Source organism: Stegodyphus dumicola, chromosome 4 (assembly GCF_044657685.1).
Source record: "Stegodyphus dumicola isolate Sdum_Otavi_A_Nest chromosome 4, ASM4465768v1".
Classification (NCBI taxonomy): Eukaryota; Metazoa; Arthropoda; class Arachnida; order Araneae; family Eresidae; genus Stegodyphus; species Stegodyphus dumicola.
In genome coordinates, this window is record NC_140771.1 from 180311072 (window position 1) to 180455250 (window position 144179).

Here is a 144179-nt window from a genome sequence, read left to right on the forward strand (position 1 = left end):
TTTTTAAAAAATGCTTTTATCTTTTAGAATTTTTAATGATAAATTATTCGAGACATGTAGTCAGATGTCCCACGTCACTTTGATATCATCTAAATAATCCATCTCCAGTTCTAAATTTTTAAGAATTATAAATAGTGTTTTTTCTTTGTTCTGTGCAATCTGGGAAAATTTAGATTTGGTGTACCTAAAGGCCCCAGAATGATCCAAAAGTCCATAGGAAAAAGTTAAAATAAAAAAAAACTATTCTAAGTTTATTATTATTATTATTATTATTTTATTTGGGCACTTTTCTTTCTTTGATAATGACATTAGAAACGTCTTTCCAAACATTTGGGACATCAGAGGCAAGTATTGCCATTGTACGAGATAAAAATTCCGATTTATTAGATCACTGCAAAATTTATATATATATATCAGTTTTAATATACATAAAATTGATAGATTAATTATATTAATATATCTGTAAAAATTATTTTCTATTTAATTAAAAAAAAATTCTCTCCATTAAATCTAAAAATCACTCTTGTTAAACAGTTCAAAATTTATACAGGTTATTACTGTAATATACAACCAATAACAACATTATTGTAATAATACTAATGTGTGTATTTTGTATATGTCTTATTAAGATGTTATTTATTTTTCCACTTTTCTAATCACTGAAGGCTTTTTTAAAGTTATTTAACTTTCTTACAGTTTCAATCATTTTGATATTAGAAACGTATAAATATTTATTTTGTTTTCCAAATACTACTCTAACCAATAAACTCTGAAACGCATTCAATTTATAATACACATTTAATTAATAATAAATGAAAAGTATGAGCATCTGCATTATTTTCATAATTAATAAAAAATTCCAACTCACTTATATTCATGTCTTCGGATTTTAAAATCCCTGGTTAATAACTTCTTTTTATGCCCACATTACATATTCTTTTATTGCATATATTATTGTGTATTAGAATTTGCATATTGCTTTATATTTTTATTGCATGCATTCACGCAATTTCACGCATTTTCATATTTAAATGATAATGTTAATAAAATTTGCATCATAATTCTAGTTAACAGAATATGTTTCTAACGTCTTCGTGCTCATCAGTCTGTGTCCAGTTTATTTTCTACTTCAAGTAGGTTTCAATAAAATTATTTGCATAGAAAGATGACAGTAGAGCTCATTTATAATTTTTATAAAATTTTTTTAGTGGTATTTGAATTAATAGCAAATGCTCTTAATGCTATGTACTTTCTTTAAAATTCTTTTTTTTTTTTTTTTTTTTTTTTTTTTACATTTTCATCTTCCTTAATCTGTTTATGATATAACATTTCGTAATGACATAGAGATAAATAGTATGACTTCTTTATCAAATATGTAAATCCATAATTCAGCGAACTTTTGAGTGTAGTAGTACCATACCTTCTGTTTCCTTTACTACATTGTTGAACACATAGCATCTCATTATCCTAATTTCGAAAGATTTTCCATTCAGCTGAGACTAAGCGGTAAAGTCACTAAACACTGGTAGTTCTACTCGTATTTCAGATCTCTTCAAATGACAGTCTGATTGACAGTCTTCGTGGTTTTCGTTCCTATCTATCGTAAATACGAGCCACTGTCCCTTAAAAATTTTGCCTCATCAATTACCGAATTTAACACCACTGAATGCTGGGAGTTCGACCTGGGACCAATCCCAGGTTAACAAGTTGGCTGCAGAGTTGGTCTTCGTGTTTTTCCTCCACGAAGGCATCTCTTTCATTGGCAAATAACCTTCGGATGCTTTGCCATAAATCAAGACAACGAAAAGCTCTTTCTTTCTCTGTACATATTTAATATGGAAAAATGCATTATGAAAACTTCAGTTTATGAAGTAATACATATTTTTAAAATTGATTCTTTGAAAATACTACGAAGTTTGAGTCACTGGTAATTTTCACTTTTTTACCTTAGCGTACTCTTAATAAGAAAATAATAAGCACAGAAATTAATTTTTTTTCTATGACTGATTCTTTATCGTAAACTATCCGTAAGTTTTTACAAAAACATAGACATGTCTTTAAAATATAGATTATTTCCATCTAATTTGTTTAGCATGTTAATTCCTGAATTTTCTTTCCATATTCAAAGCGCTTAACTTTGTGAACTTCAGAAGCTAGTATTAAGCAAATATATCAGAATTATTTTACATAGTTAGAAGTTATATTAAGCTAATACATTTGAATTATTATGCTATTTAGTCAAGGTCCACCAGCGGCCGAGCGGTAAAATTTCTGAACACTGGTAGTTCGGTCCGAGTTTCGAATCCCTTGAACGGGCTGGCTGCATGGGCAATATCGTGGTTTTCCCCATGTGTAACGTGTATACGAGCCAGTTTCCCTTAGAAAATCCTCTCCATGAAGGCACCCCTCCCCTTAGGCAGATAGCCCTAGTGTGCTTTGCCATAATTATATAAACCAAACCAAACTATTTAGTCATTAAAACAGAATATATAATCAGAAGCTGATATTTCTTTACAGAATCTAATATATCAAAACAGAAAATATATTCAGAAGCTAATATATTTTTTTACTGAAAGCCGACAATATGTTTGGTGTTTTTTTTTTTTTTTTTTTTTTTTTTTTTCAAAATAAATATTTTCTTTGTATTTGATAATAAATGATTTACGACAGCGATATGATATATTGTTATGAAATGCCCAGCTGCGGTAAGATAGTTTCTCCGCAAAGCGGTTTTAGGTTTGCCAAAAGGCAAAAATGGTAAGGAAAGGTAGGATTGCCAGATTTGGCTCGAAATTGCCCATTTCGCTACGAAATAGACAATATGCCATAGACGAAGCGAGAGCGTTCGAACAGTTTAACGTGAAGAGTATCCTGAGTTTGTTGAGTTCAGAGATTAGCTCAAGAGCGATCGACTGAGTCGAGAACTGTACTTTAGTGCTTTGCCGTGAAGCTGTCTTCTCCGTTATAGCCTGATAGCCTAAAGATTGTGTTGCTGATTCTTTCAGCCTGATTAACGCAGTTTTTCGATGACTGTAAGCGTGTCTTTGGAACTCTCCTGTGTAATACTGACGAATAAATTGTGTTTTTATTCTTCATCAAGTGTTGTCATCAATCACTCCAAATTCAGGAATCTAGACGCAACAATATGAATGATATTTCATTGGGCGTTTAAAGATATTATACAATAGTAAAACATTTACTATGATGGAAAGGGCAATAAAAAGTATGAAACTCGAAAGGAAAAACAAAAGGATGTATTAAGTAGCGCTAAGATGAGCAAAGGGGAATAAAGCTTAAATTTTATGGAAAAACCAATAGAAAATACGACTCTTTATTGCTATTGGAAGTAAAATCGAAACATACCAAAATAATAATACGTAAAACTGACATAAAACTTCTTAAGTATTATAAAAGTAGGAATAGAATTTTAAGGCATTCCTAATGACTTAAGAGTGAAGTTTGAAAGAACAGAAAAGCTTTGTTTAGTCTACATAAAATAGCAGTAGAACTCCAGATATGTGGACTCCAGATATCTGAAACTTCAATCATCCTACTGATCGTTTGCTTGTTTTAGGCTAAATGAAATTAAGCTTAATGTAATAATTAATAAGCTCATTATTAATTTAGTTCCATGTTTCTAATATTAATTTCATTATTTTATTTCGATTAAAATAGAAACGGGTGTTGGGTGCAATTTCGACATATAAAATGAAATTTCCTTGTTTAGTATTACGCAAAAATATTTATAAACTGCTTTTCATTTTACTTACCTTTTTTAGGGGGCGTGGATGAAAAGGGTTTTTCAACAGTATAATTTTTGCTGAAAGGTAAGCGAGAAAAAGTAATTTTATCACTTGCGGTCAAGAGAGTGAGTGATCTATTTCTCTTTTTTTTTTTTTTTTTTTTTTTTCTGTTACGCACTTTACTTTCCTGTTACGCACATTTTACTTAGAGAGAAAGTAATCTAGTATTGACCCCTCAACTTTTTTGAAAGGCAGGTACTTGTTAGATATCTTCTTTGAAAGAGTGAAGACCTGTGATGTTTAGGGGAAAGGAAAACGAGGTCCTTAAATTCTTCGCGAAGAGGTATCATTTTCAGCTCTCTGTCGCGCACTTGGACCATACGATTACAGTTATGGGGAGAGGTAATATCTTTGCAGAGGACTTTCTAACGGAGTCTGGCGGGAATGGGACTATTCGCCGTGGCCGTTTCTCCGTCGGGACGTTTCGCTGTCAAGACATGTTTTCTTTGCACGACTGTATTATCTTGCTGAATTATATTAAGTTGATTTAGTTTAATAAGTTCGTTTAGTTAAAAAATTTAATTTAATTTAATAATTTTGTTTAGTTTAATAATTTAATTTAGTTTAATAAACATTTCATATACATTTTTTCTGTGTACAATTTTTAAAAAACACATCGTTACGCATGATATATTAATTTTAAGAGAGTAATGTGCTGACAAGATTCCAAAGTAATTTCTTTTTCAATTCAAATTTCATAAAAATGTCAATGTCCTGTTTGCAGAGAGATTTTTCTGAACTAGCCGATTAAATTTTCAAGAAATTTTGACGAATCATGTAAACATTATAAAAGCATAATTTTAAAATCGATAACATAACTTCTGTTATATCAGAGGTTTAGCCCCAGTTCTTTTTGATACTGACATAATTTTCTAACTATGTGTAATTTCTTTATATCTCATACTTGTTAACAACTATATATATATTACAAGTAATCTTTGCTAAGTATACAAAAGGTAAGCAGAATTGTTAAACTAAATAAATTTAATACAAGTATAATACGGCAAGATACAATTATTTAAACAAAAATATGTCTTGACGGCGAAGCGTCCCGATGACAAAACGGCCACGGTGAAATGGCGACGGCGAAAAGTCCTAGACCCAGTCTCTATTTACGTTGCATTGCAGGAAAACTACGAAATTTCTGTTACCAATGTGTTGAAATTACTAATGTTCGTTGGTCTTATCCACTTGGACATGCGAAACCTAAGATATTTAAGATATCTTCATGTGATTTTGCGAATAGCGAGTTTCCAAAATCTTGCATCCGACCTGGCATAAAATCTTTTTTCTAAATTTTTCTTTCAAATTATAAATACGTAACATTTAAGTGATTTATGAAAATAAACCCACTTCTCATTAGTTAATATTTTTATATTATTTTTTATCGTTACGTGTGATTCGAAATGCGTTTAATTTGCACATATAACGGAACAAACATAAAAATTTTCAGCATTATTGTAGTTGGTAAAAGAGGTTCCTAATTTCATATATTACGCACTTCATTTCATAATCATTTGGATTTTAATCTTCAGAAGTTTCCTTAAAAGTGAATCTGTTTTAAAGTTAAAATAGTAATGATGGTAAAAGTTATTAAGAAATTAACGCAGATTTTGCATCCGCAGTTAGATTTAACTTATGCAGAATATCCTGAATTCCTCAAATGACATTCTTGAACAATAAGCATGACTGAAATCATCGTATAGAGTGTTCATGAAAAACTTCACGTGGGCTTTGTTTTCGGTGTGTTGGTCGATATCGTAGTACTTCGGTTCCTATAGTTATATTTAATAAAAGTTTATTCTCATTCAAAAAATGAAACACAAAACGTTTGATTGTCGTAGGACAAAATTGGCCAAACTATTTTAATTTCAAGAATTAAATATTTCAATTTCAATGTTTAAATTCTTCGGTACCAAAATCAACCTTTATCGTTTTCCTTAAAGTATCGGTTAAAAAATAAATTAAAGCAATGCGAGGTTGACTTTTTCCCCCATTGATTTACATTCATTCAGTTATATTCTTTTATGACTTACTATTAAGTAACTTTTTTTTTAATTTATTATATTTGGTATATTAAGAGCCTTTTCAAACAATTAGTTTATAATTTTGTAATGCTAAATTTATGTCAATAATATTCAGATTCACTTGTTGTTTTATTACTTTAAGATCACAACCTAAACGTCATACAGAAATTTCAATTAATGCAAATAATGTGCCGATACTGAATCCTGATACTGTTTTCTTAAATACGAATTCTTAAAGAACCTGCAAAAAAGATCTACTTTTATTGTAGATCTTTTTTACTTATTTTTCTCTTATTGTAGATTTTGGGGGGAGGAAAAAGTCTGTACTGATCAAAACTTTTTAGGGTAATCTGCATAGCAATGTTCGTCATTTAATTTATTAACATCAAAAACCTTTCCTTAAACCGATATTTCAATTTAAGTAACATAAAAATTTAAATATTTCTACTATTCAATTTATGATATTTTTCCCTTGAAAATTCCGGAAAATCTTTCAAGAATCATGAACTCAGATTTTAAAATTTTAAAATATATTGCTTAGTTTTCATTGTATGAGAGCCACATTTTTATTTATTTATTTATTTATGTTTTATAACGAGTATAAACGTTTGCTCAATATAACTGCAGAGTCCGGAGGATCATATTAAAAACTTTTTGCAGCTGGAAGTAGGACTAATGTTTGTGAATATCAAAGCTGCGTGAGGACTTTCATAGATACAGTGTATAATTTTTCAGCCATTTGATTAACTAATACACCTGCGTTTAAGATAAAAAGCATTCCAAATGCAAATCACTTTTTTAATAAAACACAAGAAGAAATGGCGGTTGGAAACAATTTTGCTGGATGCTGATCGGGTTTTTCCGAGCTTCAAATCAAAAGAAATTATAAAGATTAAAAAGCAAAACTAGCGTGATGCCACCACCTGCAATGCAATTCTCCAGGTTCGCGTTTGCTTCACCCATCACAGCCGTTCCATCTTTTATTTGAAAGAAAGTGAAAAGCTGACCTTATAAGGAGAAAGGTCGAACGACTTTTTATTCTTACTAATGGTCGACTTAAATGGCCATTTGATTGACTGATAGCTTCTTTTTTTCCTTTTTGCCGCGGTATAACCTTTGTGCAGTCCTTCCCTCTTATTCTCAACGTTTCTGCAACTTATTTCGGCAAGAACCCACTCTCTATTACCTACCTACCAGTCAAGAGAACATGGTGCCTGACAACACACTGCTAAATAGATGTTCTCACTGAGCCATCTCATTTTACGCTAATTGATTTATTCTTACGTTTTTGGCGACGCTTAACTTCCTGCTGGCGATACGGTATTATCTTGTAGTTCTCAATCTCTCTACGTCAAATGAAACTGCAGAAATATACATTCTTAACAATGAATGATACAAAGTTATCAATTAAGCAAACTAGGAGAATGGAATTTTTCTCCCTTAAATTTAGATGTAATATGTTCCATGATAATTATTTTGGGTTTTTCTCATTATAGGACAACAGGCACCAAATAATTTTTTATAGAAAATTAATGGGTCAGTATTGCCTATTCGCCATCGTTGAATTTAGTACATTGTTATTTGCTCTTAAGCAGTGTTCTTGAATTCAAAATAGTATTGTAAGTAAAAAGTTTTTAAAGTATTTGTCTTCTTTGATTACTGAAATAACTAATAACATAAAGATATATTTCTTTTGCTTTTTTATGCTAGGAAAAATTCGCAACAGTCGAAATCAGTTGATCACTAAAGCATGTTTCCTGACTTTTCATGTTTTATGACAGTATAAAGTGCAGGAGAAAATATATTCAAGACTGCAGAAACAAATATATTGCTACCATGTATTTCTTCCTGCAGGAAACATTTTGACGGATTTTGCCTTATAATTGATTTAGATTTCTTAGAGAATTTTTTTTGCATTCAATGTTTATGAAAATTTGAAGCATTATTATAATTAATAAAAAAGCATTACTAAAGTACATTGTGCCTCTACAAAGTTTAAGACAAAGTTTGTAATAAAAATTGAAAGTTGAAGAAAACAGTATTTTTTCCCTAAGATTTTAATATACAGTCTTTCTAAGTCTATTTAACTCTTGAAGCTTTAATACAGCTACTCAGATCCTTTAATCTTTGGAATATTGTCTTAGTTACGGTCTTGGTTACGGTTTTCTTGAATCGCTTCAATGCTATTAAAATAATGACCTTCGAAAAGAGATCGAAAACGAAAAGATATTTTCAATTTTTTAAAATCTTCAGTGACAGTGTTTTGAGCAGTGCTTTTACTTTTGATGAGCTTATCAGCTATCATTCGAAGGGACAGGTACAATTTTTCAGCAACTATTGTCAAATTTTTTAAATCTTCTCATCTGTTCGTGTCAGTGAAAGACGACCAGTCCTCATTTCTACATTAACATCCTCGCGTCCATCACGAAATCGTCCACACCAACCGAAAACAGGGAACCGTGTAAAAGCTTTGAAACTCAAACGTTTCGCATACGTCAAGATCTTCATTGATCTTTTCCTCCTTTTACGGAGAAACTGTATCGCTAATCTTTGCTCAGCTTTCGAAATTGTGACAGATTTTCACTGACTCAAAGAAAACGATTATCTACTTAAAACATTTTTGTACATAAGCAGCCGGTAGTTTTTGAAAACAAATCAAGATGTCATTGTAATTAATATCGTCAATTACCGTTTAGCAGGTTTGCTGAAATTTAAAACAAAAACTGTTAGTCTTAATAATTTTTAGATGCTTTGTTTACATTCCTTCCTTTATAAGATTTCTCATGATTTTTCTGATATATCTCACGCTGAATGAGGACTAGTTTATTATTATTGCTTTTGTTACTATCTAGTTGTAATGAAATTTTCTGCCAAAAAACGTTCTTAATTAAGTTATAAATGAAAAACATGAAAGCAGTACCTTTAGTGCAAGTAGTATCACCACACAAATCTATGATTTTCTGCCAACGTTTTGGTAGCTTTTCAAAGCCTTCGGCCCAGAATATTGGTCGCCGCGAGTTCAAAAACAAATGAAACTTATTTCGAACGTTGTGTGTAGAATGGAAGATAGCACCAGCAAGATGTAGCTGCAGTTGCGAAAAAATGTAGAAGTCCGAAGGAGCGATGTCGGCGCTATATAATGAGTATGGCAAAAGATGTCATTCGAGTCGGTACAGAGTCCAGCCGGTGAACGCAGACACATGCGGTCTTGGATTATCTTGATGAAACATTACCTTTTTGCACCTGAACTCAGTTCACGTTTTTCCTTAATAGCAGCGTCAGCACAGACCAACATCTCGCTGTACACCTCACTGTCGATGGTTTTGGTCTTTTTCTCTTCTCGTTTTGGCAAATACCGCGCCAATCTCACCTGATACAAAGCTGAGCTTTGCGACGCTGCCGACGGGCCTCGCTGGACGCAGACCAAGCCCTTTTTCGGCCTGTGTTGTTGAAGTAAATCCACTTTTCATCACAAGTGATGATCCGGTCCACTATTTTGTACTTGCGCTGATATTCGAGCAGATTAGTGTAGGCCCGAACACATCTGCCCTTATCAACCGGCCTGTGTTGTTGAAGTAAATCCACTTTTCATTACAAGTGACGATCCGGTTCACAATTTTGTCCTTGCGCTGATATTCGAGCAGATTAGTGCAGGCCTGAGCACGTCTACCCTTATCTACTTGATTCAGGTCATGAGCCACCCAGCGATTGAAGTAGTAGTCAAATATATGTGATGCATAGCACGAATAATGGACATGATACTAACTTCTGACTCCTTAACAAGCTCTTGAGAGGCTGCATGCTGATCTTCTGCCACAAATTCTCCCAGGCAGGCCTCATCAACATCAATAAGTTGGCCAGAGCGCTCTGCTTACTTGAATGTCATAGTTCTTGTTTTTGAACTCTCGGTACCAAACCTTCATAGTATCATATGATACAACATTAGTACCTAAAGCTGTACACATGATTTGGTGACATTCTGTAGCTGACTTTTTGCAGCAGAATTGGAAGTAATTGATTGTTCTAATCTGGTAGAGCGATATTTCCATTTCAAACACATTGTACTTAATGATAACGATATTTTCACAATACAGTGTTCTAAAGCAAGTCTCTTTCTGTTCCCAAAATCCAACACGCCAACTCGAACTGTTTGCGCAGACGATATTTGAGGTTAGGTGAAACTTTTCTTAAAACCCGATACATTATTATTATCATATTCAGCTTATACATGGCTCTAGAGAAATACCAATATTCCTGATGTGCCAGTCGTAACTTAGGTAACCGATTTGGCCAAGACGGTTAAAGCCTTTTCTTAAATAAATATTTTGAGAGCATAAGCATCAAATTGAAAGTACATGGTTACGGCATATTTAATTTTATACATTAACCCTAAGAACGTGAGTATTCTTTTTTTGTTAATACGTCGTATTAATTCTTTAAATCCGTCCTTACAAGTCTTGCCTTGAATAAAGATTTTCTTTGACAAATTTGGACAGTATACAGGAAAACTTTTATTTCTTAAATCCGCCAACATAGGACAGTCTTTAAGGCATTGTTAGGATACTCATGGCTATAGCTGCTACTATAAGCATTCTTGAAATTTCTTTGAAAGAATTCCTTGTAACAGCTTCGAAATTTATTATGGTTCGCTTTAGTCCGTTCTTAGTCTTGTTTGCGATATCTTAGGGAAATACTTTCTTGCAATTCTTTCCTTATTTGCACTATCCCAATGTTGCTGCTACTTTCACATTAATTTTTAATTCTCGTAACTAGCTTTGAACAGTTTCTCAAATATTTGATATCTATTTCTTGTTTGCTTTTGGCACTCTATTTATTTACTTTGCTTCATTACCAAGAAAACTCCGGTCTTTTGCCCAAATGAGGTTGAAATTTTCGGTTAATCCAAAAAATCCAATCCTTCGAATTTGCTTTGAAGCCGAATCGAACCACCAATGCTCAACTATCTTGCCTCTCGACCATTGCAAACTACTCTACTTAAAAATAGTAGCTGAGTACGTTACAAGAGATGCTCTCTGACCTCCTAGCGACAACTGCCATGGAGCTTTCAGGAATGGACAAACATCGAAAGCACTCCGAGCAGAGTATTAACCTGCAAGCATTTGTGGCAGAGACTCGCAAACATAACATATTTTTGAATTAGGAGGTAACTATATGATAAAAAGCATACCTGTTAAGTGCGTTGCGTTTCCCACTGCAATAACTATTGCTTTCGCAGTGTTATACAGAACATGAGAAGATTCAACCATTTATAAGTAATACTGTGGAGTTGTGAGATATGCTATGATACAAATGTTAATGCTGGAGATAATGCAAAAGTACCCAACAGACAAAGACAACTTAAGCGCACACTGGCAACCACATAGCATAACAAATGTTAGCAAATCGAAGAAACGAAACTCTGTAACAGCAGTGACTGAGAAATACAGAACTGAAGGCACAAATATATGCGATGACACAATGGCACAATGGAACTCAAAGTGCCGCGAGTTCGTCAGTATATGTATATCGGATTCTAGAAGGGCTTAATATATCGGACTGACATTTAAGAAATTTGGTAAAAGTAGCAGGTGTTTTTATAGGAATCTTCAGTTTTAAATCTAGCATATATTTTTTTCATCAATTCAGATGCCTCTTTCAAACACAAACTTTACTGAGCGTGATATTGAAAAGCTTCTATTTATGTACCTAATGCCATCATCATCTGTTCACAGTGCGTTCATGATCTTTGCTCAAAGCAATGTTTTCTATCCTCCTCCATATTACTATACCTTCGAGTGGAATATGTCTACGGGATGTGGAACTTTATGAACGAAAACGTTGTCGGTGTTGACATTGAAATACGTAATACTTTACAGATATAATATGTTTGCACGCCAATGGCTGAAAATATCACGAGCGCGCTTCTCGCTTTATATACTTTGTTCTTCGAGGATAAGTTATTTATGCTTAGCAATTTCTCATCGGAAACATTCACCAACCTGATCTTTACTCGAGGTTTCTGCAATTGAAGTTTCTGCGACCGCGACTTCTCCAGCCCAAGCATACGCGTGTCGTTTTGTCTGAGGGTCATTACAAAAGCACTAAGTTTCATTCCTAGTGATAATTTGTTTGAGAAATTCTATTCTTTTACCAGCTTTACACAAAATTTTTATTACTAACTTTTATTCAGCTTTCGAATTCATGACAGCATACATTCAATGAATCGCCCAACCAGTGGCCAAGCTGTCCTAGCCCTATATGCTTTGATGTAATGAAATAACCTAACTTAACATACGTTTACTGAATCAAAAGCGGTAAACTACACAGAAAGTATGCCCACAGTTAGGTGATATTTTATGAAAATGAAATTAAGGTGTCCTAATAATAAATGTTATCGCATTTGTTTAGCAATTTGGCTGAAATAGGTTTTAAAAAATATTTTTAAGACTTTGTTGATACAATGTGTAGAACAGCAAATAATTTTGCTACGTTAACAGATAATTCCATTATCCTATTTTCATAACTAGGAGCGACTGTTTAAAATAATTAAGCTAATGCAGAAATGACACCATTCAGACTGAAGATTTCTTGATATTACCTATTTTGTTGAAAAGCAGAACTATTCTCTTTTAGCAGATCTTTAAAATTCTATTATTAGCCTTTTATACAGATAATTGAAAATTTACAAATTAATAAAAAACTTTTACTTTATGAATCGCTTTTTCAGAAAAAGTTTACATATGCAAAGTAATAGGTGTCTTTTAAAGCTGGGGCGAATAACTTGATCTCAGATCAACAACAAATTAATCCCTTTAGAAAGAAACTTCTCTGTGAGGTTCTAAGCTCTCTCGCGTGGCACATCCGTTCAGTGGAGGGGGGGGGATAAAACCACGATTCTTTTCAGGGTAAACCATGCATCGACCACTCTTTCCGGTCAGACAGACATCGCCAACCAACCCGAACTCCACCACCAAAAAGTAAGCACACGCGCTGTCGGAAGTCAGGGATGAAATTCGAGAATTTTGCCAAAGACAGGTTGTGAACTGAACTGGAAATTTCTCATTGTAATTTAGATTGCTTCTTATTAAACACTTCACAAAATTTTGAAGCTTTCCTCTAAATTTGATCGAGATAAAAACTGCACAATCTCTTTATGAAAGAAGACTTAAAGATGACTCTTTCAAGTTGTTTCTTAACGTAAAATGGAGTTAATTTTTGATAATTTACAAACTTGATTACAAATTTTGAAATTTAAATAACTGATTCATTAAACTTTTATTTTTCAAAACTTGTTTTGTGAACATATGACTATATGGCATATCTGTACTCTGCATGAAAACACAAATTAGAATTTTGTGCGCTGTATATCTCTCCAGTATAACATACAAATTTTTTCTGTTTAGTATTTCCACCTTTGCGGGAAAAAGTAAATAAAAATTTTAAAAAAGGAATTTATAGTAATAAGTACTTCAAAATTAGGGAAAAAAATTTCGAAAATGTTTTTAATTATAATCTATAAAATTTTTACTATCATCTGAAAATAGACGTATTTCTAAGCATACTTGCAAAAAATTACAGTTTTTTATTCAAAATTTTCGAAGATATACCTGAATTTATATATTGGCGCGTTTGAAATTTGGCATATTTGTTGAAAGCGATAAATATCAAATGTGGTTTAGACATTTTGCTAAAATTATTTGAAATGAAGAACGGTGTGACTTTTCTTCTGCACATGCACAATGTAAAAAGGTAGGAACGAGGTGGCCTTTTGTCCGCCTTGCCACGTGGCGCATGCTAACGTGATCAATTGGAAGCTCAAGGCCAATATAACACAACGTAACAGGCACAACTACGATATCAGACCTTTGCCAGATGTTTTAGTAAAATATTTCCTCACCCTTTCGAATCGTCTAATATTTGTGAATAAGTTAATTTGTGAATAAGCACACTCCTTAAAATTTCTTTGAATTTTTTTGAAGGATGATGGAGATTCGAATGAATTTGCGCTCTTTCTATTATGTTATAATCATCTGTTGGCTAAGTTGTATTCATAATTCCTCTCTACCCCAATTTATTTCTCTTCCCCCCTCCTTTTTATAAATTCGCTTGAATTTGTAATAGTTTTTATAGTAGTATGAGCACACGTTTTCATTTTATTACTTTTTTTAACTTTTGTAAATGAAAAATAAAAATTGTTTCTAAACTAATTATTTTTTAAATAAATTTCATTTTCGTAGTTCCGAACGGATTCACAAAACTTTCATTCCCTAAAAGCAACTTTCATTCCCTGCTTCATAAATGTGTTTTACATTTCTGAGAAAAGCATTATTTCTGATTTACTGTATGTTCTTTATGGAATTAAAAGTTATTTTAATGTAAGTCCGAAAACTTTAAAGATTATCGCTGCTTAAATGAAAAAGAGACTTTATCGCACTTTGAAATGAAAAAGTTACTTTTTAACCCCCCCCCCCCCCGCCTCAGCTTGCTTGCAACTGAACGAGGCACTAAAGGATATATTCCTTTATTAAGACACCTTGACGTATCCTTCCATTCGACCATTCCAACCAAGGTTCTTATTGATTCACACGATCGTTTCAATCTTCTTCATTCTCTTTCATTATTCTAGTCGAAGGATTCGTATTTTAATGTTTCCATTCTTCAGCCTACTCGAACATCGCTAACTGCTATCTCTTTTATGATAACAATGTCTAAAGAACAATAGCAAGAGGAGATTATACATGATTCGATTTGTTTTTCCGAAGGGGTATTTAATAAAAAGTTTCCAAATAGAAAATGACGGAATGCCGGGATCTTTCTTAACGAATTGATTCGAAGTAGCAGAAACGAAGGCCACTGAGTGGGAGATCAAGGAACCACTAATTAATTTTAACCTTCTGTTTATATTTCTTTCTTTCCTCTTCGGCCTTTTTATATCACTTCTTCCAGTTTAATTCTGAACGCATTATAGCACTTCAGCGGGGAATAATGTTTTATTGTATAAGAATAAAATTAATGTTTTTAAAATTTCGTGGGAATACTAAGAACTGACATTAAAGATGACTATCTAATATGCACTGCTTTTTTACGTTTTATCAAGGTTCTTCTTTAAATTTGTTAGTAACGTTTCGTTTCTTTGGATGTTGACTACACACATTCTACAAACTTGTAATGTTGCGCGCTTCCAACCTGCACGCAACAATAATGGTGACTGCTATGAACTGGAAAATATACAAAGTCTTGAGAAGGGTTTAAATCCCTTTTTATTCAACTTTAGCAATTACAGATGCGTGCTCTTGACGCTCACAAACTACGCCGACCCGGCGGTAAAATAAAAATAAGAAACTAAAAAGGAATAATAACAAATGACTAACTACGAAGCTCTCTAAACGTAACTAACCTAACCGGGTTCTGAAATACCGCTGATAATTCAGCAAACTTCTGAATATTACGTTGAAAGATTTAACAATCTACTGAGGCAAGCACACAGGCCGAAACGCGTGGTTCTTCAATTTCTAACTAGCCACCTCCACGCTCGTGAAGCAAGAAAGCACACCTTTAGAACTCGTTTCCCTTCTATTTAACTCAGATTACTTCCGCTGACAATTTGAATCCTTGCGCGTTCTACTAAAATTTACATACTCTGGCACTGGCAATTCCAGGGGAAAGTAAGGCTTGACAGGAAAGATAGTTTAAACTTAAAATAAATGTTAGTTAAAATAAATATAAACCCTACAAACTTTTAGCTTTAAATTCGTAACTCCTGACCTAAATGATTAAACTGTATCTAAGTATGAAATACACTATACATCTACAAAGTTCTTAGAAGTAAACTCGTCTAAACTGAAAGTCAGCATTCTTACTTCTTAGCTTTTAATATATGATAATTCTTGTATATCTACAGAACGCTGTGCACGTTTGGTACATCTGCTTCATTCCTTCTTAAAATTCATATTTTGGAATACTGCTTAAGTTTCTGATTAAGGTTTCCCAAATCACTTCAGTGTCATTACCATACTGAACGATCTTTGAGAGCTAAAGTTCACTTTATGATAGAGAAAGTAATCTGCAGGTGCTAAAACTAGTGAATAAGTATGTGGCTGAAAATTGTAATCCTCCCCTAGAAACTACTGAACGAAAAAGGAATGCATGATGTCATTTTGTAGTGTTCTAAGGCACTTTCTTCCTTATTATTATAACTGGAAACACTTTCGACGAGTATTCGGAAGGTCCGAAATTCGAATCCCGACGAGGGCATTGCGGATTTCTTCAGTTTCCTGACATAGAAAAATTAGATAAGACTCTACAAGTGGCGTTCGAACTAAAAGGTGTTGGTCGATAATTAGTCACGGCAAGGATTTGGCGACCGGGTCCCCTAATCTCCACTCTTCTTTAAAAAAGAAGTATATAAGGCAATTTCTCGCTCCTTTTCGGATGCTTTCGTACTATAACTGGAAGCACGTTCGATGCGTATTCGAGAGATGCGGAAGTCGAATCCTGGTCAGGCGATTGCAGGTTCTTTCAGTTTCCTTACCTCGAAAAAATTCTACAAGACTCTTCAGTGTAGCAGTAACCAATTATTCTACTCAAATTTTACGAGCCAAATACTACGAATTCTCCCTATTACGCCTATATAAAGTGCGGAGTCCACCTTCAGTCTCTAATGAATAAATTTCTTTTGAATATTTCTTTTCAAACGAAAAACGTTACCAACATGCCTTTACTTGAGATCTGTAAAACCGATGTTTCTGTCCTCGTGATGAACCTTCTCCAACTCATGTAAATGATATCTGCCTTGTCTCGATTATAAACAAAGCGTTAAATTTCATGCCCGGTCACGATTTTTGAGGACAAATGTCTGGCTGTTTGGATCAAATCATGACATCCAGAAATTGGATCATCGTTCTGTTCTTCAGTCAATGTGTAAGCTACAAATTGAGAAAAAACTTTTCTTTATCAGCTATTATTCGAAGAGGCATGTGACGATTTTTCAGCAATAATTGTCAAACACTTATGATGTTCCCATTTGTTCAAAATTCAGAAAGGCACTTGTTTTTTTGGTTTATTATCAACATCTTCGCATGCGAAGTCAAAACATTTTTCGTGTTAGTACTTCACTGCCATAGGATTTAAGCATAATTTCAAATGAGCAAAACTTTATTGTTATTCGTCGCTCAGCTTTCAAATCCATGACAAGACTTCACTGGATCAAAGCAAATGATTAATTTCGCAGATAATTTTGTCCTTAATATATTAAGAAAGCAAACGGAGACGTCATGGCAAAAATGCTGCCAATTAAAATCGTTTGACAGGTTTGCCGGAATTTGTTTTAAAAATTATTCCGAAAACTACGTAAATAAATAAAGTATAATAAAAATTTTCGTAATCTGTAAGAGAATGATATTCTATATCTCCTTTTGAGTATATTTATCGTTCTTTAGATCGGCAGAATAGTATTTGTATTACTTTTTCTTCTCTCCACTATTATACGCATAAAAACTAATAAAAAATTATAACATCAAATATATTAGGAAAAGTTCTTTTTTTTTTTTTTTTCCTTAATCTCTACTTTAGCTCAGGATATCTGTTTATTGTCGTTTTTATTCGAATGGCCGGATTGTAAGTAACTATCTCCTTTCTTAGCTCGTACCTTCCTGGTGTAATTGAAAGCATATCTGGCTAATAAATGGAAGGTCCACAGTTCGTATTCCGGTGAGAGCACAGCTAATTTTTCATGTTATCCAGCATAAAAATATATCCAATCACTGGAAAGCTCACCCAACTCAAATATGGTGCAGGATAATTCGTCGCCTCGTCGATTGAGCAACTGAATCCCCTCCTCACCTGTACCTCTTTCGGTGGGGGAGAATTTAAGGAACTTTCTTCGCCACATGTCTTTATGCTGCAACGGTTAGGAGTTTCCAGTTATCAATCGGAAGATCCAAAATTCAAATTCAGCCCATGAATTTTTTTCCCCAAAACTGAGTTTATTTTAAATACATTTACAGTAAAGTACCTTACATTTCATTAATTCAATTGCCATAAAATTCATTATGGCAATTCATTTTTATACATACAGAGCTGTACATACTTATTCAATAAGTATGTACAGCTCTGTATGTATAAAAGTGCAGGCCCAGACAGAATTTGTTAGAGGGCCTCGTTTAAGTTTTTCAACATAGACTATAGTAATCACATTTCAGACTATCTCATTTTATGGAAATTATACTTTATATTTTATATAAAATATAATTATATTTCATATAAAGTGTGTCGTGACATTACCATATAAATCAATAATTTTTGTTCGAAATAATATAAAAAAATATCTTTTATAAGTTACATTTCATTGTTTCATTTTAGTATAAGTTGCACAGAATGCAAATTTACATGTTTTAAATCCAAATTTTTCCTCCCTTAAGATAGTCTGAAAGGAGTAGAACATCCTAAAAAATTCAGATTAATTTTTATTATAAACCTGAATTAAGTTATATAGATACAACCTAATTAATGCGATTATAAACTTTATCAATTCAGTAATCAAATATATGAATAAACTGTAGAATTAAAAAATTCGGTTTCTTTCAGCTTTGAAAGTCTAGATTTTAAAAATATATAATTAGAAGCAAAACCCATCAAAAAACATGATTTCAACCATGGAGGGGATGATATCTCTTGATTTTATATTTTTTAAAACTTAGCCTTGAAAATAAAATAAAATAACCTTTATAAAAGTCTAAGAAAAGAAAAAGCAAACATTAAATATAAAATTTCGCATATTTTAAATGTTATAGGAGAATGTGGAGCCATCCTTTGAAGGAAATCCCCGGTCACGTGCCGGTTTTGCTACTACGAAAATCAGAACCTGCGAATATAAAAACCTATTCGTGTCTTGAGGACTGGTCAGTCGCCTGAATAGCGGATTACATAATCGCTCGTGTTGCGCTTGAAATAAACAACTAAAAAAATTCATCTGGACCGAAACCTAAGGAAAAGGAGTGTCTTATCATCTTTAGACCTTGAAGTGGCTCGTGCCACAATCCGGTGACATACTCGGTTAAGTTTCACGGCGGATAACGACAGCGGAAGTCAACCCCTCGAGTTGTCTATCGATGTCTTGGCAGAAAAGCTTAAAGTACAGTACAAGAAAATAAGTGCAGAGAGGGAAATTAGGAAGCCGTGGAAATCTTTTCGCTACAAACATAACAGTCAAAATATGATGCAAATTTTTTAAAGCTTGAAAAGTGCGGCTGCTAGGGAGCCAAGCATCAAATCGGTTCTATTTAAACAAAAAAAAAAACAAGTCCTGCCTATCAACAAAACAGTCAATTTGACAATGTAAATAGAAGTATTTATTAATAAATTAAATTGATCATGTTTAATAATAATGTATTTTAGCATTTTCTGGATTTCCGGGTATAATTTTATTATTAATAGAATATTTGCTGGCTTAGTTGATTTTATCAGAAAGCGATGTAGAAAACTGCAGAGCTTTTATTAATTGTAAGTATTTCCTACAATTCTGTATGTAAAAATACAGGACATTTTGAACATGTTGTTTCCGCTAATCCTCATCCGAATTTCAGATAAATCAGGTCCACGAATGTCGCCATGTCTTATACCAATATCACATCTACTTCTTTATCTCGAGAGCACGTCGAAAGAAACATTTCTAGGAATTTTTGCTTTCGGCATATTTGAGTCGTGGACTTGAACAAAAACCAGTTCTAAAACAGAAACCTACAGAAAAACAGGACCTTTGGAGAGAACTTCAAGGTGAAACATTTTAACTTCATTTTCAAAATGTTCAGCCTAGATAGCCGTGATATCAATTCCAATGAATCTCTTTCGACTAAGAATCCTCCTATGGTAGAAAAGGTAAAAGCTCGTTTCTTGGGAAAGTTCTCCTAGCGTTACGCGTCGGTAGATGTGATAATCCGTCAGAAGCAAAGGCCTAGGCATTGGCACTTTATAGACTGCATTACAAACTTGACAATCAGACGGGGTAGAGACTAAGCCTCTTACCCCACGTATCTCCAAGCCTCTTACCCCACGTATCTCCTATCGCAACCCCTCGATAGAACATTTGGTTCGATAATATTTGAAGTACCTATATTCGATAACATTTACAAAGAATTCTACATTCTCCGAGATTCGAATCCGGGCTCAGTACTATTGCAGCCGGCTTCCATACCATCGTGCCAACACGGCGTCACTTTTTGCATGTAATTTATCAAAGCATGATAAACATTTTACTAAGAATGCTTTTGGTTCTATAGCAACTAAAAGAGAAGTTAAATTCTGCATTTATAAAGCTGTTCTCTACCCTAAGTCTTGGAAATATTTTCATAAAGTTCTTTATTTATTTCCCCCACTGCCCCTGGCACAGCTGGGTAACTCAAAATCCCATCATATAAATATTATGTACACACAATAGGGACGAGTGCATTATTTCGTTACACTTCACATAGGTAAAATCATTGATGCTTGAAAGGTTACTGTGTTTTTCCTAGACTCATTGTGTGAGAAATATTAGAGATAAGTTTCATAAGAAAAGTTTATAAGGTAAGTTAAGTTTATAAGATAAATTTTCATTCGATAAGTTTTATAAGACAGAATGCATTCAAATTTCTACCATGCTCCATAAATAACTCTGGTATCTTTACGTGTATTTTTATTAGAATTTAAATCTAATCTTTAACATTTAAAAGCTTAAACGCAATATAAGACCCATTAATTACGGAACCTAACAGTTACTGATATTTTAAGCAAGTATGTTTAAGGATCAAACTCCTTTCTGACTGTTTTAACCTGAATTTTCCAAATTAATCTAGGTGATGATCTTCGGCTTTAATTTAAAGGGATAATAAAATCTTAAGTGAGCTATGGTTTTCGTGATCTTTCGGTTTACACAAAGATTTCTCTGTGGGAGTGTGAATAATTTCGCACCTAGTCAAAAACCATGCAAAAAATGTCGATCGCTTGCACCTGTACCTCGGCGTCCAAGGTCAAATTGAGAATCAACCTGTGCGCCCGGTGGTTTACCGACTCAAAGACGGACGGACGGAGGCTCCGTTTCCTGTTTCCGGTACTCGACGGTTGGCCGCAAGTGGGGGTGGCACGCTAAACCAACACCAAACGAGTGTGTTTCCTGTCGAGGTATTTGGAAAAAAAAAGTAGAAGAACGACACTGACCAACAAGGGGGTGAAACAATCTACAGGTGTACGTAGAGAAAGGTATTTCGGCCATACACGCGAATACGTTCAACTTTATTTTAGCGCTTGGGTGCAATATTTGCCGCTCAAAAACAGACAAAATGCGAACACAGAATGCTTTCACAGAATGCGAACTAAAAATTAGAATGAAATCAATGCAATGAATAAAAGAAAAATGAGAATATGAATGAGAGTTATGAGATAAATATGCATGAGAGAAATAAGAGAATGAAATTTTATTTATTTACTTTATTTTATTTTACCTGAATTGTGACAAATTACACTAGACGTATCTGCCTAAAGAGAGGACGCCTTTGAGGAATATTTTCTAGCGAAAAGTATTCGTATTTAAGTTCAAATGAGGTAACTATTAAAATGCATTCAGCCGTTCTGTTATTCAGATATAAACCGGGCTCAAACTACTTACAACAGTCTTATCAGTGTCCACAGAAAGCATCGTGGACGAAAGCGTCAGAGGAAAAACAACGCTAACGGAAAACATTGCTCTACAAAACATCGTGGGATAAATGAAAACAAGGAAAAAAACATCGCAATTCTAAGATATCATGGTATAAAACATCGTCGTATAAAATAAAGTGGCTCAAATCTTGAAATATTAAAACATCTCCATAGAAAATATCGTGGCAAAAAATAAAGCGCCTTACAAATAATTGCAGGATGATAACATCACAGGCATGTGTTTTCCGCCTTTAAAATTTTAAATTCATTAATCCAACTTAATAAAAGGGTTTATTACTTCTTCAGCTTTGTTAAAACACAATAAATAAATTATAGACTTTAATAGTTAATTACATAGGCTTCAAATTCTATTAACTGCTGTACTCAATATTATTTTCTTCTCATTTTCAATTTTTGAATGCCTAAATTTCCTTCCATCGATTTCAGTAAATATTTATCAATTAATTCCAAAATACGAATTATAAGGATATTTCAACTCATTTTTGTTCTTTTCTCCCACGATGTTTTGTTCGATGACGTTTTCCCCTTGCGTTGTTTCTCTGCGGACGTTTTCGTCTGTCTTGTTTTTTGTCGCAGTGTTTTCGTTTATAACCGTTTTATCCACTAGGCGATTGGTGAGATGAGAGTGAAAAAAATATTGAGCTTTATTACTGTAAAATGAAGAATCTGCGTGTACGTTTGTGAGATATCTCAGACAGATGGGACTAGAGTTACGAAATTTGGAACATGTATTAGTCGCGATGCTGAACGTGTGAACTTTGAAGATACTTTATCAAGATTCAATTTGCAGTTTCTTTCCTATTTATTTTTTAAACGATTTTTTTTTTGGGGGGGGTGTTAATTTTCGCGCATGTTATCGCTCAGAAGACTTTATGTTTTCACAGATTATAAAACAAACGTTTTTCTTTCTTTTAAAGCATAAATTAGATGAAATTCTAATTTTTTTTAAATCATCCACTTGAGCGACCTGCTGCTGCTCTGTCATGCATAACTCGTCAGAATGAAGCGCCGAGGGAAACAGAAACATAAGACCATCAATTTACTAATTAGCTTGCAGAGTAGCATGTAAAATTTTGCTGCGATAAGCGATATCAAGACAAAAATCTCTAAAGCCAAATGTTTTACATCTTTATTACTGAAATTATTGACCAACCGTTCTTAATTTTAGCTAGCCCTCCTATGGTCAACTAGCTGAAAAGTCCACTCGAACCGCGAAAGACTGATAGCTTATACCCTCCTTTTTAGCACTAAAATAGCACTCTTAGTATTCATGAGTGAATTTCGAATTCTTTAATGATATATATATATATATATTGTCTGCTTGCAACGGCTGAAGCAAAGAATGTCTATGTCTAACTGCTCAGCCAAAGAACAATACATATTCTTCGGCTGAGTAGTAAAGTCCTTTTCGCGGTTTTTTCTGTGTGTAACGTGTACACGAGCCAGTTTTCCTTAGATCTTAGAAAGTCCGCAAGGAAGTCATCCCTCCTCTTAGGCAAGGAAGTTATCCTTCCCTTGAGTGCTTTGCCATAATTAAATAAACCAACCAAACTGTGCTTCCTCTATTTTCACAATATGGTTTCAGATCCAATCGAACAACTTTTGTATTTTGTATTATGTATAGTTCAACTATGAAATCTATAAAATATTTTTTTTTCAAAGCAATTTGCAATTTTTCTTAAAAGTTAAAACTGCACGAAGCAGGGACTATGAATTAATTACGGCGTGGCATAAAATATTAAGCGAATAAAGAACTTAATTAAGAAAGTTGCCAATAGGTGAACATACGAGGCTCTGCAAAAGAAAGAGAAATAAAAATAAATTCTATATTAAAGATAAATTTTGTTAGTTGTGTACACATGGCCTAAAAATGGATAATGGAACGAATACCCTTTTGAGTGCTTTACTGGTGTAAATGGTTCGCATGTCCTATTAGTAATTTGAAGATCTGTGTCTCGAATCCAGTCTAGATACAGCAATTTTTCATTCTGCTCCAAAAAACTTAATTATCTCTACAGTGACCTCCGAACTCAAATGTGCTGGATGACAACTCATCACCACCTCGATTTGATCGACTGGGTCTCGATCCTTTTCTTAATCCCTTTAAATGAGGTAGCATATGAAAAATTACTACGTTTTCCCACGTGTGTTGCCATGGTGTAAGAGGGTTGTACATCCTTCTAGCAATCTAAAGAAAGTTCAAATTCTGAGAAGGGCAGAGAATTCATCTTAGATGCTCCTAAAATTTAATGCTGTCTACACCGTCAGCTTCTCAATTCATGTAAAGATAACTAATACTCTATGATTTGATTTTCTCTGCAACAAAAGGCGATGTAATCAAAGAAATACTTAGTTCTGAAGCCTAAAAGAATATAATTCTAAAAAGTAAAAATTTTCCAAAGTTATTACCATGTGTTAGAGATATTTCTTAACGTAAGGGATTCAATCAGATTCTCTTTGTTTACAAATTCTGTGGGCATTCAGTTTACTTACCTTTTGGCAACTTACATGGTGTCAAAAAATAAACTTTTTCCATTTTCCATCGTGCGTCAAAAGCGGCGAAAGAGCTGGAACACGCCTATGTTGACATCCGGTGCATGGATGACAATGAACTCGACATTTTGACACTGTTAGCGAGAACGCAGAGCATTCATTATCCGTGTTTCGAAAGGCACAGCTGAAAAAATTCGCATCTCGAGTTTCATAATTCCATATTCTAAGAAGTTTTCTGCTGCAGAAAGTATGTTCATTTTATTGTTCATTATTTTTAAATTTCAAATTATTTAATCCATTCTCAGTTTAATCCAGAAATGCGTTTCTTGTTTCGATCTCAGCAGCCGAAAGATCGCATGTATCCATCTAAACAATACAATTATTTCGAAAAGAATTTTTTTAACAGTTAATATTTAGACGTGTAGCGTGTTTAAGAATAATTAAAAACATACTGTAAGCTGTAAACACTGATTTCAAAATAAAATAATCATTTAAATCTTATATACAATAACTCTGTTTGCAGTTTTCAAATGAAGTTCTTAGAGAGACCATTAAAGTTTAAATGAAACAATAAGTTTTGAAAGAAAAAAATAACTTGAAATGAAAAAAAAACAAACAGTAAAAGTAATAAATTTTGCAGAGCGCATTTGTAGGAAAATCAATCCTTATTTTTATTTAGTATTGCAAATCACAAACATTTATTAAATTTGTTTTATAAATCTTAAATTTCCTAATGCATGCGAACACACACTAATAAATAAATCACTAAATAAACAAAAACAAAAATATTAATAAAAAATAAAAAGAAATGATTTTTAAGATTATCTGATCTAAATGAATGTTTTCGAAATAAGTACTTTTTTGAATTCATTTACTTATTTCTATATTTGAATAACGGCCTGCAGGTCGTTAACCAAATATAGAAAGTACTCTTCAAGGTTCTTGTGTCATAGTAGGCTATAGAGCTGAAAAGGATGTCAAGTTAACAAACTATTTTAAACCATAAGCGAAGAGGTGCAAAGAATATTACTTTAACATAATCCATAATTTATTTCAGACGATATGGTAAACAATTGCAAGAAATCGTTTACGTATATTTGTATAAAATAATAACATTACAGTAAAACTCCGACCTATCAATAAATGAAATTTAATTCATTTATTGAGAAATTTTCAAATTAAATCTCTTTAGTTTACCGATGACTAACATGAACCGAGTGATTCCATGGTCTTTCCTGCTTAGTGATTTATAATGCAAATATGAACTGATGTAAAGATTTTAAAATCTTCTTCCAGAGAAAGATAGTAAGTTTATATTCATACACATACATAACAGACATAAATTCGACAGAATTTTTTCTCATAAAAACGTGTTCCAATCCATAATAGGTTTCCAAAATTCAATTCATTTAAGCGTAAAAGATGGTACGGATACTGGTAGGCAATACTAGAAAGAAAGTGTGCAAAAACGTGTCAATGGTATCGCACAAGGGTTGGTTCAGACAGTAGTATGATTCATATATATATACTAAGCCACAGATGCTGGCTGGCTGATGGCACCAGTATAGGTGATCGTTATTCTAAAAATGTTATATTCACTTTTCCTGTGATGCCACTGAGGAAACGCTTGTTGTATGCATGAAAATATCTCACCTCATTGAACCAAACTGAAAACTCTCCTACAGAATGAAAGTACCTGTCGAATCAACTGGTTTCCTGATTCTCAGAATTCAACTTCACTGAGCATGTACGGAATATTACAGCGAGATGAACTGCAGCTTGTAGTTCCTTTCTGGAAAGTAAGATGGCTTAATCTATGCTCTAAATATAGAATAATAAAAAGAAAACCCTTTCCTCAAGAACAACTAAATCATTTTGCAATGGGCGTATCATGTCTGTATGATTCAGTGGCGTAGCTACGAAGGCCAGGGCGTCATGTGTCTCAGGGCGTCATCTGTCCCCGGGCGCAGCATCCAGGTGCCGCCAAATTAATGCTAAGAAATTTTAGAATGAAATATTTCTCATTCTTCGCAAACAGGAGGGGCCGTGAAATCTTCAATTATCCCCGGATGATGAAAACCATTGGTACGGTTCTGTTAGGATTTCTGCTTCCCAGTTCAGATCAGTTACACAATAACAGCCCGATCTTTTACATACAATTATTACTTAAATTCGCAATTACATATTCCACAAAAGTTGTAACACTTAGACCGAAAACTATCGATTAGAAATAATGACACCATAAATAGCTTCTTCTTTCCCCGACCCGTACTCTTTCCTCATTCAAATAATATTCTCAACGTTAGTTAACGAACAACGTCAGTCATAACGAATACCGCAAGTATTCGTTTTTTTATTCAACCTTAAGGTACTGAAAATACTATATTGGTTGAACCATTATTTCCTGCCGTTAATGAATTTGTAACAAACGGACTTGTTGAGGTTTTTAACCTGCCAGACATAGAGGTAACAAAATTAGAGACGATGAATCCGAAGACTAAGCAGTCCGAGAATGTTAGCATCCGTATCCATTCCAATATTCCAGTCATGATGTCATTCATGATGACAAAAACCGTGTGACTACACAATATTCAGGTTTATGAGATGCCATTCGGAACAATTTCAAATGACGACACTAACTACCCTCAGTTTTTAACATCGAGAGGGGTAGAAATTGCCGTACAACAGAATTTCTGTTGACAACCAAGAACCTTAAAGTCCGATTTTTCCATTACAGGCCAAATTAACAGTGACAAGACACTTTTTTGATTGAAAAGTGATGTTTCAGTTTGTTTTTGCATTCTCTTACATATTTCTCATACTATTGTAATTTACATCCGAGTAAATATCTATTGTTGCACGATGATTCAAATATATATATATAAAAAAAAAAAAGAAAAGAAAAGAAAAGAAAAGAAAAATCTGAAATGTTTCAGATTTTAAATTACGTCCAAAGGGGCGCTTTTATAACGTTTTGTGTGTTACCTTTATTTATTATATGTCATGCTCTTCGCACTTAAACCATAAAATTCAGTTCAACAGCAATGTCGCAAAACAATTTTAAAATGAGCATAGCTTTAGAATTTCCGATACACAGTTCCACGCGCTGGAGATAAAGAAGGTGTTTTTTTTTTTTTTTTTTTTTTTTTTTTTTTTTTTTTTTTTTCTTTCCCGTACAGTGTTGCCATTGCTCGCTTTTAAATCGTTGAGTTTGTTAATAAAAATTCGTTAAAGTCTTACAAAATATGAAATAAATAATAAAACAAATTCCGAATTTCGTCTTCCTGATGCACATATTCGGGTGGAAACGTACGTTATTCAAAATTGGAAGGCTCTAGGTACCGTTGTTTTATCACAGTGCGAAAAACATACATACATTTATGCAAATTCTTCATTATTTAATTTCTTTAAATATAAGACACGGTGATAATACATGGTGGCAAAAATTTGAAAAGTGAATCGGACATTTATAGTGAACCAACGTAAAATGCCAAAACGAAAATAATATTCCTTCAAGGCAAATTGACCTTTTGGACTAATAATACTGTGTGAGTAATACACATAATAATTATGAATATTGCTGTTTCTTAGAAAATTTACACTTAAATAGTTTACAAATATGAGTAAAAAATTCAAATTACGTAAAGCTTTACGAGAAGTATTACTTCCATAACTTAGGTGTCGTTGCATTCCTCACTACGATACTGAATTATAAGAAATTTTCAATTTCTTCACTACCTGCTATTACAAGTTAACAGGAAGACACAGATCTAGAAATCTGGCAATTGTATTATAAGGTATTTCTCCCACCTTCCTAGCGTGCCTTCGTGGTGTAGTGGTTCTGCACGCTGGGCCGGCATTCCAGAGATCCGAGTTTGGATTCCCGGCGAAGGCGTTTGCTCATTTTTCCTCTCTCTGGCTTTCAAAAAAATCCTAATGCCTATACAGTGGCGCCCGAACTAAAAGGGTGGTCGATGATGATTCTCCTCACCCGGTATTTGGCGATTAGGTCCCCTAAGAATCCCAGTCGCCCTTTAAAAGGGGGAGTATATAAGGTATTTCTCCCCCTTTCCTAGCGTGCTTTCGTGGTGTAGTGCTTCTGCACTCTGGGCCGGTATTCCAGGTGTCCGTAGTTCGATTCCCGGCGAAAGCGATTGCTCATTTTTCGTCTTGCCCGTTTCCAAAAATACACCTAATGTCTCTACAGTATAAAAAAAGTTTTCTGTCTCCATCTCCCCTTTTATCCCCAAAAAAAAGTTTATTAATTCTACAGTCACTATTTCCTTTATTTTACCTTTTTTTTCCCTATCCTCACTCACCCTTTAAATGAGGATAGACTATAAGCCCCATCTTTCGGGTGTTTTCAACATGCGCAACAGCCAACACATCCTGCTCTCAGTCGGAAGATCAGTGGTTTGACTCCCAGCTAGTCAAAGTTGATTTTTCACGTTTCTTGCTCCAAAAGACCTAATTTTCTAAAATGTTCTACAAAATTATTTGTCTATTGCTAGCTAGTTGTCATCCATCTCTTATATACATCTAACACCTATGTTTAACTTTCTCGCTCTCATTGCTTGTTATAACTTTGTTTTAAGTATAAAAACTGAAAAGCTTAACCAAGTTTTTTCCATTCAACGATAGTTTTCTATTTGCAAGCAGAAATATTGCTCATCCTTAAGTATGTGTCATATGCGTATAATTATCTTAGGTTACTGCAACAAGGAACAAATTTACATATATAGGTGTATTATTTTTTCATTCAATTTTAGTTAATGAAGATAATTTATTAAAGATAAAAAAAAGCCTACGTCTTTTATCATGAAGTAATTACGTAGTACTTTATCCATTACTTTAGTCATGGCTTTAACGGATTGCTTAAATCGTAACCAAAGGTCAATAAATGAAACTAAAACTTTCATTTTTATATACACAGCAGAACAGTTTAGAATCACGTCAAAAGCTAATGTTAGAATCTATTATAATCCACCAAAAATCCGAATTCATTTACAATATGATGGTTGAAATCATAATATCATTTAAAAGAATGAGGTTTGATTAGAAGCTTGATGTTCTGGGCATTGAGTTTTTAAAGAATTTTTTCGGTTTTGATGTGATTTCCTATGCATTAATGTCCCTCATGAAAGGACAGCAGGAATTTTTTTCAACATTTTAATCTCCCAGCTCAGAAATAAGCATGTATTGTAGTAAAGAATTAATTAATTATTCCTCTTCCCAATTTTCTACAGCTGAAAACTCTGCATGTGGAAAGAAAAGAAATGTAATCTTTTCGAAGTGCCGAATATCTTATTTACACCAGACAACGAGTAAGAAGACACCGTAGGCTAGAGCAAATTTATTTGCATTTAATTACAGTTTAGAAGATTAATTTTTTCGCTCAGGTCCAACTACATTTTGGGGGGGGGGACAATTTTCTTATTTCAACATAACTGCATCCTTAATTTTTCAAATTTTTTCTTTAAAAGCCATTTCATTACAGGAAAGAAAACCTAGCTTATGCAGAGTAGTTATGTATATTATCAAGTACTTATAAGTAATTTTCACCACTCCTAAAGATTGTATGCGCGACAAAATCGTGCAGCATTGTCTTTTTAGGCACGCATCTCCATTTTCCTACTTGTTGCAGGGCGTTTCGTGCCATGTGCACTTCCTGAGGAATTCCCTTCTGTAGGATCTTTCATCTAACCCCATTTTGACCCTCATTTCCATTGTGGGAGAAGGACTCTCCTTTATTTCCGAGACAGAATAACTAAAGAGAGTAATGACTTAATGACTACGTCATTCTCTCCAAATTGTGTCAAATTCGTGTTCGAACCTGCCCACTACTTTTTGACAAAATAATTTGTTGATGGCATTTATTTTATTTTCGGCTTTATTGTTTCTTTTCACTTCTCGTAAAAGCTTCCGAATTCCTTTATTTTTATTCTGGAATCCTAACTGATATGATGATATTCCCAATATGTCCTACTTTTATGTGGAAATATTGCTGGCATATGTTGCAAAATGATTTATGAAAAATGTCGGCGAAACTAGAATAAGATAAGGTAAATTTACATCAGATAAATGCAATGAAATGGGAAAAAACTGTGCCTTAAAATTCCACTTCCCCTTCTTGAAACTGCTACCTCCTGGGTTCGACATTAACAAGTTATTATTAGAATTCCAAGGTTCATTAAAATAAAAATGAATATGTTAATTCAAGAAAAGCATACTGATTTAGCAGCCATATTTGTTTATATTTGAAACTTAAAAGAATAGTGAATTAAGTCTTTCTGCACCTTCAGTGTCTTTCTTTCGAGTGGGACCAAAAGAAAACACCGAAAAATCTGCCTTCTTACCTGCTGGCCGAATTGCTTGTTTTTGCGCAGAAACTCTAATTTTAATTGAATTTTTTTTTAAATTATTTTAACTGTATTTGGTGATTTATGTTTTTTTATATCTTTCAATTTTTAATGAAGATATATTGAGTTTTTATGTATTTTTGCCTTACCACGAAGCGAGAACAGAATTAATTTAATGAGAAATATATCTCGAATGAAATTCGAGGAAATAATTGTTTCGTATTAACAGCAAATATTGTCGCCAGGTTGTCTCGAACAGAGGAGGATGTTTAAGAGTAGCACAGCGCATTAGGTAAGCCTGTGAAATCGCCTGTGAATTTGTTTAATTTCTTTTGTACATTGTTTTAGATTTATTATTGTATTTGAATAGAACATGTGGCAACAATTTTATAATTCTTCAGATGATACAATTTTTGTGCAGTCTAAGTTATAAAATGAATGAGATGTAACTCTGTTAAGTTAACCTAGCGCAAGAGCGTCGCTATGGTAAATCAATATAGTGAGTTTTTAAGAGTACATTTAGTCTATTGTGCTTTACGAGCTATCGACAAAGTAAATTTAATTCAGTTCAATAAATTTAAATGAAATGCAGGAAAAAATGTGTATAACTTAATATTTCATAGAAAGAAGTCTTGTTGTACACACATCAGATTTTTTTTTTTATTTCTGCTTTTAAGATTTATTTATTCACAACTTTATAGAAAATGTCTTTCTGAGAAATGTTTCGTCTTTTTTTTTAATTTTAAATGGCGCATACCATTAGAATTCGAAATAGAGTGTTAAATGTTGCCATATAATTTTTATTTTGTGCATATTTTTTTCTAAAATTGATTAAAATTTTGGAAATGATTACGTTACAAGTACTAATGCAAGAAAATTGTTTTAACATTAAAACAAATACTTACATTAATCCAAAGATTTGAGCTACTAGATTTGATCTCGTAAAAGAATATGGAATTGGCATGCAAACTGTTCGTGATACTGTAAAACAAGCTAGAAGCCTTCACAAGAGTTTGTGACAAAAATTGAGGTAATAACTGAAGTTGTATGCCAAGAGAAAAAAAAAAAAGGAAAAAAAAAATTGAAAATGTAAAATTCTTCGAAAAGTTGATTGGGAAAATATCGAAGAATGGTTTGGCTCTCGGTGCTTGAGTGATGAGGATATCGTCTGAAATGTTACAAAAACAGAAGAGGCAGAGAGTGATACTGAAAAGAAGCGAAGAAGATAATGACAGCTAGTCCGGAGACAGTAATGACTTCTATTGAAACTCTACTGGACTTCGTCGACCGAATTCGAAGGCCTACTCGCCTTCCTCTAGCACAAAGCCACCCGAGAGGACTTTTGTCTCGTCGTATAATTTGGAGTGTCGCAAAGACTCTATGCATTTACAATATTCGTGCCTTTCTCGGAATTCGGACCTGAGACCTTCGATACGGTAACCGGAGTCACTAACCACTATCCCGTTGGGCGATCATGATATTATTTATCTTAAATTAGTTAAATATAATCAATCATCACGTATTTAGTCTTTCACTATGAAAATTCTCACGAGTTCAAATGACGATGAGATCGAATTGGTAAATCAAACATAAATTTATACGATCTGAATGTAATCTCATGCCTCGAATAAATAAATTTAAAAAAGTCTGGAAAGAACGCTGATCTCATGAAAAATGTGATTAGATGGACTATTTTTTCTACGATGAGAGATAATAATTTTCTTTCCGTGTTTACCCCTTTCCCCATTCTATAAACTAAAATGAAAAGAAAAATTCACTTTAAAACATTTTTTTAATTATACAATTTTAATTAAATAAAACTATTACTTTAACTACCGCAAAATTCTTGTTCATGAGCGGTTGCATTTAAAACCGTCTGCCGCAAATATGAGAATTGTGCTGGGATATAAAAAGCGTTTTAAAGAATTGTAGAAGCTGCAGAATAAAAATGGCATCTATAAGTTTGATTACATTTGGTCTTTTATCTTTTCAATTTATCTGAGATGATTTGAAATTCATCATTGATAGAAGCTCAAAGATTTTATTTCTACTCATTTCTGATCTAAAATTAATCATTGATAGAAGATTTTATTTCTACTCACTTATGACCTAAGACATTGTGGTAACTAAAAAAAGTATTTTTAACTATGCAGTTAATTTATCTATTTAAATGGTGGTTTTCTCCACTTGTGAAATGTGAATATGATTTTTTTTAAGCTCTGCACAAAGGTATCTGGTATCTATTCCGGTTAGGAAATACCTTTGCCTGTATCAAATAATCCAGTCTAATATTTGTGTAAATTAAAAACGTTTTTATTTTATTTATTTATTTATTTTAGTTTGATTCTTGCCCCCTCGGTATTTCTGTGAACATTTCGCGACGAAGAAATGAGTAGATGTAACAGAAAATTATTTTAAGCTAATAAGATTCTCACATTTGATTTTTCCGTACTGAAACAAATATCAGCATCCTAAAATGAGAAGCAGATCTCTTTCTTCGCTTAACCTGAAATCGGGCGGAACGAACTATAAAGCTTAATGAATAAAAAAATAAATAAATAAAAGAAAGAACAAACAGCGACAAACCGAAGACACACTTCTCCGACCGCGGAGAAGACACTACACGCTTCACCGCCCTCCAAGACGCACGATTGGCGCACGCCCCGGCAGACGACACTACGGTATAGTTCCCTCCTCTTCCCCCCTCCTCCGCCAATGGATTGCCTCAGCAAGAAACCAGCCCTCCTGAACGGCCCGCACAGCGTCGCCGGCCTCCGAAGAGTGCACGCCATTGCCGACGACGGTCCAGTTTTGGAGATCTCTGCTTTTTAAATTGCTCGCGACGTGAGAAAAGCGGCCTCGCGCCAAGTGTTTTCGACTCGGCGGTGGCGCATGTCGGTGGCCACGGGGAACCCAGTGGCGGAGGGCATGCGGTGGCAGTCGCCGCATGCGGCAGGAAAGAGCTCAGCGGGAGTGGGAATGGCTTCCGAAATGGCCGATTTTCATGATGTAAGTACCCGAATGTTTTCTTTTTTTCTCTCTCTTTAATTTAGTGATGTACGCCATTTATTTAACTTTGAACATTTATAGGCTAACATTTCCAGCTAAATCATATCCAAATGTTATATATCTTTCTTTTTGGATTAAGTTTCCTACGTAACGTTTTCTTTTCTTTTTTTTTTTTTTTTGAGGAATGATTGATTGTCTTAGGAATAAACTTATATGCAAATGAATAACACAATCATATGCACATATAAAGGATTATTCTGTAGGAGAAATTATAAGATAAATAATATAAAGTAAAGAAGGAACATATGTTAGTAATTGTACGTTACGCTGTGTATATGTTGATGAAAAATTTAGTTATATGTAATTTTATAAGCATTATTTATAAATACTTTGTCAATGATTGATATAAACAATTAAACGAAAATGCTTTGTTATAATTTGAAACTAAAAAATACACATATGTAATTGAAAATCACTTCTGGTGATGCCGTAGATGTTGCGTGAAGAAGTAAATACGTAACAATATATTTGCAATCATGGTCGGTTGAACACTTCTTTATACTAAAAACAAAACAAAAAAAAAATTCTCAACATACGCAGATAAATTGATGCGATATGTTTGTTCTTTGCTCTTCAAGAACGTATATTTCTAAATCTATAGCAATGTATCTGATGTAAGAAAGCGAAACGACAGAATGCCCGTTAGAAGGACATAGAAGTTAAGAAGAAATGATATTAATAGGATAGTTAGTGAAGTTACAGTTCAGCTTTATTGATTAATTAAGATTTCGGTTTGAAAAAATTAAACATTACTATCACTTACAACACTTTTCGAGTTTTATTAAGTATATGGGTCGTGAGCATTTATATAAGAATCTTATGGCAGGGATTCATTCCGAAAACACAATTTAGAAATATTTATTATAATCATGCTACGATATTTAAGATAGAAAAGGGAAAGTAACGAAATTAAGGAGATCTGAATGCACATGACAAATAAAAATTAGAATTTTATTTCACATATTCTTTATCTTACATATGTAAAAAGATTACAGTCATTAAGAACTGCATTTATATTGTTTTTAAATTGATCATTTGCACTCATAACTTATGCAAAGTAATCTTTTAAAAGTCAAATGCTGCGTAAAATAGCCAGTCCTTCTGAAAATTTACAATTTTGGGCAGATGTTGTGGAAGCTTATTAAAGATCTTAAGTTGCACGGAATGGCAACAGCTCTGAAATTTGATTTGTCGGGTAGACTAATTAATGAAAGGGAAATTAGATGGTCAGTGAAAATTTACTTTGATTGATTACTCTTCAGGTTTTGTTTAGTTGCTGTTTTATTTCAGCTACTATCTGAACAAAGTTGGTTTTTAAGCATAATTTATCTTGCGGGGCGGGAAGGGGATTTGAAAGGTTTCCGATGTTAACGTTCGCCTAGAAGGGTTTGTTTGTTAAGGTTTTTTTTTACGCTTTCGTTGAGCTGGCAGTCCACCAATCTGCTGTTTCGTTCATTCCTGCTAACCCAATTCTTTTTATCTTTTTAGCTTTACTACATTAAGTATCGTTTCTTTGCACTTACGCTATATATTATTCAACAGCAAAATTTTAAAAAATATTAAAATCAAGATAGCAACATATGTTTGGAATTCCCTATGCAGTGCTAAGTTGTTGGCATAAACACTTTTCTGTTCTCTCCACCCCCCATTATTTTCACAGTTGATAATATCAATGTTCATTTGCCTTATTAAGATGGCTTTGTAAAACTTTTTTTTTATCTTTTTAATCTTAACTCTTTGTGTGTTAAATTTATTTATTAAACACGACGATTTCTTGCCGTTACGCCACGTAAAATTCTATTCAACAGCAAAATTACAAAATATTAAAAATAGCATAACTTTAGAATTCACGATAGACAGTCAAGTTGCAGATAAAAATGCTTTATTCCGTTCAGTGTTGCCAATGTTCACTTTGAAATCATTGAATTTGTTAATTAAAAAATTCGTTAAAGTTTTACAAAGTATGAAATAAATACTAAACAAATTCGAAATTCAAAATTCGGGTTTCCAGATGCGCATGTTCCGGTGGAGGACTAAATTATTCAAAATTTGATAGCTGTAGGTGCCGTTGCTTTTTCACAGTGCGATTCTTCATTATTTAATTTCTTTAAATGGAATGCAGGGTGTTAATACTAGGTGGCAACAATTTGAAAAGTGATTCTGACTTTTATAGCGAATTCAACGCAAGATCCGGTTTTAAAGCTAAGCTTATTTGAGCTAAAAAATGACAGATTATTATTTATTATAAATATTCAATGTTTGGGAAGACTTTTGATTTCACTTAAAGATCTTGACATCAAGACCAAAAGTAAATAAAGAAAACGAAAATTAAAATGTAAAAATTCAAATTAATTGTTAATTACTAAATGTAATTAATTATTAATTGCAAATTTCTTTGAAATGAAAACTCAATTATAAATTACACGGTAGTTACTGATTAACGATAGTGTAGTGCAACTGAAAGTTTAATGAACATTTATTTATTTATTTATTTAAGTTACATAGCATTCCTTCGTTCTTGTAGTAGTTAAATTGTCCTTCAAATCGCATGGCAGAAGAATAAACAGACAGCATAAAAAAACTTAATAAGATGGTGTCTATGACCGCATTCAGCAGATACGTAGTTAAAATGTTGACATTTATAATCCATAGTTCAAAGAAATAAGACAAACAAAAATGATACAAAAGTAAATTTTAAAGAACGCTTTCTCATCTGCCAAAAATGATAAACGTCACATCTTTTGCTATACCTTTTACGTATACAATTAACAGGAAACATATATGAACTTTGGCCGATTCCAGATTTTAAGTAATGGATTATTCAGTTCAGTTTATGCTGCAATAAACAAGATTAAGTTGTAGAATATATATATATATCAGCGGAACCATGCCAAAATTATGAATCTGCAAAATTTTTGTTTGGAGAAAAATTCTTTTAAAGCTTTTCTATGCATCTGACTTTTTTTTTCGGGGGGGGGGGCGAATGAATAATTGCGACTGCTCTATAATAAACCTTTTTTAAGCTTTACATAAAACACATACTTGTTTCTTTTACCATATTGTCAAATATCGGAAACTAATCTAGAAAATGCAAATTCGTAGTAATTGGCTTCGGCCGACAAAGCTAGTGTTGATATATTATTAGTATTGCACATATTTGGGACTCTTGTTTTCTACATTATTCTTTAGAGCATACTATCCCAAACCTTTTGCACTTTCCCCTAATTTTATTTTGTGCAGCGCCCTGGTATTCTTCCAATAATCATAAATTAGATGCCCTTTCAGTGTCATCTGTAGTGTAATAAGTGATGAAAATTTTGGGCATTTATTGCAATTTCACTGCATGGCATTTTTTTAAATTCTTTCTACAATACGAAAGGAGATCATCCGTTATTAAACACGTTTTAAAAACATACTAAAACTCTGAAGTTAAACACTAAGCTCTTAAAGTAATAAATCAAACAAATAAATAAATAAATCTAACACTCTTTTTAAACACTAAAGCTCTTAAAGAAATAAATATAACAAATACGTTAAGATTCCAGTCACGATCTGTATTTTCTTTGGAATTAAATAAACAGCTTCATATGTGTAATGAAAATTTTGTGCGGTGAGACGACGGTGGTGACGCGTAAAGATATAGCTGCAGTCAGGATCGGTTGACATAGTTCTTTATTTTTGGTATAGCATTCTGAAATTACACAGCTAAACTAGAGCAAGAAGAGCTCCCATTCTTCAATAATCACATGCCTGGTTTTTACGGATTTACAAAATACAATTGGAATAAGCAAGAGAGGCGCGGACTACATGTTTACAGAACGGAAGCAGATACGAAGAGTGCAAATATTATGATATTGATACCAGATTACGAATAGCAAATTATGATTTCTATCAGCTGAATAAAAGTTTTGAATTGCGAATGTACTATTATTGTTGAATGAAAGACATCAGTTTTACTTTTGCCATTATGCAAGTACCTGCAACATAAGCGTTATATAAAAAACATGTGATGGGATAATTTTGGCTTCTGTTTTTCATTTGTTTTTAGTATCAAAAACAATATGTTTTTCTTAATTTCCTTCCTTTACTTTTGAATAAAAACTTGACCGTACTTCATTTTTCTCTTTTATTTATTGATTTATTAAATCCCTACTATTAGCTCACCCTCTCCCTATATTTTGTTCAAATTTGCAATCGTTAATAAAATACTTTTTATTTATTCACTCAAGTTCAAATACATTCTTTTAAACTTGTAGTGGATGACACTTGATAATAATACAGTTTTTTTACATAGTAAAGTATTAAAAAAAATTTTTTTAAAGTCAATTCCTATTTAGGTCGATAAAGAAAAATTTTATTTTAGTTACTTTTTATTAACATTATTAAAATTTGTTTTCATTTGTAATTTATGATACTAATGATGGTCTATAATTTCTCATTCTTTCCATCTCTTCTAATACTTCATTATTGCAAGGAACCTTTCCAGTGAGTTTCGAGCAGTCCAGTTCTTCAATTAATATTCCATCTATAACGAAAAAAATGTTAAGAATGAAAAATAACAGTGTTAATAGGAAATGAAAAAATGTTAATAATGTTAATAAAAAGTAACTGAAATAAAAATTTTCTTTGTTGACCTAAGTATAGAAATTGATTTTAAGGAAAATTATATTACTTTATAAGGGATTTCTCCCGCCTTCTTAGCATGCCTTCGTAGTGTAGTGGTCTACACGCTGAGTACGTATTCCGGAGGTTCGTGGTTCGATTCCCAGCGAGGGCGTTGCACATTTTTCATCTCTCCTGCTTTCAAAAAAAAAAAAAAAAAAAAACCCTAATGTCTCTACAGTGGCACCCGATTTAAAAGCGGGCGCTGGATTTGGCGATTGGGTCCCCTAAAAACCCCAGTCGCCCTTTAAAAGGGGTAGTATATAAGGTATTTCACCCGCCTTCTTAGCATGCCTTCGTAGTGTAGTGGTCTGCACGCTGGATGCGTATTCCAGAGGTCCGTGGTTCGATTCCCGGCGAGGGCGTTGCACATTTTTCATCTCTCCTGCTTTCTAAAAAATACTTAAGTCTCTACAACTTGTTTATTTAAATAGTCTCCTGAAATTCTAAATCTCATTCTAAAATTAAAGCAGAAATTCAAGTATTATGAACCTTTCAAAATAAAATTCGTAGTTAAAAGCTACAGGTAAACATAATTAATACTTCAGTTGCACTGATGCAGAGATGAATGACATCATTCGCTAAGACTAAATGAGAACATGTACAAGGTAATGCCAAAAATACATAAACCTAATTTTAAGAATTAAAAAAAAAAAAAAAAAGAAAAGAAAAATGAGCTGTTTATTGGTTAACATAAAAGACTTTCTCTGATGGACCGTCCGTCATCCCTTGAAATACATTGAGAAACTATTAAAATTAGCAATAAAACTTTTAACTTGGTGTGTATTTTAATTAATATTTATTTATAAATTTAAAAATGTTTTAAAAACTAATTTTTGTAGCAGTTCATTTTATTTATGTGATGATGACAATTTAATGATATACACGATGTATTCTTCAAATTTAAGAGTTCGGCATTTAAAAGAGTGCCTTTCAGTAATAAACAAAGTACCATTATACATCGGCTTTCTTCAGTTCTTCATTTTAGTGAGATGTCACCTTGATTTATAAAGATTTTCATTTTTAGAAGCATGTAAAAGTATTACCAAACCTCTAATATAAACGGAAGACGAAATTAAAAAGAAATTCAATTATGAAGAAAATTTAATATCAGTAAATGGATATAAAAACATACATGGATACAAAAACTTCGAAAGTACTCATAATTATTGCTTTAAATAGTAATTAAGCGCATGATAAGCTGTAGTTTTCATAAATATATATATATCAGCATCTTCATAATAGATTTAATTTTGGATGTTTACAGTGAAATTATGATGCTAGTTATAACTCACAGAAGTAATGCACGGGTTTTAAATATACCTTCAGTGCCTTGTGTGGGATAGGTAATTGATTACGCATCAAAATACGTATTGTTACATATGAGATCGGTTAACCGTGAGATCATTCAAACCTGTAAGACTTTACAGAACAAACATTTAAAATATTTGGTTCTCAGTTTCGAGACGGCTTTAAGAAAGTAAAAAGTCATTCACGAAGGCATCCTCCTTCTAGATAGGTGACCCTCGGGGCTTTGCTATGTTCAAATAACCTAATCGAACCCTTCATAATGGCTGCTTCAAAGACCATCCGTAGTTATGCGATGCTACAAGTAATCTTCATTTATTATGCTTTTACGTATTTTTTCCTGGTAATAATAAATCCTTCAGGTATCTCATATTTAGCATTACATATGAGGAAAACTATGCGCTGCGCTCTTCCTGTCAAAAATCAGACTTGAAGTCGTCTTCCAGTGTTTCTGGCATCTTCACCACTCATAAAGCGTATCCTAAAAGAACAGTCTGTTGAAAATCATCTTGAAACTTTATTAGATTTTGTACTTTGTAAACATGTATGTTACTTAACAAGTTTTACGATTAATAAAGTGAGCTGTATAATGTTCATTTGAGAGAATTCCAACTATAAAAGTTTATATCTGCCGCCCTGACGGAAAAGTGGTTAATGATTCTGACTGCCGTATCGAAGGGCCCGGCTTCGAATCACGGAAAAAGACATGGATGTAATTTGTGCGTCTCTTCATAAAAGGAAACGGTGGCCCATCTGTTTGGGGCCTCCATAATTAAGGGTCCTGATACAGGAACCTTATTGTAGAGAGGGTCAAGTAGCAAGCCTTCCCATATCGTGGAAAGTCTATCAGCGTAAATCAGAAACTAACGAAAAATCCCCCAGAGCCGCAATAGCATGCACCAACCCATCATGGTCTCCAATAGTCATCAAGCAAGAACGAGACTTCGTTGCCATCTTACTAGCATTCAATAACGCACAGTACATAATAGCTTCAATTTACTCTTCCCCAACGGACAGTATCACTGGCACCACCTCATACATTCTTGACACCATACAACGATGCCCTTCAACCCCTCTGCTTCTTAGTGGTGATTTTAATGCGCATAACACCATATGGGGATATGCAGATACTACGACGAAGGGACAGGAGCTTGAGGACTTTCTGGCAGCCAATAACATTCACCTATTAAATACATCCGATTCCCCACCTACATTTGATAATACCTATCATGTGGGCTGGCCAGATCTCACCCTCTGTTCAAGCAGTATCGCAAACCTAGTGCAAGACTGGACTGTGGTCGATGATGAGAGCTGCTCCGATCACAAATACCTTCACTTTCTCATAAACTGTGACACGAAAATCACAGTCCTACGTAGGTACAGGCTTCCAGGCAACAAGATCCGCCCCCTCAGTCGCTCCTTCACACGCATCTTAAGTAATGAGGAAAACAACCTTGCGCTTCACAACAGCCCAGAAGGCATGGAGATTTTCACAGACCGACTACTTGGAAACCTTAAAGCAGCCTGTAGTGAACTACTCCCCACACGCGCAGCGAAGAAAATACAAGGAGTTAAGTGGTGGACGAAAGAGCTCAGACAACAACGGCAAAAATGCAGAACTATCAGACGCCGCATACGTTCCACCACCAATGAAGACAGAAAAATCCAACTATTGGCGACATTCCGCAAGGAGCGAGCTCTTTACAAAAACAACATACTAGCGGCCAAAATTACCAGTTGGAGGAAATTTTGCACCGAAAACAGCAATCCGTATGGAATCCTCCACAAGCTAGCCTCAAGTAAAATATATCAGCCAGCTCAAATCTTCATGCAGCCACCAAATACAAGCAACGACAATCCAGTACAAAATACAGCCACCATAATCCTCAACGAAGTCTTCCCCACAGACAACGCGGAGGAAGATACGCCAGCACAGAAAATTGTTCGCATGAATACCACCATCCCACCGACTCCACATGATATACCATTTAGTGACAAGGAAGTCAAGCAAATTTTCCAACACCTACCCCTGAAAAAGGCCCCCGGTCCAGACGGCTTGGACTATAGCATCATCAAAGTTGCATACAAAGCACGTCCCTCCTTCTTCTACAAATTCTTTAACCAACTGTTTGACAACCAAATATTCCCGCAGGCATTCAAGAAAGGACAAGTTGTCCTATTCCTGAAAAAGAATAAAAGCCCGCAAGACCCGCGTTCTTTTCGCCCGATATGCCTTTTGCCAACCCTGGGCAAAATTTACGAGAAATTAATTGTTAACAGACTAAAATATCATCTCCATAGCAACAATAATCTCAGCCCCAGGCAGTATTGCTTTCGCACTGGTCTGTCCACTACGCATGCCCTCTGCAAAATTCGTGAAATAATTCAACGCAATAGCACCACAGGTTTCCATACAGCTTTCATATCCATTGACCTCCAGAGTGTGTTTGACACACTCTGGTGGCCAGCGATAAGACAGGCCCTCCGAGACGCACAGTGTCCATCCAACCTCTTCAGCGTTTTTAGTAGTTATCTAGAGAATCGTAGTCTTCTCATAGCCATCAACAACGACACTACCTTCAAAGTGCAAGAAAGAGGATGTCCCCAAGGCTCTTGTGCTGGACCGATTCTCTGGAATTTAACATTCAACTCTGTACTGGATGCAAACTGGCCACGACATACAAGTGTCATCGCCTACGCAGACGACGCAGCTCTTCTTGTCAAAGGTCGCACTCGTGCGGAGCTCGAGAAAAACGGCACCGAAGTCTGCTCCCTCCTCGCCAATATCTGCAGCAACTTAAAGCTTACAATCTCTACCGCAAAGTCATCAGCAATAACAATACCCAAAGCAGGCACGAATCCAACGCGCCGCCCCTGCATCAAACTACAAGGAGCCAACATAAAGATTGTCCAAACGCTAAAATACCTAGGTGTAATATGGGATAAAAAACTAACCTGGATCCCTCACATCCAAGAACTAAAAAACAAAACATCAGCTATTGCCAGAAAGGCCTGCGCCTTCCAAGGTAAAAACTGGGGTCAGAATCATCATATTCAGAAGATCCTCTACCATGTGGTAGCTGAAAAAATAGTCTTGTATGCTGCTGCCGTATGGGCCCAACCGATGGGAGGACGAAAGATCAAACATCTTACATCTCTTCAACGACCATTCGCCCTGAATCTCTGTAAAGCGTACCGCACCACAGCCACCAGCTCAGCGACAGTCCTTGCAGGGCTCATTCCACTCCACATACGGGCAGAACAAGAGGCAGTGTACACCACCCTCATATACCTCCGCAAAGATGCAACATTTGGCAACATAACATACAGCCCTCTGCAATTTCAAAGCCCAGGTAACACTCTTCACACTCATCCTGCACGTAAAGGCACAGGAATAAGAATTAACATCTCACGGATACAGCCACTGTCAATGACGCGAGTTTCAAGGGATACGCAAATATACACCGACGGCTCTAAGCAGGAAGATGGAGTAGGCAGCGCCTTTGCACACTATGACAAAGGAAGAATCATCCATGTATGGAAAGGACGCCTTGACTTAAACAACAGTGTGTTCCAGGCGGAGGTGCAAGCAATTATAACCGCGGTAGATTACATTTTCAATAATAATATAGAACGGGCGAAAATTTTCACTGACAGTATGTCAACGCTTCTAGCACTAGATAATCACAACCACACCTCGCCCTTGATCATCAAATTACAACAACTTTTACAGCGCAACCCGCAGAAACATCTCTCCTTAACATGGATCAAGGCACATGCAGAAAATGAGGGGAATGAAGCAGCTGATAGCCTGGCCAAGCAAGCAGCCACTGATCCAGAAGCTGAAAAAATCACAATCCCAGCCCCTCCTTCCTACCTCAAAGGGCTATTACGGGGTCAAGGCCTAAATCTTTGGCAGGAAGACTGGACGCACTGCACAACTGGAAGACGTACATACAGCTATCTCCCGAAAGTCAGCACTGAACGCAACATTGCAATAGCTCCTCTTACGGCTTATATTACGGACACGGCCCATTCCCGACCTACTTCAATAGACATGGCATAACAACCACGGACATATGCGCCTGCGGAGCGGCTCCCCAGACCACTATGTTTTTGAATGCCATCTGACAGCAGGAAATCACCTCCCTCTTCCTATCAACAATAGTGAAGCTTATCACCGCTTCCTTATAAAGCACAAACCGGCAGTAAATACAATTTGCAAAGTTGTTAACAAGCTCAAGAGAATGGGCCAAGATTTGTGCTCTCCTCATTAACCAAAACTCTCAAGACATGATACACTAACTAAGTCAGCATGCAGTTCCACATTCTCAGACACATAAGACTACTCCTAAAATTTACATAAGTCCCTATTACAGACACCTTTCAAATAATGCACAATCAAATGTATTTAACATTTCCTCTTCTGTATATGCATAATACTATTTTTTTTATTTTTATTTTTATTTATTTATTTTTTTTTTTTTTTTTTTTTTTTTCCCTATGAGCGTGTATTTTGATCCTATTATTTTGTAACTGTATTTTTGTATCTGTATATTTAATTTGTATTTTATTAGAATTTTATTGTGAATGTGCAAAATTACCATAGCAAATTGCAACAACAAATGTCAAAACGGTAAAACGAATGCAATCTGCCCTTGTATGGCCATGTAAATGATCTTGTTAACATCCTAAAAAGCTCCCGAGGCGGCCTTTTGAGGCCCCAGGGAGTTGTTCCTGGTTAGTGGAGGGCGCGGGACACATGCCTGTTTACCTCTGTTAGACATCAGGCGTCCCCATCCTCCGTTACCAACCAACCAACCAACCAACCATAATTAAGAGACTACTACTTTCGGCCTTAGTGGCTAACGGCTAAAGCCCACCATTGGGGGGCGGGTAGAATTTATATCCCATTCACAGAGTTTGCGCCGGTAATTCAATCCAGGCTTATATTCTTGAGAATGGGCTGTTTGTATGAGCGTTTTCGTGGTTTTTTTTTTTTTTTTTTTTTTTTTTTTTTTTTTTTTATAACAGAAATACGAGCTAGTTCGCTTAGAACGTCCTACACAAAGGCATCCCTCCTTATAGGCAGATAGCCATTTAGTTGATTTTCCTTAATCGATTAACAATCCCTTTCATTCACTTTCTGTTATACATACTTGAGATGATTTTGAATCATATCATGTTGTCATTCTACGTAGGAAAGTTGCATAGGATTTTCCGTTCTACATAGGAGAGTTGGCTTAATAGTGCATGTTAAACAGTTAGTATGGATGTGTACAACTTTAAGATTCTCTCGGAAATGTATAAGAAATATTATTTTAAGAAATACTTATTTGACACTGGTTGCAACAGAAACTCTAAATTGCAATTATGCCGGAATTTGTTTTTAATTGAGACATGCACACGTCAGCTTTCTAATGGCTATAACCTGAAAAAATTCTGCCTTTGTTGATTTCACAGCTTCCTATGTTCGAAGAATGGCAAAACTAGAAGAACATATATATCTATCAACTCATGAGTTCGAATGGAAGATATTTTCCTTTTTAAGTTTTTTAGTATAATTATCCATCTAAAAGAATAGTGCTGTTTTTCAACGAATGTAGAGCGTGAAGCTAGGTTGTCATCTCTTATTCATGAGAAATTTAATTATGGATCTTTCAACTGATTTAAGCACGACTTGAATATACGAAGAATTTTATGAAGCACACAATCAGTAATTCTTTCTTGCTTCTCGAAGCAAACGGGTGAAAAATCGAAATTTGTCCCAGGTCATACATTTAAAATCAACTGATAAAAACAATAATGCAAAATGATAGGAAATTAAATTTGTTTTGATAGTATTTCATTATACCCATTATAAACTAATTTTAAATGTTCCAAACTCCGGTTAGTTGTATTTTGCCTTGTTTCCCATTAGATTAAATATTCACTTCGTAAGATTCATCAGTGCTTTGTATATATTTTAAATCCAAGATTATTTTTTTATAATAATGGCTGTAGTTTTATTAATACCAAAATGCTAATTGAAAATTTAGAGTTGTATTTATGTACTATTTTAAATAATAATAATAATTGATGAGTACGAATAATAAAGTATTTCAAAAGCAATATAAATCATACTCTGTTTTTCCATGCAATCTGATATTGCATAAAAAAACAGAGTTATTAACTGGAAACAATACTAAAAAATGCAATCTTTAATAATTATTTTTCTTCATATTATTTTAACTAATGTAATTTGTATTAAAAATATCGTCAATATTGAACAATATAAAGATCATCTTTTCCACTATATGATGTTTATTATTTATAAACTTAAAAATTTCTAATTATTTTGAGTAAAAATTCTGAGAATGCTTTTAGTGAATTACGCTTCATAACTTAATAGAACTGACTCACGTACTAGGACGAAAAATTCCAAATTTAGTTTGCCTTCCTCATCATTACGCGATTGTTTTTTTGTTTGTTTGATTGTGGACTGAATTATTTGATTAAAATGCACTAAGGCTGAATTATTCGTTTAGAGGTACGAACAACTGCAGGAATGTTTTACGTAATGATTTCTTTTGAAAAACTTACCATACTTGTGATCCTTTATAAAGAACAATTTATGCCTAACAACTACACTTTGGAAGGGAATCAAGGTCAATGGAGAAATTCCATTTTAAGAAAACTAATTGACGAAAACACACAGTATACACATAAAAAGTGTTGACAAATGTTAGTTCTAAGAATTGTTTATTTTGAAGGTATAAGCATTTTAATTTCGTTTAAAATTTCGTAAAAAAAGCCAATAATAAATTTGTAAAAAGACATTAATTTAAGAATTTACTATGGTTTTATCGTACAACATCCTGATTGGCCGGTTCGTATCACATGATCTCGTCTCACACGTAAACTACGCTACAAAAATCTAATTCTCTCAGTAATTATCTACATTAATTTCAAGTTAAATCTTAATTTGGAATACAAGTTTAAATACAAGAATTATTTCAATTCGTACAAATAGCTTACTCAGAAATTAAAACCGCATTGCTTTACTTCGCTAGTGCATTCTCATTAAAATTGATGAATTTAACCCTTGACTTTGCCTTTTCTATATTTTCACCATCGGGTGAGCGGTGTGATTGCTTCCTAATTGACTTAATTACCGCCCGTGAATGACCTTAGAGCATGAAATTGAACTATCTGGTAAAACTTCTATGTAATTGTATGCCAGTATTGAAAGAAACAATCAATCTGATAAGAAATGACTGCGATTTGTTTTGAAAATGTAAAAGTTAAAGGTTACCAGTGAGGATATTTCGTTTGTACCATTACTGGCGACTTTATCGCTTGCGCCGGCAAAACGGAAAAGTACCATAATTGCAATTCAAGTTATTTACATCAACATAATCCATTAGTAGAAATATCTTACTCCGTTTTGTGCACCATTTGAAAAAAATGCCCTATAAATCATCTGAAATGTCAAAGCATGCCAATCACAGTAAATGACTGGCTTTATTTTGAGATTTTCACCCTGCACAACCCGAATACGGGCCAACTTCCGTTACAAAGTCCTCTCAGAATGTATCCTTCTGTTTTTTACAAAAAGTTTTTGACGAATGGTTGTCCTGCTTGTTTGTGATTTCAAAGAACTACTTTCCGACGGGTTACATTTGAAAAGCCATTATTTTTATCGGTTTCGATTTGTTACTTATACATTTTTTGATTTGTTACTTATACATAGAATTATCATACTTTGCAGTAACAGCTAGTGGTATAATTAAGATGATAACACTTTTCAATATGCGGAAAATTGATAAGGAAAAAATAAACGAATAAGATGAGTGCATGTGTGAATACAACTTTAACCGATTTCGAGGGCGATAAGACACAGGTCCCTCTTTTTTTTTTTTTTTTTTTTTTTTTAAGAGCAGAAATATTTTGCTTTGTCTCTCATTTAACTTCAAAACAAGATATAACTGTATTAAACCGTATAGCTATACAATTCTTTCGTAATCATAAGAGTAAAAATTTATATTCTTAAATTTTGATGGGCAGTGGACATAATTGGCAAATCAGCCAAAATATTACTGCCCAATTCCGTTCTAAGCATTCAAGCACAACTGAGTCCCTGGTTTTGAAAAACAAGCTGATACTTGGAGCGCAAAATTATGGCTGTTTCATTAAGAATATTTTGTTTCAATTCGGCTACTGTTGTTGTTTTATTTTCTGTGTACATTTAGCTACCCCCGCGCACATCTCTCTGCCTGGCCACCACGGGAGGAGCTCTCCGGAGAAAGATGCAAACTTCCCGGAGGCCGCTAGATATCATCCTACAGGAAATCAGTTTATTGCAGAATATTTATTTAGCCAATTGTATGAATACTTCTGATTTGTGGCATATGGCCCATAATGCCGCTATCCTTTTCTATAGCTTTTAATTTCTTACCATTCTGTGTAATTTCTAACATCTTGCATATTTTCTTTACTTTACCGACAGCGTGGCTGACTTGTTTCACATTTATCGTGGAATTATTCTGTTGTATTTCCTGACATATAACTTAATTAGATTAACTAGAGCACTCGCTAATGCCCTATAAATCGTATTGTAACAGATACAGGTATCGAATAGCTGCATAAGAATCGTTATTTTTGTCAAAGTGCTTTACATCAAAAACGCACTATTCACCTGTTCATTGCTCCGTGGTGACTAAAATTGCCAGAATTGACCGTATCCCTAACCACTATTTGCGCACCCTTCTTCCAAACGATTTTTGAGGAAAGCGGGTTTGCTGTTATAAAAACAAGACAATATGGTCTATTTAACAGACATTTATAAAAACAGACAATATGGTCTATTTTGTATTGGGTTTGTATAGGGAAAAGGCTGAAAACATATTTGAACCGTTCAGTAACTGTGAAAAATTAACGAAGGTGTAACTGCTAACGCGCAGCAATTGAACCAACTCCGCTGCTATTGAATGCCAGGAATCCCTGACTGAATGCGAACTACTATTATGTCTTTCGTATCATAATTCTTTTAACACCGAGTGAAAAACGGAATTCTATAAAAACTATATCACAAATTGGATCGCTACTTTTAAGTTGCTTCGCAGTGTCTTGTGGCTTGAACTTTGTATAATTTAAAAGATTCACAGACTGATTCCCTAGCAATTAAAATATCACCAAGAGTATGCCTGATATTGGGAAAAATTAGAGTTTAAAAATACATTTTTTTTACTGTTCTGGTTCATTTAAAACAGACTGAGTATTGCGCTTTTTTTTAAATTACTAATTAGTCTTGATTGGAAAAAAATTCTTAAAATGTTAGGCATACTTTGAAGCGATAGTCTTTTAAATATCCCCGAGGCACACCCGTAAATGAACTAAGTGCTTCAGTCCTTCCTCCTCTAGTGAAACGTTATCATCACCAGTTCTACCCACATTAGCATTTTGAGAGAAAAGGCGGACGGACAGCGTGGGTATGCCCATTCACTCGAGGATATACAAAATCAATTAAATTACGTTATTTAAAATAAATCATATTGTGTCGCTCAGAAATAAAAAAAAGTTGTTGAATTAATTTTATTTCCTGTTGCTTGAAGAATCTTGGTTGCCTTTAAGTTCTGATGAACCTTGTTTCTTTTTAGCTTTTTTATTCTCATTTAATATAAAAATTTTAATACAAGTTAACAGTGCCAAATGGGATAAGAAATTGCACTAGATGAAGCAAAAAACTTCAAAATATCCTCAATAACAGCCTAATGTTCGAAAAATCTGTATAATTGGAATCTTTATATCATTCAGGTTAGCTGTTTGTTTATTGAAATAACTAACATGAAAGATGTATTTATGTTAAAGTTTTTTCAGTGATCGAAATAAGCCGATCATGAAAGCAAAACCAAATACGTATTAATAGTAATGCAAACGGAATTTGTTTTTCCTTTTCTTTCGTAATGAATTATTTCATTAAAAGTTAAAAAAATACACAATTTAAAAAATTAAAATATTTTCATAAAACAAAGTAAAAATTACACGTTTTGATAAAATAAATCAATGAAATCATTTTTATTTGCTTCTAAGAATAATTGCCTATTCAACCAAATAATAAAATTAATTTTTATTCACCTACGACCTAAATTAAATACATAATATTACATAATAATTGTTTTATTCCCGTAAACGTTGCATATTATAAGTAAAAAATTCTTTGCCTGTAACGGGAGTTGGCGCAATATCATCATGTTTGTTTAGCTTGTTTTTTAGAATAAGATCATACGACAGTTACGCTTTGATTTACGAAATAAACCAAATGAATGGGTCTTTATACAGTACACGTAACTATTTCCCATTAATGTCTACAGACTGTATAATTACCGGGCAATGTAAGGCCAATGTATATGCTATAAAAATTTATCTAAATTAATGTAATAGCTTCTTGAAAAGAAATTCTGTGCTGTTTCTTTGTTACGTAATTAAAAATATGCAGTTACTTTTTGATAGTGTTACGAATTTGGTATTTAAAAAGCTAATGTTAGTTCAATTATAAATTAAATGGTTTTATTTCTCGCGCAGTGCAGCGCGTGACGAATATTAAAAGAAAGCTAAGCCGGAAAATTAAAAATACAAGAGTGCGTGCGTTAAATAAATAAATATCTCTTTTTTCATTTCGAGAAAGTACTGGAAAATTCTAGCGCGTGATGTTAAAAACTTATAAAAGGAGGAAAACATCTCAGTTTGTAGTTAGTAGTTGCTTAGTTTGTTGTTGTTTAGAAAACTACTGTTGTTGATTGTAGCGAATTCGCGGATTAGCGTTCTTTAGCTGTTTTGAATTACGTTCTATTGGACATTTGAGTAGTTAAAAGATAACTACTGTGAGATATTGTAATACTGCATGATAATTTGAGAAAATTTAAGCATTTTTGTTGTGATAATAATAAATTTTTGTTCATTTTTCATCGGACTTGTGCATTCATTTCATAACGAATCCGTACGCACGCAACAATTTTTGGTGTCAGGAGTGGGGTTTGAATGCCAATAACAAGAGCGATGGAAGAACAATTCAGGCAAATGATGACTGCATTTGCTGCTTTCCAAGAAAAGATGGAAGGAGCCGTCAACTCCGTTAAAGAAGAAATTAAAGGCGAGATGAAATTGGGCCTAGAATCCGTTAAGGAAGAGATGAAGGCCATTCAAGCTGGTCAATTAACTTTTAAAGACGAAATAAAAGCCGTACAAGTAAAGATTGAAGAAAGTCAATACGAAATGAAAAGAGAAATTGCCTGCATAATAGAAACCAAATTCGATGCTATGGAAGGTAGAATAGATGTGGTTGAAAATAAAGTTGGGCAAATTGAAGAAAAGGTTTCTTCTGTCAAAGATGAAATAGAAGATAGAGTGTCGGCTGTGGAGCGACAAGTCGAAGGAAGAGTTTCGGCCTTCCAACAACAAATTGAAGAAAGAGTTTCTGCCGTCCAAGGACATATTGAACAACAAATCGAAGACAGAATTTCTGCTGTCGTCGCCAAAGAAGTTGACACTTTAAAGAAATTCGTAGCGACGGCAGGGAGCACTTCGGATGGTTTAAAATTTCTACCCATGCCTGCTCGTCCCTCTCTGAAGCTATCGACATATGATGGGAAGACCTCCTGGCAGGTGTATAAGACACAATTTTCTATCGTGGCGGATGCGAATGGATGGGATTCCCAAGCTAAAACCTGTCATCTCGCCGCTTCTTTAAGAGCCGACGCAGCGGATATCCTTCAAACTCTTCCCGAAAACAAAAGGTTAGATTTCGAACTGTCCGGCGCCTTGGAGCTGCGCTTCGGGGAGAAATGTTTAAAAGACGACAGCAGGCTCCAATTAAAATCCCGTCAACAGAAGCTCACCGAAACACTTCAGGAACTCGCCACGGATGTTGAAAGGCTGTCACATCACGCCTTTTCGGAGTGCCCGACAGAAACAAGGGAAATCCTGTCCCTGCAATATTTCATCGATGGCATCCGGGACCCTGAAATACAGAAAGCACTGCGAATGGCGGATGTTAAAGATCTGAAAAGCGCTTTAGTGTATGCCATGAAATTTGAGGCAGCCCAGCAAGCCACCCGTCGAGACCGCCATCCAGTCAGAGCTGCTCAAGTCCAGGAGCCAGGGGATCAAGTCACTGCTCGTCTAGACGATTTAACTAGACAACTGAACGCCTTGAGACAGAATATTGGTGACTAGAAACCGACCGTAAAGTGCTGGAACTGCGGTGCTGAAGGACACATCCGACGAAACTGCAGAACACCCCAGGGCATGGATGCTAAGACCGCTCCTAACAAACAGCAGGGAAACTAATTAGTGGCCATCTCGCGGGGCGGAGGTTGCCAGATCATGAAAAGCCCCAGTTTAAAGCGCTTCAGATTTCTGCAGTGAGAGGCGGCAGTAATGGACTTTTCATAATAGGACATATTAATGGAGTTCCCTGCAATATGACGATAGATACAGGAGCCAACGTTACCATCATCCGAAAAGATTTGGCTCAACAACTGGGAAGCAAACTTATCTGGACGCCGCCCTGCGTTACCCTACAGACTGTGTCCGGTGAGAAGATCAACATCGATGGAAAAGTAAATGCTAACATCACGTTTGGAAGTGCCGCTTACCATCACACGGCATATGTAGCAGAGATCACTGATTCTTGCATACTCGGATTGGACTTTCTAAGGAAATACAATTTTTCCTTGGACTTTAAAAATAACGAATTGCATTCTACATCTGAGGACATAGCGTTATTTGGAGTCAATGATGAAGTTAAATCTCTCCATAAAATCATAGCACAAGACAATATCACAATAGCGGCAAGAACAGAAATTTTACTTCCTGGATCCATAGCCGAAAACAGAAATTTCCGCTACGGCATCATAGAATATCCCAATAACTGTAATAGCCCAAAAGGAGTACTAGTAGCCTCAACACTCGTCGACCTATCCAGAACGGTTATCTCGGTGAGAGTCGCCAATGTAACTGAGAAGGGGAGAATTATTAAGAAAGGTAAAGTGGTTGCAGCATGTATTCCAGTAACCACCGTTGAAAGAAAGAGTAACATCCAAGAATCTGTGTCCTCAGAGAGAATTACATCGGAGTTATTGCAGAATGCGCAATTAAACGATAAAGAGAGGAATGCTGCCGATCGCGTCATTAAAGATCTTCAAGTTGTTTTCTCCCGCTCGTCTTCTGACGTGGGTCGAACTAGTTTGACACAATATAGAATAGATACCGGCGATCATCCCCCGATCAAGCAACATCCAAGACGTCTACCGTTTGCTAAACAGGAAGAGGTGCGAACACTGTTAAAAGATATGGAAGAAAGCGATGTCATCGAGCCTTCAGTAAGTCCATGGGCATCTCCCATCGTCCTAGTCAGAAAGAAAGACGGCTCAACAAGATTTTGCGTCGACTATCGCCGGTTGAATGAGGTTACGAAGAAAGACAGTTACTCTCTTCCTAGAATTGACGACATTCTAGACACTCTTTCTGGCAGCAAGTGGTTCTCAACACTTGATTTAAAGAGTGGGTATTGGCAGGTAGAAATACAGCCTGAAGACCGAGAAAAGACGGCATTTACTACGGGACAAGGGCTTTGGCAATTCAAGGTGATGCCGTTTGGACTGTGTAATGCGCCGGCAACATTCGAACGTCTTATGGAAACTGTTTTGAAAGGCCTTTCCTACGAAGCCTGCCTCATATACCTGGACGACATCATCATCGTCGGAAAGAGTCTTGAAGAACATTTAGAAAATCTTAGGAAGGTGCTTCAGAAACTGAAAGAAGCCAATCTGAAGCTGAGTCCCGCTAAATGCAAATTGTTCCGAAAGGAAGTGACTTACCTGGGACATGTCATCTCTGCAGAAGGTGTGCGCACGGATCCTGAAAAGGTATCAGCCGTTAAATCCTGGAAACGTCCCGAAAATGTCCATCAGCTGAGAAGCTTCCTAGGGCTTTGCACCTACTATAAGAGATGAAATACAAGAGCGCGTGCGTTAAATAAATAAATATCTCTTTTTTCATTTCGAGAAAGTACTGGAAAATTCTAGCGCGTGATGTTAAAAACTTATAAAAGGAGGAAAACATCTCAGTTGCTTAGTTTGTTGTTGTTTAGAAAACTACTGTTGTTGATTGTAGCGAATTCGCGGATTAGCGTTCTTTAGCTGTTTTGAATTACGTTCTATTGGACATTTGAGTAGTTAAAAGATAACTACTGTGAGATATTGTAATACTGCATGATAATTTGAGAAAATTTAAGCATTTTTGTTGTGATAATAATAAATTTTTGTTCATTTTTCATCGGACTTGTGCATTCATTTCATGAATGCACCGTGAAGGACTTTTCTTCCATCGCAAGACCCCTACACAAGCTGACAGAGAGCAACCAAAAGTTCTTGTGGACAAAAGAATGCGAGGATGCATTTAACAACTTAAAGGAGGCTTTAACATCTGCTCCAATCCTGACGTATCCTCAGCTTGACCGACCATTTATTCTCGACACCGACGCGAGTAATGAAAGTGTTGGTGCTGTTTTGTCCCAAGAAATAGACGGCCAAGAACGGGTAGTGGCATACTGGAGCAAGTGCCTGTCTAAACCGGAGAGGAATTATTGTGTCACCAGGAAAGAGTTGCTCGCCATAGTCAAAGCTGTAGAACAGTTCCATCACTATCTATACGGCAGAAAATTCCTGCTCCGCACCGATCATGCATCATTGACCTGGCTTTTAAATTTCAAGAATCCTGAGGATCAAATAGCCAGGTGGATACAGAGACTCCAAGAATATGACATCACTATCCGTCATCGTAAGGGATCATCACACGGAAACGCCGACGCCCTGTCTAGAAGACCTTGCCAAGAAAGCTGCCGATATTGTTCCAGGGTGGAAGCGAAATACGATCTGCTGACTCCGGTCGCAAGACAAATTACAACATCAACATCAGCTGATCGAGAACCGTGGAGTGATGATGAAGTCAGGAAAGACCAGCTGGAAGACCGCGACATTAAACCCATAATTGATTTAATGGAGTCATCAAACAGAAAACCTACCTGGCAGGACATTTCTATCTGTAGTCCTACAACCAAACAATATTGGGCACTCTGGGATTCACTTCACATTCGAAACGGCGTCTTATACCGGAAATTCGAATCGGATGATGGGAAGACGTTCCGATGGCAACTTATACTTCCAAGATCCCGCATTTCTGATGTCCTTAAAGAGTTACATAGCACCCCTACTGGAGGTCACTTTGGAATAATGAAGACCTTGCAGAGAGTTCGTGAGCGCTTTGACTGGAATAATGCAAAGGATGACGTGCAAAAGTGATGCCGATCTTGCGATGCCTGTGCAGGTCGGAAAGGACCGAGGAGACGCAGCCGAGGCAAGCTGCAACGTTACAACGTAGGGGCGCCTTTTGAACGTATCGCCTTTGACATCCTGGGACCTCTGCCACGAACTGCTGATGGCAACAAATACATACTCGTTGTCATTGATTACTTCACCAAGTGGCCTGAAGCTTATCCTATTCCTGATCAAGAGGCTGTCACAGTAACTGAGGTAATGATACAGCACTGGATTTCCAGGTTCGGAGTGCCTCTTCAGTTACATTCCGATCAGGGAAGGAATTTTGCCTCGGCAGTAATCAAAGAACTATGCAAACTACTCGGCATTGGCAAAACTCAAACGACGCCATTGCATCCCCAGTCGGACGGCATGGTAGAGAGGTTCAATCGAACCATCCTTAATAACCTCTCATTAGTGGTTTCCAGAAACCAACAGGACTGGGACAAGAAATTACCACTCTTTTTACTGGCCCACCGCAGTGCTGTCCACGAGACTACCGGCTATTCTCCATCACAGATGCTCTTCGGTCGTGACCTTCGTCTGCCTTGTGATCTATTGTTTGGCCGCCCTCCGGATGCTCCTTCATCGTCTGAGGAATATATTCAAAATCTCCAGCCCCGGTTTGAAGTGATGCACAATTTTGCGCGAGAGCGAGTCAACTTGGCGACGGAGAAGATGAAGACCCGCTACTACACAAGAGCTACTGAACATCAGTTCCACGAAGGAGACAAGGTGTGGTTGTGGAATCCGACTCGACGGAAAGGACTTTGTCCGAAATTACAGTCACCTTGGGATGGCCCGTATACAGTCCTAAAAAGGCTGAATGACGTCGTGGTTCGGATTCGTAAGTCTTCGAACTCTAAACCTAAAGTCGTTCATTACGACAGGTTAGCTCATTACTATGGCCATAGTACGTAATGTAAATAATTGTAAATAGTATCAGACCATGGTCCTTTTTGTTTTTAAATGTGTATTTGGTTTGATTTGTATTTAGTATTTGATTTGCATTTAGTATTTGATTTGTATTTAGTATTTGTTTCGTATTTAGTATTTGATAGCATTTGATTGGTTTAAGTTAGTTATTGCATTTATTGTTTATGTTGTTATTGCATTTATTGTTTATGTTGTTATTGCATTTATTGTTTATATTGTAATGTAATGTTTATGCCTCAGTTGCATTTATGCCACAGTTGTAAATTTAGCTTCCTGTCCAGGGATTGTACTGCCCGGGACGTGCAGTCCTTGGGAAGGGGACAGTGTTACGAATTTGGTATTTAAAAAGCTAATGTTAGTTCAATTATAAATTAAATGGTTTTATTTCTCGCGCAGTGCAGCGCGTGACGAATATTAAAAGAAAGCTAAGCCGGAAAATTAAAAATACAAGAGCGCGTGCGTTAAATAAATAAATATCTCTTTTTTCATTTCGAGAAAGTACTGGAAAATTCTAGCGCGTGATGTTAAAAACTTATAAAAGGAGGAAAACATCTCAGTTTGTAGTTAGTAGTTGCTTAGTTTGTTGTTGTTTAGAAAACTACTGTTGTTGATTGTAGCGAATTCGCGGATTAGCGTTCTTTAGCTGTTTTGAATTACGTTCTATTGGACATTTGAGTAGTTAAAAGATAACTACTGTGAGATATTGTAATACTGCATGATAATTTGAGAAAATTTAAGCATTTTTGTTGTGATAATAATAAATTTTTGTTCATTTTTCATCGGACTTGTGCATTCATTTCATAACGAACCCGTACGCACGCAACAATATTATAAAACAGTTACTTTTTCAGAATATTTTGATTAGCCCATTGGAGCGTTAGCCCAAAAGGGCTATTAGCTTCGTTTTGGCATTTTGTGTCAATTCACTGTAAATGTCCGTATCACTTTTCAAACTGTTGTCACCAAATATTGTCATCCTGTGTAATATTTAAAGAAATTAAATAATTAAGAATCTCCATAAATGTATGTATGTTTTTCGTACTGTGATAAAACAACGGTATCTACAGCTATCCAATTTTGAATAACATTATCTCCACCGAAAATGGGCATCTGGAAGCCCAAATTTGGAATTTGTTCTATTACCGATTTCATAATTTGTAACACTTTAACGAATTTTTGATTAAGAAAATCAACGATTTCAAAGCGAGCAATGGCAATTGTACGGGGGAAAAAATTTTCTCCAACGCGCGAGACTGTGTATCGGAAATTCTAAAGATATGCTCATTTTAAAATTATTTTGCGATATCGCTCCTGAATTGAATTTTATGGTTTAAGTGCGAAGAACATGATGTTTAATAGATAAAGGTAACACAGAAACCGTTTAAAAAACGCCCCTTTGGGCGTAATGTAAAATCTGAAAAAGCTTTCAGATTTTTTTTTTTTTTTTTTTATTTATTATTTTTCATTTAAAAAACTTTAATCTGAAATGAAGAGTGAGCAGTCTGAATATTTAAATTTCTGGATAATTAGCGATCGGAATAATTAGAGTAATTTGAGTCCATATAGATAAAATTGTACTTTTATACTACTTTTATAAACGTTAGTGAAGCACTCCACATCTTATTGTTTAACCTTCCCCACAATAGCCACCTCTAAAGGGTAAGGAGCTCATAGTTGTATGTCGGTAGAATTATTGTATCTCAAAAAGAAACAAAGGCTTGCTGTTAATATTGCTTTCAGATTGCCTCTGCTACACAGAAGCACCTTTATTTACTTATTTGTTTACGATTTGTTATTTTTAAAAAAAATGGGAGGTGGGAGGACGTAAAAAAAAGAGAACAATTTATACTATTTCATAAAAATTCTCGTAGTGCACACTCCGAGTCAGATTACAAAAGATTTCTAGATTTCTCCTCGTGTTTTATTGGCCAGTCGTCCAAATGAGGGATAACATAATCACTCTAATTTTGTTTTTACTTCCTTGTACGAAATAAAAAGGAAGTATTGTAATCGCGAAAAGTTTCAGACAGCATATTTCAACGAAAATATCCCTTTTGACCGCTATCGAATGCATGACATCTTTAACAACTTTCCTCCGGGGAGGAAAAAAAAAAAAAATTATAAAACTGCTTTAAAGTGAATTCTGAAGAGAATTTTTTGTGGCGTCTGTACGTACGTACGTATCTCGCATAACTCAAAAACGAGTAGCCTCAGAACGTTGAAATTCTGTATATAGGACTGCTATAACGTGTAGATGTACACCTACACATGCACCTGCCTTTGGTTGCAATTGGCCGCACCAAACGTATATAACTATATATATATATATATACATATATATAATGTTGTATGATCTTAAATTCATTTAGTGCGAAAACAAGTTACAACTATTTGCGCAATTGCTGCAAAGTAAGTTAATAATAATTTATTTCCTAAACAATAATGATTAATTGATTATATTATCTCCTAAGTTTAATTAAAGTAGAATTATTTTAAAAGAGTGAATCCATACTGGTATGTTATATTTTGAAAGATGTTTTGAAGTAACTTGAAAGTAATATGTTAATAATGTTTTAACGGGGACTGGAATTAAATCATTATGAAGAACAAAATTTCAATTGTAAAAGGAAAAATTAAATTAGTAGCATGTAATTATTGTCATCGATCGGAAATTAGTTGACTTTTCAAGGGGAACAAACCAACTCCCATTCAATGAACAATAATTAATAAATAAATACGTAAATACGAAGCTGTTTCGTCTTTACTCTAGTAATAAGGTTAAGCCAAACCAGCAATTCTAGTCAGGCCAAATATTTCCGCGAATAAAAGGGATTATGAACCAATGCTGATACTCGAAGAACTTATTCTTATGAAGCATTTTAGCTAATTCAATTTTGAGTAAAAAGCAATTTCTGTAGAGAAATCCGAAAAAACTCGAGTAACCGTCCCCGACACCCTCGTGTTTATGCATTTGAGTTCTATATTATTTGTAAAAATTTAACATTGGAAATTGTCATTATGAAATAGAATTCAAAGTATAAAGTTGAAATAAACATAGAAGATTACAAAATAAGATAAATAATGTAAACTTTGTAAAAACAAATCAAAAATAATATCCACTCCATTACCCGGCTTAGTGATCTCAGTTTCTTTATTTTTAAATATGATATGTTGGAAATGCTGTGGGGTAGAAGAAGTTTAATTCATATTTAATCTTTTGAATAACCTTTGAATTTGTTTTGGTTCTGCCAGAACGATATACTACATGCATCATAACTCTATTTTTAGAGCATGTGCAGCTTACGATATTGACTTATTTTGTTTATATACTGATTAACAGGTTTTGTTTAAATGTGTATAATTAATAGTTTCACTTCCAAAGGTTCTCATTTAAGAGTCATACCTCAGGAGGTGATTTCTTTTCAAGTTAACATTTGTTAAATTTGAATTAATTTGAGTTCTCCTACTATAACTAAAGATAATAAAAAAATTGAATATTATATACCGTATGTTCACGAATACCACGCGTCGCTGAATAAGTCGCACATCCGAATTTTTCGATGTACTCAAAAGAAAAAAAAAATGTCCGCGAATATAGCGCGCATATTTTCATCAAGCCCACTGAAAGCTTAATTTAGAGAAAAAATCTTTTTTCTGGCTTACGAGCGTAAAGAAACAAAGAAATATGATAACAATCAACGGTTATCAGGAAAGAAATCTGAGCTACCCTGCAGCTTTGCAGCCCCTGCCTAAGTATTTAGCAACACATACCCAGTAACATTTTAATTTAATGGGAAGGAATAATTCGGTTAGCAGAATTTAATTCTACGGCAGAAAGGAAAAACTGCCAGTCTAAGTATATTATATAAAATTTGATTCATTGAACAACAGGTTCAGTCTACGATAATCACTGCACTAATTCTGGATTTAAAAGACCCGAGTTATCCTTTAAAATCTACCGGTAATCTATCAAAAGTAGATAACTTACCACACCATGGCACTTCTTCCCACTTTTCCAGTCTGGAAAAACAATGTAGATTGTCAATCTTCCTCACCTTCTGGCGCTTCTGTCATTACTGATGCTTTCCGAACTGCCGGTATTGTCTTCTTCCTCATCATCCGACACTGCATAATCCTCAGTTCCATCCATGCTATTTGCTATTCCGCACTTTTTGAAGCTCTTAACAAGTTCTTTCGAAATTTCATCCCAGGCGGGTTTGATCCATCCACAGATTCGAGTTATTTCGGGCTTCTTGAAGCGACCAGCTGGTGTCAGTGCGTGATTTCCAGCGGCCATCCATTCCGTGTATATTCTAAATAGGCGATTAATGCACACATCTAGTGGCTGTTAGTGGCTATATACCCTTTACAAATCCCTCGATAGGATTTATTTTTTGAGAGGGTACAGTGGCATCATATAACGTTATATTTTCTAGCGTTACCGTAGCTTCGAAAAGAAGTAATTTATGTAGACTAACTTGCGTTTACCTGACCTACAGTGGATGGACAAAAATATGGAAACACCTTGTGAAATGCATGTTTGAAAAGAAAGATTGATTTTAATGAAATATGTAGGTGGCGCTGGCATTTTTGACTACTGACGCCACTTATACAACTTCGTAAATGTGCTAAACAGTTCAGTTGTTGTCGGAGTACTGTTATGTGAGGTTGTCATTGCATTATGTCAGAGTTAACAGACTTCGAACGTGGGCAAATTATTGGAGCACGTATAGTAGGTGCTTCCGTAAGCAAGGTAGCCGAGGTGTTTAGTGTTTCAAGAGGTACTGTATCGAAGATTTATTCCGCATATTTGAAAAGCGGAAAAACATCATCTGCTAAATCACAGCGCGGACGAAAGTGTGTCCTGAGTGATCGTGACAGACGATCATTAAGGGCAATTGTGACGAAAAATAAGAAGACCACAGCTGCAAAAGTTACTGCTGAAATGAATGTTGTGTTACCGAACCCTGTGAGTACCAAAACAATTAGAAAGGAGCTTCATAAACAGGGAATTGCTGGCCGTGCTGCAATTGAGAAGCCACTCGTCAGTGATGCTAATGCCCGTAACAGGAAAAGGTGGTGTTTAAGTCATAAAGCCTGGACTATAGAGCAGTGGAAGCGAGTAATATGGTCTGACGAGTCTTCTTTCACATTGTTTCCCACTTCTGGCAGAGTTTACGTCTGGAGAACGCCATCTCAAGCCTATAATACAGACTGCTTGTTGCCAAGAGTGAAACATGGCGGTTGTTCTGTTATGGTTTGGGCAGCCATATCGTGGTTCTCTGCTAGCCCCATGATAACTGTGTCAGGGCACATGCCTGCCAAGACTTATGTGAACGTTCTGGCCGATCACATTCATCCCATGGTACAAACTTTGTTCCCCGATGGTGATGGTGTCTTCCAAGACGTCAAAGCCCCTGTTCACACAGCTCACATTGTCCAGGACTGGCTTTCTGAGCACGAGGATGAGTTGTCCCATCTCCCCTGGCCACCACAGTCACCAGACCTGAATATTATCGAACCTTTGTGGTCTACATTGGAACGGAAAGTGCGTTCTCGTTATCCACCGCCAACATCGTTATCTGAACTTGCCACCGTTTTGCAGGATGAATGGTATAAAATTCTCTTGGCAAACATACAGGAACTGTATTCATCCATTCCGAGAAAACTGCAAGCTGTTTTGGATGCCAACGGGTTTCCTACACCATATTAAGCAAAGAAACATGTTTTTTTAAAGGTGTTTCCATATTTTTGTCCAACCCCTGTATATTACTTTGTTTCGTGTAAGCCGCGCACCTTGATTTTTCCGATCAAAATTATCAAAAAGAAAAAAAAAAAAAAAACCTGCGCTTGGTATTCATGAACGTATAGTAAGTGATGAGATATCGATATAAGTGCAAACGAAAAACAAAATACGAGTCGTAAAGACATTGATAAAGTTAACATTGTTGTTGTAGCTAATCTCATTTATCTGATCTAACCAGAACAAAATCACGAATTTTATTCTGGCAAAGAGTACAAAACTATGTGTTTTTTGGGTATGAAGCTTAAGTACTAGATGACTTCGCCCAGATCCGGCCCAGTTTTGAAGGAGATTACCCCGGATCCGAGGGTATCCTACCCCTTTTTCCTACAACCAAACCACTCGCGAGGATTTTCGGCTCGCCGTATGTTTTGAGTATCCTCATGTCACATGGACACTATACATTCACAAACATCTATGCCTTCTTCGGGTTTCGAGGCCGGAGCTTTTCTATACGGCAGGCGTCAACGTCACTAACCAATACCCCGTCTGGGCGGCATCGATCATTTGCACATGATGATATTGAATAGAACATTTAATAAAAATTTTCTGAAAATGTAACTTTTAATATAATGATGAAAGTTAGCACATTTCCTGAAATATTTCGCCACAAAACTGTTAATTTGTTTTCTCGGGACTGCAATTTAATTAGGTCATAAAAAGAGTGCGTAATATTAAACTAAAAAGTAGCTAAATGTTTTTACCGGAAAAATTTTAAATTTCAGAAGCAGAATTAATTTTTTTTTTTTTTTTTTTTTTTGCTTGTCTGCTACGAAGAAATTTGTGAGGAGGGAAAAGTTAAGTAAAAAATTTTAACGCGACTCATCTGGGGGAAAAAATGTTTAGTTTTTTTATATAAAAAGTGAAATTCCATATTATTGAACTTTATATTCCGGAAATATATACCATACTTTTTTAATCACTTTAACAGCGAGAATTTATGAAATTTTTTAATCATTTAACTCGTAATTATTAAAATAGTTTTTCTCATTTGCAAGTTTTTATGTGCAGCAAACTGCTAATGTTGGCTTTAATGATATTGTATTATAGAACATGGCCTCAAACTAGCGGCCCGCGAATACATTTCCTGCAAATTAATTAGATTTATTATAACGAGAATTTCATGAAAAATTTTAGATTTTAATAGTTTGGAATCCAATTATTACGTTATTTTCATTACCGAAAAACAACGTAATTCTGCTGAAAATCTAGAAATGGAGCTAATTAATTTACACTGCAACATAATTTTATTCAAGGACTTAAAGAAACAAACTTGAGTAATTTTATTAGTATTTAAAAAGATAAATATCCTCTCTTACGAATTTATGCAATAAGACTAATCGCTTTGTTTACGAACACATTTCGTGAACAGTTTTTTTCGTCATTGAAAGTTAATAAGTTTAACAAGAGAACCAGACTGTCGATGGGTATTTACAATTTGTTATGAAGACACTTTTCACTAATTTTTCCTCCAAGATAACAAATTTCATAAGCACCGAATTGCCGTGGTGTGTCGTAGCTGAAAGATGTAGTGAGAAACAAAGAAGTTGTAGTTATTACATATAAATATTACTTTTTCTGCACGAGTCATAGAAAAATCTAATAAATAAAAGAAAGAGAATGGGTTGTCATCACTTATTCTGAAGTTTTGAACTTTTTTGAAAATTTTCAAATATTCCTTTTTAATTTATTTTAAGAGTAAGTTATTCAGTGGTTATTTCAATGTATTATAATTCTTTGAATGAATGTCAATCTGAAAATTTTAATATTGAACTGTCAATGCGTTTGAATTACAAATTATGATTACTTAAATTATGGCAAAGCATGCGAGGGCTATCTGTCTAAGGAAAGGCTTTTGTGGGGGACTTTCTAAGAGAAACTAGTTCATAGTCACGTTACTCTTGAAGAAAACTAACGCATTCTTCAGGATCTGAGCTCGAGTCAAACTATCAGTGTTTTGCACTCTTAACGTTTAGCCGCTTGTGGGCATTTGAAACAGAAATACTTATAAAATAGACGTGTGAGAGATTTTTCTTCTTCTTAACTTCGTGGTGCAATTGAAAGCACGTCCAGCTAGCACTCCGGAGCTAAGAAGTTTGAATCCCGGGGTGGTCACTGTTTATTTTTCACGTTTCTGGCTTCGACAAATATAATAACTCAACAAATATTATATGGCTCTTACTCCGCAACTGTTTAATACTCTTATTTATAACATATTTTAAAGAGAAACAAAACTTCGGAGATCTCGAATCAGGAAATATATTTTTCTGTAATGTGTAATAATAATAATAATAATAAATATATCATATATATAAGCTTATACTGCCGAATTCTCTTAAAGAAATCGGATTCTGGCATTGCTTCTGTCATTGTTGTTTACATACTATCATTGTCTTTTGAAATATTCTATACTTGGGGCAATGAGAACAATGATGTATTTGTCACTTGCACTCGGAAATCTAATACGACAGACTACAGGTATTCTGAAAACTACTGAATAACTATTGTTATATTTCCATGTAAAAAATATGCTGTAAATCTTACCCTACAAGACAAAAATTTGTAGCAATCCTACTGAAATTTTAAAGCCGACCTAAACACGAATTCAAAATAATTTACAAAGATTTTGAACACTGAAATTAATTGTAAAAGATATTAATAAATGAAATTAATTAGAATTTTTTTAATTTTACTTAAGCCTTAATCAAATTCTTCAATATAATTATCTGATCGAGAACTTTGTAGCAATTTTTGGAAGTTTTATTTCTGCTAGAATTAAATAGTGAACGATATCTTCTTCATTTCAGAATTACATCATCAAGTTAGGTAACATCGAGTTAGGTAATATCATCTTCAGTTCATTTATAGTACTGATAATGCAACGTTTTTTGACCCATCAGATGATCGGTTATAGAAAATATGTGGAATATTCTAATGATTTTTACTGAAGACTGCGATCAAGAAATCTCATAAAACGATTAATATACTTAATTTAAGAACGGAAAAGAAGATAGAAAACAAAGTCACATTCATAACGCAGTCCTATTTTCATCTTAATTGCCCGTTCAGAAGACAGTATTTATTCCGAAATCACATCACGCAGTTTCTTGTCGAAAGATTTAGCAACATCATCTATCATTCACTTCTTTTATCATTTGCAGATCTACGTCAGTTAGTAGTTTCAATTAATATTTATCCATTTCGCTTTTTGCCTTCTTTCTTCATTCATATTCTACCACTTAAATTAAAAAAAAAAAAAAAAAGAAAAAAAAGAAAAGAAAATGGAGCTGTCTCCTTTTAGTGTTCAGCCCACACATTTTTGAGGTGCGCATACTTCAGAATAAAGACATGAATTGCTTTATTCGAATGCTGGCCATCGTTAGTACTCTAAATTAATTCTATCCATGAACATATTCCTGACTATTACTGGGTAACCTTTTTCTGTTATTTTAATTCATTGAATATTGTATTTGAAAAAAAGAATACGTATGACTTATTCATAGAAAAGGGGAAGAATAAATCCAAAGCGATATGCACCCCTTTAATTGCAATGTCTAACCACCATACCATAGCTATGGGTGCCTGGGTGTGTAGAACACAAATCACAGGAGTGCAGATTGAGAACGTCGTCTCATTAAGAGGTCTGGCCATGAAAATCTATCATTGCTATGATGTCTTCATACGAGAGAACGTCCCCTTAAACAGACATCTGTCACTAGTTCAGCGGAAGATGGTGTAATGGGAACTTGATTACATACTACAGTTATCATTAAGGAAGGTCCAGATTGATTTTTATCTCCACTGTTTCTTCTTTTTTTTTATATGAGTATGTCTTCCATTTACCTTCGTAATCTTAAAGGAGGATCATTCACGGATTCCAAGAAGGGTACTTCTTTGGATGCTAAGCGATTAGTCGTGACTAATAGCGGACCAAAGATAAGAAGAAAGCATCTACTCTTTTTATTTGTTTACCAAATAACCAAGACAAAAGAAGTGTAGACATATCTCAACAAATCAGTGAGAAATGCTTTTAGAAGTTTGGTTATTTTTGAGAATACTTATTGAAATTTCTGAAAAGCTCTCCAGTTTTCGATGTAACACAAACCTAACAGTTAATCAGTTTTTCTGTACATCCAGTCAGTTACCGAGTTTGAGTTCAATATGTTTATTTCAAATTACGAGCATTCATCTATTACAAAGTATGTTGTGTTTTATAGTGTAAGTAATGGCTTTAATTTGATGTTCATAATTTGTTTATAAGAAAAAGCTGCCGCGGTATCAATACCTTTCATATAGTGGCTAAAGACTCGAATAGAACTTATTGAAAATAACCAGGTACCCTTCTAATATAGATATTTTTCTTGACATATACTAGACAAACGTTGTCCTGTATTAAAATTCGAAGCAAACTACATTTTTATTATTTTCAAACTTGTTTGTATAAGAATTGCATTATTGTCCATCCCCGTGCGATTTAGTTTCCTTAATATGTCTGCTGTTGGTTTCAACAATGTTTTTTTTTTTTTTTTTTTTTTTTTCATATCGTTTGAAACAGTACAGCCTTTATTAACAAAGTCAACCAAAAGTTTATCCATTTGAGTTTTGCTCTTTTTCTTAGCCGATTTCCTATTGGCTTGGATAAAAGTATTCTTCTTTCTTCAGTTTTCGAGCCATAAGACCAGACAGTTTCAGTACTTTTCTATGTCCGATTCCTTATATACTTGATAATTAAACTTGCTTTGCCATACTCTATTTATATCAACTCCATTCATTTCTTAAAACAATTTTTGTCCTCACCTGAAACTTATGGAATTAATATACAGGAGAAGTAAACCTAATATCGAAACTAAACCAAATTTCATCTCATATGATATGTATTAAATAAAGATGAATAAGTACATATAATAAAAATTATTTTTATTTGAAACTTGCATTACAATTTTATTAAACAATGATTACCCCTTTCCCGAACAACATTATCTACTAATAAGCCTATCTACTATAAAGTTTTAAAGGATTTAGGATATTAGCCATTTTTTTCGTTAAGACCTTGTTTATGATACTTCACAAGTACCTCTGAACAAACAAACATTCAGAAGTATTACAAAGCACATTTTATTGAGTCATTTTTATAACAACATTATACTACGTACTAAAATTCTATTTGCAGTATTGCATCATTATTACACCCAAAAATATTGTTGGCTAATATTTTTTTTTAATGAAGCCCAATGCTTCATCGATTTGTATAATCTTCTCAGAAGAATGGATTGAATATATATGAAAAAACCTTCTGAAACTTTAAAATGAAAAAGCAATAAACTATGCTTATGTATTATATTTCTAATTTGCGCTATATAACTTGCTATATTTTATTTTTATTTACATTCCTTACAGCTAAATTTAATGAGTACACTGCACATATCAGCGTATTCTTATTTCTTATTTATTACTTGTTACTTCTTTTTATGTTACATACGTATTTTAATCTTTTGTAATATTAAAATCAAAGCATTTTGTAATATTACTTGTATTACTTGCATTTTGTAATATTACTTGCAAATATCAAAGGTACTTTTGATATTTGCAAGTTTGCGCGAAAAATATTTAATAATGTATTATTTTGTACGAAACTCAAAAACATCTGTTGTTATTCCTAGATGTGGCAAGATATTGAAAGTGTTCTTCTGGGTGAATCAGGAGCTCCCGAATCCAGATGTCAAATGTATTACAGCACTGCTGATGGCAATTCTCATGTTTTTTCAAAACCATCATCTCATCCTGGAAGTGCTACTTCTAATGGGTATTCATACCATCATCCTCATCAGATACATGCGCAGCAACAATACATGACACCACCAACTTCGCTGCCGGGAACAAAATTCCAGTCATCTACTGGACCCACAAGCAGCTACGTATTTGGATCCTACAGAAATGGTTTCAAGAGAGAGATTGTTAGCAATTGCATGAACAGAAATGAATGCCCAACCTTCACCTCTACTTATTCTATGCATTCAGGATACCCTTCGGACAGTAAACACGATTCAGTGGCTCCTATGCTTTATAATGGTCATGGGGCAGCGTATAATGGAACATTGTCCGCACTTCAGTCTCATATATCTCCTCCTGCTTCTCCTGAAAATTCTGGAATTCACAGTTTTAGTCAAGCATCCACAACAATGGACAATTATTCGACAATTGGACATAACTCTAGAACTCCAGGGATGACACCAATGGGAAATTATTCATACAATTTGACTAACAGTATAGGTCCTCCTCCACACTTACGTATGATGACACCACCATCTTCACCACACCTGGCTGACCTTTTGGCTGCCGGAAATACTAGTGCCATGCCTTATGGTATGACTAGACCCCAAGTCAACCATCCGCCCTCCCAACTACTCCCGACGGGTATGGGAGCTTTGCCAACAAAGCACCGACGTGGTCGCAGGAGCACAGGTAGGAAGAAGGTGACTGTCCACACTTGTTCACATCCAGGATGCACGAAGACTTACACGAAAAGTTCACATCTGAAAGCTCATCTCAGGACTCACACGGGTGAAAAGCCTTACCAATGCAACTGGAAAGGTTGTGGCTGGAAGTTTGCTAGATCTGATGAACTCACTCGGCATTACCGAAAGCATACGGGTGACAGACCTTTCCAATGTAGACTATGTGAACGTGCTTTTTCCAGGTCAGACCATCTTTCCTTACACATGAAGAGGCACGCTGCTGTATAACAATGTTTCAGAACTCAAACTTATGTGTTGCTTATTTAGATACTTTCTTTTTTTTTTAATTTTAAGCAGCACATTAAAAAGATATTTCCCCCTCTAATAGTTTGCTACACTTGAGTTTGAAAACTATTGTGTTCTTTTATTTTTGTACTTAAATAACTATAATGAAGAAAAATTTATATTGACCATGGAGAATTCAGTCTTATTTCACTTCTTAATTTACTTAATGTATTGAAGTTACGAAATTTATGGAAATAACTAAAGAGAATTTTCTTTTAAGATATTAAGAATACTTTTACTGCAAAAGGTTGAATTTCACATAACATGCATTGTAGTAAAACCTTTCGTTATTGCCATATAATTATGCGAATCGCTGACTGTTAATGATATTTTCTGTATTATAAAGCAAGTAATATTTTCTTGCAGAACAATTGGATGGAGATGAAGGATCATGCTTTTAATTGTTCTTCATATTTTATGAAATTACAATGTAATGTCTTGCACTTCACAAAGAAAAAAGTGAAAAAAAAATAAGAGGCGATTGTTTCGAAATAAGAGTGAAAGGAACAGTTTTTCCCTACTATTCTTGATATATTTGTTTTTCATTTTTATTTACCTGGTTTAAAAAAGTTCATTTTACTGTCCGAAACTTATAAAAAATTCAAATTTGACCACAAGAACTCAGAACGATTAGAGAAGTTTTTAAGCTAATATCATGACGAAAACATTAGATAAGAAGTATTTTACTTGCAAATTCCGAAAATACGCATTTAAGATGGAGTGAAAATAAGTTAGCAAGAACTATAACAGGAGTATGTACTTTTCTATTTAATCTTGAACGACATTTTCATCTACAGATTTCTACATTTCACTACGGGCTCGTGTATGCATCGCCAAGAAGGAAGCTCAAAAATAAATAAATAAAATAAAATAAAATAAAGTGCATTTTTTACTGGAATGTGCTGAAGAATTTATAACACTCAGAAGTAAATAAAATAAAGTAAATAAAATAAAGTGCATTTTTTACTGGAATGTGCTGAAGAATTTATAACACTCAGAAGTAAATAAAATGCAATCGTCCTCAGATCTAATTCCAAGTAGAATACGAAAACAAAATCCTAGCTATGCATTGTAGGAAATATCACTTACTTCAAAAATTATGTGAAGAAATTCAAAAGTATGCATAAAATTGAATTGCAATTAGGATATTATTCCTACCTTTTATGAAACTAGACAGTTTGAATGCAGCATTGCCGACTATCAAGCGCTTATTCAGTCGTTACAAGACCTCAGATCAGCCACTGAATCCAAATGCCTTGCAAATAGGAAATCAAGATTATAATGAACTACTCGTCATGCAGGAAATAAGGTAAGTTGATTGTCTACTATTTCTTTTTCAGTTAATATTTTTATAGTTGTTATATTTCATCTAGAGAGCTTAATGGAATCTAAAATTTCTAATACTTAAAACGTTTTGTACATCTATGAAAATAGGAAAGAACACATTATTTTAAATTCTTTTATATACTGCATTTTGGTTAAAGCAATAACATTAGTTAGTAATATAATACAGGGAATAGCTCCTGTATTTGTTAAATCCTGCAAAATAAATTTTCAAATGTGTGCTCAATAACCTATGTAAATTATTAGGTTGCTGCAAAATTTCTGAAATATGGAAAAAAACTCTACAGATTTCTACCATAAAGTTCTCGAAATTTCCTAGTGAGAATTGCTAGTGAGCTCTCTATTCTTTGACGAAATGAATAAGCGAATGCGTAAAACTTTGCTAAGGTACTGGTGTCATTGCTAAAGTTGGAAATAATATCTAAAGTAAACAAAAAGTAATAACTAAAGAAAATAATAACTAAAAAGCAAGCAACTCATGCCTTAAAACTCATTAATCTCATAAAATCTTAAAACTAACATCAAGGCATTTGAATGCAATCATAATCAGATAATGAAAATAAGACTTATAACATCCTATTGACTATGTTATTGGAATCTTAAGATTCACAATTTTTAAAATATAAAAATAACATTTTAATGTGCTTTCTAAAATAAAAGTTTCAAAACTTAGGGTTCTGTTTCAAACTGCTTTACAAATCGTTGCCATCCACAGTTTCAAAACAAATAATAATTAAATTAAACATTACCTTAAAACATGTTTTCACTTAAATTAAACATTTTCGTGTGTTTTCGGATACTGAGTTAATATATTTATGTGTTACCAGTTCGTATAAACTTCGTGAATAAACAACCCAGAAGAAGAAGGAAAAAAAGACACTAAAAATTTTGAATCTTTTTTACAACTTCAAGAAATAACAGCTCATACAAGTGAAGATATCTGGAGCAAATCCAAATCCGAATATCTTCAGCCATTTAGACACTAAATATAAATAATAAAGCGAATATATAAAAAAAGTATGGTAACATTTAACACTCTATAAACATAAACACTGATCAGCTGAATGCGCCCAAGCCACACATGTTTTTTCTCTTCGCCTTTTCTAATATAAGAGGAACGTGCGTAATAACACGAGCCAGTTTCTTTTATGAAGTTGCGCTACCAATGGCCGAGTGATTAAGACCTCTGAATACTGCTAGTTTTATTCGAGCTGATATAGTAATCGCTTGCTTTGCTCTAACCCAAGAAACCTTCTTGGGACCTTTGTCTTCTTTATGACTTCAAATTTGAATTCAATACTTGTACGTCGGGTTGTGGCATTAACTGCGCATTCCTGCGCACATTTGGCTTGACCAAATTTGAATAAATGTAATTTTTTGTTTTCTTAAGTCAAAACCAAATACTTAACAGCTAAATACATTTTGACTGCATTCTTCCCTCTGAAACTATGAAATTCTCCCGTTGAGAAAGCTTGGAATAGGTTATTTAGATCAATTAATAAGAACATTCAAGTTCATCAAGATTAGATGAACTCGAATGAAGAAGAACTAATTACTTAAGCGTCAATCGAACCAATGGGTAAAGTGACGTGTTTTTAGTGATATTCATTTACAAGTTACCCTCACTAAGAATCAATATCATTGGCAAAGTGCACTGTTAACAAATTATCACAACATCTCGTTAATAAATCTGTTGATACATGGTTGCACTCGGTGCTGTAAAACGTTATAAGATTGGAAAATTCTCATACGTTCAATGACATATACCTAAGTGAACACAATCAGAAATTTATCGAAGTTGTTACTTCTGCATTAAAAATATTAAAAGCGAGATTCAAATTTTCTCAAAGGCTGTATATATGTATGGAATAATAAAAGCATAAGGAAAAGTCTGAGCAGTGTCGATGCTTGCTTAGATCCATATTGAAGAAGAATTTCGATTGCGTAATATGCTAATAATGCTAACTTGGTAATATCTAAAGAACTTGGCAGTCGAGGCAGTTTTAATTCCATTTTTATTTGCAATTGATACTTGTGGCCACAATTCACTTGGCACTCTAGTCGTGCCTTTCCACGGAAGATTTACATTCTTGATATTGTTGAGATAGAAAGCAAACCGGCGAAATTACATCTTAGCACAGTAGAGAGAAAAGCTGAAGTGCGTAGTTAAATCATCTTATTTGAGACTCCGGCTGGAATTACTTATATTCAAAGTCTGAGAAGTATCGGAGCTGGGTTATGCCTGAATTTAAGCCCTGACTGTAGTTCACCATTAATATTCAAAAACCAGTTTTGCAAATAGGTTTCATTTTATAATCCTATTTGTTTATTAAATTCTTATGATAAATGCAGTTTCTTTTAGAAATAAGTATTATAATGAATAATAATGAATCTGCCTCTTTTCTCAACTTTCACGCTCTGATTTTCATATTTGATAATGTCAAATAATCAAGTTGAGCAAAATCCAAGTATACTTTACATAAGAAACAAGTTTTATTCTGTAAAATTTGCAGCTTTTAAAAATTCTTTTAGACTGAAATGAGAACTTTTGTATTCCTTTTCACAAAAGGAAAAATCAACAACTCCATCAATTAGAACGTGAATAAAAACAAAACACTTCGTATCCATTTGGGCTGATATGTTGCCGAAGGTCAAGCGAGTCGTTTGTCGTTGGACCTTGACCCGGTTTTTGCATCGATTCTCCTCTGGGCTATTGTTGTTTGCCAATTATAATCGAAAAAACCCACTGAACTCAACGGATGAAGAACAAAGCAATGGCACTGATTGCGCTTGAAATAATGTTTTGTCAGGGAGCAAATAACTTTCATCTTCGAATAAGTAATGAAGGATTTCCGTAAGTTAGCTAGATTTCACTTTTCCCGCCTCTTCTATCTCAATCATCAAAATTATTTTGCTGTCCTTCACGATTCAAGCGCTTCATAAAATTCTCTAAATAAAATGCACAGTTTAATAGTTAACTAGCTTAATAATTCTTTTAAGCTATTTACAATTATTATTATTATTTTCAAATAGAATTTAATTGTAATGGAACTTTGGAATTTAAAATATAATGCATTTTTACTAATTTTATGAACACGAAGAAAAACACCTATATTCTTCAGGAGATTAATTCCAACTAAATGAGATTGATAAATGCTTGCAAATGGAACATCTAAAATCGTTTGTGCTACGAGGAAATGATTTTTTGTATTTTCCAAAAGAAGTTGGACCGAACCAAAATTAGTTCTCCTGTCATTAGACCTTTGATAATCCCAGGGACTAGATTAACTTAACATATTTTTTGTCCGCTTGAATGGTTTGTTTCTGAAATTTGCGCAGATTGAATGATTATTGTATACTTTTAACAAGTTGTATTTTGTATACTTTCTTTATATGTAGTATATGTACATGTGTGTGTGTGTGTGTGTGTGTGTGTATGTGTAATAATGTAGAAAAGTTGATCGCGTAGATGTTGCTCCATAATGAAGGATAAGGAAATAATGCTTCCCAGAAACATTTATTATAAGCAATTACCATTTTTGAAATATAAAGGGAAAATACCCAAATTAAAATGAAGACTTAATGGACTATTGGAAATTTAAATTAGAATTTTGATTTATTTGGATTTACACATTTTTAGCTTGCGTATATTTGTAAGGATAATTTAGATGAATGAAGCTTGTGCATGTACAGAAAGATAAGATATATTGAAAGGAAGATTTCTATATAATACGTATATAGAAAGATAAGCGGCGGACTATCTAAAGAGCGAGAAGTAAAATGCATGTATCACAATATGGATTACAGTTAGAGCTTCACTTTTTTCGTATCGGTTAATTATGGGTTCTGATTTTAAAAATTAGTCCGTTAAACAAATTAAGACGTGAATTTTAATGGGAAAAATTCTTATTGTTTTCTGCTTGAACTTTGTTTGGCGGATCGGCTGTGAGTAAAAGCTAATACTAGAAGACAAAAGCTAGCTGAATAGCGACATCAAGCCAATTGGGTAATAAATATTACTTCTGGTATAGTCTTTCAATTCTTTATTTGTCAATTTCCGAAGCATGATCGTGTTTACGTATTTGATTTTTTTCATCCTTTATCATCTTATATAACAGGACATGATTTATGTTCTAAATTAGAATAACTGCATCCCTTCGATGTCTTAAATTGCAAACCTTGCAGAATTCAGGTGGAAACAGCTAAAGCAAAATACTATGGATATTATACGATCGAATAATAATGAGAATCTATTTTTAAAATACAAAAAGGAAATCTTGTCAGATATTATTTTCCCATTATTTAAAAATTACAGTGCATGACTATGAAAATTTTCACACATTTTGACTGCTTTGTTGAAATTTTCGATAGTCTTTATGTATTCTAATCATCCGATTGAATTATTGCTTAATTTATGATTTGAAAGACGTTTTCCAAAGTTTTCATGTTTAAAAATTATTTTCAGATCTCTAGAAGCATTATAATCGGTTGCGGCTGAGATGTGTGTGGTCAAAAATTCTATCTCAAAGGAAGATGTGTAGTGACAGCAAAATGCGGAGGCTGTAAATTGATTGCCGGCTTGAGCAGTTTCTTGTAACGTTAGACATGAAAATTGCCCATTAGCATCAAAAAAAGGAAAACGCTTTGCTTTGGGCTAAAAAATGATAAACTGTTCTTTCAAAAATAATTTTATAAGCGTCTTTTCAGAAATTTTCAAAATTAATGATAGCCGTTACAAATTCTTCGGGAATGAAGAGAATAGCTACCTCTCCCAAAAGTTAGTGTTTTAATCTCATACATATTTTGCTTTGTCTATGTTTGGAGGGTGGAGTATAGAATTTCTGCAATGTGAGATTTTTTTGAAAATGTAAAATTAACTTTCTGTCGTAACTTTGATTCTCATTAAGCGAGTTTAGGCCATACGTTGGCCTTTACAAGTTAATAACCTCTAATTTCATTTATAGTTGGTAATATAAAATTAATCTATGACGAATGAAACCTCTCAGATGGTACAATGGTTAGGAGAGCCTACTGTGGCACCGAGAGACACAGGTTCGAATCCCGGAGAAGGCATGGATGTTTGTAAATGTATAGTGTCTTTGCGGCATAGGGGCACTCTAAATATATCGCGAACCGAAAGTCATCTGGTGTGGTTTGGTGGAAGGGAAGACTGTTGGACCACGCCCTGGGGTATTTTACGTCAAAATTGGGGGTGGGAGTAGAAGTCCAATCTCCTTGAGGCTCTGGCAACCATTCTTCCATGAAATTCATGAACAAGACAACAACAATAACAACATGACGAATGAGACTAAAATTGTGACTTCTAGTTAACCATTGCATATCATTTTAATTTTAATGTTTCTGCATCACTGAAGTAAATTTTTTACTTTGATACCATCCTAATAATAATAACATCCCTGAAAGCTCTATTGGACTTCGACTTGACGTGCTAGTTTTTTGAGTTTGATAATTTGTACTTTTTTTTTAGTTTTGCGTATGATAACTTTCAATGTTTTGATTTTCATAATTTGGAATAAACAAATTATTAAAAATCAAAACTTTGTGTATTTTGGATCTTTTCTGTTATTAAGACAGCATATGCCAAATAATTTTCCGTAGAAAGTTGTATGAGTCAGTGTCGTTAAATAGCAATAGGCCTGGCAAACGGGCTAGCGCTTTTGTGATTTACCTTATGTGTAACGTGAAAACGAGTCAGTTTCCTTAAAAAAATCCTCCATAAAGGTATCTTTTTCCTTAGTTTAATCCTCAACGCTACGTGCTTTGCCCTAATCAATCAACCTAACCTTACCTCTTAGAATAATATACTTATTTTTAAACTTGGATCAAGTATTGCCAATACAACATTTTATGTGTATCATTTTATTTTCTTTGCTTATTGGAGTTATTGACTTGACAGATATTTTTCTTACGTTTAGAAATGTTTTAACCAGAGCATAAATGAGCTGATTGCGAAAATGTATTTTTTTGTTTGCAGGCGCATGTGTCTTTTCAGAGATAACATTTTGGAGCTTGTTAGACTAAAATAGAAAAGTTCTTGTATTTTAAAACATTTAATTTAAAACAATTGGTTATAGAATGCGATATTGCTTTAAGCCTTTATGTCTCAAATGACCTTACATTTTAAAAAGAGTTTGTAACTTCTTTATATTTCTTTATGCATGAGAAACATTTCACATTAAACATACAAAAATGTTATAAGTTTTGCATTACTTTTCTTTAAATTTAAAAATATGGCTTAAAAGTCCTGTCGGGACACAACAGATCGATTTTATTGATAAGACTTTAAAGTCTCTTAAAAGTCTTTAAGTCTTTTAAGACTTATAGTTTCTGAGTCCTTTAAAGTAAAGGGAAATATAGGTTTAAAATTTATTTAAAAAACAGAACTGCGACCCGTTTCAAAAGTTATTGGGCCTTTTTCGTCAAGAGCAAAACTCATTCGATGCGAGCAAATTAATTACTTCCATTATTGCAAGACGATATAATACATAGTGTCTCCAATAGAAGGGTTTCTAATCTGCTATATTAGTTTCTTTATGTTTCTTTGGTTTTTTTAATGCTTAATATTTGTTTCATACTATCCATTCTCTTACCATAACTCAACCATTCAGCAATAGAAATTGCTTCTGATATAGGTTTCTTTCTACTGTTCAAGTATCCGAATATTTTCCTTTCGTCATCGTAGACGTTAGTGTTTCATTGAATGATCTCGTAACATCTGCATTTGTTATTAGTAAAAGCCTTAGTGTTGTCAGATCCAAGTGGCCCATTGATAACGCTCGATGGAAAGATTGCTTCGATACTTGCCATGAATCCAGAAAGATATGATACAAAACTGATTGTTAGTTTCAGAAGAGTACAGGAACAAGCGCAGATGACAAGACCTTCAAAACCCACTCAAACTTAAGGAACCACAGCTTTAATAACTTTATTTTATATATAGCTCGTGTCTTCCTCTGAAATATCTGCTAGTTCCTTCAGACACAATAATTGAAAATTAAAATTGTTTACATTGTTTCATTTTTGTGTATTACAATGTCATTTCCTCTCATTCATTGAGCAGCTAGAAATGGGTGAGTTAAAGATAAAAACTAGTTAAAAAATATCTGTTAACTAAAAGGAAAATGTCATATATTTCAAAATAATAGAAAATTCCGGATTTAATTCGAATTGTGCCCATTGACTGTTATTTTACCAACTTTTCTTAGTCATCGTACACATAATTTTGATACAATTTTCTGTAGAAAGGGAGAAAGTATTTAGTTCTGATTGTAAGTCATAAATTATTCTATAAACCAAAATAGGAATCTCTAAAATGGATTTTTACGAAGAGTAGAGAAATCATAGAGAAAGGAAGAGAATCAGCTCTTTATCAGCTTTATAACATTTATAAATATAAAAATATTCTTCAGTTTCGTTGTCCAATTATTTTGAATGAAAGCTCTACAAATACGAATTTTTCTCGACACTTCTTATTACTCTTTATTTTAAGGTATAAAATAAATTACACTTTAATTTATTATATTAAGTATAAAATAAGCCTTATAAACCTTACTAAGAGAAGAAAGCTACTCTTACTCTCGTTATCTTCTCCGGTGGTCTGGGTAGCTCAACATGCATTCAAAAATTCGCATCTGTTCACAGAAGCAGGCGTTGAAATTCGAGACTATGGTTCGCCTTCATTATCTTACAACCTTACATTAACCTTTCGAGGTAGAAGGTAAAAATGAATCAAAAAATTAAAGATTCGTGTTAAAAAAAAGCAGCTAAAGGGCCTAAAATTTTCCTCCCCAGAAATATTCATAATGAAATGCTATCTATTGGATGACCCATTAGCAAAGCGGAACGAAAGCTGGGAAGGGGGATAAAGAAAAACGAAGAATCGAGCAGATAACACCCTTAAGTAAATGTTCAGTCAATAGGCCTACCGATAAATCGGCGCTAATGACAGGGTGTAAGTGGTCACGACGTTTCCAGCGCCGGCAGATATGTCGTGTAAATAATACGTAGAGAGGGACTTTCCACAAATAAATCGTTTCTTCACTGAATCAGCCACTAACCTCAAAGCAAGGTTTCTATTTAAAGCAAGGATTCTATGTACTGGCTGTGGTCAACCGCCGACCACAAACTCATCCCATGAAATTAGGTGTAGCGAGCAATTAGGGGGAGTTAAGTAAAAGTTATGAGACTCAGAAACATTTTGTAATTTTATGAATGGTTTGGCATCTAGAATTTTTACCGCTATAAGTACCTGTTTCAATACTTACAGACAGATAATCCGGCCTTCAGTGTTTCAGCACATCCGATAATCCTGTGGCATCTATGCCGCTCATCATTGAATGCAGTTGTTGACTACATTGATCAAAATGATCCAAATGTGGAAAATTTAGGTCCACGTCATAATTCAAAGTGTGTTTATTCCGTAGGTAGTAAATAAACGAAAACTGACCAAGAAGATTCAACCAAGTACGGTTGGCCTGAGGCTGATAGAGTGGTAAATACATTTGTGAAATTCACAGGAAAAAAAATGAAAAATATAATACTGGAGAAATAATGAATTATCATGCTCTATGTAACGATTTTTTTAAAAAGTTCAGTCTATGAAGTAAATGGAGGTTCAAATAGCATTTGAAATGTCTTTATATACTGGCAGTAATGACTATTTTCATAATGAAATGCTAAAGTAAAAACTAATTGAATATAACTAAACTTTGAACCAGTTTATTCTTTAATCAGTTTTATTCAATTAAATATACAACGTTTTCGTCCTCAGTTCATTCAATGATACGAAAAATCATTTTGCGCGATATACAGTTTTAGTTCGATAATCCAGCATATTGTTTAATCCGGCATCGCTGAAGTTTCGAATGTTCTGGATCACTGAACCTTGCAGAACATATCAAATCGTTCATGCAGTTTTTGATAACGTAAGTTTCATTCGAACCTGTGATGATATTTTTAATCAATATAACGATAATGGATAGCGAAAATATCATTTGAACTTAAGAGCTCGCAAGTAAAAAAAACTGTAGAGAAAAAGATACAGCAAAACACACTCCAATTTTCTTTAGAAAGATATATGCGTCAACATGAGAACTGAAACTTTTTCGTCATCAGAGCTCATTTCGGCTGGGTTAAAAAAGTTTTCGAACCTTGAGAAATATATCTCTCAGATTAGTTATTTCATTAAACAAAGACGAAATAGAATGATACACATTTTTATTGGCATTACTTAATTTAGAAACAAGATCATTGTTATAATAGATTAGAAGTCGAAGTTTTGGCAAAGCCTACTAAAGGTCTAAAGGGTGTATTTTTTCGTAAATGACTGCTTAAGGAAAATTAGTCCACATTCATATTAGTTCAGGAGAAGATCAGAAAATCCCACTCACAAGAATTTGTAATCTGGTCAAATTACCAGTGTTCAAGTATCCTCACCACCAAGTGGTCGACCAAGCTACTGGTGGTATCACTGGTTGACCTATAAAGACAAAAACAAATAATTTACCGGTGGCCAAAAGGCAGCCTTGGTATACATATAATTTTGTAAAAAAGGTTTCGGGAATGTTGTCCTCTATCGAAAATATCATAAAGTTGATATCGTGCATGTAAATATTTAGAAAGAACAACTCTTTTGAGCAAAGTATGCTCTTGTCGCATAGTGTAAAACAGCGAACCACCGTGGATCATTAAATTTATCATGCGCATGAGATTAGTTGTTTCTTAATAATAGCAGTAGCGAAGTTTTGATGCTGATAGCCGACTGCTTGTAAGGTGACCAATTGGGCAACTTTCTGCGGAAAGAAGAAAGAGATGTGCAATTTTTTTAAATGGTAAATCCGGTAGAAAATTGTTTCTAAGCAGGTTGGTTGTCTGGGATAGGGAGATGTGTGATACCACGTTAAGAATCTCTGTTTGTTATAAAGGATTCCTTCTCAGCTGCAAGCAAAAGTATATTTGACATGTACGAGTATAATATGTGTAAAATATGTGTATAATAAATCATATGGTAACAGTGAAAGACGCCTCTACTTTCAATCTGTGTTTTCTTTGCCTTCGATTAGCTATTTTAATGTAATTATTAACTCTATTAAGACAAACTAAAGATAGTGTTATCTTTTTACCCTTAGCTATTTGAGGCTGATTGGCTCATCTGCTTTGCATAAGTTTAGCTAAACTTCAATCATTTGCCTAATCAGACCTGTCCCACCCATAAAAAGAGTCTGAGCAATTAAAAGCAATCATGATAAATAGCTCGGATTACGGAACATGTTTCGAATTAATTACACAGGAATTAAGTTTTTCATGTTATCAGTATGTAAATGTACTAGTATAGTATAAGTCTGTATGTCCACATAAATTTATATATTAACGGACATAATAACTTTTCAAATTAATCACTTGTGATTAAAATGATTTCGAATATCTATTCAGAAGATTGATGTTTCGCTTGTCCAGCCTAGTGTTTTGCAGATGAGTTAGAAACTTGAGCTCGTTTGATTTTAGGTTCCTTCTGATGTTCTTTTTTCATGTTTTTCATCATCTTTGCAGATCGAATCGAACGAGAAAAATCTTTTGAATGAAGTTAATAACCGAATTGTCAGCATAATTTACTGCTTTCAGACGATTTTTCAAAAAAGCGTTCGATTTTTTCGACCATTTCACGTTTTATTGTTTTTAAATTCCATCATCCGTAGGTGTATCCGTGGGAAATTTTAGAAATTTTAACAGGTTGCAAAATGCAAATTTTTTTTCTTTTTTAAAACAAAAGAAAAAAAAAGAAAAAGTGTTATGCGATTTTCTAGAATTTGTTTAAACTCGACTTGCGAAACTCGACTGAACGAGTTACTTACATTTTATGCCAATACGCTTGCGTTTGTTTAGAAAGGCAAGCCTGCAGCACATTAATTATTTAAAAACATTATAAGAAGCATTATGTAATAAAAAAAAAAACTTTTAGTCACTTTGTGTTATGGTGTGTGCGGAATGTTTGAAGATTAAGCTTTGATTGCTTTAAGATTACTTCGGATTTTAAGATTATTTACATTTCTGTGTTTATTTACTTTTCTGTGTTATTGTGCTTTTGTTATTATCATGAGTAAGGAATGGAAATGAGAATTCTTTAAATAAGCATCACGATGCTTTTTGGTATGAATTAGAATAATAAGCAATGTTTTATGCTGCCATTTGCTGAGATTTTGTAATAAATGTTGACTTCTTCCTTGCGATGACTTTTTCTAGCAATAATCAATTACAGCAACGTAATATTTCACTATTCCATGAGTTTATTACACGTTCTAGAAAAGAAAATATTTAATTTTATTGTCAGTCAGTCAAATAATTCAAGCTTCTAACCAGAGGCTGCGTGTTTAAGATTGCTGAATACTTTTAGAACGATCAGGTTTTGAATCCAGGTGAATGGAGTGGCTGCATTGGTGTTTTTAATGGTTAACGTAGCACAACAGCCACCAAGCGGTAAAATCGCAGAACACTGGTAGTTCGATTCAAAGTTTTAATCCTGGCAAACGGGCTGGCTCGTTTGCCAGGATTCAAGTTTTCGATGCCGACAAAACTGGGCTTTGGTGAAACAAAAATGCCCAGTCGAACCTTTATAACGAAAAGAAAAAAAAAAAAAAAAAAAAAAAAAAACTGCATCCTTATATAAAAAATTGTCTAACGCTATTTTGTGTATTTTTCTGCAGTACGACTTTATGACAAAACCCTTGTTTGTTTATAGATGTTTAAATCCTCGTTCACTTAAAGGCGTAAATAAAAACACCTTACCGGTGTATTGGAAAGCAAACCCAAGAGCTTGAATAGATGGAAATATATTTAAAGATTGGTTTTTAAATTGTTTTATGCCAGACACTGAATTTGATTTAAGGCAGAAAAATTTGAGCTTCAAGGCTCTATTACTATTAGATAATGCTCCATGTTACCCATAAGATTTGAATCATCCCAATGTCAAAATACTGTTCCTATCACCTAACACTACTTCGTTACTCCAACCATTGGATCAAGATATTATTTATACCTTTGAAACATATTACATAAGTAGAGCATTACAGTAGATTTTAGACGTAACCGATTCAAAATCGATTAATGTAATGCAAGACATTTTCGATCAAAAACTGAATCGACATCGTATCTTTGCCGCTGAAAAGAACTGAAAGCATCAACGTTAAATGCATGTTAGGAAGAAGATATAGCCTTCTTCAGTTTAACTAGAAAACGTGCGGGAATCTCCAGAAAATGAAATTGGTGGCATAGTAGAACTTGCTAAATCAATCGGAGGCGAAGGTTTTGTGAACATGACTATTGAGGATATACAAGATTTATTAGCGGAAAAGGAAATTGACGAAGATTCGACTGAAATGGCATCCGAAGCTGTAAATCAAATCGATTTTGAGGACACTATCACTGATGAAGATTGTGAAGTTAATAGTTTAATATTAAAAACTTTAAAAGAAGTTCTTCGCTTAGCTGAATATCTCGAATTATTTTTTTTTCAGTGCAGACTCTTCCGCTGAAATAAGCTGAAAATTCAAAAGGAAGCTGCAAAACTGTCTAGCTCCATATTGAGAAATTTAAAATGACCCGGTAAGAACTAGTAAGCAAAGTAAAATTACAAATTTTAAAGAGGGAAGAAAATGCCAGAACTTTAAATGAAGGAAGAAAATCCGAAAGCGATCACATTCTAACGAAAAAACGTTCTCTGTTGATTATACTGAGCAATGACAACGAAGAAATTTATTAAACTAAAGTTGCGCTAAATTACAATATGCAATATTTTTTGTTTTGTGTTGTACATTCACATATATTTTAATAAAAATTAAGTTCTTTATGTATAATTAAGAAACAAATTGTTTTTAATAAGTTTTCGGAACGTAACTCCCCTTTTTATACTTCCTCTGGGTCTCGTACAACGCGGTTTCACACAACATGATATTTTCTAGGAACTTATCTACCGTGTTATATGAAGGTTACTTGTATCTAGGATTCAATAGAAAAGATATATAATTTCTTGGAAAGATAATATATTTTTCCGCTTTAATTTTGCAGTCAGTTGCCTGACTGTAAGATATGTTGTTTTTTAACTTCCTTATTTTAATTTTTAAATGTCTATTTATATGTTTATTTTTAATACCTTACTATTTTTTAATCTTCTTTATATGTCTATGTTTCTCTCTATATGTGTATGGTAATGTGTTGAATTTTTAAGCTGTTACTGCTTAACTGTTTAACTTATTTTGATTTCTAACATGAAAATGTCAAAGAGGGCTCTTACATGTGTGACATTGTCTATTGGCTTGTTTCTTTGAGATTAGTTTAAGGTAAGAGATTTAAGATCTTCATAAGCAAGTCTGAGGTTTTCAAACTTCTTACAATATCTTAATTGTTAAAAACCTCAGCTACAAAATTTCGTATGATTATCCCAGTATCATATATATAAAATAGACTTATGAGGGGTTTCCCATATTAACCGACGTAATACGGGACGACATACATGGTTAACGTTGGAGTTTAAGTTTATATGGTTATGCAGAATTAAATCTACATTCAGAACCAGAAACATTTAAAATTAAAATAATAACGTTTTTCTTTGTATTACTCTTGAATTTCGATAGGAGTTAAATCCGACGCAACGTGTTCAATGAACCGGATGACAAAATTTTTTTTATACTTTGAGAGGTACTAGGAGGCAGAATTTAGGAATCACAAAGACTGCATTGGGCGGCAAAAAGCTTAGAGCAGGGCCTGATAGATGGAATTTAAAACAAAAGACTTAATTTACGTTTAATTTATCGTACACATGACTTGATTTTACGATTTAGTAATTTATTAGTCCAAAGGGGCGATTTGCCCAGAAGGACTGTTAATTTCCTTTTGGCATTTTGCGTCGATTTACGATAAGCGTTGTTTCACTTTTCAAAATGTTGCCACCAAATATTATCGCCCTGTATTATATTTAAAGAAATTAAATAATGAAGAATCTGCATAAATATATGTTTCTCGCATTTGGATAAAACAGCGATACCTAGAGCCATCCAATTCTGAATAACGTAGTCCTCCTGCGAATATGGGCATCTGGAAGCCCAAATTTGAAATTTGGAATTTGTTTTATTATCGATTTCAGATTTTGTAACACTTCAACGAATTTTTTATTAAACAACTAAACGATTTCAAAGCCAGCAATGGCAACACTGTACGGGGGAAATATTATCTCCAGCGCGCGAGACTGTATCGGAAATTCTAAAGATATGCTCATTTTAAAGTTATTAAGCGATATTGCTGTTGAACTGAGTTTTATGGTTTAAGTGCGAAGAACATGATATTTAATAAATAAAGGTAACACACAAAATGCTAAAAAAAGCGCCTTTGAACGTAATTTAAAATCTGAAACCTTTCAGATTTTTTAAAAATTTTTTTAAAGTATTTTTTAATTTCAATGTTATGGGCAAACAAATTACGTACTGTTCTGGATAAAAAGAGCTCCTAAATAGTGGGAAGTCCCACTTATTGGCCAAGTCGATAAGACCCCTGAATGTTGGGAATTCGCCCTGGGTTTGATCCCAGGCAAACGGGCCAGCTGCGTGGCTAGTTTTCATGTTTTTCTCTCTGGTCAAAGCTTGGTTTCGTGGTCATGTGAATAAGACAATTTTCCTTAGAAATTCTTTTATGAAGGCATCCCTTCCCTTAGGCAGATATCGCTCGTGGTGTTTGCCTTATTCAGATAGCCCAACCTAAATACTGGGACATCAGTTTGCTAGTTTGCTATCGCTGCTATTACCCCCAAGCATTCCTTTCCTCCCCTATAGGAATCTTTGCCCTTTATTCTGATAGTATGTTATTTTCCCACTTTTCCCCAATAAATAAATTTCACCTACTCCACCCTACTCCAATTAATTGGGGTCTACTTTATATGTATAGAAAATCTGTATAAACAACATTTACGCAAATTACTATATAAGTAACAAAAAATAAAATAAAGGTTCCGAATTTCTCGTTCAACATCTTTATGGATACACAGGCATGCAACCTTTTAGCATGATACAAGGTAATACAATATCGATAGTTATAGGACAGAAAAGAAATGCCCGTGAATTGGCAAAATAATTTCGAATCGATCACCTGTGAAATATATATTTCTGACTGAGTACAAAGAAGTCAGGTCATCAAGCAGCAATTGATGCATCGGTTAAAATAAAATGTGCCTTCGAATATGAGTTAGTCTTTTTCAAAGTATCTATGCTAATATGTGTTGTATGCAATCGAGGTCTATGCAGATTCCTTGTAGGGCAACTGCTAACCTACATAGTTCCGGCAGATTAACGGACGCCCTACGAGAAATAGGGGTCAGAGATTTAACCTGAATAGCAGAGTGCACGGTTGTTAAAGGAAAGGCTGTTTTGCTAACGCCATTGCTGATAGTTAATAAACAAATATGTAATTAAAATTTAAAATGTAGTAGGAAAACATATATGTTATTGGGTCAGTACAGGAAAATTGTAAGAAATAACTAAATGCAATTTTTTTTTAAAGTGATTTGAAGGAAAATCAACAATGAATAAAAATAGCATTTGTCACATTCAATTCTTTCATTTTGTAGTTCTAAATATAAATATTTCTTTTGTTTTATTTGTTGCAATTAGTATTTTATTTTGTATATTTTTCCCTTCCCCTTTTTATTCTTATTGTCGTATTTTATATTTCTTATATACTATGTTTTATTCAGTTACCTTCTGATATTTTTATCATTTCTCTAATAATGTACTGAATATGTAATTTAAGTAGCACATACGTTAATCACTGCTGCTCGTTCTTTGAAACTCTTCTACGAATGTATCCTTCTTCTAAGGCAGATAGCCTTTATGTGCTGTGCCATATTCAGATAACCTTCGCTAGCATCGTTGGGAAAGAAAGATTTAGCGATACTTTACAATATTCTATATTGGAATTATCTAAACATTAGAAATTATTATGTTGTTAATGAGAGTTTTTCATTATATATATATAATTTTCATTATTACATTTTCCACTATTTTATTTGGTCGACCACTGGCCGAATCAGATAAGACATTCAACATTGGTAGTACAATTTGGTTTCGAATTCCGGCAAAATAGTTGGTCTGCATGGGTATTTTCGTGGCTTTCCTTATGTGTAACGTGAATATAAGCCAGTTCTGCTTAGGAAGACTTCTTCGAAACATCCTTTCTCTTAAACAAATTGTCCTGAGGTGAAGGTGTTTCCAAGGAAGGGGTGTTTAAAGTTAAAAAGGAATCAAATAAGATAGGTTTCAGACTACAGCAGTCTCAGTCACGTAAATGCCTAAAATGCAAAAACTTAAAAATATTAATGTGGGTTTAACAGGAAGACATCAATGATGGAAACACTGCATAATGAAAACTCATAGCTGAAGTAGTAACTCATAGCTCATAGAAACTCATAACGCATAGCCGAAAAACAAAATGTGAAAATTAACCGAATTACTTCTGATTAAACTCTTTGGAGATCACGTGCAAAGGTAGTAACAAGGACTATTATTTATTCATGCCAAGATTTACTTCATTTAAAAAGTAACATAAAAGCATAATTTCAAGAAATGCTAAAATTGGAAATTTTATTTCTCAAATTACATTTTACATAACTTTTAAAATCGGTATTTTTTCATCAGGTAAAAGTATTTTAAATAATATAATTTTGTTTCAGCACCAATTCCGTATAACAAAGAACTAGTCTTAAATTTTTCCTTAAGAAAATTTTATGAATAGTTCACTAATTAAAATTCTCTTTGTGGTGAAACCGTAAAAATGTTAAATTTTGAATATTTTTTCTAAAAAAAAGGTATCCCTTGACGAAACTGTTGCCATTGGAAAGCCAATCATATGTGTGTATACATTAACAATCTTTCAAGAAACATTTAGTAATGAAATCTTTTTTAAAACACGTATGCAGCAAAATTATTTCATTCAAAGCAGAATTAAATGAGGAATTTCTGTCTCCTTTAGTGCTTATCGTAAACCTTCATTCACAAGCTAGGTTAATGAAAATTCATTAAGATCTGTACGGCGTAATCAAAAATTTTCAGGAAGAATTTCAAGGGACGGAAACGAATGATGCCCCAGTAAACCAGTATGTTAAAAAATAATTTTTTCACGTATGTCCATAGAAATGGAAAATGCTTATTATTTGTGCATGTATTACAAAAACAAAAGATGTTAAACTTATATACTTTTTTCTTAATCTATATACAATGGGTGGCCAACTTTATGCCTGAATGTCAGAATTTAGGAAAATTAAAGAGCCCCAGCTATATATCGGTATTACTTTCAAAGGAGTAAACATATTTAAAAAAAAAGGGAGTGTTACAAGTAATTTAACAATGATATTTAATTTTATAATTAATTCGATATTTAGTATAAATATAAATAAATAATTCATGCACTCTTGAGTTCTAAGAAATTCTATGACACAAAAATTTCAAATTTTTCTACGATGTATTCAATTTTCTACGAAAACTATGGTTATAATTATGGAATGACCGTAATTATGGTTTATAATTACGGTTTAGAACTATGGTTATAATTATGGAAAGAAATTCTTGTGGGGAAGTGGGGAACTTCTACATCACAAGATGCTATTATTACCAAATTCTGCAACAACTTTTATAACTGAAATCCGTAAGATGGATTTCAGAATTATTTCATTGTCTCTTCTTTTTTTTTTTTTTTTTTTTTTTTTTCCCCTCTCTCTCTTGAGAGGGGGGAACGATATAAAATCATAGCAGAGCTGCAAAGAAATAAAGTTGTGTTGTGGGGCATTACTTAGATCATTACGAATGCTCTGCATATTAGTGTCATGCATTCGATTATATGGGTGGCAGCTAAAGACATTGTACAACTCTACGAACAATCAGTTCAAGGTTGCTCACGCATGAAACTTAAATATATTTTTTAAAAATGTCAAACGGAAATCAAAGTAAAAGAAAACGTAAGCCTCCTTAAGTTGCTTTAATAATGTGCATCACATTTACAAAAACCGAGAGAATACTACGAAATAAATATTAGCTAAGATAAACAGACCGGACTAAAACACAGTTCTTAGCGAAGTATAAAATTTGGCAGTTATTATCGTAAAGCGTGGAAGCCTTGAGGCAGGATACTTTTTCGGAGGGCGTTTTAAAAGAAATTAAAAAACGTAGGTATGTTATGGAGGTAGAAAATAGCAAAAATCTATTTAAAATGGTAGTATGTTCTGATTATAATAATCTTTTTATCAAAGGATTTTAATCAAAGAATTAAAATTACTATATAAAGTTAAACTCCCTTCGGCTAAATATAAAACTAGCGTAATTAATCTTCAGTCCGAATGCAGAAACTTCGTACCTACTTTTACTAAAATTTCAGGCTACTAAAATACATCAGAAATTTATTCCTAACTTTAACTTTGGAAACTAACAAATTTATTCCTTACTTTAACTTGGAGTGCAAAACTAAATTAAAGAGCATAAATTTACTTCCACGTATGATGAGAATTACATACGACACGGAATTTTAAACTGTTTTCAATTCATACATCTAAAATTTTACACTAGCACCTCGCACCTGGATAATTTTACTAACTACTACTTGATATTCAACATCAAAACAAACTCAGCAATAGACAGAAAATATCGCTCACGTTGGAAACGACTAAAAGAGTGCTCAGCGGATTTTTATCATTGCCAGTTCTCCTTGTCTTAGATTTTCTTATCCCTATCTGAAACTCTTCTCATTTAGATATTTTCATAGGGTAGACGAAATAGTAGGAAAATAGAACAGATTTAACATAAGCAGAAATTGCATTTATTAAAATAAACCTTACAACTATTAAACTATCATACTCTAAAACGCATGATTTATGTCAATGCGCTGTCTACTACAGAGAGGAAAGAGTTGCAGGAGTTCCCGTTTATCTGAAAATTATTTCAGTGTTTTCTGAAGGGTGAGAAAGTTTGATTTAAGGATTTACATACACATTACTGAAGAAACTTCCGGCAATCGTGTGGTTAAGTACACATTATTCATTGTTTAATTTTTTAATCTTCTTTCGTTCTCTTTTTTTTTTTTTTTTTTTTTTTTTTTTTTTTTTTTCGTTGATACAAATAGAAATACTTTATCAGGCCTACAAGATGTCAGTATTAAAAATTTTATCTGAAAACTTGTCGGTTGCATCAGAATAGGCACTTTAAGGTTATTTTCTTCCTTTCTCCATGACTTGTAACCATGGAAACGACAGCTGCGGAAGATGGTTGAGGCATTTAATTCTTTTCCTCACTTTATTTCCGTTTAATATGTTTCACTTCGTGAAAATTATAAATAAAATTCATAAAGGATGCGTGTCTCAAAAAAATTACCAAATCAGTTAGATGCTTTTTCATTTTAGAGAGCTCAAATTCTTCTAGTATTATTTATGCCTTTTAAAAATTGCGCCTTAGATACAAAGATACTTATATGCTTTCGCAGTGGCCATTTTCGTCAAACAGAGACTGTTTTCAAACAGATGATTTAGCGCATTATAGGTAAGTGGGACGTCACAACAAAAATAAAAAAAAAAAATATTCGCACTGGTTTTACGAAACCTCTGCTAATCCTCAATAACACAGTTTATTTTTTTTTAAGATATATGTTGCTCTTTATCTTTTTCCCCCTTGCATTTCGGAAAAAATTATTAAAATTTCGGACTTACGTTCTGTGTAGGACCTGCCTTAATGTATTTGGCGTTGTGAAAAACAAATTTTTCCGGCGCCTTTGCAAAACAGAAATAACGAGATCATGAAAGAACTTTTCGCAAAAGATATGTGAGTACTTAAATTACAGCGAATAAATCAGTCGAAGATTTCGAGTTTGAAACTTAAAAATCATATGTAAACAACTTTTAATTTCTTCTTCTTACATAAAAGACAGCGACCGAAAAATTTTTAATTTTAAATGAACAGTTGAAGCTTAATGTTGCACATCTTTTTTTCTTTAATAGCTTTGAATTAAAAAAAGGAAAAAAAGAAAAGTCAATGTTATCAGCAATATCACTTTCTATTGGTGAAATCACTATTCCAATTAATCTTACTTATTACGTAGTCAATCTTTAATATGTTTCGATTACTTTAAGTTCCGAAAACTACGGTTGGTGATCTTCATGAAAGAAACAATATTTTCGTTAAAAGTTCGGCGTGTAATAAATTTCCGCCAGTCAGCATCTGATTAATTTGAACCATTTGTTCATTTTATAAAATCTGAGTTAGGCCCTTTAAGCAGGATTCATAGTAATACTAAATTGCTTTCAGAGAGTTTAATAAATTACGTCATTTTATTATATCGTTTTGTCAGTCGTATATAGAGAATAATTAAAAAAACTACTTTTTTTTAATTTTTAGCCCAAAGGAGCTTTAGCCAGAGTTGAATCACTATAAAAGCTTGAATCATTTTTCAAATTGTTGCCACCAAATAGTATCGCCGTGTATTGTATTTAAAGAAATTAAATAATGAATAATTTGCATGTGCTTCGCACTGTGAAAAAACGACGGTACCTAGAGCCATCAGATTTTAAATATAGGGACCTGGAAGCCCGAATATTGTATTTCAAATTTGTTTTATGTTGCGTTTCATACTTCGTAAAACAAACTCAATTATTTCAAAGTAAGCAATGGCAACACAGTATGGGAGGGATTATCTTCAGCGCGCGAGACTATGTATCGGAAATCATAAAGATAGGCCGTTTTTAAATATTTTTAGCCCAAAGGAACAGATCAAATGCTCTCGAAAAGTGTATGCGTATGTAAATGGAAAAACGCCTCTTTGGGAGTAATATAAAATTTGAAAGCTTTCAGACATTTCTTTTTTTTTTTTAAGAATGCCGAGGAAAATATTTTAGTAGGGGTAAATGGAGAGAAAAACCTTAGTCATTGTTAAAATAAGAATAAAATTGAATCAAGAGAAACAGCTCCTTCAAACCTGCACCGGACTGGCTCGAGAGATCTCTAATATCTTTCGAGAGCAACGGAAGGTGCTTAAGTACAAATACAGAATATTAGAATAAGAAAGTAATGTGTTTCTGTGACAAGGTATCGATTTCGATATGTAAAGCATGTTTATCCTGTTGGAACATCCGCATCTAAGAAGCCGCGGAAGGGATGACATGCAGACATTGAACGAGTGAAAGCGTTTAAAATGCGATAAATAGACGTCATTTCCGCTCATGAAAGGATGTTGGAAACAACACAATAAGATTCCTTTTTTACCATCACAAAAGCTTCGCATTCCCTTGAAAATGAATTCGAAGCGCTTGGAGAGGAGGAGGTAAGGCTGTGTTTTCAGCTAGCGTTACCAAACGAGTTCTGATCCGCTGGAGTATTTTTTGCAAAGGAGTCCCCAACTGTTCGGACAATAGAGCATCAACTGGGTTCTCGGTTACGTTTGGTTACGCTGCAGTTCTTGGGTTTAATTAGCCACTTTGTGAAAAGAGACTCTCTCTCGCTTTGCTTTTCTTTTCTTCTTCAGGATGTACATGTAACTACATAGCTTATTTGCTTACTTTCCACACAGGCGTGCAAAGCATGTGGGTGTTCGAGTCTATGCATGTAAAGTATTAACTTGGTATTTCCATGACACCATTTAACATCAGGCTCCAATTGACAAGACCCTGATCTCCAAAAACGTGTTCACATTATTGTTTTGTTTCAGTTATTGTTTGGCTATTAAAGGAAGAAAGAGGCTCCGTTCAATAAGCTATTCCTCTCTATTATTTGTTAGCAAAAACCGATGGAGTGGCATGCCGTCCAGTTGTCATAATGGTTAGGAAAAGTTGTCATAATGGTTAGCAAGTTAATGGTTTTTGATAATTACAATGAGTCTACGGAATAGGAAAATTTAATATCCAACTGTCTAAAAGATTTTTCGTGAAGCTGATGGAAAAAAAGCGTGATATGTTCGCATTCCATCCCTTACTTACTTTGGATTATAATTAAATTAAAACTGGGCAATGTCATATTGTCACCACGCTTGACTAAGACACATGATTAACAGGAGATTAACTTCTTGCTTTTATTTTTTCATGGTCTTGAGGCGCATGTTCAGGCTAAGGAACAATTTATGGTTTTGTATTAGGCTATGTTGTAACTAAAACTTCTTCAAATGCAAATTACGTATTATCATAAGCAAAGCTATACTGAAACTTATTTTAGTCGTTATTCTCTAAACAAACTAAATCACCATTCTTAGTTGGCTGTCGAAACGCATGGTATGAAGAGAAGCTCTTAACTGATTTTGAGTTCTGATTAACTCTTCAGAATACTAAGCATACCTAAGGCAGCGAAATTTAAACACAAATTTGAAAATTTGATCTATAAAGATATGTTATAGCTTCAGCCATCCTTTGCTGGATTTCGCATAATTTCTGGAATGGGTCCAAAATATTTAAATGCTTCCGATTACATAGGGAACTTTCAATTGTGTAAGTATTCGATAGTCTAGAAGTGATTCTAAGTGATACCAAACAAAATATAGGAATTTAATAGTTTTGCAAAATATATGATGTCCATTCAGTTCATTAACAATCTGTCAAGTATTTAAACGAAACTGTAATAAAACCCTGTTTAACCAAACACTCAAAAAAGATTACATGAATTCGAAAGTCCCCCCCCCCTTTTTTGTTTTGTTTTTGTTTTAATGTTTCATTTAGGGTCGGATTTAAAAAACCACAGTTCCGGGAGAAAAACCTGTCACTGATCGTCAAGATGCCATTGATGCAAATAATATTTCCTGTAAAATATTTTTCGAAATAATGTTATAATTTCATATTTTTCCTTCAGATATTTCAACAAAACATTATATTTTACCTTTTTATATTGCAATTTCAGTTTGGAATGTGTTATATTTTATATCAGAATCTCACTTTTTTTTTAGAAGAAACTGAAATAAAATAATACTTAAATATTCTTGTTTATTTTACTATAAATCTTGATTCAAGTATAGAACAATTCCCAAATTAAGGCAATTGAATTATTTATCAATCTCATAATCTAGTACATAAATAAAATGCAGAATTAAGAATCTTAAATTAGTTTTCAGATTTGGAAGAAAATAATCTCTTCCACATTTGAATAAATAAAATTTTTTATTTTAAATTTGGAAAAAATTTATTTAAATTTTGTAGAAAAATATTTTAATTAAAAAATTTAAATTTGGAAAAAAATGCATGAAACTTTAAATGTTTTAACTAAATAGCAAGATTCGAAAGCCTCTTGAAAGTGAAGCCCCATGGCACATTCTTGACGAAAGCAGGTCCTAGTTTCATTTGGACCCCTCTAATGCCCAAGTGGGTAAGACCCTGAACAATGGTAGTTTGAAATACGTGAGAGTTGTTCAGGAATTACTAGTACAAGCAGCACATAAATACAGTCAACTCCCGATTAACTGGGGGCAGACTAAGCTGGCCCTGTCTGAACAAGAGTTAAATTTACTTTGGAACCACAGTAAAATTACTATCGTAAATTATTGCATTCAAGTTTATTATTTGCTAATATTGTTCTTTAATGTCATTTGTTACTTAATTTCTTCATTTCCAATGATGTTTGTTCTTTCATAGCTATAGTGTGGTCTTTATATTTTTAAAACTGATTTAATTTACATAGCTAAAAAAATTACTTTCCTAATCAAACTGCTTGATGATACAAGTAAACTGTTAACAGCATTTTTTCTGTCTTAATTTATATCGTAGGATATTTGTCTTTCCTATATTTTTTACTGGCTTCGACTTAATAGTGATTTTCAATTAATCGTCTTTTCCCCTGCCCCCGACATTACCCTTGCGAAATAAGTTTATGTTAATTAAACCAATATCTTTTAGATGAACTGTAGTATCACTTCACTTTTCATTAGCTCTCAACGGTATGTAAATCAGGTAGATATGTATAAAAATAGGAGTCTTGAAAGTTAGACAGCGAGCTTTGGCGGTGACACTGACGTAGTTTTATTTCTTCTCCCGGCTGTGAGATTTACATTATCCGGTTTTATCCTTTTTGCAAAACGAATCACTCGCAAATTTAGCTATAATTCAGTTAACGCATGTTAGGCTTTAGCACTCTGAATATCCAGCTTAAATTTTACTTGGCTAAGTCTTAATCTGATGATCTAAAACCTCGCAGTTTGTGGAGATTGAGGATGCAAGCACAAGCCATGCATCTGTTAAATTTAAAATTAAAAAAGTTATTTAAATCTTCTTTTGAATCTGTAGTTAAAATGTTAAACAAACTCTACATTGCATACAACTCGTCTGACAATCTCAGAAAGGTTCAAGAAATTAAACTAATTAAGAAGAAAACTCTACAAACAGTATTCCAGTATTATCAGAAATTATTAGCGCAAGTGAATTTTAATTATTATTTTCGAAGCTGAGTGACCGAATTTCTGATTTTAAAAGCTACAAAATTTTTAACTTATGATGTTGGGAAGCTCCAACTTGTCAGCAACAGTAGTAGTGACTGCTATGAACTGGAAATTACACAAACTCTTAAGAAGGGTTTAACTCCCTTTTTATTTCACTTTAGAAATCACAGTTGCGTTCACTTGACACTCACAAACTACGCCGACCCGGCGGTTGAACAAAATAGACAAAAATGCAACTAAAAAAAAGTCACTACCTACGAGGCTCTATAATCGTAACTAACTTAACCGCGTTCTAAGATACAGCTGAGATTCAGCAAACTTTCTGATTAAGAATTTGAAAGATTCAACGAACTGTCGAAATAGGCACACAGGCCGAAACGCGCGGTTCTTAAACTTTCTACAAAGCAACCTTCACGCTCGTGATTCAAGAAGCACACTTACAATCTCGCTTCCCTTCTATTAAACTCAAATTACTTCTGCTAAAATTTGAAATTTGAATACTCTGCGCGTTCTACTACGATTTACATACTCTGGCGTTGGCAATTCTAGGGGAAAGTAAAGACTTGACAGGAAAGATAGCTTAAAATAAAAATAAATGTTAGTTAAAATAAATATAAACCCTACAAACTAATTTCGTAAATTTCTGCACACACGGCTAAATTTTTTGTTCTTTTTGTAACTATTACGCTTAGTCTTAGCCGCTATAATTATATGAATAATGCTGTCTTAATGCAAAATTCGGAAATGATGTATAAATATAATTAGTATAGCAGCTGTATTATAAAATAAAGCAAACATGCCACTATTTTAGTATTACTGTTATTTTATTTAATACTTATTTTACATTCAATTACAAATATTCTTTCTGTTTTTCTTTACAGTTGGAGAAATGAAGAAACAAGACTCAAGCTATAAACTTGTTAGCAGATATCTAAGGACAAGAGCTCGTTGCTGTCGTAGTTTTCTAAAAATATTGCTGATTCCTGTTGTGCAGTAGTCGCTGTTGTTATGATCGCTGTTGGCATATGCTGATCTTCCTCAATGAAAGCATCTTTGTGAGCTTCTTTCGTTTTCCTCGTTTCTACTTAAAAAGGATTTTGGATTTAAAAGGAATTCATCAACGTAAATATCCAATGAAAAATTTTTGTAAATATTGATTCAAGAATATTTTATAAATGTAGTACCTTGTGGCTGCTATTCATCTAGATTGAATGAAAGTTTAAAGAACAAATGACTGACGTTTCATTAAAAACAATTTTATCTTTAAATAAAAATTCACTCAGTAGAAGGTATTAGAAATGCTACTATTCCCAGCTCATGTTTCTGAAATTAAAAATGGAGCATTTAAGTGTAAAATGATCTCCCTGGATTACAGAGGTAAATAGAGGGTAATTGCTCCTACTTCTCGTGTAAGCCTTAGCTGTTTGCGTGTGCCTTTACCCCCACTTATTAGTGTAATATCAGCCTACTTGCTTCCACTCTGGCCAACCTCTCGGTGACGAGTAAAGATCCCTAAGTCCGATTATTCTCAAGAAACAAATATTTTGTCTTTTGAAGTAGGAAAACATGTATAATATTGATTCTCCGTAACAAGATTTCTAAAAATTTTCAATGAAGTGCCTTAATTGAAATCTGTACATTTGACATGCTGGTCGTGTGCGAGTGTATATAGATTGTATATATGATTTATGTATAGTGTTTGTCTCTTATTTAATGGTACTCTTTTCGTTACCAAGAAATGCCAATTATTTTTTAAATATACGTATTGGTTGTATATACTACTTAATTGTAAATGTTTGTATTTTGAATGCTTTTTGGTTGGGATTTTGACATGAATAAAAATGTATTTTTGATTATATTTCTTATAGATTTCTTTTCTTTTATGTTGTCACCTCATAAAGCCCATATTAATGAATTTGCCAACAAGATTTCCTTATATTCCTTCGAACAAATAAACTGCTTCTAGGCTTATGAAATAAAGATTAATATAGAAATATACTAAAACTTGAAAATGATATTGTAAGGAGTTTCCTTTCTCCTTACCATGTGCCTTCGTGATAAAACTGAAAGCACATCTGGCTGGTAATCGTGAGGTCTGGAGTTAAGTCCTGGCGAAGGCATTGCTCATTTTTTGTTTCCTGCTCCGAAACAAACGTAATGATTCTAAAATGTCTCTATAGCATCGTACAATTGTGTTAATCATAATTCAACGGATATTGCTGCACATTGTTTTTTAAATATAGCAACTGAAAAGTAAAATTAAATTTTAGTTTTAACTTTTATATTAAGATTTTATCTTTCATAAAAGTTTCAGAATTGTTTAATCTATATACCTTTCATGGTATTGAATCGTGGTAACTACATATTACACAATGATCAGTTGAAGAAGAAATATGGTAAATTTATGCATTTATGACCTATGCCTATAAGAATGCAACTAGCTTTCCAGATCTACTGACAACATCCTTCATTGAAGCAATTTTTATTTTAAACATTATAAAAATTCCGCTTCTCTTATTTAGTGAATGTTATCGTATCGACTATTTTGAGTACCTAAATATATTTTAGTGGTTTTCAAGAGAAATTATGAAATGAATAAATAAATAAATTTCCTTAATTTACAAGTATTTACAATAAAGAAATGACAGTTATATGTTAAACAAAATTATGTTTTCAACACGTATTGAAGTTTAATAATAATCGATTAAAAGATATACATCACTATTCCGTAGAAAATAAACAATACACACTAATAAAACAGCAAAGTAAGAAACTAAAAAGAAATTATTTCATCTCTTGAGTTTTTCGATACACACATTCCAAAATGCTTTTTATTATTAAACATGTGAAAACGTGTGTAATTATCTACTAAATATGTGATGACGGGATTACAAAATATTAAATGACTTAGCTACATTTTACAATGGAATGGATTTATACACTTGATGCTTGTCTTGCTGCAATGGTGAAATGCAAATAACTTAAAGGTTAATAATTTATTGGTTTGTGAACTCTGGTGAGAAAAATTGAAACAAAATACAGTAGCCGCCCCTCTTCAAAAAAGGCCTTTGAGCATTTTCCAATCTTAGATCATGGCTTAACCAACTTCCTCTGCAAAGGCCAGATATTTCACAAATCTTTCGGTTTTGTTGTATAAAAATGTATTTAGGAAAAATTTCGGTGTCCCATTCACTTACATTTGTCAAATGTCATATGCAAAAAAAAATTATATTGTAAATTTTTGCTATACAATAAGCTCAGTTTTAACTTCCAGTTCATTTTCAGTTAAGAAACAAAATGTGTCCATATAAACTTTATTGAAAAAAATGCAAAACACCATTATAACAAGCACAGTTATTTGTAAATTAGATTTTTCTAAATTTTTGAAGGAAATTCTTTTCTTCCACCATACTGATTCACAGACTTTGTTCCCTGTCATCAAATATCATTGCAAATATTCATTTGTCAGTGGTGATCTCAAATAAGAATTCATATATTACATCTCTGGAAAGTTTTTAAGACGAGTAGCGTAAACTCGTGACATACCAGATTTGTGTGGTATGATTTTAACGCTTCGATAACGGTAAGGTTTACTGTATTCAATATTTATACGGCGGTGGTTAAGGTACTTCCATCGGTGAGCTGCAGACTGGAAAAAATTTAAAGATTGCAAGAAATGACAAACGGACATAAATTACGTCCCCAGGAATAGTTCAACAAGAGTTAATCAGTTTTGCTTAACAACTGGAACTATTTGCAATATGTTATTTTTAGATATTCAATCTTCACTTTAAAGAGCTACCAACAGTGGGAACTAGAGAAAGCATGTGAAATAAACTGATAAATATAACCTAAATTTTAAAATGTCCATAGCGGAGAACAGTACCAATGGCAAGCAAAATCGGACTACAGCTTCGATTGTTAATATACAATATTTCAATATATTGCTTACTTAAAATGTTACAGTTTGCTATTGACTGAAAGAAGTTTTGTGTGATTCCCAATTTTATTCGTTTACAAAAAATGCAAGACTTTAAAAAACGCCACAGCATCGATGCGACTTTCCTTGACTTCAACAGCAAGGCGGTTCCACCATGATTTATCTGCGGGCATCTACAAGTTACAAATCAAATTTGACTCAGTTTGCTTGAATAGTGGTTATACCATAATGTATTCTGTTATTCAATCCAACGAATGCATATCACTCCCAATGCAAATGTCGTTTTAGATAATGATAAAGTATGTCAGGTGCATCTGGTTGGCACATATCTACGAACCTCTGCACTTTTGCATTGTTCGAGTGAGTACAGCACCACTTTCACAGTATATAAAGGAAAATCATTTCCTAAGACCATTTAAATATGCGTGATATTAACTGAAGCTTTGTAACTGAAGATCGTCAAACAAGAATAATATAAATACTGCTACAAAGTTTCTGTTGAAGAATATACATTGTTCAACTAAAGCTGTTTCATTATCGTATGAAAAGCATACGTCCAAAGAAAATATTTGCTCTTTGTGTAACTTGATCCTAACATTACTCGCATTATTTTCTGAAAAGACTTCATTACCATACTATCTAGTGATTACTTCATCACCTGTCTAGTGATTTAGAAATTGTATCATGCTGCCTACTGGTTTCTTTTCATTGCCTAAATATTTTGTATTCCTTGTAGTAAATGAAAATGAAGTTTCTACTTTATATACTTTGCAAAACTGGACACTTCATATATTTGTAATGTGTATAGCTTCTTTCCCAAAATTGGGAAATATACTATAATATAATTAAGTAAGAGTAAAACAATAATAAAAATTATAACACTTGTTATTTAAAAATTTAATACCTGCTAAATGTTTCGCAAAACTGCACGTGCCGATAAAGTTTCATTTTTGAAAATAAGAATAAATTCTTTGTTCTAGCTCGAAACTCATTCATAAACTTAAAATTATATCCTTATCAAATAAAAGCTATTAAATATGTTAATAAAATGTTAATTGCATTGCCTTTAAAATCTGTGGTTCAATTCTTTAAAATTAGAATTTTTTCCAAGAAAAGTGCTTAAATTCACTACTTCAGAGAAGATTTAAGAAATATTGGCTTTCAGGATCTCACTGAAGTGCGATTATCTCAGGCTCTTTTATCTTAGAACTAAAGATACTAATACCCTTTATTATAGACTAATATTAAACAAGAATTTTCATTTTTCATCTTCCCAATTCGATAGATTTTAGGCAGCTAAAGCATAGCAAAACAGTGCAATACGCAAAGCATAGCAAAACACACTATTACGATTCTTTAGTCCTTCCGAATTACAGCCAAAGTCTGTTTATCCGGAAAGGAATACTGATTGAATTTATATAACCAAATAAACTCATTTTCCCGACTAAGTTGCTTGAAAATTCATGTAAATAGTAAGATTATTTTGCTGTCAATTATAATGTGGGTTGTTCGTCTTCCTTGTGTTTTCTTAATAATCCTCAGATTAACCATAATTTAGGTTTAATTTAGACGTCGTCTCTGGTGTTATTCGGCAAACTGTGTGACTTTAAATTCATTAAATAAAAGTCAAAATACGTCTGCGAAATTTCGTTTCCTACTCTCTTCTCTTCATGATGAAATTCATAAAATGAATACAAATATACACCTGCAAAATTTACTTCCTTACTTTTTCCTTATCTATACTTCAAATCAAGGGAGTAGGGAAAAGTGGTGGGAAAAGCTGTGTAAATACATGTACAAAATTTCTCTTTCCTTCGAATCCTCACTCAGAATTTGTAATAAAATACATCAGCAAAATTTCAACTCTTTATTCTCTTTTAACCATGAATCGTGTATCTTTATTCCTTAGTGATAAAAAATACATAAATATGCTTGCAGAAGTTATGATCACTTCTATTCGTCAGTAAATTTATGAAAAATTATAAATGCACCTGGAAAATATTTATTTCTTATTTTTTTCCTAATCTGCATCCTAATTAAAAAAAGAGTATAAACACACATTCAAACTTTCTGCTTTCTATAATCATTACTAAGAACTCGTAAAAAAAATAGCACCCGCACAAAACTACGATTACGCTCTTGATCATGAGTATAAATATGTAAATAATATGTAAGAATGCCTACAAAATTTTAATTTGAAAATAATACGTAACAGTGCGCCCACCAGCAGCCGAATAGTAAAGTCGCTGAACACTGGTAGTTTGGTTTGAAATTGAAATCCCGCAAGCGGACTAGCTGCATTGTCGTTTTCTGGTTTTCCCCATGTGTAACGTGTACACGAGCCAGTTTCCTTAGAAAAACCTCCACGAAGGCAACCCTCCCCTTAGGCAGATAGCCCTCGAGATTCTGTCATAACACACAAACGAAAATAATACGTAGCATTCTTGCAACATTTCTCCTTTCTGTTACATTTTATCTATGGCTAAATTCATCAAAAAGTAAAGACATTCCTGCAAAATTTTACTTACGTATTTTTTTTTAATCCACAGTCAAAATTCGGGAGTTTGTATAAATAAATACATCTGCGAAATTTCTATTCTCATTGAATCATCCTTTACATTTCGAAGTAAAGATATGCCTGCAAAATTTGATTCCGTTTTTTCTCAGCACACAGAGTTCGTAGTAAAATTACTCCTGCAAAATATCAATTATTTATTCAATTTTAATCATGAATAATATTTTTAAATAATAAGTACGTCTGCAAATTTTCGATATTCTTTTTCTTATTATTTACGTCTGAATTCATTAAAAAAAATTTTTAAATACTCTTTCAAAATTCTAATATCCTATTTCTCCCTAATTTGCATTCGTAATTCGAAACTGTACCTGAAAAATTTCTGCCCGTTCTAATTATCATTTAAAATCAGAAATAAAAGTACACCAGAAATTCGATTCTCTTTTCTCTTAATTACGACTATAGATTTATAAATAATACATAGATCCAACTCATCCGTAAGAAGACATGAATTTTACCCAGGAAATTAAAACATTAACTAAACAAAAATAAAAATCTAAGATACTAAGATATAAACAAGTAAGAAAGGAATGTTGCAAAAACTCTAAGTAGTTTACTCTTTAAGTACATTCGTATTTTCTTCTTATCTCGTTGACTGCTTACATTCTCTATGAATAATACATAAAGTTTACCTGCAAAAGTTTGAATCTCTGCTATCTATTAATTACGCGTGTAAATTCATAAAAACGTATAAATACTCCGGAAAAGCTGCAGTTTTCGTTTCCCAGTTAATCGTCATTCTCAGCAAAGGGTGGGGAAAGGGGGAGGCAAAAGAGATTTCATAAGCATTCTCCAGAAAAGTCGCAAATAAATTGCGCATCTTAGAGTCTCGAAACATGTCACTAATCACACACGCGATTTTCATGTTAGATGTCTAGGGCGTCACGCTAAGCACACGAATGACTGAAGGGAAGGGCGACCAGTGCCGAGATTATGCAATCTGTAATCGTGAGGGAAGTAAAAGCTTACATAAAGTCATTTACATCGACATGTACTCTCTTGCATCCCTTGACATGAATTTCATATCATTTATGCAGCTTAATTTGTCAGCTGATCATAAATTGTACAATTGGTTTTTAAAGCACAGAATTAAATAGGCGCACAAAGGTGTAGGTTACTAATCAAGAAATTTTTTTTCAGCAAAAATATCCTCAAATATATTTCAAAGAACTAAAATTGAAAGAGTTTGATCAAAATATAATCACAAAGAGTTAAAGAATATTTTTAATGCCACAATTTTTTTTAAATGTGCAAAAAAAAATTTTTTTTTTATTTTTGGATTTGTACGGAGCGAGAAATACGAATTCTTTCCCTCTCCGAATATTTTCACATTTCAAACGTAACTTCCAAAGTTTTCAATAATGAATTCTTTCTTATGAAAAAGACATGTTTACTAGCTTTTAAATGATTGGATTCCCTCAGGAACTTTAAATTATAAATTAAAAAAATTACACACTAACAGCACATTCGAGGCAATTCACGAGAATTTTCTTATGAAATTAATTTATCAGTGATTAATTAAAAATGACTCACAGTTTTTCACAATAAACCCACCTGCAATTCAACAACACTTACGATAGCATTTCTGCAATGCAAAGTGCTTTGGGAACGTTGTCCAAAGTTAAACAGTTCAAAACCGTCTTATGGTATTCCTTTTCATGTTTTCATGATCACTAAAGTGATCAAGATTTGTTGATGATTTCAACTTAGAACCCCCGCCCCCCCCCAAAAAAATCACACGTTTGTAAAGCGGATGCAGAATAAAGAAATTAGTTTTTTGCTTTGTCAATTATTTAGCTACCAAGACTGCTGCATGATTTATCCTGTTGTAAGACGCAAATTTTCACTAAATCTGGCCTTACTCTCACAGCTTGGCATTTTAAATCTTGCACAACTTCACGCAGAAACGATCTTGTTCATTAACAACAAATTCGATGGTACTAACTCTTTACGTCCCAAACTACGAATATTAAAAAATTCTCGATCATCTTTGAAACGACGGGGCCGTTCACTTCCACATTATTCCATAAATAATGTTTACCATATATTCCATACAATTTGCTAAAAATTGATTGCATGAAATTTCTGCGGTTTAAGAAAAATGTAAGGCCTAAATTTTTATATTATTCAATTCCCGAATAACTCGTTTTTAGGAATCTCTAATTTCGAATTCCCGAATAGTGCAACTTTGGAGGCATATATTGTGATGTACCTATTTTGGTGTGGTTACTGTGGCCAATCTCACTTACTAATCGGAACAAGCCCACGAATTTTATCTTGGGAAAGAATGCAAGATTATTCTTGTAGTTGGCTTGGGCTTTGGGCGTCAAGTAGGTTTGCCCACTTTCTCCCCAATATTGACGAAGATGATTCGCCCAGGGTCAGATGATCGACCCCTTTATCTCCTATCACCAAACTACTCGAGAGGTTTTTGGCCCGCTGTATGTTTGGGTGGCCCCATGCTGCGTAGACACTATACATTACAAACATAAACATGCTTTATCCAGGATTGGAATCCGGGTTCTACCCCGTCTGGGAGACATAATTACTTTGCTATGCCTATATAGCATATAGCCTGCTCCTTATCTTTAAGGAATCTTCCTTAAAAAAAACGAGGTATTTTTAATGAAATTTATATGATTCCCCCCTTTTTTGTAAATGATCGACAGAAATATGATTTTAACCAAACCCAATAACTTCATTTCATCGAATCTAAGATACCATCTGTTGTAAGAAACCATTCTGAAATATCGATATTACAAGAGAAAATAAAGATTTGGAAAAGAAAATAAGTGGGAGGGGAAAAAATGATAAAATACGTTTAACAGAAGCGTTTTTAATAATCCACTTCCCTTCATTAACAGCAATATTATTGTCATTTAAATTAGTAATCAATAAAATTATTATTCTAGAATAATCAGTAACATGGAAAAATATACATTCTAGAGCATTTGCGATTCTAACAAGGTTAACGTAAACGGTTTTTAACGACGATTATCTCTTCTTATTACTCAATTAAAAACCTCCATATCAGTTCGTCTCATAGCGCAGAGATGGATAGGAATAGATAGTTACGAAATTTGGATCGAAATGTTCTCCAGAAGCTAAACGTCGACGCCTCGAAGCCACTTTTCAAAATTCTATTTAGATTTTTAAAATTTATTATTGAAATTTTTTTTAGATTTTTTGCACATACCTTCGCTTAACGAATAAATTAAAATCTCATAATTTTGCCGTTTGGCTATCAGATAAAGTTCAAAAAATCTTTTAGTTGAAGTTCATACCAAATTTTTAAAATCAGTTAATGATTCTGAGCGAGTTTTTGGAAATCGCTCGATTTTTTTGACTGTTTCAAGACCATCATTTTAAAATTATTACGTCCAAAAATTTTTCTATTATAGTTTTGGACTTTTCAAAGGCTATAAAACAAACTCTTTGCTTCTTTCTAAGATACAAATGATGAAAACTATTAATAAACCTATTTTCTAGATTTGCTTTAAATGTGCTGCACTTATGAATTTAAGTAAAATTTCAGTCCTGCTCTTCCTTGAACGTCACATGAAATGACGTACTGCATATATAATTACTTGCAAATAAAATAGGCTTATTATAGAAGCGATCGCTTTATAAATGCTACTTTTCTGCTTTAAAGATATATTTTGCATTTAGTACCCATTCATTTTATTAATTTTATTATTACTCTCCGATTTATCATATAAAACGGATATTCCCATTTATTATATAAAGAGTTTAAGAACTGACTGGAGTTTAAAATTATTTGCAATGAAATGGACACTGCTGTTTATAATTTGTTCTACTTAATAAATTTTTATACAATTTTCCCGGGATTTCACTTTAAAAGCTTATTTCTGGATTTTATTGTGACACCCAATATTATATTCTTTATTAAAACTTTAGAGTCATTAGTCTATTTTGAAACAAGAGACGTAAAAAATGTGCAAACGCCCTTGCCGTGACTCGAATTTTGGACCTCTCGAATACGTGTCAAGTATGCTTCCAATTACAATTCTTACAATTATTGGGGGGGGGATTGGTAAAAATCATAAAAATCATCCATCATTCATAAGCCGATTGCCGTTTACAAACTTCCAGCTCTGCGGGCATAATTAGAGCGTGTAGGCCCAACAGGTGCCTGGACAAGTATCAGAAATTTCACCATTCTCTGCGTGCATTCTTAGTTATTTAAAATGTCATCAACAGCCTTCTTAACCCTTTGACTCACCGCTGCAGCATTCCAGATCGCATTACACGGGTACACATTGGTGGCATCTTTGCGTAGGTGGAATCCGGCTGCGAAGAGAAATTGGATAGCTTGCTGTTGTCCCTTCCAACGAAAAAACCTGCGGTTACCTGCAGCAGAATCACGAGTGTCAGAGGGCTCAGATGGATGAGGGTTGGCCAGTCATAACTAAGTGCAATCATTGGTCAGCTTAGTATTCTTCTCGGCTACCGTCCTAAACCATCCCATCGCATCTGGACGTTGCCTGCATCTTAATATAAATTTGCTTTCTTCTCTGTAGAACTGAAATGGAAATTGTATATTGTTCGCTTGCACTCCAAATGAGAGGTAGAAGGACGTTTAGTAAGCAATTTAAGAGAGTTATTCAGAAAATTCATCTCTTTCGGTTTCATTAACAATATTAGCGAAATTTATAAGACAAAAAACTTTTGATACAGATAGATATTTTTCGATTCAAGCAAAGGCATGCTTCAGAATAGTATGCCTACATTTGAATGCAGAAAAAAAGATAAAAAACAAATCACCGTTCGTTTCTTAATTGTTTGTTGCAATACTATATCATCATTTAAAACTAATAAAAAAAGTTTTAAGTTAAAAACCACCCGAATGTTTTTTTTTAAGTAGTATCTAATAAAACGCATAATGTTTCTTAAACCCTCTCAGTTTCTGATGGCTACGCAGAAGTTGCTTATGTTATAACCCTGTATAAAGTATATGGGATTTTTAACCATTAGAATCTCTTCATATGGATAACTTGGCGAACTTTGACCACTTGTCTTCTGCTTGTCACATATATGGTTTTAATGTGCGGCTGTTCTCGAAAATTATATATTTTATAGAGAGTCGCGACAAGGGTGAGGCAAGTGAAGGACCTGCCTCAGTTGAACAACTAAGAGGAACACCAAATTAGAATAGAAATTTTGGAAGCACATTTAAAAAATAAATTAGGATTATCAGCTTTCAATTTTGGATAGTACCAAAAATCAGCTTTTGAAAAAGCACATTTAGAGCAATAAAAAGGACGCTATCTTTTAGGACTTGCGCAATCGCGTGTTTTTCTTTTCAACTAGCCCAACCAAATCAGAAACTTGATTGAAAAGGCAAACAGCCTGCATTTGCCTCTTTGCTTCAGGTGAAAAAATACCTAGGCGTGTCTTTGACTTACATAACGTATTTAAAACTTTAAAAAATATATCGCTACAGAGCTCTGAAAGCTTTAGATATTTAGGAAATGTGGAAAATCTAGGTATAAATAGGAAATGTCAATATTTCAGTCTTATAAATGGTTCAACGTAATCATGATTCATTAGAGAAATATATATTTGTCTGAGCTTGCCAACAGCAGTGCTAATTCCCTTTTCCACTATACCTGTTGCTATTTGCAACCCATCCGTAGAAGGCTGTTCATGAGAGCGTTACACAGCGAAGCATCATTAGATTTTTGAAAGCTGAAAGTATCATTCCATCTATGATTGATTAGATATTTAAAAATTAATTTGAAAATGAGTGTACTTCTCCTCTTCGGTCCATTTAAAGAATTTTAGAAAGGAAGATATTCAATTCTGATGAGCACATTATTGAAGGTGAGGAAAAATGACTCAACATGTAGTCAAAAGACTTTTAGTCCTCTCAGAAACTTTCTAAGTGCCGAAATTGCAGTAGCAGTTAACTAAACAGAAAAACAGTGTGTGTGTCATTTCAGAGAATTCAATGCATAAAAGTTAGCTGATGAATTGCTGGTTCTATTTGAGCATCCTCGCAACTGAACAACTATACATTTACAAGGCACAAGTATGTCTCTGCACAAAGCAGCTATATTTCTTTCTTGAGCATCTTTTGTTATAATTAGAACAACACTGCCTAAAGATTTTTCTTAATTTCCTTTACTATTTCTAAGGTAGTAATACAAACTAATAAATTCGAAAATAAACAAAATATTTCACCAGAAATTGTTTTAATATAAAAAAATTTGAAATGTGTTCATTGTGTCATTCTTGTGAACTGCGTAAACGTCAACTGCCTACAGAGTATTCAACTGATACTGCAAATCCATCGTTTGACGAGACGCGCACACGACGTCGAACACAGAGGAGATATTTTATAATCTTCAAACAACGTATTCATGAAATCTAGGTGAATTAATTTTACCTAATCAAAGAAAAACAGACAATAAACATAGATATACAAAAAACAATTTGCTCCTGTAAGTAAGATACATGAATTAAGACCTTATCACAGCGGGAATGACTTTTCTGTATCCCGCAGTTTACAGATGGAATATAATGTAAATTATGTAGGTATTCGTTGCTACCACAACAAAAGAAATGCAGTTCTCAGATTTTCACTGTGCAAATTTCAAGAACTCCTGATAACTTATAAATTATAGAATATGTTTATGTATGCACAAAAAAGTGAAATTTTTGGTTCAAAACACCAGAACGTCGGTGATCTTCATTATATCCAAAATATATTTAGTTAATTTTTACTGGTCATTTTAGAAGACAGAAAAATATATTTTCTCAACATTCTCAAAGTTTCTGTTGCAGAAGCATATAAAGAGAACATAATGAGATGATAAAAATGTGCTTTTAAATTAAATGTTTTCATTAAGCGTAATTTTTTATGCTTCTTTGAGTAAGCACTTTACTTGTGGTAGTTACATTACGGTTTAAAAGACTAGCTCAGTGTTTTTAAATCGAATCGCCATGTTAACACATCATTCAATGAGAACATTGTAAGCGAAGGCAATAGTAGGTATGTGGGCTTCCTTGATAGTAATATCGACATTGTTGATCTGCTTTGTTCAAGATGGCATTGGGTTGTATTTTAGCTGTACATGAGCTTGCAGATTTCTCAGGGATACACACCATTATGATCGACTACCAAAATGTATGTGGCTAGGGAAGCAAGCTTCAGCAAGGGAATAATCTATCCACTAAGAGTAAATATCAATTAGCTCATGATCAGCTCATCTCCATCGCAACAGAATATTCCTATGAGATGCTGTGTTAAAGGAAAATCCAGTACGAGCCCAGATGGAAAGAAATGAGCCGCACCGGCTTGGTTCTTAGCCTGTAATCAGTGCCCCCCCATCATGTTGCACAAAAAATATTTTTGAGATGCTGCGAAAATTCGGTTGTCGCTAGGTTTAGAAACAAGGTCTTCCCTGTCCGTTGAACTCTTTAACTTCCACGGAATGCTTCAAGCTTAAATAGTTGAGATAAATTAGATCTAGAAATAACGTTCTATCTGCTTAATCACGCTTACGTGATTTTTAAACTTGCTTTTCTGCCAGAAATAAGCGTCAGGACCAAACTTAGAAATTTCAGGATCTAGCTAGGAAAAAAAACTTTTACATATTGTACAACTGTTGAGATAGAGAAGCATAAACCTTATATAGATCAAGAAATATTTCCCCTCGCCCCGAAAAATTACTGGACTCCAGCTGGGAGATTTTTCCTTGCGTACTGCGTAATCCAGTCCTTGTAACAAACAACTGACTGCATTTACCATTAGTTACGTTCGACTTCCAAATACAGGCATATAGCAAAGAAACTGAACTGAATGAGCCGCTATTAGACTACTTTTCCCTTACGTTATCTGATTCCTACAGGTGCCGTATATTAAACTTTTCTGGAGTCTTACAGACAGTCATCGATACGGATTGTACCTACTTTTTGCAATGGCTTTGATTTTATGTATATAATACGGGTTCATTATATGCTTTTTAGTATAAATATTACATGTGAGATCTTTCGCTTTTTCTTCTAACCCTTTGTTACGAAGCGCTTAACGATACGAATGCGAAGTTCGAAAGGCGAGTAATAACTTGACGATTCTTGTTCGAACGCTAATTTTGTTTCGACGAGTTTGCATCAGTGGTAAATTTGACAAAAATACATGACGATATCTTTCATTTATATTTAATGAAAACACCAAATATATCACAATAATATAGACATGTCGCAACGGCGATCCACAGTTACATAATGTAAAAACACAGAATTCTTTTGGCGCAACAGCGCCCTCTATACTATGAAAAGTTCTAACACCCTTATCATAAGAGAATCCATTTTATATATAGGATCATTCTTTGCCAGTGTAGGTTTTATCCTAGGTACAAGTAGAGTGTTCAAGATTTTGATTCCGCATTGTGCGTATACTCAGAATATGATAAAGAAGTTTAAAAGAATAGATATCAGATTTTTAATGTGAATTCCTACATAATTTATACATTTAATCTCAAGATGCACTTACAGAAAATATTAGTATTTACCGAAGTCGCTGGAAGACAAATGAGATTCTTATGGTTGATTAGTTAGATACGAGACTTTTATGGATAAGGGTACAGGTGGAGATCCTTAAAGTAAATTTTACTGAAAATCACAGGTGATCTTCATGGCAGCCAGTGCTTTGGGAAGAACTAAAAAAAACATAGGAGCTATTAAAAAAATGAGCAAAATAAAACGTTTTGTCTTCCAAACTAATGACGAATCAGATCAATTTCTCTAATGAATGAAGAAAAAATATTTCTTTTGAAAAACAGAAATAAAAAAAGGAAAGTTATTTTTCTAATCTGGACAATTAATTTAGAAAAATGTTTTAAAGCAATCCGTTGTGCTTTAATATAGAAGTGGTTAGACTTGTATTTCTTTAGCTTTTTCATCATTCCCTAAACAAAACAAAATAAAAACAACGAATGCTACTTTCTCCTTCACAGTTCCTAATGAGCCTTTTTATCCCATTGCTCTTCGAATCCAATGCAGTAATTGCGTCCATTTTCAAGATATGAAGCACGAAAAAACATTTCCCAAGCCCTCAGCTTCTCACAAGCAGATAGAACTTAAAAAACCGGTTACTGCAGAAGAAGTAATTTCTAATCTCTTCGGACAGCTCAATTACGAAGCAACATTTCGCTTCTGTGTGGATGGATCGAGTTTCGTAAAAGAGAGCAACTCGGAATTAATAAAACAAATCTCTCGGCGCTGGGGGTGTAAATATCACGATCGTCTGGTCATGGATAAAAGGCCAAGAAACTATTCCACCCAATGTGTTTGACTGCGTTTTCTTTCAACTTTTATTATCTTTTTGCTTATTTAATCTATTTATTTATTTAATATTTTCCCCTTGTGAAGCGCTTAACAGTTCATATGGCACGAGAAACTTCTCTGCGGCCTTTGAGAGAAACAGATTTTTCTCAGATTTAGAAGATTCTCATGGATAAAAACCGGATTGGGTGAAACTTGGTAGGAATAATAAATAATATTTTTTATTAGTAATCTTAAGGTGTAAGTGGCTGTAAATTTTAAGCTTTATCTCATTTGTAATAGAAGTGAGACATTACTTTTAAACTGGAAGTACAACTAAGAATATAAATATATATAATTAAGCGTTAGGAATAAGAGTGCAAATAACGCGATTTTCTTTATTTCGTTAATGACGGAAGAATAATTAACTCTTTTCAGTAGAACACAGTTGCAGTAAATGGGGATATCACAAGCTGATCCTACTAGACGTCACAATATCTCTCGTAGTATCTCGTCGACTATGTTATCAGTTTGAATCCGAGAATTCTGTGTTTAGAAGACGAAGACATGTTCCAGGCAGACCTATAGTTACAACACCTGCGGGAGACCGTTATTTAGCTCTATCGGCCCGAAGGAGGAGAGACATTACAGTGCCTGACTCATGGCAGATCATTTATTGGTCACAAGAACAAGAATCTCAGCTACTACAGTCCGCAGACGCCTGCACAATACAGGCCTGTATGTTAGACGACCATTTGTTTGTGTTCCCTTGCCCCGAGGACCCAGAGCTGCCGGTTTATGTTGGTCAGGAGAACATGTGTCCTGGGCTACTCAACAATGGGCTTCGGTTCTTTTCACAGACGAGTCCAGGTTCACTTGGTAGAGTGATTCAGATCGTCAGCTGATGTGGAGGGAACAACGTATCAGATACAACCAATCCCACGTTGTGAAATGACACATTTACAGAGCTGGTGGAATAATAGTTTGAGCTGGGATCTCTCTTGGTGGTCACACTGACCTGCAAGTGTTCTATGAAGGAACTTTAACCGGTGTGAGATATCGAGACCCAATCCTTGATCAATATATCCGCCCATATGTCACTGCTATTGTTCCTTGATTTCTTCTGATGGAGGATAATGCGCGACCGAGCTCAGATAAATGAGCTTGATCAAGGATTACTCCTTGTCTGGTTGTTGCCTCCCATTTCTCTGACTGACAACTTAAATAACAGCAGGGAACGTAACTGCTGCCAATGTATTGCAGCTAGAAGTGAATGCATTCCTTAGTAGAACCAATTTTTGTGATGTTGTCACCACATTTTCCCTCAAAAAACTGTGATATAGTGTTTCTTCAAGACTGGATTTCTCTGCCAAGAGTTCAATTTTTTTGTTGTAATTCATGTTTGTAAGTAAAGTAAGTGGTAAGTGTTAGTAAATGTTTGTAAGCACTTGATTTTAAGAATCATTCTACGTCATATTTATTAAAAAACTGTGAGTAAATTTCTTGTTTCTGTGTTGCTTCATTCTCAAATTAGACGCCAAAAGCATGCTGTTCCTTAACTTTTGGAGGGCAGTGTATATACATAAAATTATAGACAAATAAGTAATAAATTTCGATCCAGAACCAGAAAGACATGAAAGAAATGAAATATAAACCAGTACAATCTCTAAATTTCATAATAAAAATTCTTAAAAGGCCCCATCAACTCAGTGTTTTTAAAACAGAAGAAATACCTAAAAAAAGGGTAAGGAAGAGAAATGCAGTTAAAATGATTCAAAGTTATCAAGAGGATAGTTGAAGTCAGCTTCCAAGAAAAACTGCTGTGTTTCTGTTCATCCGAAATCAGCTGATGAACCATTTTAAACAATTTAACTATTATAGCTTATCCGAAAATACGGAACACCTCCTCTAAACAGCCAATTTACTTTCATATAAGATAATATTCGAAATTTATTACTTTTTTTTCTATAATTAATTCATTTTCCAGCAGCATTTTGCTCGAAAATGATTCGGGATATTTTCGTTGTAAAAATATTTCTGTAATACTATATATATAGATAGACAGCAAGATAGATAGATATAACTCGATCATATCGAGTTATATCTATCTATCTAGCTGTCTATCTATATACTCGTATATAGTATTACAGAAAATTCCGCCTCCCGTTCCTTCCGCAACGGGAGGTGGAATAAATAAGCTCTGACTTAACAGAATAAAGAATGAACAAAAACAAAATGGAAAAAATGAAGAAAAGTGCTAAGCAGTGAGAAAAACAATATCGCAAAGCATCGGTTATGTCCCATTTTAGGCTTTCCCAGATCAGGCTTTAATCCATTTCAGTCTCTCTCGACACGGTAAGTAAGAAGAGTTCCAATTTCAGCCTTTTCATATCTGAAAATGTGATCGGATGTAACGTGACTATAAAATATGTTTGACACAGTGTAAAAATGATGCTCTGTTCCTTAAACTTCGTGTTTAGACAATGTTTAGGTATAACATTAATGCCACCCGTAGTGATATCTAATACATTAAACCTGAAAATTTTTTATTTGATTACAATTCAGTTTTTTTTACTTTGATATATGGCCAGATTGACCTCTAAAGAATAATAGCAGTAAAATATTTTATGAATTTTTTATCTTATATGAAAGTGAAAAAATGAGAACGTTTTACATATAGTAATTGGAAAATATAGCTTTTCTAAAATTTATGAAATTCTGAAATATTATCGTAACTTTTAATAAAGCAGATTCATTTTAATAATATTTTTAAATGTGTGTTTCATAGCTAGTCATATACAGGAGAATAGATTTTTACGACCAGCTTTCAAGCATAATTATTATCTAACATTCACATAGAGGATGTCCTCTTTTTCCAGCTGAAAATTGTTATTCTTCGACCACCTTATAAAGCCCTCTTTTTCGGTTTTCTTGTTCACGCGCAATTTAACTCGGATTATTTAAAAAGAATTTTACTTTTGAACTTCTAATTTTATAGTAAATAGTGGGAAAGTTCTCTGGTTAATAAATATTTGATAGTCAAGAAACAGGATTAATGTTGAGTCAATGTTCTAATTTCTTTCCCTTTTTTTTTTTTTTTTTTTTTTATAATTTACTTGCTTAAGAAATCTGATGCGGACACCACATGACTTCATAGTGTGGCCTATTAAATTATACACATATTTTGCTTCCCTTCATTTGAACTTATTTCCCTGAAATATTCTAACTTAATTAACCGATTCCTCAAGGCAAGTTGAAACTGACTTTTAAAACTGCAAATTTTGAAATTAAATATTCCAGCCAGTTTTCATCATACGGGAGTCAAACTTCTTGCACTTTTTCTTTTTTTATATCAAGTATAAAACTTTTGTCAACATAAGCACAGGAATCGGGAGACCGTATTAAAAGCTAGATTTCGTTACTTGTCCAAAATTGTTATATTTTGAATTAGAAATTGCTAAAACATGAATAACACTAATTTAAAACTCATTTCATCATTTAAAACACTTCTGTAATTGAAAGTATATGATTACGACCAACGACTGCAAAACCCTAAAGGCCGGGTAATGAAGGTGAGTTATATATGTATACTTTCGGTATTGCCGGGGGATTGCAAAAAGGAGAGGTGCACAGCTAGATATTATAGCAGTCCCATGCATAAAATTTCAATGTACTACAGCTAATCGTTTTTAAATTATGCAAAATATACACGTACGTATGCGCAGACGTCAAAGTAAAAAATCTATTTCAAATCCATTTCACAATCCATTTTGAAATAAATGGCTCTTCATTTTGTCCGTACGTACAGACATCAGGCAAAAAAATAGTTAGAATGGATTCGGGGACGGTTAAAATGCATATTTCCTTTGAAATCTGATAACCAAAACTTTTTGCGATTACAATACTCCGTTTGACGGGATTTCAACCCGGATTGAGCTATGAGTGTTCATCGACTTTACGGTTTGACCACTGACGGGCAATTTCAAAGCGAGATTTTCTAAATTTTGGTTGGGTAAAATAAAATTTATGAAGGTTATCTACTTTCAGAGTTACTCTTTACATTAAATATTTTATGAAGAAACTCATGTATACTTATAACTGATTATAGAAACTTCGGAGCTTTCCATTAAACTTATTTATTCTCTCCTCCACACGTTAGAGATGATATTACTAGTGAGCAGTAGCTTGATTTATTCTCTAAACTCTAAACGGCCTTTGGAAGTCCCATAAAAATTACATGTCGCATGGAAATATCTAAATATTCAATGTAATTAAATTCAACTGTGTTCTAGTTAACAGATAGATCAAGTATATAACTATACTCATAGCTTGTATTTATAATGCTCTTTTCTCTTGTGTTTATGTTTTGGCTTGATGTTCAAATTTGTTGCATTATTCAGAGACACACTTTATCGCCAAGTTATTGCAGTAGACTTTAACAGGCTATGCATTCCGTTTTATATGGGCTGTTTGTGCAAGATTATAAATACTGAAAATGTATACACCATTAAGTGTAAAATAACACAATTATTACCTATAAAGTAGAGATTTTGCAAAATGTATAAAATATTCATAAAATTACAATAAAATGGGATATCAAATAAATAGTAAATGATACGAAACAAATGAAAAAATTCACTCTAAATACAAAATATACATAAAGCAACATACAAAAAATTACTAAGTACTTACTGGGCTGCTCTACTTGAGATATCAAATTCGGAGATAAAATCATTTTCATACTAGAAACATCATCAGATGTTGCCAGGGCATTAAATTTTATCATCCGTGCATATGAATTTTACACTGAAATGTGATAACATGGATAAAAAACCAAAGGGATGAAAACGGATATTTTTTTATTTGTGACATTAAACTTAACCCCGACATAACAGGGAAAGTCAGGAAAATTTACAAAGCATTTTAAGCTGACACGATAAACAAACAAAACATATAGCAATAGTTCCAAAATTTCCGATCTGCTGATGTAACCCTTGAAATTGAGCAGGACGTTCAATTAATATTAGCGTAAAACTGCAAACTGTAATGAAGTTTAACCATTGCCCAGCAGTGAGAGATATAGGTGAAGTCCTGTAGTTTCAATCCCTTGTAAGAACTAGAAAGTCAAGAAGTTGAGTAAGTGGATGTCCTATGAACTCACTGTAAAAGGAATAATGTATTGCGTTTTAAAGTTTGCACTTCTGAGTTCTCTCATAACAGAGACACTTCGGTTTTGAAGATAATGGGCGTAATCTACATAACATACGGAATCTACTTACTTATGAGGATCTAGAACACACAACGAAACCGAATCTTCGTCCAAGGAAGATAATGATGACTGTTTGATTGCATGCAGTTGGTATAATTTATTATTCTTTCTTTAAAATACAGTGGAAGCACTAAGGGGGAGTGTTGTGGCAGAACAAAGTTACTTCTTTCTTAAGGTACAGTGAAATCATGTATGCCTAGAAATACTGTTGCTGCATGATAACGCAAGACCTTATATGGATCATGAAATCCTCAAAGTTACTGACCTGATGGCATAGGAAGTTTGCTATATAGCAGAACCTCTAATAGCTAAATCTCTGTCAATCGAGTCTCTGTTAATTGAGCCGGCAATCAATTTAAAGAAATAATTGAAAAATATAGTACAATTAAAAGACATACAGTGAAAATCAGTAACATTTTGGAATTCTTTTATCAGAGATTGATGGTATTTGAGTATTTCTTATCAGTAATGGGTTAAAGTCTTCCCTATTGTGCCTTAAATATGGATAAAGATAGGTTTTTTACGACATTTAGAAAAAAATCACAAAAATCTGAAAAAATTCCCTTTTTTTTTAATTGTCAATTATTAAAACTAATAATAGTAGAAATTTTGTGTACACTATTTTAAAGCTAAGACATTTATACTTCTAAAAAACTTTCTTCCACGGCTGTGTTTAAAAATACTGACTTTTTTATGTTTTTTAAATAGTCACCTGAGATTGCTTCTAATAAATTCTTCGCTTTGTCAGATTGATAATCTTGTTTGTCTTGCCATTGTTAGGAGAATTCACTTGACATCATTCGAACTGAAAGATTAAAATGCTCAGAAAACATTCGCTGCGATAGGAAACGTTTGCATGTCAGGAATTAGCGGCTTTGTTTGAATGAAAATTTGAATTTTAACATTCTATTTATATTTTGTATTCTCATAGTTTCAATATGCATATTTATTACATTATTTCCTTACTTTTCAGCTATAACTTTACTTTTTTCTTTCTTTTCAACCAGGGTGTCTTTTTCACAATACACCAAAAACACTTTTTGATTGTTTTTTATGTCAGTATTTGATTTTAGATTATAGTTATTTTTCATGACAGTTAGAAGACTGACCTTACAGGTGACTAATAAATAACAAGAAATAAGAAATTCGGAAAGCTTGAATCCTTATAAATATTTGCAAGAGCCAATATTTGTGACAGGAACAAGGAATTCTCATTTCATAGCCATTGCTTTGAAAATTGATCATTACTCTTCTACTAATCTTAAAAAAAAAATAAATAAATAAATAAAAAATAAAAAAACTTATTTTTTAATATTTATATTTGTGTTCCGTGCGCAAAAATTAATAAATGTTGATTGCTTTTTCTCCCCTCTCAAAACAACTTGGCAGTTTTTCAGTGTAATGAGACCAAAAACATTCCCTTTTCCCATAACTGCAGAAATTCCTTAATTCTCGTAAACATGGACTGTGGCTGTAAAGAAAACCACGATTTAAACGAATTTGTCGCTGTTGTGAAGGAAAGAAAGGTGGAAAGGGGTAGTGAAACCATTCCCCCCCCCCATTTCATCTCCAAGAGACGTGGGCGGAAGGAATAATAACCATTTTGCTTCTCACAACCGGTTTCAATTCCGCGCAACGCTATTTCAGAGAGAGATTAATCCCAACATGCGAGATACAAAATTCATCGAGTCAGCCAGAAACGCGTCATGCTAGTTACAGCGGCCGTAGTACTCCAGAGCGGTAGAACCCCCATTTCAGTTTTCTTCTTACATTATATTTTATTTATTTATTCTCTAGCTTCAACAATGTTATTTTTTTTAAGCTTCAGGAAAAGACACCTGCCATTCGACAAACAGACCGAGTCGCGGCACGACACACTGCGGGCGGAAGTGGAACTAATTTCTCTCGGAGAGCTATACTCACGATTTTTCTCTCGACTACGATAAAAACCAAAAAGAAAAACAGAAATTTTTATGGACAACTTTTGTTTTTATTACTTTGTTCTTCGTCCTTTTCGTTCCAGTTTTTCTAGCGTAGCTTATACCTTTTTACTCACACCGCTCTTGGGAGGGTAAGCAACAGGTCGAAAGTACAAAATCGCGGTCCTTTTATCGAGTTAAACTTTTCCTTTGTTTCTTTCACTTTGTTCCTTACCCTGCAAATATTGACTGGTACAGTTCACTGAAACGTGCATGATCTAACAAAAAATGACTAGCAAAAGTTTTGTCTAGCAAGTAAAATTATAGATTTGGAAAGTAAGCTAGGGTTTTCATTGAAGATGATAAAGAAGATTTTATTGGCAACGCACTGCAGTGAAATATGGCAGAGAAATATCACACTATTTTTTAATCTAATCATCCAGTGTCTTAAGCACTGAACGTGCAATTGAACTTCTTGATAATGGAAATCTGTTTCTAAATTATATAACTAGCATACAGCTTTTATCTGCACCTGTTCATGCTATGCAGTTTGTCTAAAATTTTATGGTAAAACTTGTATTGTGTATGCTTTATGTTGTGGTGTGTTGCCGTGAATGAGACTATTCCTTTGTTCAATTTTCTATACTTCTTTTTTTTTTTTATGATTTTGTACAAAGCCGTCAATATTTAGCACTAAGAATCAATTTCATCGGTTGTACTCTTTTGCCTGAATTCTGTGTAAACAGCACCTTCACAAACAGAATGCCTGAATTCTAATAATATTGTCTATGGCTGTAAGGAGAACATAAAAGAACACAGAGATTATGGTCTTTCCCATTAATGGTGCAACTCAGCACTTCTCTCGAGCAGGCGATGATGTTGTCTCTGCTACTATTTTTCGTTTGCAGAGTGAAATGACGTACCTTTAATATTGCAATTTAAATTACTGCCATTCATAATGTAGAGAGATGTCCGCAGAAGACGTAAACCTTGCCATTCTGTGTTCGAGTATCAACAAACAATAGTGGTGATAGGCAATGGTGGTAGGAAATGGAATAAACGCTGTCTCTTGAAATGCCTAATTCTTGTGTGTAATTTCTGAGACAGTCATGCTGCGAATGATTTTAATAATTTTCAATATATGTTCTGTGGTGGATATTGATATCATTCTCTGTCAACCACCATCAATGCAGTCTATGTGGCGATATTTGATCTGCTGGTATCACTTGCTAATGGCCCGATGCAATACTGCATTTTTATATACACTGTTGAAACATGATTTTTCCCCCACAAAAATCATTTCTTGTACCTCTGCAGTAACTTGATGAACAACATAGAATTTCTGGTAAGGTGTCCATCTTACTACTATTACAATGAGGTCGTATGCACAGATTGAAATTTATATTACAAGACGTGAATATAAATTTCATTCTGTGCATGCGACATGTTAGTAGCATGATAATGGGGGTTCTGCATCAGGTGGATCAGTGGATCAGGGGGCGTGGTCAATGACATCACAGAGGGCGGGGCCAAAGGCAACGTCATCACACTAGGAGGCGTGGTTTCGAGTGGAGTTGAGTTGTTCGTAGACTACTGATTGAGTTGTAGACCTCCTGCTTTTCATTAAAAGTTAGTTTTTTTAATTTGGCAACGGAGTCATGGCGTCCTCTAGGGATGAAAAAAGAAAATAATCTATTTAGGAATTGCTTATGGCGTCCTCTAGGGACGAAAAAAGAAAATAATATATTTTAGAAGTTTCTTTTTTTTAAATGTTCTATGATTCAAAATATAGGATTGAACCCTGAAACAAAATATCTGCTTTTCTGGAAAGAAATAACTGTTAAAATATTGGAAAGAATAACATAATACTCATTAAAATTTCACACACACACACACACACACACACACACACACATGGGCTTTTATCGAAAGCCTCAGCTTTCTGACACCTGAGGGTCTCTCTTCACAGTTTCACAGTCATGGGGTTTTTTTGAATACCCAGGTGCCAGCCCCTTCCCATAACTCCACTGTGAAGTCATTGACCACATTAAAAATAATCCATTTTGTTTTCCATTAAACATTATTTATATTGATATGCCCATAGGCTAAGGAGTGTACTCCATCTTTTAAAATATATCTTTTATCATCAAAAGCTGAAAGTGCGATTTTATTTATAGCCATGGTAAAAAGATGATGGTTCTTACTCTGAATATTATATTGTAATTCTCTGGTGAAGATAGATTTCTCTAAACAATCTCTATAATTTTTAAGTTTCCTTTTAATAACACTTTGTTTAACTCCTTTCGCGGTTTTCTTCTCACTTTCATCCAACAGTAGAGAGTACATTTTCGCCCTCAGTCCTATAAACTCCAGTATTGGTTCGGAATTCATTTCATCTTTGAAGCATCCAATTTTCTTTTTATTATTGATATTGTATAAAGCATGAGTCTTCGGATAATCTGACATATCGTACAGATGCGTATGAAAACTCATATCTCGATATACATCTTCTGTTAAAATTTCGTACGTGAGAGAGTCTGTGTCAGTAAAAAGTAGCTTGGCTCTTTCTCCATATTGTTTTTTGATATGGTTGTAATGAAAATCGTACATATGATATTTACTAAGTTCTAGTATGACAAATCCTACATAAATGGGCTTGTTTAAATTAACACAGTTTTTCAACCTTTGTACTCCAACCAAATCGTTATCAAAAATTCTGAAATTATGAAAGGTTGGTGCAGCTACCAATTTTTTCGCTCTTTTTTCTGTATTGACTAATTGGACATCAACATGTTTCCTCACGTTTTCCATAGTTTTACCGTACACACTATTGTTCATTAGTTTAAAAAAGTCTTTCTCATATCCTGTCTGTGCATTTTTACGTTGATCTGTATTAAACTGTATATAAGGTTGTAACCAAGCTTTTTGTTTAAATTTTATAATTTTGTGAACATGCATTAATTTCATACCTAAAGAGAGATATAACTGTAAATTTTTATGATAGATGACATAATTAAATTTAGGATTTAAATTAGGAACTAATTTAGTATTCGAGATAAATTTATTATTTTTCAGTACACTGACTGCATAAGGTGAAAGATGATTAGCTATTATTTTCATTTTTTCTGGAGCTAAGGGATAATCGTTATGAGCATTATGAAGTTCTTTGGGATATTCCAGGTCTACTTCCAAGATGTATCCATCCAAACTGTCTTCTGATAAAGTCAAAATCTTTTCTATGACATTCTTATGAGGTTCAACCCACTCAAAACTTCCATAGGGTAAGGGTTGACTCATAGCCCACCCGTAGAGATTGTTTGCATCAAGGTATAAGATATATTTACTTTCTTTAGTTGAATCAAAATTTTTCAGATATTTATTATTTGCTACAGACTTACGCTGGGTAATCATGGACACACCTCCACGAATGCCCTGCTCTATAAATAAATGCATATTAACATCCGTTAATAATTCCAAAGCTTGATCAGTCATTTTTAAGCAGGCTTGCCAAGCTAATCCAGGTGCAGTCATCAAATGCGCACAATCTAAACTATAGTAAGTTTTACAAAGCTGTCTAAAATTTTCAAACACATCTGCTAATTGTAAAACATCACTTTTTACGTATAAATCATGATATTCACCTAAATTTTGAATATGAAAAGCTTGCCAAACAGTTTGAGCATGAATGTAATCATCCGAAGATATACTTTCACCAGTTAAAGTACTTCGAAAGTTCTCTATGGATGGTAACTGAGTATCTTTAAATTTATCAAAAGAGTTGATGTATTCATATGGATATATTCCCTTCCGTAATAATAATTTTATGTTTTGATCATTGGGAAAATTTTCTTTTAAAATCTTAAATTTTTCCTCGGGCAAGTTAGATACAAGTTTTTCCAAAGACGCGTTCATAAACTGTAAACTATCAATAAAAATTAAAGATATTCTTAGATTATTCCATTTTCTTTTAATACTGAAAGAAATATATTTTTCCATATTATTAGGTATAACATGAAACTCCCTGTTTTGAATTTTGCCGATGCCTTGCATGATTAAATGTGCATCATAGTGTTTTAAATTATGAAATACGACAGGAATTTTCTTTTGAAGTTTAAATTTCAAATTGCACTTATTGTGCAGAGCTCCTCTATACTTTCCCGTAAGATGATCGTGATCTTTTACACGATCATTATTCAAATTTTTTTTGCATAAGTAGCAATGAGTTGCATTTTTAAAATTTTGTTCATCTTGAGATGTCATGGAAAGAGGTACAATACTATATAATTTTTCGGCTATTTCCTCTTCTTCACGTAAAATATTTTGTATAAAATGGTCTACTGCATTTGGACCTCTATATACTGTTACAGGTTTAACGCTTTTCCCATCAGGTCCTACAATTATGTAAGCATATCCGCAAGCTTTATGATGATGTATTTTTTCTGTAAAAGACGCAGTAGCTACATCAGGTGTACAAGTGTCTATGTTTTCAATTAAAGCTTCAAAATCAGCATAAATAATGTACGGAATAGACTCTTCATATTGATAATTGGTATATTCTAATATTTTTTCTTCTTCTGATGGCATTTTAATTCTCTGTATATTTTGATGTTGACAGTATTTTGCATGTTCTTCTAACAGGTTTTCACGGGTGAATCTATGCAAGCATCTCATGCAATAGAATGTGCTTGCACGATGTTTTGTGAGATCACCTAATAACCGGGACATATTTCTTATTAAGCAATAATGTTGTTTACTGTCATCACTGATTAAAAGTAAATTAATACAATCAGTTTCTTTTCTGTTTGAAATGTAGAGGGGAAAGACTTCTTTTTCTTCATATCCAAATACATTTATTCTAAGATTATTTAGTTTTTCAATAGATGGTATTTTTGTAATAGGAACAGGGCATTCAATATTTCCCAATTTTATTTCATGTTCATAGGGTTTATAATGATTTACTCGGTTTGCATTATTTTCTCTAGAAAGATCATATTTGTGTGCAAGTAAGCACCACACTAAACATTTTTTATCCTCATTTTGAATGTTTAAAATGGCTTTTTTCATGGCAAGTTCTTTGGGAAGAGGTATATAACTACTAGCGGCTAAGGGATGATATCGAGCTGTGCAGAGTTCTAATTTTTCAATTTTATCTAATGTCCATCCCGAGCCATTTTGTAAAAATTCTTCAAACGATTTTTTTATCTTGTTATAGGCCTCATTCAATTGTTCTTCAACATTCTCTATTGTTAAACTTGTGAGGCAGGTAGATCTAAAATGTGGTTTAATAACCTCTTCGTCCCCATCATGTCCTATTCTAGAGAACTGTGCTGTTACTATAATGTACCATTTTAAAGCCTTTTTCTCATTGATTTCTTCCTCGAGTTTCGACATAATATTTAATTTGATATTATTTAAAAATATTTCTAGATCTTGATTAATTTCTTTGGTGGCGATAATTGTAAAAGAACTGAAGACGTTTAAGGCCGACGCTTCATTCGCTTGTTTAATGGATGGGGGTTATTACTTTTCCTTTTAATACTTTGAACAGTACCATGTTGAGTACGGTTATGTTTCATTAGATCATGTTTTCTGCTAAACACGTCGTTGCATTTTTCACATGAAAAGGTATTTTTTTTAACATGAATATTTTGTATGTGTCTTCGTAAACTATCTGCTCTCGTAAACTGAGCCTGACATTCTTCACAGTGAAAGATTTTTCCCTCATGTGTTTTCGAATGACGAACTAAATTACTTTTATTGCAAAAAAACTTTTACCACATATGTCGCAAACCTGTGAAAGATAGAAAAGCGGCTTTCAATATGCATGCTTTCCTCATTATAAAATTACGCATTTTTAATTATCCCTCACAAAAAAAATTTAATTACATAAATCATTTTAGAAATCGTTTAGTATTAACTCTTTACGTTTAAAGAATTTTAGTTTAGTTTAAAAATCTCTCTCTCACTACTTTTTTTCTTAATAATCACACATTGTACAACAACGACTGAAGGGAAAGAGAACCATTGAATAAATAACTATATCTGCAAGTCACTATTAAAAAGAAAAAAAAATGTTACCTCTCTTGTACTTGGTTGAGGTTCCATTCTTTCAGAAGTTAGAGAGTTGAATTCCTCCTCCTGAAATCCAAAGTCGATAAACTAAGGAAAAAAAAAGAGAAAAAACTGTGTTAATAAAAAATATTTTTTTTAGAATATTCAAAAATGATGACTGCTGTTTAAAAGTATTTGATACTTCATTCATTATCTTATAACAAATATACTTTTAAAATAAAGATTCAAAATAAAAGCATCTTCTCATAAAAAATAGTTCATTCATGCATTAAAAATATCATGCAACGATATACAAACTCGACTGATTTCCTTCAGACTCTTACAAATGCTTTAAAAAAAATTTTTTTGAACTCTAAACTATGTAAAAAGCAGGCTATTTAATTCAAATCATACTTGAAGCAAACATATAAATCATGCATTAAAAAATAGATTGATTATAATTCATTTTAAAAAGTTCATCTAGTCTGAAAAAAAATAATAATTAAAATAATATATAACAGTTCTAATACTTACGTTGGAAGAAACAGATTGGTGATCTTGTTCAAAAGCCATCGCAAAAAAATATTAAGCTCTGTGAATCAAATCAGGAAGACTTGCTCTTTTCAAGGTTGAGAAGAGAACTGACTTTTTCCATTTCTGAAACACCTTTTATAGGGATTAAAGAATGTTCTCGAAACATTTCAGATTTGTATAATCTGAACCAGGACAACAACAACATTATGATAATCCTTTTTTTCGAATACGATTTCAACTTCCATTAACCCTTATCATAACGTGAAGTCTACAACGCTTATCAAGGATCTTCCTTCACTTCTGTATGTATTGTCAAACTTGGAATAGCAACAACAACCTTAAGAAAATACATTCTTTCACATATGATTATCAGAGTTTTAGAAATTTTCCATTACTCTATCATGATAAGTGGATGATGCTTTTAAGATTACCCTTATGCATATATGTATAAGTAATGTCAAACTTAAGAATAACAACTCTTTCAAATAAGTTTTCAGTGATTATCAGAGTTTTCCATTAACCTATCTTACCATGATAACGCAATAATATAATGACGCCTTATAGACTGTCCTTCCCAAACAAGACAAGACAAGAATGTGTTACGGTAAGTGTTGATGAATTATATTGGTGAAGATATATTTTTATGTATTAATTTTAAAAATATAAGAGATTCTTTAAGGCAGAAAAAAATTGTTCATTTATTTTGTGATAGGTTTTTTGAATCGAAATGTTATGAAGATTATAAAAATGCATTAATATAAGTACAGCTATTCTATTTAAATTTCTGTGTTTGGTTGATGTTATGACTATTTTTTTTCCTTATGTTTTTAATAGAAATATATTGAAATTTTAGTTTCAATTTTAAAGCAAACGTGTATATCAAATGTCAGTAAATGGATATTGATGTTAATTTGATATTAACTAATGAAAGAAAATTCCAAGTATATTTTATGTATAATACAGAAATTTATTCTTTGAAAATAAATGTATTGAAAGGTAAAAGCTTCTTGGTGAAATGAATGTTTTTCATAACATTTAAAAACGATGTAAAACAAATATTGATTGTAGAGAGAAGAAAGAGTCTATATGTAAAAATAATAATTTTATTCATTTAATAAGGTTCTCATTTTCGTGGAGAACGTATATGTTTTACAGATTTAACATGCAATACTTTTTTTTTCATATTAACATCATGATTCTGTAAATTTTCATTTTTGATATAGTCCATTGGCATGTTGATTTCAGTCAAGGCTTTTAAAAATTCGTTTTTAGCAGGAATATTAATCTTTTTCTTTTTGGTTGTAAAAAGGATATTGAATAAGTCTATAATATTTGAATGCTTAATTTTTTCCTTATGATAAAGTACCTCGCCTTTATCATTCCACTTAAGAATATCAGGATGTCGCTTTAAAATGCATTTTGTGCTTTTCTTCTCATTCGTAAAGGTACACTGTCTAAGATAACAGTAGAATAATCAGTTACAGTCATCTGTTTGTCGCCGTCTGTCACAGATGAGGGGGCTTCTTCTTCCTCTTTCACTTTCTTCATCTCAGCTGAATCGTCTAAAGAATTTTGTGAGTCGTCTTTAGGAGGTTTAAAGGGTGAATTGTATTCCTTTAAGTTCAATTTCTTTTGTAAAAGTTTATAATAACGCACTAATTTCTCACGATCGTCATCTGAACTGTTTAAAATATGCATCATGGCTTTATCCAATTCACTTAACTGTTTATCAGAAATGGTATGCTTTGTCATCATCTCTTCTGGAACTAACACATATTTCTTAGTGAACTCCATTGATTAGTCCTGTAAGAACACTGAGAGCAGCAGGAATCAAAACGTTTAGAAAACCTCCTTTTTGTAAAATTAATTTTCGTTTCTTCACAAGAGAAATCTTACGATTTCCTAATTTTCGTAAAGTTGTTTTATGCTTACAGAGAGACTTCTTTTGTTGCTCTGACAATGGAACGTTTCCTTTGAGTATGTTTAAACTACATTCGCATATAGCTTTTATGCAATTGATATTAATTTTCTTTAATAGCTGTTTCCGTAACTTTAACGGACAAATGTTTAACAGCTGTAACTGTCTTAGCTCTTTCTTGACCAGCGTCATTTTATAAAATGATGATGCATTTTATAAAGCTGTTGTTTTTATTATTTTTTAGTAATGTTTCATTTGATAAACATACTGTACTTGGTTAGGTAAAATTTGGGTGCGTAAACGTAATTCTTCCGGAGTTTCACTGCGCAGATCAATGAATAAATAAGAAAAAGGTTTCTTGGTTGCATCTTCATATACTTCTTGAAAAAACTTTAAATGACGCGGAAAGAGCTGTTTTCCTAAATGTACGATTTGACTGAAATCTCTTCTGTTTTTACACAAAATCAAATAGTGTGCATTTAAAGTCACTTCACGCATTTCTTTTCCCTTGTGAAAAAAGTTTTGTGTGATAAAAATAACGCTTAAATTTAAATGATGACTTCCTTTTGTAAATAAGTTAGTCAGACGTTTATCATTCCCACATTCGCTCATCAAATCGTCTATGATGAATAATGTGTTGGAACCTAAATATTCTTGATATTTAATTGGTAAACCTTCGACAAAAGTAACATTCGGTATATCATTATACAGAGGTTGGTAAATTCCATAACACCATACTACTTTATCGGGAATCGTTGAAAACATTTCCTCTTTATACTTTAACAGTTCTCGTACAAAATAGGTTTTCCCACATCCAGTGGGTCCCGAAATCACCATTGTGAAAGGATGTTGTAGCTTTGGAAATTCCATATTAAATGAGACAAGACACATAATGTATAAAGTTTAAATGTATTTATTGATAGAAAGAAGATCTTACATGAAATTTCTTGATTACAAAATTATATACTTTAATATCATTAGATATATCTTGAGGTATGAAAGATAACAATATATCATTGAGAGATTGTCCACGACATTTACAATGTAAATAGTATATGCAATATTGACCACATACTGCTGTTACATTAGTTTGGAGAGTCATCGAATTAAAATCCATCTGTGGAAATCGTTCTGCATACTTGGCTATCGGTGCAGGAAAATAGGATGGGTCATGTCCATAGGAATCGAAAAATTCTAAATGCTGTGGGGATGAAATGTAAAAGGCTAACCAGTGACTACCGGATTCAGATGCACGATCTACATTAGCTATAAAGCAACTTGGATATTTCTTGATCTCGATAGGGAGTCGATCACTTGCAAAAACTCCCAGAAATGCTTTTCGTGTCTTTGCATTCTGAGAGAGTGCTCTGTTTATTTCAAGGCTGTCCATTGCTTAATTAGCAAAATCGCATAGTACATGACGAGATTTTGTTATTTCAATCACGTTTTGAAATTCTGCATAGACTAGCACCGAGAGAGTCACAGAGAGAGTTTTAGCAAATTTAATTTCTACTCGCAAATTGCCTTGATGCTGTAAGTTAAAATGACATCCATCACACATATCTGGAGTTAAATCGAAAGCATATAATACATGTCCTTTCACAAATTCTTCTCGAGATAAATAGATGCCTTTGTCGCGATTAAATCCAGAAAATAAACTGTGGTAAGCACGCACATAATGATTAGATTCGAAATCAAGGTCCATTGGTTTACATGGAACGGGTTGTCCATCTACATAAATCGATATAAAGTTGACATGATGATGGGCAAACAGAAAAGGATTCATTGAATATTGTCCATTCATTGCAGCATTTTCTACACAAGTAATAATGACTCGCTTGGGCATCAATCCTAAAAATACATTATCTTGCATAAAAGACCAACTTCCCTTAGATACTGAATATGTTTTGCATAATACTCGATCTATAGGGTATTTAGCAGAACTTTTTTCCAACGCTTTTACATGTCCGAGAGAGACTCCAGGGTTTACTTTTACTTTTCTGATAAACAAAGAAGCATGATCCAAGATCACTTTATAATCGGCATCTTTCTCAGTAGAAACTAGACAGAAAGCAGATTTACTACGCACCATTTTAATTTTCACATCAACTAAATTTAACATGAGTCGATTTTGTTGAAAAATGTCACAATGTAATTGTCCTATCAAATCCACACTTTGACTGTTTTTTATAAGTTCACCGCGAGCTTTTAGTCCAGCATCCGCATCTTGAGCTAAGACATCTATTTTATTAGGTGAAGTGTCTTGGAAAAATCCTTCGCAGGTGAGTAAACTTTTCTTTGCATCTTCCCCATAATTCAATAATGTTTCGATGAAGGCTCTATAAGGATAGGTATTTGTCGCTGATGAAATGTTTCTTTCATTTAAACTTACATCTACTTGCGAAAAGAGAGAATGTAAAAATAAATTTACAGGGGCAACCGGTTCTTTGTCTGTTAGATTGGATCCGTCTGCCTTAACTACTTTAACTTTCACGTGTATATAAGAAGCAGCTAGATCAATATAGTCTTCACCACTGCCAGAAATATTAAATTCGATAGGTCCTCCATCTCGTATATTTGCGAGAGGGTGATATTCCACAAACTGTCCTTTTTCTATAGCTGTTTGCGTAGGAGGAATGGTAAATAAATCTAGTTCAGATTTGACGCAAACGGGAGAGTCTCGATGAATATACGAAGTCATACTTTTTTTTAAGAGAAAATATCCTGTGCTTTCACCTTCTTTGATCGGTGAGAAATGGTACGCTTTTTCCTACGTTTCTGCTTTTTATTAACTCGTCCAGAACCAATCATGTTCTTCACTTTAGTAGCAGCTTTATCTGTTAATATATTTCCGGCTTCTTTCAGTCGACGCTTAGCAGCCTCTTTTACATCTTGTCCTTGTGATACATCATTTAACAAATTCAGTCCACTATGCCATACTTGTTTTCCAATTGCTTTGGCTCCTGATTTAATAAGAGGTACGGCAGCGCGAAAGAAGGATCTGAATAGACCCCCTAATCCGTATCCTCTCTGATAAAGATTACCTTGATAATAATTCAATCCATGTCCTGTTTGTTGTACATAATAATCTTCAAAAGATTTTTGACAACACTGATAAGGTACATACATTATGACAAGTATTTTTGACGGAAATGAAGTTTCACGTATGACCTTCCTCGTTCAAATGGCGTAAATGCTCCCATATGCGTTCTTATATCGATTTCCAAAGTGTCTATCATTTTCCGATTCACAGGTAAATAATGAGGTCTATCAAATAGTGCACTCACCACTTCTCCATCGCTACCAGTTACTCTTACAATTCGAAGAAGAGGAGCTAAAACATCTCCTACGATTTGAGGTTCTACAATATCCGTATATATCATTAATACACGATAATGTGCACAGGGGTCGGCTGCAAAAGGACTTTCTACAACAGTTTCGGAACTATCATCTGTAGATGTAATTTCCATAGGTTCAAAACCTAACATTTGTGCTAACCCATCATGTAAAATCACTTTAGCGTTATTTTTCACTTTGATTTTCACTCGTTTTGTTACTGGGTTATAATTAAATATTATTTTGTTTTGATGTTCTTTAATATAAATAGCTTTTAAAATATCAGGTACTGTTTCATAACATCCTGGAGGTAATCTACGACCTAACATTTCACCATCTTTCTCTAAAACAAATCCAATTAAGTTATTGTCTGCATTCACATTGTGCCATGTGTGCGGATATAGCAATTCAACCAAACCAACTTCCCACATACCTTTTAATTCAGTGGGAACAGGTAAACGTGTTATAAAATGTGAAATTTTATTTTCGGGGAAATAATTCATAGAGCTATCGCTCGGAAGTGTTACGTAGAAACTCATTTTCATAAATGATTCGGATACAGTATTTTCTCACACTTTATATCGAGAGTAAATTAGAAGCTGGAATCCATTGATTGAATTTGTCGGGATAACCGCGATATTTTACAAAGTATTCTGTCTGATTTTTATGTATACGTTTCTTTAAAATTTTTTCAATGCGATATTCCTCTTTCAGTCTCACTTTCTGCAACTCTTGTGCATAAAACGTTCCTTTTACTGAGTCTCCAAGTAAATCTTTAATTCTATACACAGCTGGATGTCTTTTAACACATTCTGTCACCACAAATAGTTCTTCCGTCCAATTGGTTTCATAGCCTTTTTCGAAAGTAAGCTTTAGTTTGGAAACACGTACCACATCTCCTACAGCGAATATACATTTAGAAACGTTAGAAGGATGATTTTCATACAAGGTAAACCATACGTCACTCTCATTTTCTGAATTGACTTCTATGGGAGCTCGCATTATACTTGAATGAAAAGTAGCATTATAACTTTCTATTAATTTGTCCAAGATATCTACATATTTATATGTATTTCGAGTCGTAAAGTATTTCCACATTTTTGTTTTCAAAGTGCGATTAAACCTTTCCACCACGGATGCTTTAGTAGTATTGAATGTACTGAAAAGTTTAACTTGATTTCTTTTTAAAAATTTTATAAACACTTTATTTTTAAATTCGGTGCCCTGATCCGTTTGAAGGAATTTTGGTTTACGTTGACTCATTATTTTTTGAAACGCTTTCACAATATCTTCTCCCCGCTTTTGTTTCAGAGGAATATCCCATGCATATTTGGATAATATGTCAATACAGTTTAATATATATCGATAACCATCATTATGATCACGTAAATGTGAAACATCCACTAAATCAGCTTGCCATTGTTGATCTATAGAATACACGATTACCCTATTCGTTGGAAATTTTCGGCGAATTGGCTTGTGAAGCGTGTACGCATCTATTCCCTCTAACCATGTTTGAATCTCTTTCCTGGAAACTTTACCTCCTGCAGCACGATGTAAAGCTTCAACACCACCAAAACTTGCAACATGAGCCGGATCCTGATACGATAAATTCATATTCATAACCTATTGAATTATTCTTTATATGGATAATGATAAGTTCCCACTGTCGTTAAGACGTAGCGTAAAATCAATAGGAATTTTATGAAATTCTGTAAAAATATAGATGGATGATAAAATAACACATAAAACAGTGTATAAAGACACCGCAACGGTGGCTTCTCCTGGAGCAGGCATAATTGCAATTGATGAGCTGATTCAAATTCCATTTTCTTATATAGGCTTTTTTACCTAAATCTGAATGTATCCCGTCAGCTTAGTGGTTAAAATCTTCAAACTACTCAGCTGGTGAGATATTTTGTTTCAGGGTTCAATCCTATATTTTGAATCATAGAACAATTAAAAAAAAGAAACTTCTAAAATAGAATATTTTCTTTTTTCGTCCCTAGAGGACGCCATAAGCAATTCCTAAATAGATTATTTTCTTTTTTCATCCCTAGAGGACGCCATGACTCCGTTGCCAAATTTAAAAAAACTAACTTTTAATGAAAAGCAGGAGGTCTACAACTCAATCAGTAGTCTACGAACAACTCAACTCCACTCGAAACCACGCCTCATAGTGTGATGACGTTGCCTTTGGCCCCGCCCTCTGTGATGTCATTGACCACGCCCCCTGATCCACTGATCCACCTGATGCAGAACCCCCATTATCATGCTACTCATGTTGTTCGGGGGGAAGGGGGATTCCAGCAATGGCCGAGATGTTAAGACCGCTGAATACTGGTAGTTCGACCAGGATTCGAACTCCAGCGAATGGGTTGGCTGTATGGTTGCTTGGTTTTCGTAGTTTTCTCCTTGTGTATAGTGAATACGAACCAGTTTTTCTAGCCGTGTTTTAGAAAGTTCTCTACGAAGGCATTCCTCCTCTTGGACTCATAGCCTTCGAGTATATCATATTCCAATATATTTCATATTCAAATAATCCCTAAATTAATGATTCGTTCGTCTCATTTCTGTCAAGTGTCGTTGACAACTGTAATTTACTTTTTGAAATTCTTGCGTAATTCTCGCGAGAAGTGATAATGGCTTTTGCTCTAGAGAGAATGTCTTTAACCCTACGTTCCCATTTTGATGTGGAAACAAGTAAACATTCATGAAGAGACAAAATATATTACCATTTTTCACGTATTCCGGAAGAACCATACAATAATTAAACGTTTACGAAGAAATCAATAAATATTGTCGCATTCTATTCAGAATATCAACTACATTCAGCAATAAAAGATTAATCTTGGGCTCAATAACCCACATTCCCAGGCTCTCACTTCCGAACACTGGTATTTGGCACCAGCATCCAACGAAAAGTCTGATTTCTAGGACCTCGAGTGTATTTGTTAAACTAAACAGTTTCTCTTAAGAATCCTTATTATATTTGCATTTAAATAAACTCGCTAATACAGCTACCTATAATATAAATCAAGATTAGATTTTGCAATTTAGTAATATTTTAATGGATGTCAGGAATATCTAACATAAACGTTTAGCTGTAACATGAGTACACGTTTTGTCCGTTAAAGGTCGGGGATGTGACCTTTATTTTGGTAACAGTTGATCTTATACATATACTTTCAATTATAAAAAAGATTTAGATGACGCAAATGTTCATACCACCTTGGCATTTTGTAATTTAAAAAGTGAACTACGAAATCTAATTTTTTGTATGATTTAACAGTCTGTATAATTATGAATAGTAAATTTTTATTCGCATTGTCAGAAGTAAAACACCAAAATGTTTGACCTCCATGATAAAACTGACTGAGAGATTAAATTTCAAAATTTAAGGTTTTTCTTGTCTTTTTTTAATTTCCTTGTTGGGTCCATTATGAAATAAATTATAATAAAGTTTAAAAAAAACTGAAAGCTTTCAGATTTTACATTACGCCCAAAGAGGTGTTTTTTTAACGTTTTGTGTGTTACCTTTATTTATTAAATATCACGTTCTTCGCACTTAAAACATAAAACTCAATTCAACAGCAATATCACAAAATAATTTTACAATGAGCATATCTTTAGAATTTCCGATACACAGTCTCGCGCGCAGGAGATAAATTTTTTTCTCGTAGAGTGTTGCCATTGCTCGCTTTGAGAAATCGTTGAATTTGTTAATCGAACATTCGTTAAAGTGTTACAAAATATAAAACAGATAATAAAACAAATCCCTAATTCCAACTTTGAGCTTCCAGATGACCATATTTGAGTGGAGGACTACGTTATTCTGAATTTGATGTCCCTACTTATTTTATTCGCAATGCGAGAAATAGACATGTATTCATGCAGATTCTTTATTATGTAATTTCTTTAAATATAATTTTTTTAATATTTGGTTTTAATATTTGGTGGCAACAATTTGAAAAGTGATTCAGACTTTTATAGTGACTCAACGCATAATGCCAAAACGAAATTAACAGCCCTTTGGAGCTAACGTTCCTTTGGGCTAAAAAAAATGCATTCATATAAATCTGTAATCCGTGAAAAATCTTCCGCTGGTCTCTGAGTACTGGTAGCTCGTTTGAAACTGATTCCCTAGCTTATCATTGATTCAAAACCTCACTTGTAGTCATCTCAGTTTGGGATAATTACTTTCGATCCATAGGATAGCTATTCCACTTAAGCGAATTATGAAGTATAGCTCTGTGTCACATAATCAATGAAAATTTTAACAAAATAGCGTTTAAACATCTAGCAGAATTAACAGAAAAATTAATATTTAAATTAGTGTAATTTATTGAACTATCTTTATTTCATCCAAAACTAATTTGGATTTATTTTTTCCAGATGACCCTAAGGTTCCTTATTAAGTATAAATACTTAATGATCCAAAAGTAGCAGAAAAAGTAAAAATTCAGTAATTCGTAAATTATCGACAGTTGCACGATACGATTTTCACAGAAATGTACAAAATAACACGGGATTTTTTTTTAACGAAAATTTTTATTGCCAAATTTATTACAATTATATTTCAAGTCACAAGTCTACAGGTATAAGCTAGGCCAGCACCTTCGTAGTACCACAATTAATTGAGGTATTGATGAACCTAGCTAACTGTTAAGCTTCCACCCCAGTTTTGAAGGAGAACATGCAGGGGGGGGCTGTCCGAGGGTCTCCCACCCCTCTCTCCTACAATCACCATTTGTGAGAACTTTCTGGTATCACTGATTTCTGGTATTATTAGTACATATAAATCGTACAAAGAATGCAAGACTGTCCTTGAAAAGTTGAACAACTGACGATTCCAAAAGTCTAAATGCATGTACAAATGTACTTTATAAGGTTGAAGGTGTAAGAAGCAAGTCCTTGGAATTTTCTCTCATTAGCATTGCATATAAAAAAATGAAACTGTTGGGATATAAAATTTAAATAAACACATTTTAGTAATATTATGGAGATACATTAGTGTTAAATATGACAAATATGCAGTCGGAGTGTTTGGATATGTATAAGAATGTCTCTAATCTTGGCCCTAAGGTGTTTGTTCTTTATTGCGTATATTTTAAATGGTATTAGATTGTTGTTAGGCTTAATCAGATGTTTACCGTCTGTCAGATTACAGTCAAAAATGTTATGATCAGGTTCACCCCTTTTGCCACATATGCTAGAGATCCGTGGGGCACATGCCTGTGTTATAGAAGTAATTGGGAAAAAAGCGGTGCCCTGTGATATACTGATTCAGAACATCGTCATAGTGCAGTGCTTCTTCGTATGTTCTTGGGAAAAATCGTGAACTCTTCTGCTTTGCAATGCAGAATCCCATTCTACTTGCTACTTTGAGTCGACAATTGCATTCAGGTAAATTTTATATGGTACTTGGGCCACGGGATCACCTCACTGCTGATGTTAGTCGTTGCATCCTTTACAAGGAGGTCAGCCGCCTCGTTGCTGTCGTTCCCGTTTTGGGCTTTCACCCAGTTGAGCAAAAAACTGGAGTTCTGGGTGGGCGCTTATTGTGTTTTGAATATCCTGAACCAGTTGGTTCTTATTGTTTCTGTCCTTCAGGGCATAAAGTTCAGATTGACTATCTGAATAAATTGCCATTGAACTGAAATTATCTGAGATAGCCTTATTCACTGCAGATTGAACTGCTTAAAGCTCAGCTTGGTAAACTGAATTTTCTGGAGATCATTTTGCCATAATATTGGAACAGAGGAAGATGAGTAGATTACTGACGCTGCGCCCACTTCTCCATGAATTTTAGAGTCGTCTGTAAATGTTCTTGGACAATCCTGACTACAGACTAATGATGCACCCGTACTGATTATTAAGTTAGAATACTTTGCAGGATGGTAAATCAATAAATAGCATGGCTGAAGATTTATATTTTGACGCATGAAAAGTGGTGCCGTTCAGGTAAGCATTTTCTTTCAACTGGAGTACTTTGCTTTTATTTCTTCCTTTGCCGCAAGTAAATGAGGGGGAAGTATCAAAGTAAGAATGCATAAAGAGTAATTAACTGTCGTTCTAAAAATAGGCTTTGCAGATGTTCAGGAGAAAAGATCTCATGGCGAAAAGTTTCCCTTTGTGTCATATTCTCCGCCCAAATTGCAACCCCATAATTAAGTATACACGATATGCCGTTGTATATGAAATATTTTGAATATGAGGACAAAGTCCCCAATTGCTGCCTTGCATTTTTTTTAAAGTTATTAGCGATTTGAATTGTCTTTTTCTGAGTCTCTGTGAGATGATAAATAAAATTAAGCATGTTATTTATGTGGATACCTAAAAACTTCAGGACTTGGGTACCTTAATTTTCTTTTTGTCCAGGATAAAGATGGGCTTCCTTAAAAGCTTTTGGGCTGGTTTGTTAAAAAATATAGCCTTGAACCTCTCCTACGAAATGCAGAGATTCAACCTATGGCTTTCTACGTTAAGATGTTTTCGAAAACAGTTCACCTTCCTTTCGAGGATGTCTCTAGTCCTGCCACTCACAACCAACGCAGTGTCACCTGTAAACGCAAAGACCTTCGTATGATCGGCCGTCAAGACATTTTAAACGTCATAAAAGGTGAGGGCCCAGAAATCAGCACTCAGACGGAATCCTTCAGGATATCCTCTAGTAAATGTTTTGCTGGTTATCATGTTGTTATGAATAAATATGCTTTCCCTATTATGAAAGTAATGTATGAGAAGATTAGAAGGGCAACTGGCTTTATTAATTGCATGTAATACTGCAGGCTACCATAGTGAGTCTAAGGCACTTTTTAAACCAACACAAATAAATGCACTATGTTCACCTTTTGATTTATTCTTTTGGATTTGCTTCAGCATTGTATCTGTTTCATGAATGGTGTTTGTGTTGGCTTTGAATCCGTACTGGTTTTACTAATTCTTTGACTTTTGTTGAAGTGATGTCTCAACCGTCCGGCAATAAGTCTGCGTAGAACTTTTCCTATGGCGAGCAGCAGGTTTATTGGCCGAAATGCAGAAGGATCTTTGGGGTTTCTCACCTTCTTCTAAAAAAATTACAATTCTGCAGAAGTCAGCCGATGTTACTGCTTACATTGAAAGAAGTTATTTGAGATCATGTGACAGGAATTACAGCCAAACCACTTTGATTGCGCAGAATGTGAAGCCATGTCTGACAGTCATTCTCCTCAATGGCAGCCACTACTTTGAAGATGAACTGTATTGAATCATTGTACGAGCATACGAACATCTGACACAACTGAAGTTTTACAGGTGGAAAAGGTAACTCTTTTGGAAACAAATATTTTGAATATGAGAACGATATTTATTTTTTTATAATTTCATTATAAAAAAATAAAAGTAGTCTCCTACGACTTTGTCCATTTTCTTGAAAAAAAAAAAAACAACCTCATCGTGTTACTGCGTATACTTTTCGATGTACTGAATCTTTACCTTTTCTGTTACTTTTAGACCTTTCGGGAAGTTAAAATAAAATTTAGGAACGTTATTTAAAATTTCGTACAAATTGAAATGATTTTTTAAATAATTCATTACTTATTTTATATATTTAAATCTTCTAGAAATTAACTAAGCGATTGAATAAACTAGAGACAAAAAATTACTTTGTTTGCTATATGAAATTCTTTCCGTAAATTCTGCAAAATTTTCTCTACTTTTCAAAAAAGACATATACAGAAAGTTACTGATAGGGTATAAAAAGTGCAAAAAAAAAAAAAATTAGCCATTTATTTTCATATGAAAATACAGTTTCTGTAATTTTGCTTACGCTTCTAATTTTTTTAATTTATTACGGCGACGCCCGCAGTGGTATTCGCTAAAGGGTGGGATACTCCGCGCAGGAAAGGGAAACTGATTCAAATCCGCACTACGTGTGGGTAAAACCATGAAAATGCTAAGGCAGCCAAACCATTCTCCGGGATTCGAACTCTAGACAGACTAAGCTACTTTACGGCTCGGCCATTGATGGGCCATGCTTTTAAGTTTGGGAGTAAATTATTTTTTCGTCAATTAGTTTTACTAACGACATTGGAAGCTAAAAGAAGGGTCTTAGGCTGGCATTCGTAAATTTGAATAAAACGCCTGCATCAAGACAGTTACTATATAGATGAAATTTATGTTCACATCTACTTTTTAAATTTAAATAAGTATGTAACTCTATTATTCGAAAGACTAAGTATGTAACTCTATTATGTGTACTCCAAAACATTTTTAATACATATAACTTTAGCGAGAACCACTTCTCAACAAAAAAGAAAAATTATTATTGTCTCATCAGGAATGGAACGCAAGCTATTGTGCGCATCTACGCTACTTTAGATCCGTAATGATTCATTTATAGACTGTGTATTTGTATCTTTATAATAGTGTTGCGTTTCTTTTTTCTGACACCAGTTGTTATGTTATTTTCTTCTTTCACGTTCGTACGCGGTTTGTGTGGATTTCGAGTGAATAACGAGGACACTTGATGAAGTATCGAAACAATTTTTATTTACCAATATTAATCAGGACAGCCTCCAAAACACTTTTACAGTCGTCGAAGATCTACCATACACTCGCTGGAATAATCAGCAACGCAGGTTATCAGGCTATAACAGTGGAGACAGCTTCGCTGCAAAGCACCAGAGTACAGCTCCCGACTCTGCTTGTCGTTCTTGAAACTCCACGTACTATCGAGACTCTCCACGCTACAACTCGCGAAGCAGTCGACGACACACAGAGCACAGCTCCCGACTATTCGGTTCAGTCGTTCCCGTAGCTCAACATGCTCTCTCGACGATGCACTAATAGCGATACACTACGAGACTGTTTCGGTGCAGTCGACGACCCACTCGGCACTCGCTGTCAACTCGATCCTCTCCAGAAAGTTCTCCATCCCTCCATGGCATATCGCCAAATTTTGTGGTCAAATGTCACCAAATGGGCGATTTCTCGCCAAATGTGGCAACCATGCTTTACTATTTTATGGCAACCCTAAAACTGCTTTGTGGGGAAGCTATCTTACCGCAGATGGGCGTTTCATAACACTGTACATTTATTTAAAATGTTTTAAAAAATTAAACAAACCATGTATAGAAATTGTTAATAAATGCCAAAACTTGACTAACATTTTTTAGTTTTTTACATTCATAAAATAAAATTAAATATTTAACAGATAAATAAAAGACTAACTTCATTCTCCCTCTAAAACTATGAAATTCGCCCTTAAAAGTAATTCTTTGTTTAAAAACCTCTAATGTATAGTCAAAATAGAAATGTACAGCGCCTGTACATTTCGTAACAATACTTTACTAGTCGGCATTTGTTTTAAAAGCAGCAAAGTTTAATTGAAAGTAATTTAGTTACTCACACCATCAGTTTTATTGTATGCAATCGAAAACGTGCAAAACAACCTAACTTTCCATTCTCTCGCTTTTAAATAATTAGAATAAATTATTCATTTTAAAACACTTTCTTCTTTTTTTAAGCATCTGAATTGCTATTAGTCTCGACCCTCACTATTTTTTCCTGCATCACTTTCCAAATAAAATGGTGTTGCTACCCAATTTAATCTCTATATATTAGTTTTAAAGAAAAAAATATAGCGAATATATAAAAAATATGGCAACACTTAACACTCTTAACAAGAATTCTAAAGATATGCTCTTTCTAAAGGCTTAGTGGTTCCGCTTCTGAATTTTATGTACCGTAAGAACGAAGAAAGTGATGTTTAATTAAGTCAAAAGCTAATTAAAGACAAAAACTCAATATTAAAAAAAACAAAAAGAAAATGTGTAAACTATCTTACCGAGAACTGAACACTGATATGATGAAATGAAAAAAGACTGAAAAAAAAATGATGGCTATATTTTATCAGGAATTCTGAATATACGTTGCTTTTAAAAATTTTGTTATTTCGCTATTTGATTTTGTGGGACGTTAAATACGTTGGCGATGTTTAATATTAAAGTTAGAAAGACATACAAAAATTTTGTTAGCAGAAGTGAGTCCAAGAACAAAATTGGTAAACTGCAAGCTCAGTGAGAATATAAAAAACCTTAACAAACCTTCCACTGCGACATTAAAATCTTAATTCTTTCTTACCTTTTTAAAAAATGAAATCAAACAGTTTAATTAAGGAGGAATAGCTCGACGTACCATTTTTGAAGTAGAGCACGCGTGACACCGTCCGTATGGAACTGAATCATCAGAGAGGGGGACTGCTAACAGGTTCATCGTTTACGTTACGGGGACACGATTTCCCACAATGTCACCTCCTCGAGTTGATCTGCTTTATGGGATAGCGTGAACACAAATCAAGAAGAACACTTCAGATAAAGATGGCATTCTGGCTGTCAACCAAGTTTCCGCTTTGATTTCTCTTTCTTTCTCTTGGAATACTTTTCCAGGGTATCCCCACCACAATGTTCTCCTGCGGTGGGGGTGTTATGCACGGCACGTGCGACGACTACTGGGACGCCTTATCTCGGAGCGTCCGTCTTAGATGACAGTCAATGGCTTCATTTCTTGAACCTGTCTGTTGTCCACAGAGTGGGGCGGGTCTGGTTTTCATTTAGCATCTGCAGGTGAGAAACAAGAGTTATCTGTGTATCATTTCCTCGGCGGCTGAGAAGCTTTCTCATGCTTTGCGATCTCAATTCAAAAAGAGTCATTCTACTTCCAGTCATTCTTTAGATGATTACCATAACTCCTGAAGAAGTTATTATACCTAATCTGTGCTGCTCAGAGTTTCATTGAAGAATTCTCCCAATATGTAATGCGAACATTCTTTTTCTTGCCTAACTATCGTGAAACATGGTCTTAATACTTAATTTTCTTTCCCATAGGTATTGTAAGGATTATGTTAATTTTATTAACAGTTAAATTTTAAGTTCCTTTCCTGTCAAATTCTTAACTTCAACTTACTACTTCCGGCCAGAACGTAGTTTTGGAATTTGTTGAATATTTAATGAGAAGGAGCGTTATTTAAACCACGAAGTTACTTACTGAGTGAGAGAGAGTAACAGAGTTTCTGAACTACGCACGTCTGCCTTTTTGGCCGCTCTCTCTCTCAAAGCTGTTATACGCTCGGCCGTACTCAGGCCCTTGCTAAGCTTCGTAGTAAAATAAGTTAGGGGCCAACTCTCATTGAACCTTGATAGATTTGGCTATACTTAGTTAGTTAATCTTAGTTTTAGTTTAATTCTTAGTCTTTTAAGTTCAAGTCCAAAGTGCGGACTTTTTTTGTTGACTCCCAGGCGGAGTTTTGTTAAATCTTATAGAAATAATAAAGGGTTATTTACCCTTCTCTCTTGTTGTTTCCTGTCTTCGAACTCTAGCGATTATTCGCTTATCAGTTCCTAGGTTCCTCACTTCCAACATTAACTTAGAATTTCAAGTGAGGGACCTTACAGTATAATAGAATGAATTTTCAAATATCATGTATTTAAAAATGTAATATCCATTTCATAAATCTTTCCGGCTGAATGCTTTCGCCAAATCTTCCCAACGTATTTATCATAATGAGGGGGAAAGGCAGTCATTGTTCAATAAAATTTCCTAGTTCATTTAGTGTATAGCAATATTAAAGAAGTTAATTGAAAAGTTAATCAACATCATTTTTAACAGAAGGATATTTAATTTGAAAAAGCATCTAATCTCTGTGGTTCGGGATTTCGGGGAATTTACTTTTATGAAATAAAAAGTATATATATGTGATTAGTTTATCGTGAGAAATACATTAGACGGGGAAATAGAAATGGAGCAGCAAAGAAGGCTGTGAAAAAAGGAGTGAAAGGGTATGGTTGTAATTTACGATTACTTGGTTTCAATCTTAATTAACAATCTAAATTAACAAACTTTTCAATAACGGAATTTAAACGTTTTTCTCGAAGTGGACAGCTGCAGGAAACGTAGCTCCCGAAAATAACCAGGCCCAGTATTAAAAAAATATGTAAATTAATCTTAAAAAGCCTAATTCTCTAAAAATATTTTAGAAAGGTTTTGATAAAACCGATCCACCATGGATGGGTCTGAAGATAATTTCATCTGGCAAGACACTGAATATGATAACGTCTCTAAATCCACTGAATCTAAGGGGAAGAGGGATGCATCCCATTTAAGAAAATTAAAAGCTCATTATTAATTTTATTTAATATATAAAAATGCAAATTGTCCCATTTAATAGTTTATTTTTGGTTTTATTGGTAACAGTAGTCAATTAGTAATTAATCAAGTTAGGTTAATTGATCAAACCCTTTAAGATTTGCACATTTTCATCATTATTTTTTATTTATTGTCCTATTTTACTATTCACAAAATTCTTAATCGATAAATATCATACTGATATATCGTGCATTTAATGCAGTTAAGGCGTTTGAGTACATTATCTTCTATTTAGCACAGTTTTATTAAAGAATTGAAAAGTATCTTTTAATTTTACAACCGTTATTTTAAGTTTACGACCGTTACTTTAGTTTAAGTTTTAGTGGCATACTTTTCTATCTCTTTTGGCTTACAGTTCCTTATCAGAATGACTTTTTAGAATCGCGTTAAATGCAAATGAGAAGTAGAGTAGTATTTAAATCAAAGTTCCGCTAACTTCAAAAATGAGAGTTACGATTCCTGAATAGCGCACGTTTGCCTTTTGGCTACGTCTCTCTGTACTGTTACTACGCTCAGCCGTATTACGTGCATTTTGATAGCTTCGCTGGCTAAGTTAGCTAGTTTACGGTTCAACTAGTTTATAATTGTGTTAGCATCTGCTAAATGTCCTTAGTTAGTCATTAGTTAGTTCTTATTTCTTACATTTCCAATTTAAGACCAAATGGAGGCTTTTCTGTACACTCCCTGAGAAAAGGACCAACTGTAAAATCTTTATTTTGAGCAAATAAAGGGTAATTAACCCTTCTTCAGTTTACGTTTCTGTTCTTGAGCTATTATTCGCTTAGTAGTTCACTAGGTTCCTCGACATTACACTTAGTTAACAGAATAAAAGTGAGGAACCCTGCAGAATCATAAGTTAGAATAACTATGAAAAATTTAATTAACAATTAGAGAGTTTAAGACAGACAGAGCAGAAATAGAATACAAATTAAAGTCTTTGCAAACGTTTAAATCGAAGTGTTGAAATAAAGAACGAACAAGATACTCATTTATATGTTTTAAATAGCTTCAGTCTTGGCTGTTGGGCAATATTATCAGGATTATATTCCATAAAAGAAGATAACAAGCTGAAAAGGATGAAGCATAAATACAATACAAGTATAAAAATCTTTTTAAGACTTCTTCATCCGAAATCATAGGCAGAATCCTTTCTCGCCAATATATCGTTCGGAGCTCGTTTGTTTTTAACATTGCCGAGCTTCATTATGCAAAAGTGACACTAATTTATTCTAACACCTGCTAACACATTCTTTTACACAATTTATAAATTTTTAGAGATATAAATTTATCTAAAACACACTCATTTTTTTTCCTTGTTTGTTTCTTCCTTCTTACAACGAGCTCGGCGGGAAAGTTTCAATTTAGTGGTTCCTTACTCATGCTGAAGCCCTACAGGCTCCGCTTAGGCTTACCAAGAACTACGTGACCTATTTGGAAAGGTAAGAGTGGTCCTCATAAATTTAATATCTCAACAAAGAATTAAAAACCACTTTTCAAACCTTAAACTTACCGTAATTTTGGCTGCATTTACAAGAAAAATTCAAGATCTTCTCTGAGCAAGCAAAATCAATATTTCTGCTTTTTCAATTAATATATCTAATATTAAACGAGATTATCTAACCATACAGCAGGTACCAAAGCAAAATGCAGAAGCTTCTTAAGCTTAAGTGCAGAACCAAACATACGTCTGTAATTATCATCGTTTGAACCTGAAATAAAAAGACCGTAAAAAGTGCCAGAACAATTATATTACGAATATACATTACTTAATGTTATGTATTAATTTAGCACCCCTGTTGCACTATAATGTACTCTAGTTTAAACAAAATTAATTAAAATTTGAATGAATATGTTTTTGGATTGAATTGAATTTAATTAGTACATTTAAGGCACTCAGTTAATTATATGAATCTTTTAATGTTGTCATCAATAATGTAAAGTCTGTTATAACGCAAAAAGTTTAGTGAATTTAGGAACAACCTTCATGTATGACCAAGTTTTGACAATATTACGAGCACTGTGAGTAAATGAGAATAAATTGAGATATGGTAAATTTCAGAGTTTTATACAATACCATTGCATGGACATCGCATGATCTTTTAGATATCCCTTTACTGCACCTTCTCTTAATATCTCTCTTCTCTTCCCTCATCTAATGCTATTCTTAAAAATCACTAACATGTTAGACATAGGGGTTCTGCCATAGAAATTAATTCTAAAACATGCTTTAAGAATCAAAAGGGTTGCAAAACCATTGTTTTATTTCACGTATATTCACTATAAAATTAAGTATAAGAAACAGATACTATTACCTTAAAAGATAGCATTTTTGTTTACATGAAAGTGCATACTGGATCACTGATAATTACGTTTTAAAAAAATTCATAATTTTTTAATGTGGTATACAACTGTGAAACACTGGAGTTCTCTGAAAGAAATGGGCATCAGAATTTTGTAATCATATCAGAATCACATCTTTTAACGCTAAAATCATCTTTTTTAAATAAAGCTACAGATTATTTAAATATATGTATATATACTTAATGTTTCATTTTAGTCTTATGAAAATATATTTTTATACCCTTGGTCTTCCTTGTTTAATTGCTTTAACAAAGTTTGCATTGTTTTAATATGATCAGAGGCGAAAGTGCCGATTAGCAGTTTTCTCAAGAAAGAAAACTCACTCCTATAAGAATTATATATTCCGATTTGAAGATTGCATTTAAAGTTTTAGAAAACCACCAATTTCTTACTGATTTTTAATTATCAATTTAAATAACTTAATCTTACCTAAAAAGCTTTTTTAGTCCTCATTCTTACTTGAGCAACAGACAAAACACTTTCGAATTATTAATTACTGCTAATTCATCAGAAGTTTGTTTGTTCCCCTTAAAAAGTCAGCTAATTTCCGGCCAATGACGATAATTACTTAGTTACTAAATCTTTTGCACACTTTTTCCCCAGCTTAGTAAAAATGTTCTATTATTAAAAGAATGTTAAAGGATTGGAGAAAAAATAACACGTGTGGAAATACTACTAGAGATATGTATAATAAGCGACACTTCTCTA

The 144179-nt window shown here is 33.7% G+C and overlaps 2 protein-coding genes across 2 annotated transcripts; one reads left to right on the forward strand and one right to left on the reverse strand.

Moving 5' to 3' along the window:
• Positions 1-33023: 33023 nt before the first annotated feature.
• LOC118203468 (uncharacterized) lies at positions 33024-95952 on the forward strand. The gene is made up of 3 exons (XM_035375742.2): positions 33024-33384; positions 67170-69618; positions 94976-95952. The coding sequence occupies exons 1-2, from the start codon at positions 33268-33270 to the stop codon at positions 68250-68252; spliced, it is 1200 nt and encodes a 399-aa protein (XP_035231633.1). The 5' UTR covers positions 33024-33267; the 3' UTR covers positions 68253-69618; positions 94976-95952.
• A 31029-nt stretch (positions 95953-126981) lies between these two features.
• Positions 126982-128289, reverse strand: LOC118189065 (uncharacterized protein F54H12.2-like). Its single transcript, XM_035359607.2, has 2 exons — positions 127737-128289; positions 126982-127649 (listed from the first exon to the last, which is right to left on the reverse strand). Exons 1-2 carry the CDS (start codon positions 128287-128289, stop codon positions 126982-126984), a joined length of 1221 nt encoding a protein of 406 aa, XP_035215498.2.
• Between the last annotated feature and the right edge of the window lie 15890 nt (positions 128290-144179).

What these genes read in the sequence shown, in the direction of transcription:
- LOC118189065 (XM_035359607.2), bottom strand. Translation starts at nt 128,289, where the DNA reads ATGACTTCGTATATTCATCGAGACTCTCCCGTTTGCGTCAAATCTGAA. An exon ending in TTTGATAGGACAATTACATT is followed by an intron (nt 127,650 to 127,736) that starts GTGACATTTTTC and finishes CTTTCTGTCTAG; the next exon opens with TTTCTACTGAGAAAGATGCC.
- LOC118203468 (XM_035375742.2), top strand. Translation starts at nt 33,268, where the DNA reads ATGTCGGTGGCCACGGGGAACCCAGTGGCGGAGGGCATGCGGTGGCAG. An exon ending in AAATGGCCGATTTTCATGAT is followed by an intron (nt 33,385 to 67,169) that starts GTAAGTACCCGA and finishes TGTTATTCCTAG; the next exon opens with ATGTGGCAAGATATTGAAAG.